Source organism: Papio anubis, chromosome 1 (assembly GCF_008728515.1).
Source record: "Papio anubis isolate 15944 chromosome 1, Panubis1.0, whole genome shotgun sequence".
Taxonomy (NCBI): Eukaryota; Metazoa; Chordata; class Mammalia; order Primates; family Cercopithecidae; genus Papio; species Papio anubis.
The window spans coordinates 108,741,464-108,884,817 of record NC_044976.1 but is presented as its reverse complement, the minus strand read 5'-3'; the positions used below and the strand labels follow the sequence as shown (position 1 = coordinate 108,884,817).

At 43.7% G+C, this 143,354-nt stretch overlaps 4 protein-coding genes and 2 long non-coding RNA genes across 9 annotated transcripts; 2 read left to right on the top strand and 4 right to left on the bottom strand.

Moving 5' to 3' along the window:
* Positions 1 to 13,517: 13,517 nt before the first annotated feature.
* On the bottom strand, positions 13,518 to 21,199 carry PROK1 (prokineticin 1). Its single transcript, XM_003892363.4, has 3 exons — positions 19,552 to 21,199; positions 16,782 to 16,907; positions 13,518 to 14,631 (listed from the first exon to the last, which is right to left on the bottom strand). Exons 1-3 carry the CDS (start codon positions 19,783 to 19,785, stop codon positions 14,512 to 14,514), a joined length of 480 nt encoding a protein of 159 aa, XP_003892412.2. The 5' UTR covers positions 19,786 to 21,199; the 3' UTR covers positions 13,518 to 14,511.
* Positions 21,200 to 55,814: 34,615 nt separating this feature from the next.
* Positions 55,815 to 60,040, bottom strand: LOC103887652. The gene is made up of 3 exons (XR_651845.3): positions 58,987 to 60,040; positions 57,854 to 57,916; positions 55,815 to 56,084 (listed from the first exon to the last, which is right to left on the bottom strand). It is a non-coding gene; the product is annotated as an uncharacterized LOC103887652 (long non-coding RNA).
* Positions 60,041 to 63,549: 3,509 nt separating this feature from the next.
* LAMTOR5 (late endosomal/lysosomal adaptor, MAPK and MTOR activator 5) lies at positions 63,550 to 70,929 on the top strand. The gene is made up of 4 exons (XM_031651883.1): positions 63,550 to 64,505; positions 65,745 to 65,806; positions 68,134 to 68,251; positions 70,594 to 70,929. Exons 1-4 carry the CDS (start codon positions 64,237 to 64,239, stop codon positions 70,652 to 70,654), a joined length of 510 nt encoding a protein of 169 aa, XP_031507743.1. The 5' UTR covers positions 63,550 to 64,236; the 3' UTR covers positions 70,655 to 70,929.
* A 6,118-nt stretch (positions 70,930 to 77,047) lies between these two features.
* SLC16A4 (solute carrier family 16 member 4) lies at positions 77,048 to 106,169 on the top strand. Of its 2 annotated transcripts, XM_003892359.5 has the most exons (9): positions 77,048 to 77,824; positions 79,347 to 79,465; positions 85,706 to 85,838; positions 87,178 to 87,321; positions 87,874 to 88,035; positions 89,940 to 90,440; positions 92,133 to 92,344; positions 93,761 to 93,854; positions 105,116 to 106,169. In XM_003892359.5, exons 2-9 carry the CDS (start codon positions 79,379 to 79,381, stop codon positions 105,241 to 105,243), a joined length of 1,461 nt encoding a protein of 486 aa, XP_003892408.1. In that variant the 5' UTR covers positions 77,048 to 77,824; positions 79,347 to 79,378; the 3' UTR covers positions 105,244 to 106,169. The 2 variants fall into 2 exon arrangements, with proteins under 2 accessions (XP_003892408.1, XP_003892409.1); XM_003892360.5 differs by lacking the exon at positions 85,706 to 85,838.
* LOC103887635 lies at positions 90,682 to 92,136 on the bottom strand. The gene is made up of 2 exons (XR_001892509.1): positions 91,744 to 92,136; positions 90,682 to 90,917 (listed from the first exon to the last, which is right to left on the bottom strand). It is a non-coding gene; the product is annotated as an uncharacterized LOC103887635 (long non-coding RNA).
* RBM15 (RNA binding motif protein 15) lies at positions 96,319 to 132,966 on the bottom strand. 3 transcript variants are annotated; one of them, XR_002515524.2, is made up of 3 exons: positions 122,238 to 132,966; positions 114,094 to 114,249; positions 96,319 to 97,004 (listed from the first exon to the last, which is right to left on the bottom strand). XR_002515524.2 is itself a non-coding variant. In XM_017945665.3 (2 exons), exons 1-2 carry the CDS (start codon positions 130,684 to 130,686, stop codon positions 123,770 to 123,772), a joined length of 2,910 nt encoding a protein of 969 aa, XP_017801154.1. In that variant the 5' UTR covers positions 130,687 to 130,800; the 3' UTR covers positions 123,442 to 123,769. The 3 variants fall into 3 exon arrangements, 2 of the variants coding, with proteins under 2 accessions (XP_017801154.1, XP_009213225.1); XM_017945665.3 differs by lacking the exons at positions 96,319 to 97,004; positions 114,094 to 114,249 and having other exon boundaries at positions 123,442 to 123,816; positions 127,824 to 130,800; XM_009214961.3 differs by lacking the exons at positions 96,319 to 97,004; positions 114,094 to 114,249 and having other exon boundaries at positions 124,517 to 124,587; positions 127,824 to 130,801.
* Positions 132,967 to 143,354: the final 10,388 nt, after the last annotated feature.

The following is a 143,354-nucleotide window of genomic DNA, read 5'->3' as shown; positions in this document are numbered from 1 at the left end:
AATCTAATGTTTAAGATCTTCATAATATTAGATTTGGTGAGGTCTTGATATGACACCAAAAGCACAAGAAACAAAGGGGAAAATAGATAAATTGGACTACATCAAAATTAAAAAACCTTTCTGCATGAAATGATACACATCAACAAAATGAAAAGGCTACCTGTGGAATGGGGGAAAATGTTTGCAGATCATATATCTTATAAGGGCTAATATCCAGAATATGTAAAGAACTTCTACAATTCAACAACGACAACAACAACAAAAAACAAATAACTTGATTTTTTCTTTTTTTTTTTTTTTTTTTTTTTTTTTGAGAGGGAGTCTTGCTATGTTGTCCAGGCTGGGGCACAGTGATGTCTACTTGGCTCACTGCAACCTCTGCCTCCCAGGTTCAAGTGATTCTCCTGCCTCAGCCTCCCGAGTAGCTGGGATTACAGGTGCCCACCACCACACTCGGCTAATTTTTGTATTTTTAGTAGAGACAGGGTTTCACCATCTTGGCCAGGATGGTCTTGAACTCCTGACCTCTTGATCCACCCACCTTGGCCTCCCAAAGTGCCGGGATTACAGGCATGAGCCACTGTGCCTGGCCATAACATGATTTTTAAATGGGCCAATGACTTGAATAGAAGTGATTTCTTCAAAGAAGAGATACAAATGGCCAAGAAACATGAAAATTTGCTCAACATCGCTAATTATTAGGGAAATACAAATCAAGACCACAATGAGATATCACATCACACACATTAGGATGGCAGCTATCAAAGGAAGGAAGGAGGGGAGAAAGGAAGGGAAGTGAGGGAGGGAAGGAGGGAAGGAATGAAAAGAAGGAGGGAGGGAAGGAAAAAGGGAAGAAAGGAAAGGAGAGAAAACAACAAGTGTTAGCAAATACACACAGAAACTGGAAACCTTGTATATTGCTGGTATGCACGTGACACGGTGCAGTCATTATGGAAAACGGTACAGCAATTCCTCAAAAAATTAAAAGTAGAACACTGTATGATTCAACAATCCCCCTTGTGGGATTCTTCAGTTCACTCAGATGAATTGAAAGCTGGGTCCCAAAAAGATATTTATTTGTACACCCATGTTTGTAGCAGCATTATTCACAATAGCCAAAAAGTAGGATCAAGTGTCCCTCCACAGAGGAATGGATAAACAAAATGTGGCGTGTGTGTATGTCTGTGCGTGTGTATGTGTGTATACATATATATATATATATGAATATTATTCAGTCTTAAAAAGAAAGGACATTCTCACACATGCTACAAAATTGATGAATCTTGAAGATGCTATGTTAAGTGAAATAAGCCAGTCACAGAAAGACAAATCCTGTATGATTCCGCTTGTATGACGCACACAAAGGAGTCAAATTCAGAGACAGAAAGTAGAATGTTGGCTTCCAGGAGCTGGGAGCAGGGAGAGAATGGGGATTTATTGTTTAATGGGTGCGGAGTTTCAGTCTGGGAAGATGAAAACGTTCTGGAAATGGATGGTGGTGATGTTTGCCCAAGAACATGAATTTACTCAATGCTGCTGAACTATACCCTTAAAAATGGTTAAAATGGTAACTTCTATGTCATGTATGCAACACAGTAAAAAATAGGTTTACTTGTAAATAACAACAAATACACTCTTGTGAACCAAATATCATAAACTATAATCTAATGAATGGAAGGAATATGCACCTTTTGAAAACTCAGAATACTAAGAGGGACAACTTCAGGTTTTACGTTCTCTCTTTGAACATCTGCAAAACTCGCTCCTCCCTGGCGTGGGTTCCGGGGGCCTGGTCACTGTGAAAAGGGGAGAGACAGGGTCTGAGTCATGGGGTTTTCAGGACTAGAGGTGACCTTGGCAATGTCTCTTACACAGCCCTGGGTCCCTGAGTGCCCATTGTGTGCTCAGCGCCCCTGCTCTGCCCTTGTGGCAGTCATCCCTCCCAGCCTCAGCGTCATCATCTGGAAACATCTTCTACCTTATAGGATTTTTGTGATGATCAATGAGGCCATGCAAGGTGCCTGGCAATAGCAGGCACTTGATGAATGCAAGCTCTTATTATTCTCCTCTCATCTAATCATCAACAAGAGCATGCAGGGTAGTTGCTATTATCTATATTTTGCAAATGAGAAAAATGAAGCTTAAAGAAGTTAAGATGTTACTCAGCTCCAAGATCAGAACACAGTGTTGCTAGGATTTCAATCCAGGACCCGTTCAATTCCAAAACCCATGATCCTTCTACCCCAGCCTGCTCAGACCTCATTTCACAGATGAGAAACATGAGGCTCATTGACACTGGCAAGAGTGAAAGCCCGGATGACCACAGGGGCTAGGCAGGTAATGGAGAAGGGTATGTTAGCCGATGTTAAAAAAAAAAAAAAAAAAAAAAAAAATCACCTGCCAGAGATTCTACCAAATTATATCCATTTTTACTAAACTAAGGGGTAGGCATGTAACATTATATAGGCCTACAAAATACTAGAGATTGTGCTTCAAATTTTAAATTTAGAAATAAATGTTGAAAAATAATTTTAGGAGAAACCAGATCAAAAAAGAAAAAAAAAATGCAATTCAATTCTCTTCCAAATTGTTCCATTTTACAGGTCTCCCTGTGTTGCCCAGGCTGGTCTCGAATTCCTGGCCTCAAGCAATCCTCCACCTCAGCCTCCCAAAGTGCTGGGATAATAGGCGTGAGCCATGAGGCCCAGTGTCCTTCCAATTTTTTTTTTTTTTTTTTTTTTTCCAGAGAGTCTCGCTCTCTCGCCAGGCTAGAGTGCAGTGGCGTGATCTCGGCTCACTACAACCTCTGCCTCCCAGGTTCAAGTGATTCTCCTGCCTCAGCCTCCTGAGTAGCTGGGATTACAGGCACACACCACCAGGCTCGGCTGATTTTTGTATTTTTAGTAGAGATGGGGTTTCACCATGTCGGCCAGGATGGTCTCGATCTCTTGACCTTGTGATCCGTCCACCTTGGCCTCCCAAAGTGCTGGGATTATAGGTGTGAGCCACCTTGCCTGGCCCCAATTTATTTTTTAAGCATAATGCAGGTCGACACCTGCTGACCAAATTGTCTGCAGGTCAGATGCTAACCCTAGCCACCAGATGGTCACTCTGAGGAAGGTATAGTGGAGGCCAAGATCAATAGTGGGTTCAGGAACATTTGAAAAGAGAGATAATATCACAAGTTGGTGCCACTGTGGGAACCCACGCTAGGGATGCCAGGACTTGCCATTTTCCAAGAGATATAGGAAATGTGGATGTGGGGAGAAATATACCAGCTTTGAACTAAGACCAACCATTTCTTTTTGCCCTGTGCAGACAAAATAGCAGAGGTCTGTAGGGCAAGCCTCTCCTCCCACCCAGTGACAGTCTACAGGATGAGCCACTTCACATACTGGCAAAGCCTAGACTAAAGAAAAATCTGCAGATTCCCGAGCCACGATGGAACCAACCAGCGGCTTCTCCAGCCTGGACCAGTCCAGAGTGGGAGCAGGAGGTCCCCAGGGGAAAGGATGGAAGGAGGAAGGAGACTGCAGATGACGCCCAACCCCGACAGTCCCAGCCAAAGGAGACAGGTGTACAGACACGGGGGCATCAAACTCTCACTCTGACTTCAGGGTTCAATTATTTTCTTCCATCAGATTTTTGCCCAAAGCTATATCCAGAGATTTTCAGTAATCCCACATCAATGGAAGGACTGCACAACATCTAGCCACATTAATTAAAGAGGATTTTTTTCCTTTGAGACGAATGCGTGTTAAAAATATCAAATATTAATCACCAGCAACATTAATTTATAATAACGCTTGTCTCCCTCTCAACTTCTAAGTTGACATCTGGCATGACTGCTTTGAAACTAACACCCACTCCATTGCAGGAATTATAAATAGCCTGAGTTAAAATCTTCACCTTGAACTGAACAGACTGACTCCACGGGGTGGTTTGCAGAATGAAGAGGGCTGCAGCATGCAGTAAAATCCTGGGTGGGTCTACTGGGGGTAGCAGTCAAAGCATTATTTTAAGGCAGCAATCCTGAGGCGGGGAAGGGTCAGGGAGAGGAGTGTGAGCACGGAGGGCCCTGCCCTGCTTCCTCCTCGTGGGGCAGTGTGCCCAGGTGCAGGGATGCAGGAGGCCAGCCTCACTCCCACCTGGCCAATTTCATGAGCCATCAGAGAAGGGGGTGGGCACAGGCTGTTCTATTCCACCCTGATTAAGTGCACAATCCAGTTTCTATACTTGCCTTTTGAGGACTGGTTGGTGCAGATGCTGTCTTTTATTGAGTAGAAGGCAGAGCCTACTTTATATAAAGAGAAGAAAACATTCATCTATCAGCCTACAAAGCACATTCATTCTATAAGCCTATCTAGTAGTGATATTCACAGTTACTGTGCTTCCTCTATGTGCCAGCCTGGGGCTTGCTCCTCGTATTTAGTCCTCACAACAACCTCACAAGATAAGCTCTAACAGGAACCTATTTTACCAATGAGGAAATTGAGTTAGAGGAGCAAATTTCCCCAGGTGCTGCAGCTAGGCGGTGGTGGGTGGAGCAGGATCCAAACCAAGAAGAGTGAGTGAATGGGGCCTTTTTGCTTCACCCTTTTCCAACATTTCTCAAGCTACTAAAACTCTAGCTTGCCAGACTTCCTATCCAGAAATCCAGATCCAGTGGCTCTGGGCTGGGGCACAGGATTCTGGGTACTTGACAAGCACCCCAGGTGAGTTTAACCCTAGGGGAGTTTGGGGGAGCACTGCCGAGGATGCCCTCGTGACAGCCTATGGGCAGCCAGGGGTTACTGTTCCCATTTACCAGATGTGGAAACAGACCCTGACTCAGGATGCTGAGATGAGACTTTTGGTCCCAGGACCACCAAGCAGACCTCTGACCACCAGCCTGAAGGTCAGAGAGAGGACAGAGTAGGAAGAGAGGGCGCCTTGTAGAGTGGGAAACAGTGGGGATAGAGTCTGAGAAATAGGGTGGGAGATGTTGGGGGCAGCATATGGTCCCGCTTCTGATTGTACCCAGCTCCTCAAGGGCTCAGAGGATCTCTGGGGCAACCCAGAAAAGCCGCTTGTGGCCCACATGCTTTGCAGTCAGGCCACCTCCAGGGGACACTGGGGCTCCAACTTGTCCAACCAAGACTGCAACAGGGAGTTAAGGCAAGAACCCTCTCTCTCATCTTTCCCTGGCTGGGGCCAAATTCCCCCAGGTGCTTACTTCCCCTGAGACCCCTCACAGGCTGCTTCCTCTGACCCTACCTCCCTGGGCCTGCACCAGGGCCTCTTCTCGGGCCCCTTCTTGCAGGCTAATGAGACCAGGCATGGCCAGCCTGACAGTGCAGGTTCTCAGACGTCTCACTGTCCTCCCCTCACGCTGAGAGTAAGCTGCAGGCTGCCTCTGCCCATGGGGCTGCTGCTACTAAGATACCTGGAGTGGGGCAGCTCCCAGGAGAGGGTCCTGGGCCCCACCTTCTGCTGCCCTGACTCTCTGACACCCCCTGGAGACCCTGAGCATCCCATCTGGCAGCTCACGTCCTTGTCTCATCCCTTCCCAGCTGGGCCCCCGATGGGTCCAGGGAGTGTGTATGTAGAACACATGTTGCCTCCTGGTCTGGGCCTCAGAGCAGCCAGCTCAGCCTCCTCACCTGCAAGGCTTTCCAGAGTCCAGGTGGGGGCCCAGCTGTTTGCCTTCAAGTGCGCGGAAATGACTGCCTTTCAAGGGACCTCCTCTCTCTCCTGAGCAACGACTCCTCTCTTTGTATTCTTTTTTCCCCTTTGCACTTTGATGACTCAGGTTTTCACAGGCACAATAGTTCCCCCTTTGAAACCTAATTCTGAATGGGCACAGACCCAGGTGCGCACACGCACCCTTCTTCCTCCCTCTCCCGGGCTTGCTAGTCCTTGCTTTAGCAACAAGACGACCCTCTATCTTAGCTGGAACTTCTCCTAACGGAAACTAGCCTCTCTGCCACTTGGAAAGAAAAGTCGAATTTTCATTATTTGTTTAACTGATTTCCTTCAAAGGTTGGGGCGATGGGTTAGGGCAGTGTTTCTCTGGGAGTGGGAGATACAAGGAGCACCTGCGTCAGAGTCCAAGCTGTAGAAGGGCTCATTACAGGCCCCACAGAAGCAGAGTCCTGGCAGTAACATCTTCCTTTGGTACTTGGGAACTGGTGGTCTAGGGGGTGAGCAACATTCCCCAGCACTGCCTCCTCCTAGAAGGGAGTTGCAGCAACAGTGAGGCCTGTCTCAGGGAACACACATGGTTTGGGAGGTTTGATTTGGACTCAATCTGAGAGGAGCCAGGACAGACTTCAAAGCCCACTCTCCTTATGCTTTTTCTATAAAAAATAAATAAATAAAATGAATAGCACAGTATTAAGATCATAGCCCATATTGAGCAAACATTTCATTTCACTGTGAAAGAGTGATTCATATGTTTAAGCGAGGTATTAAGAAGTGCTTAGATAAGATTTGCGTATCTATGTTCCCAAATGGAGCTGTTATTGAGCTCTGCCTACATAAACCTGTGCTTCTAAACTTCAAGATAATAACAGAACATGATCTGAACAAACTGATTTCTTCCTACCGTGTTCAGCTTCTGGGGAATCGAAGCGCATCCAAGAAAAGACTGTTCGTTCCTTCCTGGACATTTTATTAGTTTACCTCACTGAAGAGATCCCTCCAGGTAATGCTAGTTTAGTGTGCTGGTTACAACATGTAGGTGCTATTTTTATTGTTGCCTTTGTACAGATGGGGAAACTGAGGTACTGAGAGGTTTAGTAACTTTGGGTCCAAAGTCCCTAGTAAGTCCAAACTAGGGTTCAAACTCAGGCAGTCCATGCAGTGAACCCCTGTGCTAACCCCCTGTCCAGAAACATAAACAAGGTAGCTTTCCCACTAATTTGATGAGAAATGCCAATCGAGCAAAATGTAAAATAATAAGAACATGTCAAGCTGCCATTTGACATATTTGTTTACTTAATCTTTGGGGTTTAGTTTTGAGACAGAATTTCACAGGCTCCTCTATGACTCGTCTCCGTCAGAAATGTGCCCACGTCTTCTTACTCACCAGTGTTTCTCTCTGTTGAGATCCAGTTAATCCTCCTCATTAATCTTCAGCTCCCAAATAAAGGTCCCTCTGTCCTCACTAGACCCAGAATATTTTCCTGCCCTGTATCAGGCCAGCCCCCGCGGGAGCTCCGAATCCTTTTAAGAACCACACTCGTGTTTTTCTTCCAAGTTGCACAGAAACAAGTATGTCCACAACCGATGGGCAGCAGAGACTATCGAGGAGGCAAGGGGCTGAGACAGGAAAGGATCTTCTGGACAAAAGGACCGTAAATCATATCCTTCCTGTGACCTGGACTAAGTGGTCTTCCCAAGATCCAAGCACTGCTCCTCAGGTGAGCGGAGACCTGGGACAGGACAGAGCGGAGTGGCAGGGATCTAGGGTGTGGCTGCAGACCGTGGCTGTGTGCAGGCCCCGGCAGAGCCGTTTTTCATAAATATGGGATGGAAAACCTCAGCAGGGAAGCTGACTCTCGTTCACCTCAAGTTGTTCACCTCAGTGATTCTGTGGCTTTGGGCTTCTGAGTCTAGCCATGGCCCAACCAGGGTTGGAGCAAGAGATGGCATCCCATCTTTCAACCTCATTCCTTGTCAGAGTCAGCTGTCCAGGGTGTAGTTCTAAAGGGGACACAAAACATCCCTGCAGTCAACAGAAGACTCAGGGCCAGTTAAGGCCTGTGCCAGCTAACTTGGCCACTACATAGGGACCTCTCTGTTCCCACCAGGGTGGGTGGTGCCCTCCAGTGGAAAACAAAAATTCCTTACACTCATCTTAAGATGCAGTCCCAGGAAACTGAAACCCCAGACTGCACAGTGCACAGTATAGTGCGTTTGTTCTGCTCGTAGGGGGTTTCTTTAATCATCTAAATTGAAAACAGTCTAGTATGCCATTGGTGTAGAAGATGCTTGGGGTAGAAAACCACATCTAACAAATGCCTTATGTGGTACATTAGCAAAGAAATACACAGTTTGAGTCAATATCAAATCGTTCTCTTCAGCCTACAAAACAAATATTAAATGAAGGAACATCAAGTCACAGTCCAGCCCAGAACGCCCAGCCTCCTCACTGCTGATGTGCCCTGGGGCTTGAGGATCTCCTGGGTCCCTGGAAGCACCAAAACTCAGAAACTGTGAGCCCCAGCCCCTTCCTGACCTCATCTTTTCAATTCTACAAACTGAAGTTGTAGAGTTATTTTTTTTTCCTTCTTTACTTTTTGGATTTTAGTATTTTTTAACAGCTTTATGGTGATATAATTTACATACCAGACCATTCACCCATTTAAAATATACATTTCAAATAATTTTTAGGATACCCACAGAGTTGTGCAACCATGCCTACTAACTAATTTTGAACATTCTTGTGGCTCCAAAAAGAATATTAACAGTTGCCGGGCGCAGTGGCTCAAGCCTGTAATCCCAGCACTTTGGGAGGCCGAGACGGGCAGATCACGAGGTCAGGAGATTGAGACCATCCTGGCTAACACGGTGAAACCCCATCTCTACTAAAAAAAATACAAAAAAAAAAAAACTAGCCGGGCGAGGTGGTGGGCACCTGTAGTCCCAGCTACTCAGGAGGCTGAGGCAGGAGAATGGCATAAACCTGGGAGGCGGAGCTTGCAGTGAGCTGAGATCTGGCCGCTGCACTCCAGCCTGGGTGACAGAGCGAGACTCCGTCTCAAAAAAAAAAAAAAAGAATATTAACAGTCACTCCCCATTTTCCTACCTGCAGCCCACCCCCAGCCCTGGGCAACAACTAATCCACTTTCTGTCTCTACAGAGTTACCTATTCAGGACATTTCCCATACATAGAATTATACAAGATGTGGCCTTCTGTGACTGGCTTCTTTCACCCAGCATGGTGTTTTCAAGGTTCCTCCATGTTACGGTGTATATCAATACTTCATTCTTTTTCATGGCTGCATAATACTCCATTGTGTGGATATAGTGTGTTTTATTCATTCACTTGTCATTCAATGGAGAAAACCTGTTTGTTTAACAATGGCTCTTTTTGTTTTCCTTTCCAGCTCCCAATCAGAACAGGTGTCCCCGAAGATATCCAGACAGAGAATGTGCCCCCAGGCCCCCTTGTGCTTCCTTCCCCCTCTGGTAGAATCTGATGTTTTGACAACCCAGACAAATCCTCAAGGTTGACTCAGGCTGGACTCACAGGTCAAGGCCGACTAAAGGGCCAGGCACAGTGGCTCACATCTGTAATCCCAGTGCTTTGGGAGGCCAAGGCAGGAGGATTGCTTGAGCCCCGGAGTTTGAGACCAGCCTGGGCAGTATATGGATCACATTTTCAAGTAGCAATTTCTGGAACTCAATGACTGTCACTGTCAAGGGTATGAAGAGGTAAGAATGCTGCTGTGGTGTGAATGTCCCCCTGAATTTCTGTGTTGAAACGTAACTGCCCATGCAATCATATGAAGAGGTGCCTTGGGGTGATTATGTCAGACTAGGATCTGCCCTTGTGAATAGGATTAGTGGCGTTACAAAAGGGCTCCAGGGAACTAGCCAGCCCCTTTTGCCCTTCTACCTTCTGCCATATGAGGATAAAAAGAAAGCCTTGAGCAGACACTGAATCTGCTGGTGCCTTGATCTTGGACTTCTCAGCCTCCAGAATTATGAGAAATACATTTCTGTTCTTCATAAATTACTCGGTCACGGGCATTTCATTATAGCAGCAGAAACGGAGAAAGACAAATATCAAGTATTGCTCTCCATAGCTCGAGGGTCTTGACATCCCCTCAGCCCCTGCCCAAGCAGAGCCACCCTAGACAAACACACATTCTAAGTAAAATCTGGCTGTCATTCGTCCTGCAGATTCAACTCTGAAGCAGGTCCCCAACCTCAGAGCCTCTGCTGAGCTGACCTTTCCCTCTGGCTTTAGGAAGCTTCCTGCTCCTCCTTGGGTCTCACCTCTGGCCACTGCCTCCTGGGGCCTCAGAAGGGGATGACTGGACAGGAGAGGAACAGCAGTCAGCATGCACTCACCTGTGCCTGCTCAGTCATCCACCAGTTGGTATTCTACAGGCTACACTGTCCCATGTTCACTGTTAAATATTCAGGTGGAGTTGGGTTTAGCAGCAGATTTCCACTTAATCTCCTTTGAGTGTTTCAGGCCCTCAGGAGAGCTCCTGGGATAACTCTGCTCTGGCTGCTACCCTCCTCTCAGTCTGTGTCTAGCCCTACCTCGTTGGTGGGGAGGGCTCCAGGCTCTAGCCCACCCCGGCCTCCCTCTGGATACCAGGGAGAGGGTGGAAGCCTTAACCAAGGTCAATGACACAAATGCAGATTTGGGAAGGGGATCAAATGATGCAAAAGCCTCAGAGAGGCAGCTCTTGCCGTTCATGCTGTGTCCCAAGGATACACAAATGAAGGATGGGGACACTCTGTAGTGTTACTCTGACCCCTGCCTACCTCCACTTTCTCAATCCTAAAGAAGCTGTCAGAGGGCATGCCCTCAGCCTTTCCTAAAATCCCAGCAGGAAGATGACAGCAGCTCCGAAGAAAGAAGTGTCCAGGAAGGCACAGGGCCCAAGTAGCAATTAAGCATTTTTCGTGTGTCCATAGGGTGGCAGACTTCTTTCCACAAACGGAAGCGCTGTCCCTCTAAACCTGTTACTGTGTCTAACGTTTGGGGATTGCTGCAGAACGGTCCCCATCTGCTTTGAGGAGTGGCCTCTGAGTCTCCCATCTTTTCCGCTTCAGCGCCCCACGCTGTCCCTACTTTAACCACTAGATGGTAGCAGACACCACCAGTTGGCGAGGAAAGTGTTGGAGCCAATAGGAGGTAAAGGCTGCATTTGAAGGTTCCTCCCTATCTTGAAGCTATGTCAGTTTCACCTGTTTCTAATTTAATTTAATTTAATTCATTTTTCTTATACGTACATTCTTATAAGTAAATTATTTTTATATTTATGAAGAATATATTCCTGAATATAAAGAATACTCACAAATGTATTCTTCTTAACCTCCCCAGCCTCTGCTGTCTCTGCCCTTTTGTCTCCAGTAATAGGAATGGGGACCGATTCTACATTCCTCAAAGTTCAGATAATAAGAAGTGAGAATGGTCTTAGGCGTTATACTACATTTGATCAAAGAAGACGAGAACTCCCAAGCCAGTACCGAAGAATGTGAAACTAAGACACAGAAGACAAACACAATAAAAAATATATCTAAGAAATTGCAAAGGGGACAAAAACAAAAATAACAATAATTAGCATTGATGGACAGGTGTCTTGGCTCACTCCTGTAATCCCAGCACTTTGGCAGGCCAAGGCAGGCAGATCACTTGAGGCCATGAGTTCAAAACCAGCCTGGGAAAGAAAGCAAGACCCCATCTCTACAAAATAAAAATAAAAATAAAAATTAGTCAGGCTTGGCCAGGTACAGTGGCTCACACCTGTAATCCCAGCAGTTTGAGAATCCGAGGCAGGCAGATCACTTGAGGCCAGGAGTTCAAGACCAGCCTGGGCAACATGGCTAAACCGCATCTCTACTAAAAATACAAAAATTAGCTAGGCATGGTGGTGTGTGCCTGTAATCCCAGCTACTTGGGAAGCTGAGGCACAAGAATCACTGGAACTCAGGAGACAGAGGTTGCTATGAGCTGAGATCATGCCACTGCACTCCAGCATGGGCAAGAGCGAGACTCTGTCTCAAGAAAGAAAAATTAGCCAGGCTTACTGGCACAAAGCTATGGTCCTAGCCACTCCGAAGACTGAGGCCAGAGGATCACTTGAGCCCAGGACATCGAGGCTGCGGTGAGCTATAACTGTGCCACTGCACTGTAGCCTGGGTGACAGAGAAAGATCCCGTCCAAAAAAAAAAAAAAAAATGCATTGACTCTTAACCTTTCCACTTGGTATGACATACAATTCCAAACTGCACATCAGGATTTGCATAATGGGCCAGGTGCAGTGACTCACGCCTGTAATCCCCTTGGGAGGCCAAGGCAAAAGGATTGCTTGAGCCCAGGAGTTTGAAACCAGCCTGGGCAACACAGTGAGACACCATCTCTACAAAAAAAGAAAGAAAGAAAGAAAATTATCCAGTCACGGTGGCACGTGCTTGAGGTGCTAGCTACTTGGGAGGCGGAGGTGGGAGGATCATTTGAGCCCAGGAGTTTAAGGCTGCAGTGAGCTATGATCATGCTCCTGTACTCCAGCCTGAATGACAGAAAGAGACCCCCTCTCTCTCTTAAAAATAAGAAAAGAAAATATGAAAATGGGTCCAATTAGTAGGTTGGTGAAAAGTAATTGTGGTTTGCTATTACTTTTAACGTACCACCCTAATAGATTATGAGCAGCAATTGGCATGTTAGTGAGCACCACGGGGTGTCCTGGTGCCTGCAGCCGGGTGTCCTGGTGCCTGCAGCCGCCTTCACCTGCCCCCTGCTGCTCTGAGACAAGAACTTGCCTCATCCAGGATGGCTCTGCTTGCAGAGAGGGGCACAATTTAGAAAGGGTCCCACAAAAGTCCACCAGGCAGCAATCAATGGTACCTCGAGAAAAGCTATGACTATCAAAGGACAAGTCATGGTCAAAATGGAATCCTGGACATGGGAAGGAACTTTATATCCAAGGCCTGAGCCTGAAACCGAAGGAGAAAGAGATTCATGGGCTGCAAGAAGGCCCCAAGTCACCACAGCAGGTGCCAATGTCCATAAAAGGAGACAAAAACAAAAAACAAAGAAAGGACCTTGTTGGGGGGCTGGCCTGGCTTAAGTGGGTCCTGGAGTAAAGACTGCCCTGGGCATCCCCTAAGCAGGGAGGGCTGATGGATGGAGAACACACATAGAGCCAGCCCTCAGGGAGAGCAGGAGCCCTCCAGGCCTCAGAAACCATAGTCTTCCTGGAGGCTTCTGAGAAAGAGAATGGAACATGATGTGCTTTCCTATTGTATGTTACATTTTTCTGGACTAAAAATTGAGGAGCAGAGGAGACAGCGAGACCAGGAAGCTACATTTAGAGGAAGCTACCAGTCTCTGGGTTACAATGGAGGCTCACATCCTTGCCAGCTCCATTAGTAGTGTGAATTTCTTCACTCCAGGCACACAGTGGCCTGGTGGGGTCAAATATTTGACCTAAAACAAATGGGACCAAATTTTAAAAATGAAAGTTGCAGCTGGTCCCTGCTAAGCAATCTCAGCAATGGAGTCTTTCCAGCTCATGCCAGCTCACAGCCCCTTCCTGCCCCCAACCCTTCCAAGCAGGGCACCCCCTGCCCAGAGCCCATGAGGCTGCCTCTTATCCTTTCTTCAAAAAGACCCTGAAATCCACTCCCTTCAAAAAATAGACCCTGGCAGGGTGGGGGAGGGGAGGAATACCAGTCACATCCCTCCCCAACCTGGACACAACCTGGTCCTTGCCTTCCTCCCCAGGTTGCCACAGAGGCATAGGCCCTGGCTGAAACCGACAGCGGGAACACCACGCCACACATCTCAGTTCAGTTTGTGCTTTTATTCTGAAGCCAGCAGGTTGGTGCGTAGTTGCCTTCCTGGTCTGAAATCAGTGCCCCTTTCAGTCCCTGCCCTGCTCCCCGTCCCTTGCTCCCACCCCAATCTGGACAGAGGACTGCCCTCCTCAAAGTCACCAACCTGCTCTCGCGGCTGATGCTTGGAAAGGAGCTGTTTAAGGAAACGCCCTAATTGCCTTCTAATATGTCAATATCAGATTAGATTGAACCACCACCATTTGCATTTTAATGGAAAAGCCGTGGGAATTGGGGGCTTCAGTGGTTAACTGGTAAAGTGTGGTAAGAGGGGGCCTCAGAGGCATGACAATTCTCGCAGAAGGTCACAGGCCACAGGCCACAGGCTGGCTGGGACCAGAGTCTTCAGGGGGCTGATTGACGTCCCTGGGGTCCCTACACCTGCCTTCGGGTGACTGTCCGCTGCCCTCTGGGAAGGGCCAGTCTTGAGTCTGTGGTCTAAAACTAAGGAGTTAACCAATCAAGGGAAGATGAACGACCCACAGATTGGTCCTCACAGATCACGTAAAGGACCTGAGGGTCAGGCCAGGACCTGGGACTCAGCAATGCACCCAAGAGCCTGTGCCCAGGAATGTCCAATTCAGACCGAGGGGTACATGTGGGGAGAGGGGCAGGGCCCAGGAAGGAGAGCAGGCCCAGGAAGGGAGGGGAGGGGGAATGTCCTCTCTGCCATTTACCACCTCTCTGGCAGCCTAAGCAGGGAAGGGAACCAGGCTGGCCATCTCTCACACCACAGCTTCAAGCTGGGACATCGTCAGGCCAGCCTGGGGACCACGTCATGATGGGAGGTATGTCTCCCTGTGTGCATATGTGTGTACTAGGCAAGAGAGATCAAAGTAGTCAGCGTAGGGACTGGAAGAGTCACAGGAGCTGGGTTGCATGGCAGAAATAAAAATCCAGGCAGTGCTCGGGAAAAGGATGGTGGGTATCCTGAGACCCGGCAAGCGCCTAAAAATTGATGTTCTTCAAGTCCATGGAGCAGCGGTACCTGCCGTCTGGGAACCTGGAGCACAGCAGGTTGGTTGAGCAAGGACAGGTATGGTGCTTGCGTTTCCTAAAGAAGGGGACCTAAGGAGAGAAGAAAGCAACACCTTCACCAAAAAGACGTTGGTGGGCCTCCTGGCAGCAGTCTCTGCTTAGTCCAGCGCTGGCAAATGTCTCCCCCCACACCCTAGCCCACTTCTCCATTGCACCTAGCACAACAAGAATAGCAATTAGAGATGAGGAAACTGAGGTACAGTGTGGCTAAGCAATACGCCAAGATCACACAGCTAATTTGTGGAGGAGCTAGGATTCGCACCCAGGCGACCTGGCTCTGGAGACTCAGCACACATGTGCCTGCACACACACACACACACACACACACACATGCACACACACGTCCATTGATTGAATGTTTGTTGCTCATCCATTATGGGCTCAACACCGTGGTGGGTGCTGCAAGTGCAGCAGCGAATAGGACAGCCGCCATCTCTGCCCTGACTCACACGCCAGAGGAGTGCTAAACCACTGGGGTATCCTCAGGGAGGAGTTAGGAGCATGGGCCCATTGTCAGACTGCCTGGGTTCAAATCCCAGGTCTACCACTTCCCAGCTGTGTGACAATCAGCAAATCATTTGACCTCTCTGTGCCTCAGCTTTATCATTTGTAAAATGGGTTAATAACAGCACCTACCACATATGGTTATAAAGAGGTTAAAATGACAAAAAGCACCCAGTGTGAAGGGTGGCATGCAGGAAGCATTCGGCATTAGTTTTTATTACCACTGTTGTCTTTATTGGGAATATGGATCTGGAGCTGAACCCCCTCACATTCCCCAAGGTTACAAGGACTGCCACATTGTCCGGCCTCATTCACCACTCTCTAGCGCCTCTTCATCCTGGGACAGGAGGTTGGGCGGGGGCTGTGATTGGGAGAGAGACTGCTGGAGGATGCTCTGTACCCAGATGAGCACCGAGCCGGGGTGCAGGTAAGTCCCCAAAGAGCAGGAAACATGCCTGAGTCCAGGTGTAAGACAGCTGGTAAGCCTGAGAGCCTGTGCTCAGGAATGTCTAATTCAGACAGAGGGGTACATGTGGAGAGAGGGGCAAGGCCCAGGGAGGAATGCAAGTCACCTGAGAGCCTGTGGAAACGCCCTAATTGCCTTCTAATGGTCAATGTCAGACTAGATTGAACCACCACTATTCGCATTTTAATGAAAAAGCTGTGGGAATTGGGAGCTTCACTGGTTAACTGGTAAAGTGTGGTAAAGTGGCTCCAGAGAGGGAGTGCAACGGGGAGGCTGTGGCTCCAGAGGACTCTGGACTGGGAGCTGGCAGTCAAGGAGTGCGAGCAGGGCAGGAACTACGTACTCAGGGCACAAGAGTGAGTGACTCCTTGAAGTGGGCACCTCACTTGCCTCACTGTAGACCTTACCAGGTGTGGAAGGTGATTTTGTGGGTCTGCTTTTATGTTCCTGAAGGGAGTTTCCTTCAGAGCAAAGGGCATGTGAGATCCTTCCCAAATCTGAATTCATCAGATCCATAAGGGGCATTAGAGGCAGTGAGTCTGCTCCACTCATTGTATATGTGTGGCCCAAGAGCAGGTGAACTAATTTGCCCAAGTCCACACAGCAAATTAAGGGCTGGAACGCCCAGCCTGTCTACCAGCCTATGAGATCAGTGCACCCTTCCACCTGAGGCTGCCCCTTCAAAAACAAGGCGGCAGCGCCCAACATCAGTGAGGTATAACTAGAGCTGGCATTGGAAAACTGCAGCTCCAGTCCCAGCTCTGTCTCATTGGCTGTGTGCCTTGAGCCAGTCACGTGACTTTGCTTGTCCGTCAGTTTCTTCAGCATTGCCCAGGGTTGCTGTCAGGATCAAATTAAGATCAGTGATTCTCCAACCTGTGCTAGAAGTTTGTAGGTGGATCATGTCAGGCCTTGTACAAATAAATGTACAAATGTGTTATCTGCAGGGCACTAAGGTGGGTGCCTGTTGGTGGTGGGGACACAGCAACCCCATAGCCTTCGGCTTCCCCTTGGACATTCAGGGGCTGGATCAGGGCTGGATCAGCTGTCAGAGGAAGGTGAAGTCCTCTGGAGCCACAGCCTCCCTAGACTCCCTCTCTGGAGCCAGCCTCTCTAGCCTTCCCAGCTAGAGCAAGGCCCCAGGACGTCACCCTCTGCTCCTCGCATGGCCCACCCACATATGTGCACCCATGCAGTGTCTGCACAGTACCTTGTGGCTGCCAGGATGGCACTCCTCGCCTTCCCGCCCCAGCGGGGTACACATCCGCAGCCCTCGAAGCCACAGGCTGATGGCACAGCAGGTGCCTGCCCCACACTGGACATCCCGCTCACAGGCCTGCAGGTGGGAGAGAGAAGGGAGCAGCCCGTTAGTGCACCCAAGAGAAAGCAGAAGGGAAGGGTAGATTCAAAAAGCCCTTATCAGGATGGAACGGGAAGAGGCTGAGAGTGTCACCCCTGGCCTTAGCCTAACAGAACGCCCTGGACCACGCTTTATTGCCCTGCTCCCCTCATGGGGAGGCTCAGGGCTCAGGAGGGCATTGGATCTGGATCTGAGGAAATTTCCAAGCTCCTTGAGGCCGCTCAGAAGGAAGACAGTCCTCTTTTTCCGACAAGGCTGGGGGTTAGAAAGCATAGCTTTTCTAGGGCTAGTAGACGCTCAATGGATGCTGGTGGAACTGAATTAATTAGAATTCTCAGAGGTGGCAGGGACCCTGATGGCCCAAATTCCTGGGTGGTCAGTGCTGAGCTGCCTTGGACCAGTAGTCTCCAGCCCTGACCGCGCTGTGTTCAGTGCCTCCCCTCTGCATGGAGGCACCCCCACCCTGGCCTTCAGAGGCCCAGCCTCAGCCGAGGGGCCAGCACCCCAGTGAACAGGTGCCTCTCCCAGGGTTTCTCTGCTGACTTCCCTGATCCCCAAAGAGGATCGCAGAACAGGGGCTGAGCGGCCCTGCCTGGTTTGGGAAAGGTGCCATTTGTAAAGAAGGCCACCTAAGCTCACGTTAAATAAAAGCCAGGGCTGGGGAAGACAGAACTCTTAACTGCTCCAGACTGAGGTGGGGACCCGCTGAAGAAGCATCCACACTTTCCATTCTCAGAGATGCTATGTGGCTTTTCTGAGCTAAAATGCAAAGCTGGGTTTTGGATCACTCTTTTCCAATAAAAGCCTATGGGCACCTTCAGGCTGCTGTGTGGGACGTGGCAGGACCTGGAAGCCCCTACTTGCTCAGACCCAAGAGGGAAAGAGTGGATGTCAGCTCCACTGATCATGCAGAGGAGTTACGGGTGGCAGGCACCCAGCTGTGCCTGTCTCCAGCCCAGCAAGGGCACATCTCACACCCAGCCAGGCCCCAAAAGCTCGGGGTTGGGGTAAAGGAAACCCCAGTTGATTCTTCTTCTCCCATAGAGGTGCGGCATTGCTGTCCCACTCTCGGAAGAAGAGTCATAAAGCCTTGGATGTGGGGACAGTTACAGTCCAGGGAGCAGGGGAGTGTAGAGGTGGTGGAGCCTGGGCTCCTGCTGAGAGTCAGAAGTGGGACACCAGCAGGACATGGAGGATGTGGGGAGCCTGGGGGTTCCTGACTTCCCCTTACTGCCCTGTTCTAACCACTCATCTGTCTTTCCTGGGTAAGCCTAGGGAAATGCACTCTCTATTGTGCTTTTCACTGTGAAAATGTTTGCCCGCCGCTCTCAGATCTGCCTGCCCTGCTGCCACTCTGGGCCAGTGCTGGAGCTGGCACGGGTGGTGAGGCAAGCCCAGCATCCAGGCCAACCACGCTGCTCCTGCCCTCACTGCACAGCAGCCGGGGCTTCTCTCCATTGTTCTTGCCCTCTCAGAATTTCAAGCTACCCCAAAGAAGGGCAGCCCACAGTGTAAACACTTCATTAGGTATAATTCTGCCTTCACGAATATTTTTATTTTTGCTTTGGATCTCAAAAGCATTTGACTTGCCTTTAATATTTGTTCTTTTGAACTCAGTCTTTTTCCTTTAAAAGAGAAAAGAAAGAATTTGTCCTTTCGGTGAATAGTAAAATTAACCCAATTCCAGGAATTGTTTGGCATTTCTCTACATTTCCCTTATCCATGTAAAAAGCTGGTGGAGGCTGAACTAAAAGTTAGTTTCCCTGCTCCCCCCGACCTTTTTTTCCCAGTGGCTTTTATATGGAAAGCTCTCAGGTAAAGCATTGCTTTCTGCTTCAATAAGAATGGTCCTGCTACCATAACACATCATGCGCCCCTATTTGAAGGTGGTTCGAGGTAAAGGCAAACTTCTGAGAGAAAACTGTGATCTGAATATTTTGAACCAATTGGACAGTGCCCACATGCTGAACCTCTGCTTTGAGACTGGATTTCTACTTGTTATCTGAACGCTTGCTTTGGGGTACACTCAGAATGTTAGTGTCACCCATATTCCTCTCAGAACTAACTGGGCAGGCACACAGTGAAAGAGTTTCAAAGATATCCTTTCTAAGCGGAGGTTAAATTTATACAATAGAAGTTTATAAGCTTACCACGTTTAATTAAGCTTACTGCCTTTAATTAAGTCAACATGCTATGTAAATTAATATTAATATTAATATGTGAACCAGACCATAAATAAAAATTAAAATTCACACAAAAGATAAATTAAGGTTTGCCAATCCACTTTATAAAGGAATTCCTTATTACATAATAGGAATCTTCATTTTACCAAAGGACTGAACTTCAAAATGTTCAATGCTCTACTAATGCATTTAAAACAGGATTTGATTCATACACAGCTTCTCAAAAGCAGATCCCATTTAGTAGAGTGAGGTCTAACTAGTCTGAAAATCGCATGCAATCCCTCTCTAAAGTGCTGTCTAATGCATAACTCCCCATTCCCTTTGGTTCACAGTGTGTGGAGCCAACAGAGCCTCTTGCATGGTTCCTGGGCTCACAACCCATGCAGACCCTGACATCTTCCCAAAACCCAGGGCACAGAGAATGTTAGGCGACTTACCCCTGTGATCACAGCACAGTCAGACACAGTTACTAGGAGGAACATGATTGAGACTTGCATGGCACCTCTCATGGTCACTTGGGGTGAAGATAAAACACTGCCTGCTTGGATGCCTCTCGCTTCCTCCCGCTCAGCCTTGTGCCCGGCAAACTGGGAAGGCCAGGCTCTCCTGCATCCCCCGCCTCCTCCCAGATGTTTATACTCAGGATCCAGGGCTGCCTGTGGATGCCTCATCTCTGCTTTTCCCTTCTCCAACACCGATGTTACTCAGATGATCTCAGAAGCGAAGATGAGACCTGAATCTCTAACAACATCAAATCAATATCAAAACCAATAAAAATGGATACTTCGGGGGCTCTGACGGTTGCTCTAACTCTCCCAAGAACGCAGTGATTCAGACAGTTATGTACATTTCACTCAATGTTCTTTTCTGCCTCTGGGTATCCTTCTATCCTACTTGGGGCAGAGGAAAGGCTCCGGTAATGAATTAAGGGATTTGCAGCATAACCATTTATCCTTCCCTGCACCAAACTATGCAACATACAGGATTATTGGTTCCCTCACACTCACACCAAGAATTATCTAGGCATTTACCATGGGCTCAGCACAGAGGTAGCTGAGAAGACAGAAGAGGGTGAGGTGGTATCCTTATTTCTCTAAAAGGTTAAAATTACAGTGAGGAGACATAAGACAGTGAGGAAAAAAAGACCAGGGTTGTGAGGCTGATACTCCTAAGTGATACACACATAAGGATTTGCTCTCTCACGGGCTCAGGATGAACACCAGCACATGTCCCTTGGTACAATGACCTAAGGGCAGAAAGCCAGCAAACACACAGGCACACACTCTCCCAGTACCCTGCAGAGCCGAGTTGGTGTGGGCTGTGGCTGAAAGGTACTAGAGCCACACCACTGGCCTTCCAGGTTTAGGGGTGAGCATGAGAGGGGCCTTATCTGTGAGTATACAAACACAGTGGGCTCAGATGTCAGTCTGGTGGGAAGTTGACTTTGGGGAGGGCCCCTCCTCCTGCGAGGAAAGCCCCTGACCCCAGCCCTCTCTCTGTCTCAGAGGACCCAGAGAGAACTCCCAGTCCTTTGTCAGATGATCTGCCTTCTCTCCACAATAATAAAAACCAATATTTCCCAAGGTATGTGTTGCAATATGTTAATACACAAATAAATAAAAGACCACTACAGTCAAAAATTTGGGAAACACAAACCAGCTTGGTTTTTGCAGAACTTTTCAGGGCCTTTCATAAGCTAACAAGTGTTTGAAACACCAAGTGGGAAACGCAGTTTGTAGTATTTCACAAACAGATTCATCCGCAAAACTTTTCTCGTCAAGTGTCACATGGGTGTAGGGTTTCCACATAGAAATGTTGACAGGCATTTATGAGTGCAGAGAGGAAGACTAACTAGCACGGGGGCCGGGAGCTAAGCCCCCAGAGGCAGCTACTTTGACTTCAGATCGATGGCTTCATGACCTTGAAAATATTGCTAATCTCTCCAAGCCTCAGTTTTCCTACCTATAACATGGCGGTAAGAATAGCATTTACATCATAAGATATTGTGAGTATTCATCTATTTATTTACTCGTTGACTATATTTATTGAGAGCCTACTGTATTAAAGGCACTGTTCTTAGCACTGGGAATACAGCGGTGAGCAAAACAAAACCCTGTCCTCATGTAGTTTCGACTCTAGTCAAGGAGACGGGTGATAGACAAACAGATTTGTAATGAAACAGCCAGTTTTGCTAAGCACTGTTATAAAGGAAGGCAGGGGGCCAGGCGCAGTGGCTCAAGCTTGTAATCCCAGCACTTTGGGTTAGAAGATAGAGGCAGGTGACTCACTTGAGGTCAGGAGTTCAAGACCAGCCTGGTCAACATGGTGAAACCCCGTCTCTAGGAAAAATACAAAAATTAGCCCACTGTGGTGGCTCACGCCTGTAATCCCAGCTACTCAGGAGGCTGAGGCAAGAGAATCACTTGAACCTGGGAGGCAGAGGTTGCAGTAAGCCGAGATCATGCCATTGTACTCCAGCCTGGGCAACAAAACAAGACTCCATCTCAAAAAAAAAAAAAAAGGCAGGGAAGGCGACAGACTTTGACAAGGGGTGTTATTTTAGATGTGATAAGGGTCTCTCTGAGAAGGCACTTGTGCAGATTACTGATAAAGTGAAGGAGTGAGCTGGACAGAGCTGGAGAAAAAGTCAGTGCAAAGGCCCTGTGGCAAGGCTTCTTGGCCAGTTGCAGGAGAAGCAAAGAGCAAGGTGAGCCAGGGGACAGGATGGGAGGGGATGCAGTTGGAGCAGGAGCCAAAGGCCAAATCCAGCCTGCCTGGTGGGACATGGCAGGAACCTAACTCCAAGTGTGATGGAATGCTTGGAGAGTTTGGAACAGGGGAGAGGCAGGATCTGATATACACTTAGATTTTTTTTTTAGAGACAAGGTCTTGCTCTGTTACCCAGGTTGGAGTGCAATTGTGGCTCGCTGCAGCCTGGAACTCCTGGACTCAAGCGATCCTCCTGCCTCAGCCTCCTGAATAGCTAGGACTGTAGACACACATCGCAGCACCTGGCCTGATTCACACCTTGAAAGGATCCCTCTGACTGCAAGTGGAGAGTTAAGTGAGATGATGCATGTAAAGTGCTTACCACAATATCCAGCACACAGCAGCATTTGCAACCAACTGACAATTTTTACTATAAACATATGAACTTGTATGCTTTAATATAAAATTCTCCTGGGAGGTGAGAATCAAAATAATGAGTCTGTAAGGCCCACCTGTACACTGTGACACTGGGCTGGGCTGGTGACAGAAGAACCAAGAGACCACCCCAGCCTTGGAGGACCTTCCACTCTGGGAGAAAAGCTACCTAGGAAGGAGGCAGCGCTTTGCTGGGGGCTTGGAACACCTTACAGAAGTGGTCCTGTGGGCTCTGCTTGCCCTGCACACACTACCCCACATCACAAGCTCGCCTTCCAAGAGACAATGTTAGATCATGTGATTCTCAGGCTAACACCCGTCCCATTCACTCCCCATTCTCACTCCCTCCCTCACTCCCCGCTGCCCCAAACACACAAAACTCATCATCTCACAACTGCAGTGAAGAATGGTAGCCAGAAATGTTGTTGCAAAACAAAACCAAGAACATTGATTAAAAACATTTTATTTCTCTTGAATGCTAGTGCTTGAGGAAAAGCCAGTTTAATTAGAGGAGGGCAAGGGATAGACGGCAACTTGGTGGAAATCCCAGAAGAGACTCTGGGGAGCTCCAGGGATAAGCAGTACTGGTTCTTTATTCAATAACTTAATTACACATTCATTCAGTTCCTTCCATGTGTCAGGACCAGGAACTCGTGCTTCTAGGGTCTAATTTCCCTCTAGACCTTAGAGCTCTCCTGTTCCCACGTCTAGGCGGATTTCAACAGTACTTGACTCTTTTTAGCCACAGTTAGGACTACTTTTTGGCTGACAGATGTGGTGTGGAAAAGGAGAGTGGACAGAAGAGGAAAATCCTGAACTAAGCAAACAGAAACTGGAGGAAACAAAGGAGGGAAGTGGAGGGGAAGTGAATCAAGAAGCGAGTGGTAAAACATGGAAGGTAAACGGTGAAAGTGCTCAAAATGGACTTGGCTCCCCTGAGGGAGGGGAGAGCTAGTGGAGATGTGCCAGGCAAGCCTTTCCCAGACTCCTACACACCTTCGGAGAGAAAGAGGGCAGGTGGGCAGCATGCCATTGAGTGTCTGTGTAAGAGGGCTACGTGCAGGTCACATCTCATAACTTAAGCCTGGCCCTTATTTCTCTGTTTTAGCTGATGTCAGTGTCACCATGGACCATTTATACAGACGTGTGTGTGCACGCATGTAGCAACAGCCAATCTCAAGGCCTACCCTGAGGGGCCCTTCAAGATGTAGGGTGACTTCTCATGGAGTGAGACTATGAAGTAGAATATTCCCTGACCTGGCATAGTCCCCTGAGACTGTTTACCTTCAGGCATAGAATAAGTCTCACCCAAGCATGGGGGAGAGGTTGAAAGGCCTCTTTCAACTCTGCCTTAAGATCATGGTTATTGTTCTGCAAGCTAGAAAGGGCGCCCATATCCAGGGGCCTCCTTGCTCCTGACTGAATGGGCGGATCTTGTGTTAATGTTTGAGTACCTGTGTTAAAATATGCTCCCTTTGGCTGGGTGCAGTGGCTCATGCCTGTAATCTCAGCACTTTGGGAAGCCGAGGCAAGTGGATCACCTGAGGTCAGGAGTTCGAGACCAGCCTGGCCAACATGGTGAAACCCCATCTGTACTAAAAATACAAAAATTAGCCGGGCATGGTGACATGTGCCTGTAATCCCAGCTACTCGGGAGGCTGAGGCAGAAGAATTCCTTGAACCTGGGAGGCGGAGGTTGCAGTGAGCCGAGATTGCGCCTCTGCCTGGGTGACAGAGTGAGACTGTCTCAAAGAAAAAAAAAATGCTCCCTTTATTACTGGTTTGTTGCTAATAATTAAACAAGAATTAACTCTGATCCATTTCAAAAAGAGATGAAGAAAGGAATCATAGAATAAAGGAAACCCAAGCATACAGGCTGGGGGTTGTTAACTTGGAGTCACAGCCCCCGAGGAGTTCATGAGCAGAATTCAGAGAATCCATAAACTTGGTAGACAGAAAAATTGCATCTTAATGTTCACTAACTTCTAACTGAATTTTTAACATTTTCTTTGGACCGTAGGCCACAAACTATAAAAGTTTTAACAGTACTGTGATTTTGTTGCCAGGAGAAATTACAGATGTTTTTATGTCGTATTACTATTGCTGCAAATAGCTCCAAATATCATTCCTGCTCATCACTACCTTGAAATCACTATAGTTATTAGGCCCCTTGCTAGATTGTTACTTGATCCATCAATAAAGAAGTGCATGTATTACCATGTCACTAATTTGTTTTTAATAAATATCTTAACTTTATTTTAATAAACTTGATATTCTTTATAATCTTACATATTGTATTTTATACATTTGAAGACTCTATTCTGAGCCATAGGCTAAAAGGGGCTACAGCACAATAGCCAAGAACTCCGGGGGCTAAACTCTGGAGACTCGGAGCAAAGGAAAGACGCGGCTTAGTACAGTGCAGGATCATAATTTCAAGCCAGCTGAAAGCCTGACTTTAAACTGGACAAATCTGAGAAGAATCAGAAGAGGAGGAGGCGGAGGAGGAGAAAAAAAGAAGAAGAAAACAAAATAGAAAGAGTACAGTCTCGGGGTCCAGAGAATAACAGGGACCTGGGGAGTGTCTTAGGCTGCTTGTGCTGTTATAACAAAATACCCTAGACTGGGTAATTTATAAACAGCAGAAATGTGCTTCTCTGGAGGCTGGGGAGTCTGAGATCAAGGTGCTGGCAGATTCCGTGTGTGGTGAGGGCTCATTCTCTGCTTCCCAGAGGACAGGATGGAAGGGGCAAATAAGCTCCCTCCAGCTTCTTTTATAAGGAAACTAATCCCATTTCTGAGGGCTCCCCATCATGACTTAATCACCTCCCCAAACACCCTACCTCTTAATACTATCTCGTGGGAGATGAGGTTGCAGCATATGAATTCTGGGGGCACACCAACATTCAGACATGGCAGAGGCTATATCTGCGTGGAGGGATCACAGGACACATTGGCCCCTCGTCTGCATCCAGGTAGACCCCTCCCAGGTCTCTGAGTTTCCCTAACCCATAGATAACCTGCGCCCCATACGCTCTCATCTTCAGAACTCTGGATTTAAAAAATCAAGGCCTAGGTGCTCAGTAGTCCTTAAAACTGGTATCCTTGGCTGGGTGCAGTGGCTGACACCTGTTATCCCAGCACTTTGAGAAGCCAAAGCAGGAGGATCGCTTGAGCCCAGCAAGACCATCCTGGGCAACAGAACAAGACCCTATCTCCTTTTTTCTTAATTAAAAATAATAATTTCATTAAATGGCATCCTCACTCAAGTGATCCCTTTAACTGGATTTCAAATGATTGCAGGACTTTTTATCCCACAACTAGGTGTAATTCAAGAAAAGATATCATCACGACAGTGTCAGAGACTATCTAGTACCTAAGGATAAACAAGCTGTTGACCCTGGCGTCTCCCCTAGTCATCCCCACACAGATCACACTGCTACCTCTTGGCCACAGTGGCTCCTGGCTCAGCCCGCGAGCGCAGCACCCGCCTCTCCTTTCACTCCTGCCTGCACCTCCTCTTCCCGACACAGTAAGTTGTAGGAGAGCTCTGCATTTCCTCTTCTCCCACACCCTCCTCAGCCCACTCCAGTCTCGCTCCTGCTCCCATCATGCCAGCGGAACTGCTTTCTCCAAGTCACATTTTTCCTTCTCATTTTTTTTTTTTTTGAGACAAGGTCTTGCCTTGTTGCCCAGGCTGGGGTGCAGTGGTGTGACACGGTTCACTCCAGCTTCTATGTCCAAGGCTTAAGGAATCCTTAAGGATTACAGGTGCGCACCACCATGCCTGTTGTATTTTTCATAGAGATGGTGCTTCACCATGTTGCCCAGGCTGAACTTGAACTCCTAGGCTCAAGCATTCTTCCCGCCTCAGCCTCCCAAAATACTGAGGCTACAGGCGTGAACCACCTTGCCTGGCCTATCCGTAGCCTTTTAAATGTCAAACACAAGGCATCGTTTTTTTGACTCCTCGTCTCTCTTGCCCTTTTGTGCCTTTTTGGCCCAAGCGCTACTCTTTCTTTGAATTCCTCTCTTACTTTTCATGACACCATTGTGTCTAAGTCCTCCCCTCTCAGTCTCCTTCTAAGTCTCCCCCTGCTTCTTGCCATCTCTTAAATGAAGCTGTTCACTGAGGTTCCACACTCGGTGGTCTCCTGTCCCTGCACACCCGTCCTGAATAGGGCTCACAGCCACCTACACATTCACGATCTCACTCCTGTGTTCCCAGCACAGGCCACCCCACACTCCTGGCCCGTAGAGCCAATAGCCCCTTGGACATCACCACATCGATACCCCACTTGCACTTCACATTCAACATGCCCCTGTCCTTTCACCTCCTTTTCACCCTAGCTGCCAAACCCACTTATATTGTTTAGGGTTCTTAGTTGTAAATAACAGAGCCTAATCTGGCTGGCTTCAGCAGAAACGGAATTTAATGAAGACTGTTAAGTAGCTCGTTGAGTTGTTAGGTGTCTTGAGAAACAGGATGCAGCTGAGTGTCCAAGAACAGTGTGTCCAGAACCAACCATAGAATTGCCTAACAAGGAAGGTGTCTCCCAAAGGCAGCTCCTCTGTTGATGAGACCTGACCCAGCTCTACGTTTAGCTTCCTTTGCCATCATCTGCTGATGTCCAGGCCTCTGCAGAGCCCCTTTCTACGAGTTGCTTCATTCCTGTGAAAGGCTCACGTGGGCTGTCCGACTGCACAGCCCAGTGCTCACACCTGCACCTCTGCAAGCACACTGGGAGATAACTGACTCAGACCTGAATACAGGGAAAGTGTCCAAGGATCTTGGGCAGCTACAAACCATGGTTGCCCACTGCCACATTCTTCCAGCGTTGTGAGAGGCACCACAATACACTCAGGAGTTGAACCTGGGAATTTCCTAGATTCCTAAATTTATCTGAATTAATTGGTCATTTAATCCTGTCACTTGGACCTACCCTTAACTTCAGATTCTTCCTTCCCTTTCCATCTGCACTGGTGCTGTTCTTCCCATCCTCCTGACAGGCCCTTCCCTCCAGGTTTACTCCTCTGCAATCCATCTTCCATGCAACCCAGAAGTCTGCTCTTCACCTCTGAGAGCTCCAAAGTCTCCAGGGATCCTCTGTATCCCCAGGTCAAGCCCAAACTCCTTAGCCTGGGTCTAAGGTCTTGAAAGACCTGCCCTGCTCTCCTTCAGCCTCCTCTCCCATCATTCCCACCCTCACACACTCACCACTGCAGCAGGATGAAGCTGCTCACAGCTCCTCCATGGGCCGAGCTTGCATTCCTCCATGCCTTTCCACAGGCTGGCCCCTGCCCTCTTGTCTGGGTGGTGAAGCCCTCAGTTTCCGTCCTAGTCCAGCCACTCATTGATGATATGAACTGGTACAAGTTATCTCACCTCTCTGAGCCTCAGTTTTATCTTCTGAAACATAGGAATAATACCCTCCTCTCAGGTGTATTATGAGAAGTACATGACAGAACTCTCAGGGTGCTTAGACACTCTAGTGGGTTGAAAAAAGATATGTCCAAAAAGATATGTCTCTGTCGCACTGCAACCTGTGAATATGACCATATTTGGGAAAAAGCTCCTGGCAGATGTAATTAGTTTAAGGATCTTGACATGAGATCATCCAGTATTACAGAAGCAAGTCCTAAGTCCAAAGGCAAATGTTCCTATAAGAGAGAGAAGAAGAGAAGGCCATGGGGAGCAGAAGCAACGATGGGAATTGTGCTGCTGCATGCCAAGGAACACCAGCCACCACCAGGAACTCAAATAGGCAAGGAAAGATTCTCCCCTAGAGATTTCAGAGGGAATGTGACCCTACTAATGCCTTCATTTCAGACTTCTGGCCCTTCGACCTGTGAAAAAATAAACGTCTGTTGTTTAAAGTCACTAAGTTTGTGGTAACTTGTTACAGCAGCTGTGGGAACCAGCACTGGCACTCATAGCATATCTGCCTCTCCTCCCACATTATCCTTCTATCAGGTATGATGTGGACCTGGGACCAAGAAAACCAGACCTTGGCCAGGCAGCACCACAATAAAACCCTCTTTCCTTAAGTAATCACTGCAGAGAAGGCCTCCCTGAAGAGCAAAATCTGAATGATACACTGTCCCTCCCTCACGCCAGCTGTTTAGAGGGACTAGACCCAGGGGACTACAAGCAAGGAGCCACTCCCTTCAGGTCTCCCAGTGGCACTGCTTAAAGCCAGAGCCACTTTTTTTTTTTTTTTTTTTTTGAGTTTTTAGAGGTTTTCTATTTTATTTTATTTTTCCTTTTTTTAATTATACTTTAAGTTCCAGGGTACATGTGCACAACGTGCAGGTTTGTTACATAAATATACATGTGCCATGTTGGTGTGCTGCACCCATTAACTCATCATTTACATTAGGTATATCTCCTAATGTTATCCCTCCCCTGACCCCCTCCCCACAATAGGCCCTGGTGTGTGATGCTCCCCTTCCTGTGTCCAAGTAATCTCATTGTTCAATTCCCACCTATGAGTGAGAACATGCGGTATTTGGTTTTCTGTTCTTGCAACAGTTTGCTGAGAATGATGGTTTCCAGCTGCACCCATGTCCCTACAAAGGACACAAACTCATCCTTTTTTATGGCTGCATAGTATTCCATGGTGTGTATGTGCCACATTTTCTTAATCCAGTCTGTCACTGATGGACATTTGGATTGATTCCAAGTCTTTGCTCTTGTGAATAGTGCCGCAATAAACATACGTGTGCATGTGTCTTTATAGCAGCATGACTTATAATCCTTTGGGTATATCCCCAGTAATGGGATGGCTGGGTCAAATGGTATTTCTAGTTCTAGATCCTTGAGGAATCGCCACACTGTTTTCCACAATGGTCGAACTAGTTTACAGTCCCACTAACAGTGTAAAAATGTTCCTATTTCTCCACATCCTTTCCAGCACCTGTTGTTTCCTGATTTTTTAATGATTGCCATTCTAACTGGTGTGAGATGGTATCTCATTGTGGTTTTGATTTGCATTTCTCTGATGGCAAATGATGATGAGCATTTTTTCATGTGTCTGTTGACTGTATGAATGTCTTCTTTTGGGAAGTGTCTTTTCTTATTATTTGCCCACTTTTTGATGGGGTTGTTTTTTTCTTGTAAATTTGATTGAGTTCTTTATAGGTTCTGGATATTAGCCCTTTGTCAGATGAGTAGATTGCAAAAATTTTCTCCCATTCTGTAGGTTGCCTGTTCACTCTGATGGTAGTTTCTTTTGCTGTGCAGAAGCTCTTTAGTTTAATTAGATCCCATTTGTCAATTTTGGCTTTTGTTGCTGTTGCTTTTGGTGTTTTAGACATGAAGTCCTTGCCCATGCCTATGTCCTGAATGGTATTGCCTGGGTTTTCTTCTAGGGTTTTTATGATTTTAGGTCTAACATTTAAGTATCTAATCCATCTTGAATTAATTTTCGTATAAGGAGTAAGGAAAGGATCCAGTTTCAGCTTTCTACTTATGGCTAGCCAATTTTCCCAGCACCATTTATTAAACAGGGAATCCTTTCCCCATTTCTTGTTTTTATCAGGTTTGTCAAAGATCAGATAAGCCAGAGCCACTTTATTCTGGCTTCCTTTAAAGACACACCCAGAATTTACAGCTTGTGTGTGTTTGTTTGTTAACATGTCCTAAGAAATGCTAGAACACTTTTTCCTTTGGGGCCCTGTGGCATTTGGTTATTTTTGACTAAGCTCCCCGGTCACAATGCCTAAGGAGTCTACAAAGAAACTGAGAGTCACAGGCAGGGTAAAAACTGCTTTACTGCCCCAGGGGCAGATGGCCCCAGGCTGACCTAGGAGGCCAGGGAGAAGCCAGCCACAGAGGGGAAAGGGATTTCTCTCCACAGCTTTCTCTCCTGCCTGCTGCTAGGGCAGGACTTGGTATTTTCACCCTCAAAGTTTCATCCCAAGGCAGTCTGGTCTGTTTCTACCCCCTCACCACACAGAGAAGGAACCTGAACCCATAAGTTCCTGAACCCAGAAGGAATCTGAACCCAGAAGTTATGGAAGTGCCTAAGTCACATAGCTAGACAATGGCAGAACCCAAACTCCACCCAGCTATGGCCCAGGAGGAGGAGGCCTGGAATAAAGAAGCTTGGGTTTGAGTCCCAGTTCTGCCACTGAGATCAGCCAGATTCCCTCACTCCTTCCAGTCTTCAGGACCTGCCTCACCTCCCAGAATTTTAAGGGAACCGAAGGAGAGAGGGTGGGCTAACACGCCTGTGGACTGGGATATCTTTCATGATGGCACATCGCTCTTCAGCCCCACTGGAGCCCTCATCATTTAGCTGGAAAGGTGAAAAGGAGAGTTGTTCTAACAGAGCCATCTTCTCAGGCCACAGGGCTGGGACTATTGTTTAAGAACATTCCATGATAACTTGGCAGAGCCTAGGAAAGGAGGCGCAGCAGCAGGATCTCAGGGTAAGCAGTGTTTGCACCTCCTCATGCCTGATCAGCCTTAGGCACAGGATGGGGGCTTACTTAGGAGCTGCCAAGTTGGCTGATCAGCCAAGAAGGACTGGAAAAAAAGGCACAAGAGGACTTTTTCTTTTTTAGACAGAGTCTTGCTCTATCACCAAGGCTGGAATGCAGTGATGCAATCTGGGCTCACTGCAACCTCCACCTCCCAGGTTCAAGTGATTCTCATGTCTAAGCCTCCCAAGTAGCTGGGATTACAGGAGTGTGCCACCACACCTGGCTAAATTTTTGTATTTTGGGTAGAGGATGGGGTTTCACCATGTTGGCCAGGCTGGTCCTGAACTCCTGGCCTCAAGAGATCCACCCACCTCAGCCTCCCAAAGTGCTGGAATTGCAGGTGTGAGCCACTGCCCCCGGCCACAAGAGACATAAATAAGCTCCACCGTCTCCTCCCACTATCCTGCCATGATGCCCATCCCATCCCACCTTCTCCTCCCACTCTGGGGCTTCTCCCACCTGCCCCCACACCAGATTTGTTCATGCTCTCCAGACTCAGCCCCACCCTCTGCCCTTGGGATGGGGTCTCCCTGAAGGTTCATATTTGGGGGAATCTGGGGCACAGGAGGGAAAGGCAGCATGGGGGCCCTGAGCCCAGAGGCAGCCTTAACAGTCTGGACCTGCTGGAGGTTTTCGCAAAAGGCCCCACCCAGAAGAAAGCTCGGGGCCCTTCTCTCTTAGCCTGTGTTCCCAAACTTGGAGCCCAAGGCTGAGTTTGGGGGTTAGGTTGGAAGCTTAACAGGACAATGTCCTATCCCACCTGCCTTACCAGCCTCAGGTCCCCCCACCCACCCACCAGAAAGTCCAGCCTGCTAATCTCCTGATCATCTTCTTCCCCAGCAGCCCTCGATTTTCCCCTCCCTGTCACCTGTCAGCTTCCAAACACTCTAACCCTATGTATTAGTCCATTCTCTCATTACTATAAGGAAATACCCAAGAATAGGTAATTTATAAAGAAAAGAGGTTTAATTGACTCACAGTTCTGCATGACTGGGGAAGTCTCAGGAAACTTACAATCATGGCAGAAATCACTTCTTCACAGGGTGGCAGGAGAGAGAATGAGTGCCAGCAGGGGAAATACCACATGCTTATAAAACCATCAGATCTCATGAGAACTCACTCACTATCACAAGAGCAGCATGGGGGAAGCCAGCCCCATGATTCAATCACCTCCCACTGGGTCCCGCACTTGACACGTGGGAATTATTACAATTCAAGATGAGATTTGGGTAGGGACACAGAGCCAAACCATACATCACTCTATAAGGCAGAGTCCCAGGACTGCACTCTCTCTCTGGCCCACTGCAGGCTGAGTTCCAGAGCCAGAAAGTGGGTGTGCCGTTTTAGGGTAGGTCTTGAAATGGCAACCAAGCTTATGAGGAAGAAGAAGTGAAGGAATTGCAGATGCCTAGCCTGAAAAAGCAGCCATGACGGCAACCTTCCACTGCAGTGATCCATTACTGGGCAGTCTACGTGCGTTATCTGATGTCCTGAGTAGACAGCATTACCCCTACCCCATCACTACTCCAGCTGAGGAAACAGAGGCTCCATGATGGCCCAAAGTCACACAGACAGTAAGTTACAGGGCTAAAACCTGACCCCAAATCTAACTCTAGATGCCCACTTCTTTTTTTTTTTTTTTTTTTTTTTGAGACAGTCTTGCTCTGTTGCCCAGGCTGGAGTGCAGTGGCATGATCTTTGCTCACTACAAGCTCCGTCTCCCTGGTTCAAGTCATTCTCCTGCCTCAGCCTCCCAAGTAGCTTGGACTACAGGCACGCCACTACGCCCAGCTAATTTTTTGTATTTTTAGTAGAGACGGGGTTTCACCATGTTAGCCAGGAAGGTCTCAATCTCCTGACCTCATGATCCACCCTCCTCAGCCTCCCAAAGTGCTGAGATTACAGGCAGGAGCCACCGCGCCCGGCGCTGCCCACCTCTGACTGCTGTACTGCACTGCCTGTCACATATGACAGAGTTGTGTTGCCCCAAAAGGCAAAAGTAGGATCAAAGTGTGGACGGTACAGGGAAGAGGATTTTAGCCCAGTATAAGGGAGAATATCCCAGCAGACAAGGGAATTGGCCGCTATGGAGGTAGTGAGCCTCTCATTGCTAAATATGTTCAGAAAGAGGCCTTACGGCTGACCCTCTGTCAGGGAGGCTATGGAGGGGATTTTTGTCCTTAGTGCCCTTTAAGATCTTAAGAGACTGAATATACAAATGGACAACAGCCAGACCATATCTAAAACCGGGGACTGCACCTACAATCTGCAGCAACAAGCCCAGGAAACCAACCTCTTATCTACCATAAACAGTCCAGGAAGCCCAGCTACCACAAGTCAGACTTGCAGCAAATCATGCTGCTATCTCTCACAATAATCCAGAAAACCAAGAAATAACCCCTGTAAACAATCAGCCCCAAATGGCCAGGACTTGATTAATAACCAATAGCACCCCACCCCCCTAATATTTGTCCCCACTTCCAACTTAGGACAAACCAGAGGAAGCTAAATATGCATCCCCTACCAATCACACAGGATGCCCTGTTTCTAGTGAGCCCTCCTACAGACTCCCCAGGCCAGCAGCCCCCAATCAGGAAACACCTGAAGCCTTCCCTTTTTCCCACTATAAAGCTTTCCCAATCCTCTGCCTGCCTTTGGGTCTCTGTCAATACACAAGTGACGGTGGCTGACTCCCTTGCTATAGCAAGCTTGTGCCAAATCGCTTTTGCTTTTCTCATTTGGTCTTCCTTTATTTCCACAATCCTTCTAATGCTAAGATTCAGATGAATGAGTGTGTGTGTGTGTGTGTGTTTCTATGCCCAGGTGCGATCATGTATACCCATGTGCATAAGTATACATCTCATATGTTACTCTTGCCTGTGGATTGCTGGCATCCTAGGGCCAGCTCATGGACTTTCTGGACCTTGGGTAAGTTCCTCATAGCAGATTCCCCTGGTGCCCCACAACATCATGTCCCCTGGGCCCATCTTTGATTTCAGGAACAGCTGAGATAGAAAATTCCATGTGAGCTCAGATTCACTTTCACTCGTGTCCGTGTGAAGAGACCACCAAACAGGCTTTGTGTGAGCAACAAGACTGTTTATTTCACCTGGGTGCAGGCGGGCTGAGTTCGAAAAGAGAGTCAGGAAGGGAGATGGGGTGGGGCCGTTTTATAGGATTTGGGTGGGTAGTGGAAAATTACAGTCAAAGGGAGTTGTTCTCTGGTGGGGGGGTGGGGGGGGGGGGGGGGGGTGCGGTCACAAGGTGCTCAGTGGGGGAGCTTTTGAGCCAGGATGGACCAGAAGAAGGAATTTCACAAGGTAATGTCATCAGTTAAGGCAGGGATCGGCCATTTTCACTTCTTTTGTGGTGGAATGTCATCAGTTAAGGCAGGAACGGGCCATTTTCACTTCTTTTATGATTCTTCAGTTACTTCAGGCCATCTGGATGTATACGTGCAGGTCACAGGGGATGTGATGGCTTAGCTTGGGCTCAGAGGCCTGACATTTACCTTGCGCTAACAGGGTCAACCTGGAAAACCGTTTTTTCCCATGTGATGCCCACAGCCTCTCTGTACTGCAGGAACTCAACCCACTCATCAGCACAGCCTGCAAGTGCAGGAAGCCAATCCCTCCCCACTGGAGGAACCCTCAACCAGAGGGAGTAGGAACCAGTGAGTAAATGCTCCAACTCAGAGGGCCTTAGACCTCTTCTCTGGGGGTTATGGAAGAATCCAGCCTGCAAGCTGGAGAACACATTATTTCTCAGCATTCCTTCTTTCTCCCCACTCTTTTCTTCTATTTTCTGGAATCACCTTCAAATGAACTACTGGCACCCAAGCCTTTGCCTCTGGCTCTGTTTTGTGGGGACCCCAAGCTAAGATGTCACCTCAACATTTTAGGACTTTATTTTTCTTCTCTACAAAATAAGGGGCTTTCAGACACAGTACCTCAGGGGTTATCCTAGGAGGAAGGGTATCCTCCTGTGGCTAGAAGAGTCCCAGCAGAAAGCTGCCCACACCACTTGGACAGAGCAGCTCAATCTTCAGCAATTTCACATACTTGGGGTCCACGTGAGTTCACTTTCTGAAAGGACTTGTGCTTTGACATCTTGGAAGACCAGTGCCTGAGCTCATATTTGATTTCAGCGGTACCTGAGATAGAAAATTCCACCTGAGCTCAGATTCAGCCAGGTTTTTGGCAATTGCCCTCCTTCCCTCCAACTCTGAAGGCAGTTTCAGAAAGAAGAGCCCAGGCCCCCTCCTACTCCTGCTGAGGTGGAGCCGGTTGTCTGAAGCTGCCTTACAGGGTCTGCTCTCCAAGGACATAAGGTCGCATCAAAATGAAGCATGAGGTTAGTTAGTATGCACACTTGGCTGGATATTTCCAATAAATTTCTGGACACTTTTATGTGAAATAAATTTCTTCTTGTAAGAGGATCCCTCAGGCACTAGAAACCTCTCTGGTTTATTAGCTTGTTGACCCTCCTATAAACGTCAAAGCCATCCCCTCGATGGGAGCCCAGCAATGTCTTTGAAGTGGCAGAGGCCATAAATATTCCAGGCCTGCCTTACTAATGGCAGAGGCTCTCACAGACAATCAGGGCCCTTCAGCCTCCTTGCACACTAGGGACTCCCACACAGGCAGGAAGATGGCAGAGTTGGAGGGAAAGGAGGGCAATTGCTAAAAGCCAGAGGCCCAGAAATGTGGAAAACTAGCCGGCGGGACTCCCTTCCCTGTAGGAGTTAGAGAAGATGTCTTCCCCTTTGTGCTGGCAAGATCAGAGTTCTCAGGAGAGGAGAACCCAGGAGTCAATGCTCCCGGCTAGTCTCCATCTAGTCTAGCTTCTCTCCAGGCACAGCTGGAGCATGGGCCAAAGAAAACTCACAGTCAGGAAAGGGCAGGCAGAAAGCCACCAAAGGGCCAAAGTCACTAGTCCTGCCCCTGAGTTTTCTGTGTGTGGTCTCCTCTGGCCTTGATTTTCCACCCACGGAATGGGGTGAATGCCCCTCTGAAAATCACAGAATGTTAGAACCAACAAAGGCTTAGATCTTCCAGCACAGTCTCTTCAAGTCTGACCTCGGCTGGTCCAGTTTCCTCCTGGCCAGACTCCTAATCATCCTATAGTGTTGCTCACTCAGCACTACCAGGTCACCCCCCAAAATTGTTTCACTGCCCTTTGCTAACTCAAGGCATCTTCCCCAGCACCCGACCTTTTAGGTATAGAGATCACATCCAACCCACAGGGCAGCACTATTACAAACAGGCCTTCTTAAGAAGCTATTTCCATGGCCAAAAATGAGTGATGCTCCAGTGCAATTTTTCAAACTATTTGACTATGGCCCACCATAAGAAATAAACTAGAGCCCAGCACCCACAAGCACGAATTTATGTTTATATAAAACTAAAATAAAGGGTTTATGAAATAATACTTATCCCTATCACATGCAATGCACTCTGATATATTTTCTAATCTAGTCTAATCTGTTTCATCTTTTAGTACTGGTTGCAACCCCCTTAACCAAGGATCAGTAAATATTTTCTGTAAAAGGCCAGAGAGTAAATATTTTAGGCTTTGATGACTATATGATCTCTGTCCCAAGTAATTTACTCTGCCATTGTAGTGGGAAAGCTGCCATTGACAATAGGAAACAAGTGGGGGTGTCTGTGTTCCAATGAAACTTTATAAAGAAAGGCTGAATTTGCCCCATCAACTGTGATCTAAACTGATTTCATGACCCACTAATGGATCTCAATCCACATTTTAAAAAACATTGTTGTAGGGGACCACTCCCCACGTCTTTTCTTCTAACAGAAACCAAGTTTTGCTCAGTGTGTATCTCTTCTACATGTAATGCAATTCCCCAGGGTACTTAGAAGCTGTGCTTCAGGAGAAGCTGACCATATTCCCAGCACTAGCACTGAATCTTGAACAGTCAACCCACCACATTGTTCACCTGTAACAGCAGATGATCCAGGGGTGTACAGGTGAGCTATGTTGGTCTGATTAATCAGAAGGGAAGGCCATAAAGTCTATGCTTGGAGGAGTGGTTTCTTTCTTTCTACAGCTGGGTGAATCAAGGAATCATGGAGCCTTTCTTCTTCCACCACAGGAGGTTGGAGAGTTGGGACCATCGGGGTAACTGGTCTTAGGAAAAAAGCCAATGCTGAGGATAACAGAGCAGAAAGATTAAAGAACCTGGATCCTTGATTTGACCACATGTTAATTGACTTTAAGCCAGGCTCTCTCTCTCGTACCCAGAAGCATTATGATACAAACACAGTAATTCAAGAGGCAGGCTCCTGCCCAAAGACAGCACACTGGCTCTATCCCAAACAACTGCAAGCTTCTGGGGAAAGATCAGACAAGTCCTCATTCCAAGCAGTCAGGGAACCGAGCCCTTCACCAGCTGACTGGAGTCCCTCTCCTCAGTGGTACCAGAGGCCAGCAGCCTTTAAGGTGTTCTAAGCTCTGGGTCCAGTGCTCTCTCCCTCCTCACATAGGCTGGTAAAAGTAGGAGAAAGTGAAATCAGGACCACCTCACTCTCATTTTTTTTTTTCCTTTTTTTTTTTTTTTAGACAGAGTCTTGCTCTGTTGCCCAGGCTGGAGTGCAGTGACACAATCTCGGCTCACTGCAACCTCTGCCTCTCGGGTTCAAGTGATTCTCAAGCCTCAGCCTCCCGAATAGCTGGGATTACAGGTGTACGCCACTATACCCAGCCAATTTTTGTATTTTTAGTAGAGACGGGTTTTCACCATGTTGGCCAGGCTGATCTCAAACTCCTGACCTCGAGTGATCTTCCCTCCTTGACCTCCCGAAGTGCGGGGATTACAATCGTGGGCCACCGCACCCGGCCAACTCACTCTAATTTCTTAATTTAAAAAGCTTCCCATTAGTTTTATGCTGAAGGAAAGCAGATTCCATGGAAGTTTACATTTTTCAAATGGATAGTTGTCAGAATAGAAACTTTTCATCCAAATGGGAGATATGGGGCATCCAAGTTGACCCCCGACACCCACCATGTGGCCTGGGGGGAAAACAGACAGGACCACTGTTTTATTGTTAAGGCTGCCAGGAGCAAAAAGGAAGGAAAATACTTAATGCCACTGAATTGCACACTCAAAAATGATTAAAATATAAATTCAAAGTTATTCGCCTTTCACCACAATTTTAAAAGACTGAAAAGAAGGAAACAGAGTCACATGAGTGGCTCTGAGGGCAGCAGGGAGACCACATGTTGAAATCCTACAGAAACTCCTTGGAAAGACAGGCATGAAACACTGTCCTGAGCGTGAGACTGTATTTCCAGGAAGGCCTGGGTGCAGGTTAGCTCAGGGGTGTGAGTCTGATGGGATGGTCACAGGGGGAAAGGCCTAGGGCTGAGTCAGTGGCAGCAACAAAGCCAGAACCTCCTAGCAGGTGGCTTTCTCTCACTCCACAGCCTTTCGGCCTGCCCCTGCCCCCACTGTGGGCTGAGAGTGCAGGAGGAGCTTCTGTTGGCCAATCACTCTCAGCAGGCGCTGTGACAAGTCCCTTAAAGGGCCAGGAGGATGAAGAGAACTAAGGAAAATGACAAGTTCACCAAGGACTTGGACTAGTTGGTTCCAAGTGCACTTTGTAGGCCCCTGGCCAGTGTCAGGAGGAGACACAAGGGGACAAAGATGCCCAGGTCCCCAGCATCTGGGGCAGTGACCCGGTTTCACTCAGAGGCCAATGCTTCTGCAGATGGTAAGAAGGCAGGCAGGCAGGCATTGTCTCCGCTCCCTCCATCCAGCCCAGCCCAGCCCAGCCCAGCCTATCCTGGCAAATAGAGAGGGCAACATGCTCTCTGAGGGGCTGACTCTCCAGAGGACAGAAGCAAGGCTGAGCTCAGGAAGTAGCTTCTCTCAGGAAGCTTCTTCCTCCATTAGGGTGGAGAGGGAGGAGATGGGGTGGATAACAGTTGTCCTTTTTGTCAACTTTATCCCACTAGGCTAGGAGGAGAAGCCCTGTAATCAATCCCATGTACCCCCACGTGAGTGGATATCTGCTCCTTCCTTCTGCTTCCACAGGTTGAACTGTAGGGGATTTCCCTAGTAGTGAAATTCCACTGCCATGTAACAAAACCTTCTAGGGCAGCAGGGCCTGTGGCAAAATAGAATTTTGCCAGGTATGTGGGAAATAAATGAATGTTTTAAGTGGTCAAGATCTCTTAGTGCTAGTCAAGTAGAGTCATAGAATTAAGGTACGCAACTTAATTTTTTTTTTTTTTCCTGATCCTGGGAAGGGTCCATGTGAGATTTCCAAAGCAAGTAGAAGTTTGGAGATATGGCCTGACGAGACCTGCAGGTAGACAAGACTACTGGAGAAGCAAGATCTATCTTCCTGCACCCCATGAATAGCACGTCCTCAGCACTTGGACACAATCACACACACACACATGCACATGCACACCTGCCTATCAATAACATTTTTCTCTGCTGGTCAGGCGTGTTTGTGCACACCTGTAATCCCAGCTACTCAGGGGGAGGCTCAGGCACAAGAATTGCTTCAACCCGGGAGTCTGAGGTGGCAGTGAGCCAAGATCGCACCACTGCACTCCAGCCTTGGAGACAGAGCAAGACTCTATCCTATCCCTTCCTTTCCCTTCCCTTCCCTTCCCTTCCCTTCCCTTCCCTTCCCTTCCCTTCCCTTCCCTTCCCTTCCCTTCCCTTTCTTTCCTGACCTAACAAGCTGGGCTTCCTGACAGCTAATCCGATATTCAATCTTTGCTAATGGGATCTTCATCTCCAACTGGGAGCCTCAATGATTTGTAACCCCCAGAAATATAGTCTGGGTAGAGGAGGCAAGAGTTTCGAAGGACTCAGAGATACACAGGAAATAGATAAGGCGGGGAGCTCCCATCCTGGTCGCCCATTTCTAACAGTATTTACTGAGCACTTACTGTGTGCCAGGCACTTCCCATGCATTATTTCACATAATCCTCCCACCAACCCTAAGAAATAGGTATTCTTGTGGGGAGCAGGATACAGGGCAATGGAAAGGACATAGGCTTTGAAATCTGCTCTTAGATTGAACTCCTCCTTGCCATATATCAGTTCGGGAAATTGATGGGCAAACAGATCATTTCAGTCCAGTAAATACATGCTATCCCAGGATAGCTTTTACAGGTCCTGCAGTGATCAAAAGAAAAGGCTTTGTGGAGGAAGGACGCTTGAACTGCAGGGGGAGTGAAGTGCACTCAGCAGACACGGACAGAAGATGTTCCAGCCAGAGTAAATCATGTTTATGGCAGCAGAAACACAGAATGCAGTCCACTTAGGGAGTGGCGGAGACAGAGACTGGCCTCTGGGAGGCAAGGCTAGAGTCTTGTCTGCCGTGCCAATGAATTTAGGTTTCATCTTGCTAGTGATGAAGGACCATCTGAAGGAATCATGTGTTACATGAGGAGACCTTCAGTAAGGGAGAGATGGATGAGTGAGGCCATGCCTGGAGATGCTGGGCCGGCTAGCAGACAGTTTCAATAGGCAGAGTCAGATGAGGAGAGCCCAAAGGCAGCAGGAAGGGAGTGGGGCCAAAGGAGTGAACTTCAGAGGCATTCAGGTCCTAGAGTGGGATGAGAGAGAAAGAAGAATAGGAGATGGTTAAGGTCAGGGCCAGGAGAGCTGTACAGATATTGATGCTATTCGCCAATCCAGGACATGCAGAGGAAGCATGAATCAGTCCCAGGCCCACAGGAAAGAGGGAGCCACTCAAACTAGGATGATGCACAGTGGGTGTTTTCACAAAGGTGTGAGCGTGGTGTCGGGTATAGGCAGGGCTAATGCGGTAACCTAGAGCCAGTAGCAGCAGAGTGGAAGAGCTTCTCCCATCACCCAGCCAGAAGACCAGGAGGAGAACAGCTACCTGGACCAGAAGGAGAAGGTCTTGTAGAGAAGCTCCCTTGAGAGGATCCCCTTCTGCCAAGGAACAGCCAACCTAGGTGGCCTCACTGGAAGCATGATAGAGGAGTTAATTCCTCGGTTTCATGTTCCTCCTTTCTTCCACTTCTCTGAGAGCTACTAGCCAAATCTACCTGGAAGGCAGCCAGGACAGGAGCCCACTAAGGCATCCTTACAGATCAGCCTCCCAGGACATAGAGCAGGGGGAAGAAGGTGGAGATGGATGTGAGGAGAGCAAAAAGCAGGTTTGGAGGAGTGCAGCGTGGTCTTGGGAGAGCGCCATCCCTGCTGCCCCTAGCTGTGTGGCCTTGGCCAAGTTACCTAACTTCTGTGATCCTCAGACAGAGGTTGGGTCTGAATACTCAGGAGTCTTCAGTGGAAAGGTGGATGCCATGGGTGTGCTGCGATTTCCTGGAGAATGTGTAGCTTAGCAGGGAACTGGGGCAGGCTGAAGAGTGAGAGCCAGGGTATGAGGCTGGGGAGGAGCCACCACGCAGTCAGTAGTAGCTTCCTCCTCTGGGATCCTCTAGCATTTTCTCTTTAACTTCTCACAGAAAACTTTACAGATTTTATTGCCATTGCTTCCGTGTGCCTCCCATCAGAGTGTGAGCACCTTTGTTCCTCAGTCCCTGAAGGCTGATGCATGGTCAGCCCTTGTTAGTTGAGTGAATGAACAAACAACACTGAAGAAGCTGCCCTTGAAAAATTGGGCATCAGTTAAGGGGTTCTAGCAGAGGATAGAAGGCAGTGGAGGAGGAGGCTCAGGAGGAAGTGGGATGTCAAGCTGTGGGGCAGCTGCAAGACCTTGCGTGCATTTGGTGGACATTTCCTAGGGGCTACCAGGGAGCAGGTTGTGCTGGAGACTAGAGGCTAGAGACATGGGGAAGGTTCAGTCTCTGTGCTCAAGAGACAGCCCTCTGGACAGAGCACGGCAGCTCCTCCATGACACAGCTGTCCACAGGCTTTGGAGCACAACTCCTTGTTAGAGAGTGGTGGGGTTAGGCAGGTGGGGAGGTGGGGGAAGTTGAAAGGTATTCTGGGAATGAGCAAAGCCTGATTTGGGGGTGAGGGGGAATACGCAACAATGAACCCAGTTCAATGTTTAGGGCAAACGTTTAATGCGGGAAGCAGTGAGAGGTAAGACTGGAGCCATAAGCAGGCAGGAGGAAGAAGAAGAAGCAAGAAGACCAGAAGAAGAAGAAGAATTGAAGAAGAAGAAGAAGAAGAATGAAGAAGAACTGAAGCAGCAGCAGCAGCATAGTCAAATAGTGCATCTTGCCAGAACCTGAAAAGGAGCCACTGAGCTCCACAATCCCTTGCATAGGCTGAGTCGTGCAAACACTTGGGAAAAAAAAAATTCCAGTGCAGCTGTTGTGTTTGCAACATAGTGTTGAGGCAAGTGTTCCAGGCCACCAAGCCATGTAGCTAAGTTCCTAGCCCAGGTCCCTGGTCAGGGCATAAGTCACTCAGTGATCTCGCAATGTGAATGGAATATTACCTCCACCCTGTGTTGATTGAACAAGGCAATCAGCAGAAGCTGCTATGGGAATACTGATGGCCAAAGCTATATATTGGGTGATAAATCTGTGCTGGCTAATTTTTCACTAAAATAAGTCAGCCACATGTTCCTGGGAAGCCCCTGGGAACCTCGGCCCAGTTCAGGGACTTCATTGCTCTATTCTTCTCATTAAAGAATAGGCCAGATGCAGTGGCTCATCCCTGTAATCTCAGCACTTTGGGAGGCCAAGGTGGGTGGATCACCTGAGGTGAGGAGATTGAGACCAGCCTGGACAACATGGTGTAACTCCACCTCTACTGAAAATACAAAACTTAGCCGGGCATGGTGGCACATGCCTGTAATCCCAGCTACTTGGGAGGCTGAGGCATGAGAATTGCTTGAACTCAGCTCTGCCTCTTGCCTGCCTCAGGAAGAAGGGCAACCAGCCCCTGCTTCAAGGGACCCTGACAAGAGGTGAGAAGAGTCCCAGGGCTGGACTAGGAACAGGCAGGAAAGGAGGCTACCTGTGGCAATGTCAGGAGAAACATTTTCAGTCTTAAATAAGAAAATGGGGCCAGGTATGGTGGCTCACGCCTATAAACCCAGAATTTTGGGAGGCCGAGGTGGGTGGAACACTTGAGGCCAGGAGTTTGAAACCAGCCTGGCCAACATGGTGCAACTCTTTCTCTACTAAAAATACAACATTTAGCAGGCATGGTGGCATGCACCTATAATCCCAGCTACTCAGGAGTCTGAGGCACAAGAATCACTTGAGCCCGGGAGGCAGAGGTTGCAGTGAGCTGGGATAGTGTCACTGCACTCCAGCCTGGGTGACAGAGTGAAGAAAAAAAGAAAATGGTAGGATCAGAATAAGAATTCTTGGCTCTTTTCAACCTAACTTCCTCCGTCTGCTTCCACTTCTCCTGCCACCTCCTGCCCTCATTCTTCATTTTATTTTTTTTAATATATATTTTGCAAAGATGGGATCTTGCCATGTTGCCCAGGCTGGTCTCAAACTCCTGGTCTCAAGCAATCCTCCCACCTCAGCCTCCCAAAGTGCTGGGATTACTGGCATGAACCACCATGCCCAGCTCTGCCCTCATTCTTATGAGGAAACAGGCGAACGAACCAACCTGAGGACCTTCTAAGTATTCTATCTAATAAGAACTTGTTATACAATTCCTGCTTGTGATTATAAACTAATTCAGGAATGGCAAAGGATTTCATTCCAGGTCAGTGCTGACCGATTCATAATGGCTGCCTAGAGAAGTATGTTGAGACTGAGTTTGAAGCTGCTTCTAGGCTCTAGTGGGGAGGGTGCCAATGTTGATTGGTGATGTCTGCATGGGTGCAGGATGGGAAAATGCTGGCACACATGCCATGTATTTTCTAAATAGGGGACTCTACAATGAAATAATTCACCTGCAGTGGAAAATAACAATGAGATAACCACAGACCCAGGATAAAGGGAGTTTCAACTCCTGGTGGGAGGTCCTAGTTATGTTTTTGCCTCTGATCACATTGCACTTCGGCAATGCAATTATAAGTCTCCTGATTCAGGTCACCCTTTTGGAGTCACAGATCTTCTTTGAGAGTTATGGATTGTTGGTATTGAGAATTGAGTTATAATCCATCAATGCTTTCCCTATTTCTAGTGGCCTGTGGACTAACTTTTTTTTTTTCAACATTTTGGTAAGGAGGTCTGGGGCTGAGCCCTGAAAAGGCCTGCCTCCTGGGAAGCCAGTCCCTTCTAGGGAAGTCACCCCGTCTTGGCCATCCTGGACAGAGGCCATATGACCATGCACATGGGCTAAGATGACTCCTATAGGCTCACAGGATTTCCCCAAACAATGAAATATTCTTCATTTTTTCCTCAGTGTTTGCCCTCTCAAAGTGGCTTTTTCAGCTCTGAGCAAAATAAGACCTAGCACCTTCAGATTTCTAGGTTCCCTTCACATCCATGGAAGTTCACTTTGAAAATTGTCTCCCAGAGCCCAGTAACTGATTCCCTTCAGGAAGCAGGGACTGAGGTGGCTGCAAGGGCACAGCCATTCAAAAGGGATGTGCCTCTTCCTCCATACAGTTTCTGCTAGTTCCAGGTAACTGTGGTGGTGAAGGGCCATGCTGCCTCTGGGGCATCCTTCTACAAAGGGTACTGTAGTCACCTGTGGGTGGTCTTTCTCTCTCTCTCTCCCCGCCCACCCCCTCTCCTGCTCACTCCCCAGCCCAGGATGGGCTTCTAACAAGACAACAGATTCCCCCTGAATAGAACTGTTGGAAAGGAGACTTCAGTGTCCCCCTAAAATGCAGGCCAGAAAGGAGGCATTCGACTGGACACAGGAGAAAACAAAATTGTGCAAAACATGCCTTGGACAGAAGAGTTAAGCATGGGATTGAAGATCATTTATTGATATCAGGAAATAGTAATATTAGATTGCTAAGTAGAAAACGCTAGAAGCAATAAAGAATATACAATGTGATTCCACTTTGCCTGTGTGTGTGTGCACACAGAGAATAAAGATTGAAAAGAAAAAAAAATGTTAACGTTTTTGTCTTGGCAAGTTGGCATTGCTAATACTGGGGGTTATTTTGTTTCATCTTCATATATTTTTATATTTTCTAAGTTTTTTGTTTGAGCATGTGTTCCTTTTATAATAGAAAATTAATTAAATGTTATTTAAAAATAATTATAAAGGGGATTTTAAAAAGAGCATGAGTGATGGGGTCATTTAGAACTGAGCTCAGATCCTCATTCTGTCCCTTATTAGCTGGTACCCTTAGAAAAATTATTTAATTTCTCTGGGCCCGTTTACTCCCCCTACATCACCTGAATAGTACATGCTTAGAACAGAGAAGACAAGCCTATTGCTTTTATGGTGGTTATGTTTTCAGAGCAGGGATGCTTAGCAGTCAGCAAAAGATGGTTGCAGGGCGAGGAGGAGATTTTTGGTTCCCTCTGCTGAGACTGACGATCTAGAGAGGAAGCGAGGTAGTCCCAGGGAACCAAGGAAACGGCCCGGCTGGGAGGTACTCCAACAACCCGTATCCCCCTGCCGTCCCCCAATCCAGGCATGCAGAGTGGAAAACAAACACTAGAGACCTTTGGGACTCCAGTGGGCAGGACTCCAGTTCCATCTGTGGCCATGACTAATGTGAGCTTGAGAGTCTGGGACACAGTCTCCAAACACAGATGGCAGACATGTTCCTTCTGAAACCCTCTGTAAGTGCTTGCAAGTGGGCCAAGCTGGGCTGGGAGGCATAGATGGATGGGTTTGTCTGCAAGCTGGTGAGGCCCATGGCCAAGTGAAGTAGCTGGGCAGCGGCACAACAGACACAGGGGGATACCAGGATGGGGCTGAGCCTGGGCATGGCTCCAAAGGCCTTTGAGGACACTGCACAGCATGGGAAAACCAGGGGCGCCTCCACAGTGGCACAACAGTGCCTGCCAAAGGAGCAGCCCTGGCTCCACTCTGCCGTGTAAATCTCTCTCCAAAGCTCTCAAGTTAATTTCAGCAACAGCTCCCCAGAGCTCCAGCTGATCACCAGGACACCTCCTGTCCTAAGGAAAATAAGAAGAGGAACAGCCAGATTTGTCAAGAAATTAATTGAAAACAGCAATGAGTGGCTCATGAAGTTATAATAAGATAGTAATTTGCTCCTTTCTCAAAGGCAGGCTTGGATGCCAGCTTCTTTTCCCTCTGATGCCTGCTGATCCAGAGCCCCGGATTCTGGGAGGCGTCAGTCCTGCCACCAGTAGACAGCTGTTCCCTCTCTAGCAGAGCTACAAAATACAAGTCCTCGCCCACCTCCCAGCCCAGGAGTCAGGGCTGCAGGCTTCGAGTAGCATCCAGGATGCCTCTTCCAAAGAAAGCAAGAAAAAATAATATTTATTCATTATCCGTTTCATGTGTGTTTGCCTTGAGTAGCTTCTTTTTCATATGGATGATTAGAGCAAACCCAGGAAACCCAGAGATTAGACAGCATCGCCGGGCCCAGCACAGCACCCAGGATTTAGATGCAATCTCATCGTTGATGGATGAGAATAGCGAGGCGTGGGTAAATTACAGGATGGGTCAAGGTCACAGAAGCAATGAGCAGGCACGTCTGCTGCTCCCAACCCACTCTATCTAGTGCATGGCTCCTTCTTCAGTTCTATTCTACAAACCAGAGCATATGGAGATGGGCAAAGATGAAAAAGACACAGTCCCTACCCTCAAGAGACCAGGGCATAAAAAATTTCTGTGATGTTAAAAAATAATACTTAGAGTCTAAACCTTGGAAATAAGGCCAAGAGAGAACAGCATGTCCTTCCAACGTCATTTTGGGCATTTCTTCACAAGCCTACCCAAGGATTGCTTAATTACCTCAGGGAAAGTATCTCCCTGTGACTTGGCTATTTATTATTCATTAAGGGCTCAGACTCTGTGAAGTTACATGTTAACTGACAGATCTTATCCAGTAAATATAAATAATTTCTATCTAATAAAAAGATAACACCAAAGATTATGATGTTTAATTGCCCTGTAGGGCATTAGCCACTTTGTTTTTTAATTGGTACAAAATTTACCATCATAACCTTTTTTTTCTTTTTTTTTGAGATGGAGTCTTGCTCTGTTGCCCAGGCTAGAGTGCAGTGGTGCGATCTCAGTACACTGCCACCTCCACATCCCGGGTTCAGGCAATTCTCCTGCCTCAGCCTCCCAAGTAGCTTGAGTTACAGGTGCACGCCACCATACCCAGCTAATTTTTGTATTTTTAGTAGAGACTGGGTTTCACCATGTTGGTCAGGCTGGTCTCGAACTCCTGACCTCAAGTGATCTGCCCACCTCAGCCTCCCAAAGTGCTGGGATTACAGGCGTAAGCCACTGCACCCGGGCCATCTTAACCATGTTTCAGTGGAGTTAAGAACAGTTCAGCGGTATTAAGCACATTCATATTGTCATACAGCCACCACCACCATCCGTCTCCAGGACACTTTTCATGTTGCAAAACTGAAACTCCTCACCTATTAAAAAATAACTCCCTATTTTGTCTTCCCTCAACCCCTGGCAACCATCATTATACCTTCTGTCTTGATGATTTTGTCTATCATAAGTACCTCATATAAGTGGAATCATACAGTATTTGTCTTTTTGTGACTGCCTTATTTCATCTTGCATAACGTCCTCAAGTTTCATTCATGATGTAGCAAGTGAGATGGAGCAGGGACTTGTAACAGAACCAAACTGTGGTCTGCTCACCCAACACAGTAAAACCGGACACCCACACCCAGGATTTTGTGGTGATAGAAAGGAAGGTGTTTATTGCAGAGCACTAAGGAAGGAAGACCAGACAGCTAAGTGCTTAAAACCTAGCTTCCCCAGTGGCTTGCAGGCAAGGAGTTTTAGAGGCAGGCATAAATTTCAGAACAGCAGAAGCCACAGGCAAAATCATAAATTGCAAAATTGATTGCCAGGAGGTTACACATTGGCTTAAGTTTAAAAGGGTGAGGTGTCTTGAATAGGGGCCTTGCAGGCTATAGATGGATTCAAAGATCTTCTGATTTGCAATTGATTATGAAAGAGAAGCTTTGTTTAAAAATTTGGGGATCAGGGCTGGGCACAGTGGTTCATACCTGTAATCCCAACACTTTGGGAGGCTGAGGCAGGTGGATCGCTTGAGCTCAGGAGTTCAAGACCAGCCTGGGCAACATAGAGAAACTCTGTACAAAAATACAAAAATTAGCTGTGCGTGGTGGTGCATGCCTGTAGTCCCAGCTACTTAGGGGCTGAAGTAGGGGGATTGCTTGAGCCTGAAAGGTGGAGGTTGCAGTGAGTTGAGATTGCACCACTGCACTGAACTCCAGCCGGGGTGACAGAGTGAAACCTTATCTCAAAAAAAAAAAAAAAAGTCATTGTCAAATATAATGCCATAGACCTTTTTCCCTATGTTTTCTTCTAAGCATTTTATAATTTTAGCTCTTACGTTTAAGTCTTTGATCCATTTTGAGTTAATTTTTGTATATGGTGGAAGGTAAGGTAAAGGTTCATTCTTTTGAACATGGATGTCTAGTTTTCCCAACACAATTTGTTGAAATGACTGTCTTTTCCCCATGGAATGGTCTTGGAACCCTCGTCAAAAATCATTTGACCATATATGCGATGGCGAGTTTTATTTTTAACCTAGAAATTTTATTTTAACATTTCCTTTTAAATGACCGTAAGTATTCACTTCCTCAAAATGCTCTTTGAATTAGCTTAACTACATTATCGGTTCCCTCCTTCATGAGTTGCTAAGTCTTCAGCACGTGTCCATTTTATATTTGAAGGAGGTATATTTTAAATATTTGAACATTATGCTTTTACAGTAATGTACAAAGTGTTATTGGAGTCAGGGTGAAGATCGTTTCTAATTGGGAATTCAAAAAACTTTTCACGTCCGGGCACGGTGGCTCAAGCCTGTAATCTCAGCACTTTGGGAGGCAGAGGCGGGCAGATCACTTGAGGTCAGGAGTTTGAGACCAGCCTGGCCAATACGATGAAACCCTGTCTCTACTATAAATATAAAAATTAGCCGGGCATGGTGGCACATGCCTGTGTAGCCCCAGCTACTCAGGAGGCTGAGGCAAGAGAATCGCTTGAACCCAAAAGGCAGAGGTTGCAGTGAGCCAAGATTGTGCCACTGCACTCCAGCCTAGGTGACAGAGTGAGACTCCTCAAAAAAAAAAAAAAAAAAAAATCACTTTTGAGATCAACCTTATGATTAATGCATGAACTTTTGGTAGATAGAAATAGAAGTTTGAGGCAGACATTTCAAACTCTGGAGACAGCAGGAAGAATGTTTTTCTTCTTATTTACTTTCAATATTGTGTGTCTTACTCAATCAAGTCTAATAACTGTAGGGTCAAAGAAGGAAAACTTCCCCTTTGCCCATTGAAGGTCCTCTGAAAATACCCTAACAAAAGGCAGATTGATAAAAGAAAAAGGCATACAAAATTCATTCAACATGTGGGGTAGGGATCATAGAAGCACAATCACACAGTCGTCTAATGAGATCCAGACAGAAACTTATATACCCTTCCTCATAGGGGAATGGGAGATGGAGAATGTTGGTAATTCTTTTGAGGAGTAGTAAATGATCGTTAGGGAGAATGAATGGGTGTAGAAGACACAAATTAACCTGTAAATGACTCTTTAGAATTTGAATGAGTTGGAGAGACAGATATTGTTTTGTGAAAATACTGTGTATTACATTCTGTGTTCTATGTTTTGTGTAAATACTGTGGAGACCATGACAGTACTGTGTAATACTGTGTATGACATTCCCCAGTCTTCTTTTCTGCTATAGATATTGAGATTTCAGGAAGGGAACAGAAGGCAAGGGAATGGAAGGCAATTGTGTTCTCTTTGGCAGATCCAGTCTTGTGGTAGATAAGGAGGTATCAGAGTAAAGCTTCTTCCAACATCAAAGGCCTCTAACTTAAAATAACCAACACACCAAAATGCCATATTGTAGTCACCCAGTGGGTCCTTCTTGTCCCCTGCACAGATAGAGCTGATTCACTGAAAGCAGTGCTGCCCTAAGAAAGAGTTTAATTAACATAAGGCTAGCCACACAGAAGACAGGAGTTTATTACTCCAATCAGTTTCTCTGAGAAGGAGGTTAGGGTTTTTAAGGATATCAGTTTGGTGGGCAGGGGGCTAGGGAATGGGTGGTGCTGATTGGTTGGGGATGAAATCATAGATAGGAGTGGGGAAAGTGGTCCTCTGGTGCTGAGTCAGACTCTGGGTAACAGCCACAGGACCAGCTGGGTCATGAGTCATGGGGTCTGGGTGGAGTCAGTCACCAGAATACAAAAGTCTGAAAAACATCTCAAAAGACCAATCTGAGGTTCTACCATAGTGATATTATCTATGGGACCAATTGGGGAATCTACAAATCTTGCGAGTGCTGTGCAATAAACGATGACAGAAAGGCAAGCTATGCCTACATCTTATCAAAATTCAGGCCCCTTCCATAATCCTAATTTTGTGGCCTTTCATTAGTCTTACAAAGGCAGCTTCAGTACCAGAACAAAAAAGGGGTCAGTTTTAGGGAGGGACTATTATGATCCTGGTTTCAAAGTTAAACCATAAATCCCCTCCCAAGATTAACTTGGCCTATGCCCAGGAATGAGCAAGAACAGCCAGCCTGTGAGGCTAGAAGCAAGATAAGGTCAGCCATGCCAGGCTTCTCTCACTGTCATAATCTTTGCAAAGGTGGTTTCAACATTTTGGGGTGAAATTCCCTGGACTCCTTCATGGCCTACACAGATGGGATCATTCTACACGAGGAAACCCAGAGAAAAGCTTCTTGCCTCTCTCACATACTGTTTCTCTTCACAGCCCTTCATGGGAGATCCTTGTTACAGTTCCAGGTCAGCCCAGCCCCTCCCAAGCCCCCACCTCACCCGCTTCCCCTACCCTGCCAGAGGCTGGAAAGGGCCTGGGCCTTTCTATCAGCGCTTTGGGTCATCTCCGATTCTGCCTGAGCTAAGGAATTGCATTTGCTGACTGTATCATCCCCCCACGTAAGACATTCATGAATTATCACCCTGACAGACTCTTAATGTTATCAGCATCAATCACAGGCATCAACAGCAAACATGCCTGAGACAGAGCAGCCATCTCTTCTGATCCAGAGTATTATTAATTTGGAAGCTTGTTTCTGGCCACAGAGGCTGAAATCTGCAGCCCTGGAGTGACCTTTGCTTTGGCCGCATGTGCCCCTGGCTGAGGCTGGCGCAAAGCCCTCTCTTGTGGTTCTTTACTGTAGAGGGTGCTTCTGTCCCTGGCTGAAGCAAAGAGTCAGAACTGAACACTGACACATGCATTCTGAGCATCTCAAGTGTGCACATTCCTTCTTGGGTTTTTGAAGTCACATTTTTGTGGTCCCCAGGCCTTCCTAACCCATGACCGCGGCATTTTCTGAGACTCTCAGCAGCCAGGGCAGGCTGCACTGTGGCTGGACACGCTGGATGTCCCGTTTTCTGACGGCCCAGAGCCCATCACTGTCCTCCACGGAAATTCACACACAGAAGTAACTGAGAGGCACCTCAGCTCACTGAGCCCCGCTTGCTGGCAAGACTCATGGCCTTCAACTTCAGCCCCACCTCCACCCATCCTTGAGCCTCAGATCTCCAGACACCCTGTCTGAGGCCCCCAGGCATTCCAGCCCCTCAGCTGTGGCTCAGCCTCTACAACCTGTAAAAGGCACATCCTCTGGGGATCAGCAGGGCTCCCTAAGGTGGTGACCAAGGATGGAGTGAGTGAAGAGAGGCTCAGTGGTCTCTAAGCAGGGCTGTCTAGGCGGCTTCCCAGGCTGGTTGATCTGCATGTACTGCGTGTGACTGACAGCAGGCCCAGGGTTGGCCGGACTGCATCTGATTTCATCCTTCACTAGCTGGTTAACCTCGGGCAAGTCAACCTCTATACACCTCAGTTTCCACATCTGTACAAAGGTTCTAATAATAACACTTACCTCGTTTAACACTTAAGGCTTCTGGATAGAAAATATAAAACATGGAGTACAAAGCCTGGCAATAATTAATCCTCAACAAATGTTAACTATTTCTTGAGGGGCAGGAGGTGGATTCTGTCCTGTTTGTGTGGGTGTGTATATATCTATAACATAAAGTCTCGGGGAAAGGAAAAGTGGAAAAAGGGCCAGAGAACTTGCTGTTTGTTTCCCCAGATATTGTCTTTGCTGATCAATGTTTTACTAACTTATAAAGGAGGTTAGTCCTCATTTCATATCCCTTGTCCAGAGAGTGATAAACTATCATCTCCTTAAAGTAAGTAATCTATGCTGCTTTCAAATTAGCCCTTCTCCACCTTGACAGATGGGATTAGATTCATCTCACTTCCCCTTTGGCAACTGAAAATATCGATGAGATATTAGTGTGTTTGCCTCTGACTTTCTCCTGGGGGAAAATACTGATGGTCCAGAATTAATGTGGCAGTTGATTTACTGTGTGGTGTCTGAAGACACACGGACAAGTCCTCCTGTTGCTGAGGGGAAATGGGCAGAAGGGAACGCCTAGTCACTTTATGGGACTGACTCCAGGCCTGTGCTGTTCAAACTAGTCAAGGAGACACAGTTGCAGAGGAGCCAACTCACCTGGGCCGACTCACTCAACATTGCCTGGGAGAATGGTCAGCCCCAGTATTAGAGACCCAAGACAGTGAACATTTTCAAGTTCTATGACCTTGACCAGTTAGTTGACCTCTCCAGACCTCGGTTACTTCATTCACAAAATGGGGCTAGAGTCATGGAATGACTGTGAGATTAAATAAGACAATGTGTATGAATGTGTGAAAGTTGTCAGAATCAAAATGGAATCACTAACAAGAAACCCCTGATAAACAGAGCCAGGGAAGGCCCTGAAGAGAGCATTCTCATGCTTGTATGCCTGGTAACAAAAGCTATCACAAAAGATCGCGAAAGCCACAACCTCCTACAAAGGCCATTACAAACTTACTCAAAAAAGACTTCTGCAAAGTCATCTGCCCAGCAACTGCCTGTCCAACCTTGGACTGGCATCACCCTTGTTATTGATCTTTATAGCCAAGGATAACTATTTCAAAACAATTATGTAATCCTCTTCATTTTTTCCGTTAAAAACCCTAGCCTTCCTCTACCTCCCTGAATACATGCATTACTAAGGCAGGCATATTCCTATGCAATGCTCTATTCCCAGATAAACATTTTTTTCTTTTATAGAGACTCTCTTTGTTTGTTATTTAGGTTGACAATGGATCTGCTTTGTAAATGTTGATTTTTCATCTTTAAGTACCAGAGTAAATGCAATGTTCTTGAACGACGTGCTGACCAAACTTACAGACATTAAACTGAGGCGTGGAGAGAGGCGGCATCCACAGCAGTCAGGTAAATCAGAAAGTGCTGCCTTTGCTGCTGTTGACCGTTGTGATTACACCAGTTTCTGCTGCCTCCTTGGGAGCTGGAATAATGCGCAGGTGAAGGGTTGGAGAGGGTCAGTTTCCTATGAGATTTCCAAAGGGAATTCCTTCACTAACGAAACAATCATTCACTGAACACCTTCTATGAGGCAGATGCTTTTCTAGGCACCATGAAGGGTAAAGACAAGACACTGAAGTTTTAAAAAGGCCTTGATTCTGGCCAGGCGTGGTGGCTCACGCCTGCAATCCCAGCACTTTGGGAGGCCGAGGCAGGCAGATCACCTGAGGTTGGGAGTTCGATACCAGCCTGACCAACATGGAGAAACCCCATCTCTACTAAAAATGCAAAAAAGTTAGCAGGGTGCGGTGGCGCATGCCTGTAATCCCAGCTATACGAGAGGCTGAGGCAGGAGAATCCCTTGAACCTGGGAGGCGGAGGTTGCAGTGAGCCGAGATTGTGCCACCGCACTCCCGCCTGGGCAACAAGAGTGAAACTCCGTCTCAAAAAAAAAAAAAAAAAAAGAGGCCGGGCGCGGTGGCTCATGCCTGTAATCCCAGCACTTTGGGAGGCCGAGGTGGGCGGATCATGAGGTTAGGAGTTCAAGACCAGCCTGACCAAGATGGTGAAACCCCGTCTCTATTTTAAAAAATACAAAAATTAGCCAGGCATGGTGACACACGCCTGTAATCCCAGCTACTTGGGAGGCTGAGGCAGGAGAATCGCTTGAACCCGGGAGGCCGAGGTTGTGGTGAGCTGAGATTGTGCCATTGCACTCCAGCCTGGGTGACAAGAGCAAAACTCCACCTAAAAAAAGAAAAGAAAAGAAAGAAAGAAAAAAGAAAAAGGCCTTGATTCTGAGGTTTGGTGCTTCACTATTCATCCTCCTTCCTCTCCCTCTCTCTTTATCCCGCCCAGGAGAGCTCTGTCCCTGAAAGGAATGGGGAAAGACAGATGCCTACCCTATTCAAGTCCTCTCCTGGAATTTGGTACCCATCAGCCAGCCTTGGTGCCTCATATCTGTAATCCCAGACGTTTGGGAGGCTGAAGCAGGAGAACTGCTTGAAGCCAGGAGTTTGAGACCAGCCTGGGCAAGAGACTGAGACCCCATCTCTCCAAAAAAAAAATTTTTTAAAAGAACGTGTTTCGGCCGGGTATGGTGGCTCACGCCTGTAATCCCAGCACTTTGGGAGGCCGAGGCGGGCGGATTACAAGGTCAGGAGATCGAGACCACAGTGAAACCCCGTCTCTACTAAAAATACAAAAAATTAGCCGGGCGCAGTGGCGGGCGCCTGTAGTCCCAGTTACTCAGGAGGCTGAGGCAGGAGACTGGCGGGAACTCGGGAGGCGGAGCTTGCAGTGAGCCGAGATTGCGTCACTGCACTCCAGCCTGGGCGACAGAGCGAGACTCCGCCTCAAAAAACAAACAAACAAACAAACAAACAAAAGAACATGTTTCCTGGAAACAGCAGTGCAGGCCCCAAGCTCCGGCCAGGGTCATGCATGGAAGCTGTTATTGGTAATGATCATTGGTCTGAAAAGTTTCTCTTACCCAAAATTCAAGTTGGGCTTTTTCCATTATCTCTAGCTTATTAACTATATAGAGCACAAACTCCTTGAGTGAGGAAGCCCTGTCTGAATTATTATTGCTATCAACATAGAATTTGGCAAAGTAGGGGTAAGGGATCCATAAAGAAATGGAACTGTGGATCTACAGTGAGGCCACAACATGAAGCTGGCACACGTGCAGACTCCGAGATCCTTTATGATGACCCTGATCTCTAGGAGCACAAAGTACAATGATCAACACTCCCAAATTCCATATTAGACTAGGCTCGTGCAGGAGAGAGGTAGAATCCATCTCTCCCCTTTGCCAAGGAGTGGAATGCTGCCCAATAAAGTTGCTCGGAGACATGGAAGAGGCTGTGGTGTCAATCCCTCCACAGGGATTCTTGCTTTGCATGAGAGAGAACTCAGGTAGGACATTCACACTCAGAGGTGTCCTACTCTAAGTCTAAACTTCTAGAGACAAAGCTTCAAATCACACATGAGGAAAATGCCCCTGCGGGTCTCAGACTCTGGGAGCAAGAGTTCTCCCTCATGCAAAGCAAGAATCCCTCTGGATGCTTTCATGCTGTCACCCGCTTTTGAATAGCTTTGCTATGTGCGAGCTACTTTCAAGACCATTACAGAGAGCAGAGCATTTTCTCTCCAGCCTCCTTTATAACTAAGGCCAGATACGTGATCCAGGCTCCATTACTGCTGGGAAGGGCAGCAGCAGAGGTATCTGACTTCAGGGGAAGCAGTGATTGCAGGGTTACGTTCCTCCTGCAGAGGGGCCTTGGTACTGCTGGCAATTATGTGTGTGCAGTCACACCAGGAACAGGAGCAGCAGGGGCATTTTCCTCATGTATGATTTGAAGCTTTGTCACTAGAAACTTAGACTGAGCTCTACAGTCCTCCGAATTCCACAAGCTACCCAATGTCTTTTAATTAACTTCCTTTCCTATTCTTTAAACCGGAGTCAGCTTCTGTTGCTTGCAGCTGAGAATGCTGAATGCATTCTAATCCAAATTTGCCTCAGCTGTCATTTCTTGAGATCCTAATTACAACAGCTTTCATTTGTTCAGTGCTTACAATGGTGCCGGGAACTGTGCTAGGAGCTTTATATTGCATTGTCTCACGAAATTCTCATAATGACACTGCAAGGTAAGTACAGTTTATGGTGAATTTATCTTCCCATTTATAGTGGGGAGAAACTGAGGTATCAAGGCATCAGAGGATTTGTCCAGGGGCTTACAAGAGGGTACTAAAGTGTTGGGACGGTAGACAAGTTCTTGGATTGCAAGGGAGATTGTGGGAGTCCAGAAGAAATCTTTGTGCTCTGCTCTCCATGCTGGGGTGGGGCGTAGAACTCTAAGCAGGTCATTTTGTCTCCATGACATTCTCTTCTCTGAGGTAAGAATCAGTAACACCCTTCTAATCTGGAGATGGTGAAGTAAAGACAAAAATATTTTACTGTCCAAGAAGGATTTTTCCAGGACAACAGCAGAGATAGCTGACAATGGTACATATTGTTACCCCACAAAGAGGGTCTCTGAAACCTACTGGGGAACACAGGGTAGAAATGGATGCAGAGCAAAAGAAGCTGCAAGCCTGAGTTTGACTAAAAGCCTCAGTGCACAGTCCTGCATCACAAATACGTTTTAATACAGGTAATTTCTTTTCCATTCATTTGTAAGCACTTATTTCATTTACTCAATTCCAAGGCCAATAAATCTTGGCATTAAGGCTAATTTGATGTATATGCTGACAGTCTAATTAAGGATAGGGTATTTTATCAGCTCCTCTAAATTTTCATTTCTCTGGTCTATGATTTTTTATATTGGGTTGATCTTTTTTTTATTCATAAGGGCTTCATTCCCATTTGTCATGGCTGCATTAACTGGGCATCTAATGAAGACTTGGATATGAAAGTCTGCATCTCATTTATCTTCTGTAGCAAAATTAATAAAGCAGCAGGAAAATAGTTTCCTGTACTGGAACTTCTTTAGCCCATCCTGAGTCATCTAAAATGTATTTTGCTTGTGTTTTCCAGAATTCGAGCTCAACTCTAAACTTTAAGAGACAGTGTCCAACTTCAACTTCTATCCACTGACAGGCCTTACGTACCCTGCTTCCTGCCCCACCTATTGCTCCGACATCGAGTAATCAAGTGAAAATGAGGTTGTTAGGGTGGGCCTCTTCTGCTTGGAAAGGCTTGAACTGGAATGGCTGGGAGCTGATTTTCCCACTCATCCCCTCTACCCACATTTATTGAGCTTCTTCTGTAGGTCAAGCTCAGAGATATAAAACAGACTCAAGAAGGTCACGGTCAAATATGTCATGACACCACTGTTGGTCAATGTCCAGTGAAAGAAATATATCTTGGCCAAAGTTCAAGGTTGGGAGTAAGCTGGAAAGATCATTTGCTCTATCCTTTTGCCTTGGGGAGAGTGACCCTCCCAACCAGTGCTTCTATTATTGAAGGGCTGCCAAAAGTCTGTGATACTTTTGACTTTTAGACTTTATGGGTATATGAGCACATACATCCACAAAGGTTTCCTAGGGCTGCCATAACAAACTGGGTGTCCTAGCCAACAAGAATTTATTGTCTCACAGTGCTGGAGGGTAGCAGTCCAAAATCAAGGTGTTAGCGAGGTTGCTTCCTTCTGAGGGCTGTTAGGGAAGGATCTGTTCCAGGCCTTGGCTATAGATGACTATTTGTTCTTTATGTCTCCTCACACCGTCTTCCCTCTATGTACGTCTGTGTCCACATTTCCCCTTTTCATGAGGACACCAGCCATACTGGACTAAGGCCCACCCTAACGACCTCATTTTCACCTGATTACCTCTGCAAAGGTCCTATCTGGTCACATTCGGAGGTACTGGGGCTTAGAACTTTGACATATGAATTTTGGGGAGACATAATTCAAGCCATAAAAATGAGTCTCTCTGAAGCTGGTTTAAAGCTCTAAGACAGCCTCTTGTAGTACAGTATAGCTGGAACACCAGAAAGAAATTTAAGAATCAGAAGTTAAAGGTCCAAATTAGCCCCTTCCCCTCTCTGAGCCTCAGATTTCTTCTCTGTAGAATACGAGATCTGGACTGGGCCTGCTAAATCCCCTCACAGTTCTCGGGTTGTGTGGTTGATGAAGTGATAGAAATTGAAGCACTGTCGTGGGGAGGTTAATGGTCAGGCTTCACCACTTACAAGCACGGTGATCTTCAGCAAATATTTATCTTCTGAGCCTCAGGGTTTTGTTTCGTTTTTTAACTGTAAAAGGGGGATAGTGATGTTAGCTACTTCAAAAATGATGTGAGGACGAAGAGGCCCTCTGAATTGCCTGGCATGCCATTGTCACCCCATGTACATGAACTGCTGATGATATTACTACCAATCACGACTAGGAGTTAGGCTTTGAATCTACACCTCAGCTCTCAGATGGTGTCCACTATAAGAAGGCAGGGCTGTGTCCCCAACCTGTTCTGCATCGGGGTCCTGTGCTGCAGCATGAATGCAGTAAGATGCTTTTGCCAGCAAGACTCTCATGATCCTTGTGACGGGCCTGTCCTCATTTCCACCTTATGCAAATTCTACCTTATTCCATTCTAGCCCAGCTCCTTCACATTCATATTAGGGTTAGGATTAGAATTTCAGGTGACTTTTTTTCTTGCTGTATTTTATCATTTTTATGCTATAGAAAAATCTAATAAAAAGAACAAAATATACTGATCTAATTTAACATAGCTTTATAAAGCAGGTCTGTAAATCTAGCCCTGCAATTGCAGCTGGATAATTTAGGAATCGGAGAGACTGAGGGGTTGAGGAGGATATATATTATTTATTATTTAGGCGCACCGAGCCAGTCAGATTAACATCCAATGGACTGAGCCCCGAACAAAGAGTCAGGTTACCTTTTAAGCATGTCATGGGGCAGGGGGAGATCTGTGCAGGGGAAAGCATATTACAGAAGCAAGAAACAGTTATTCATTTGAGACATGCATTACATTATTTCTTACTTTTCAAGGACAAACATGTTTTATGATTTGAGTTTATCTGTCTAGTGACCTTGCAGCTGCACAGCTAGGGAAACAGGGTCTTCACAATGCCTGGGAAAGGGAGAGATAAGGCTCACTAGCCACAGACAGAAAAACAGGCAGTTAATTTTTCAAGGATTCCACCTCTTTCTCTTTCTCAGGGGGATTTTTTTGTTTGTTTGTTTTTTACATGCAACTGAGTTTTTGCTTACACATTTTTAAATTTCTTTTAATTCCTGTTTCACAATCCCCCTCTCCTATAAATGCTAGACCACTTGAGGTCTGTACCAATCATTTGGCTCTTACCTTCACTGAACTATTAGTTATTCTCTCAGATGTGTCGTCACCTAGATCATAAGCAACTTGAGGAAACAAACAGGTCTTCTTACTCAGATTTAACAAAACTTATTTATTGACTTCCACAATGCACCAGCCCCTCTTACATAAAGTATCTCATATAATCCTCCCCGCAACCTGATGAGGCAGATAATGGTACCCCTACATCACAAATGAGCCCTGTGAGGCTCAAAGTTCCCACGGATAGTCAGGGGCCAAGCCAGGATCCCAATTTACATCTGACTTCAAGGCCACCAACCTAGCGTAATGCTATCCTTAACCATGTTCTGCCAGCTCCACAGACCCGTGGATTCCTTTCCCTCACCCCAGAACCTTCCGAGTAGGGTTTTCTGTGGCCTTGGTGCCCCCTGGTGGCACAAGAGGACTCATTCCACTGAAAGCCCGTGACCCTGAGCATTATGAGAGTGATTCACAGCCCAGTGTGGACAGCCCTGGGGTAGCAGAGCCCTCTGTACCCAGAGGAAAGCTAGCCTTTCTACCAGAGCTGTGCTTCTTAAACAGACCCTCAGGAGGATTCTGCTTCTGATGGGTCAAGAAGAAGCGTTAGGGTCCCCTGGGCCAGCAGCAGTGGGATGGCAGGCAGGGTCTGTGTTTCCCTCTCTACTTATCCCCCACTTCCCATCAGGACATGTGGGCTTGGATATTCTCTGCTGGACCCTCCTGGCATTTTAATTTTCCAAGAGCTCACTTATGAAAGAGGGGAGAAAGAACAGGAGAAGGTGGTTAAAGTTCAGGACTAAATTTCTTTACCTTAGAGTAAAGGTAACCATAGAGCTCCTTTCCCAAAATACATCAAGACTCTTCGATAAATCTTTATTGAATTTTTATCATGCTCTATTGCACTAGGGATGCAGAGACGAAGACACTCTTCCTGTCTATGAAAAGTAAACATAAGGGCTGGGTGCTGTAGCTCATGTCTGTAATCCCAGCATTTTGTGAGGCCGAGGACAGCAGATTGCTTGAGCCCAGGAGTTCGAGACCAGCCTGGCAACATGGCAAAACCCCATCTCTACAAAAAATACAAAAAAAAAAAAAAAATAGCCAAGCATAGTGGTGTACACCTGTAGTCCCAGCTACTTGGGAGGCTGAATCATGAGCTCAGGAGGCAGAGGTTGCAGTGAGCCAAGATCGTACCACTGCACTCCAGCCTGGGTGATAGAGTAAGACCCTGCCTCAAAAAGAAAAAAAAAAAAAAGAATTAAAAAGAAAAGAACGAACTTTTTCAAAAGTAAACATAAAAGAGTTACAATACAATGAAACAAATGCTCTAATATGAATGTCATGGAACTTTTTCTGTCACCCCAGAAATGGTTGCTGGCACTCAAAACTAAGAACAAAGAATTGTTAAATACCCCACGAGCTAAAAAAAAAAAGCAGAAAACAATTAAGGGTCAGATACTTTCTCCAACCATCACTCCAGCCCCTAGCACTTGCCCAATTTATATATGCTATTCCTCTCCAACTGCCTCCCCGCACAGGGGCAAGAAAGCAGCAGGGCAGAGAAAGAGGGGGTGGTAAGGAGTAGCCTGCTCTCTCACCTCCCATGTGGCAAGGACATGTGAGCCAGCTATCATCCTCTTCCTACTTGATTTCCCTTAAAAGGCCTCCCTTATACCTTAAAAAGTAATCACCAGCCTTTCTGAGAATCCTTCTTTTTTTTTTTTTTTTTTTTTTGAGACAGGGTCTCATTCTGTCACCCAGGCTGGAGTATAGTTGTGCAATCTCAGCTCACTGCAGCCTCGACCTACCGGGCTCAAGTGATCATCCCACCTCACACAAAGTACTTGAGACCACAGGTGCTCATCACCCTGCCCAGCTAATTTTTGTGTTTTTGTAGAGACAGGGTCTCCCCACATTGGCTAGGCTGGTCTCAAACTCCTGGGCTCAAGCCATCCGCCCACCTAGGCCTCCCAAAGTGCTGGGATTACAGGCGTAAACCACCATACCTGGCCTGAAAACCACCATACCTGGCCCAGAGAATCCTTTAATCACTAGTCTAGCTTTGAGATAATTTGAGATACCCTGGGGCTACACTGGCCAATACTGTGGCCACTAGCCATGGGTGGCTACTGAGCACTTGAAATATGGCTGGTCTGAATTGAAATGTGCTGCTAACTGAAAAATATACCCTGGATTTTGAAGACAGTACAGGAGAAAAAATGTAAAATATCTCATTAGTATTTTATCAATCACAAGTTGAAATAATAACATTTTGAACATACTATTGGAATAAATAAAATGTTATTAAAATTAATTTCATCTGTTTTACTTTGTTTTGAGACAGAGTCTCATACTGTTGCACAGCCTGGAGTGCTGTGGCTCAATTTTGACTCACTGCAACCTCCATCTCCTGGGTTCAAGCAATCCTCCTGCCTCAGCCTCCTGAGTAGCTGGGACTACAGGTACGCACCACCACGCCCAGCTAATTTTTGTATTTTTAGTAGAGATGGGGTTTCGACATGTTGGCCAGGCTGGTCTCAAACTCCTGACCTCAAGTGATCCACCCACTTCAGCCTCCTAAAGTGCTAGAATTACAGGCGTGAGCCACTGTGCCCTGCCCTGTTTTACTTTTTTTTAATGTGGCTACCAGACTATATTGCCCAGGCTGGACTTGAACTCCTGGGCTCAAGGGATCCTCCTGCCTCAGCCTCCTGAGTAGCTGGGATTACAGGCATGTGCCACTGTACCAGGCAGTACTTATATTTTCTAATGCTAAGTTTTAAAGTGCTTTTTCTAAAACTAATATGGCCTATACTGTGTTACCCCTAACTTAACATGAATAATTTCTCTACAGCAGGAGTCCAAGACCCCTGAATTATAACATTCAAACTGGAATTTTGGCTGGGTGCAATGGCTCATGCCTATAATCCCAGCATTTTGGGAGGCCGAAGTGGGCGGATCACTTGAGGTCAGGAGTTTGAGACCAGCCTGGCCAACATGGTGAAACCCCATCTCTACTAAAAGTACAAAAATTAGCCACGTGTGGTGGTACATGCCTGTAATCCCAGCTACTTGGGAGGCTGAGGCAGAAGAATCGCTTGAACCAGGAGGCAGAGGTTGCAGTGAGCTGAGATGGTGCCACTGCACTCCAGCCTGGGTGACAGAGCAAGACTCCGTCTCAAAAAAATAAAGAAATAAACAGACTGGAATTTTAAGGAAGCTGCAAGTTTCACTATGACAGCTGAGGAATAAAAAGGGACTCTGAATGCCAGTGCCGGGTATTGGACTCTGGTTCAATACCAGAGTCTGGTATCTTCCGATCTGGGAGCTGGGAACCAGACTGGAAGGTAGGCTGTGAGTAAAAAGCTGGAGGTGAGAGAGTCGGAAGAAACTTAGCACAAGGAATGATCCATGGAGGGGGCGAAGATTACCAATTTGAATGTAAATTAGCACCACTTTTTCGGGAGGCAATTTGTAAGTATGTATCAAAAGTCTTAAAAAAATGACCATGTCCTTTAACCCAGTCATTCCATTTCTAGCAACTTATAAGGAAATTTTAAAACTGCACAAATATTTAGCTATGAGGATATTCAACCAGCACTGTAATAGCTAAAACAAAAAACAAACAAAAGCAAAAAAAAAAAAAAAGTGTTAGTATAGAGGCTCACCTGCAATCTCAGCACTTTGGGAGGCCAAGGAGGGAGGGTCACTTGAGACTGGGCTACACACTGAGACCCCACATCTACAAATTGTTTTTTTTTTTTTTTTTTTTTTTTTTTGAGGCAGGTCTCCCTCTGTGCCACCCTGGCTGGAGTGCAGTGGCGGATCTCAGCTCTGCAAGCTCCATGCCTCCCGGGTTCAGCCATTCTCCGGCCTCAGCCTCCCGAGTAGCTGGGACTGCAAGCCGCCACCTGCTTGGCTAGTTTTGTATTTCTTAATAGAGGCGGGACACGTGTTAGCCAGGATGGTCTCGATCTCCTGACCTCGTGATCCCACCGTCTCGGCCTCAGAAAGTGCTGGGATTACAGGCTTGAGCCACAGCGCCCGGCCACAAATTGTTTTAATTAGCTGGAGTGTAGTGGGAGTCCCTGTAGTCACTAGCTTGGGAGGCTGAGGTGGGAGAATCACTTGAGACCTCTGAGGCTGAGAGGCTGGACTAAGAGGCGCCACTGCACTCCAACCTTAATCCACAATTAAGATACAGCTATAAAATGGAATATTTTGCAACAATTACAAAGGATGTAAGTGAAAACTTGACATGGAAAGACATTTATTCTAAACTCTGTAAAGAAGGCCAGCTACAGAATTGTACCTCCAGTATGTATGTCAATTTTGCTTACAAAAGAAAAAAAAAAAACATGCTGGGTGTGGTGACTCAGCCTGCAATCACATTTTGGGAGGCTAGAGTGTGAGGACTATTGAGGCAAAGAGTTTAAGACCAGCCCGGACAACACAGCGAGACCCCCATCTCTACAAAAAAATGTAAAAATTAGCCAGGCATGATGACTCGAGGCTGTGGTCCTAGCCAGTTGAGAGGCTGAGAGGGGAGGATAGCTTGAACCCAGGACGTCGAGGTTGTAATGAGCTATAACTGTTCTACTGCACTACAGCCTGGGTGACAGCACAAGACCCTGTGCCCCCCCAAAAAATTTTTTTAAAGGCAAACGAAAAAACATTAAAAGTACACATTTGCAAAGACAACTATCTGAAAGGATATTCTCCAAGGGGTTAAAAGTCATCTGTGGACAGTGGGGCCATAGGTGTTTTCCTTTATTTTCACCAGCTTTATAATTAATTTTTTAAAGTTATTTTTAAATAGTCCTACCCAGTCTTCCTTACAAGTTAGGACCCAAATGCCACTCTCTTCCCCTAAACTGTCCGGAGTCCCCTCACCATAATAAGCACCAATGTCTTCGTTAAAATCCCGACACTTTGCCAACACTCAGCTGGGGAGTTGAACCTTGCTCCATCTGGTCCTTTAGTCCCTGTGTGCGTCTTTCCCCCTACGAGCCTACTAAGCCCCTCCCAGAGGTCCCGTGTCTTCCCCGTACTTGCCCCACAGGCTAGATCAGACCCTGTCTGACCCCTGGGTTATTGTAAAACTTTAAGATCTGTCCCCTAGGTCTCGGACTAGGTTGAAGTAGGGTCCAAAGGTTAAAAAACACTGACACAAAATGCCAGGCCACGAACTGAGATACTGAGGCCCGGCTGCAGACCTCTCTCCCTAGAGGGGAATAATCCCTGCGGGACGGTTCCGCCATGGAGCCAGGAGCGGGTCACCGCGCCGGCAGCCCAAGCCTTCGCCGGACTCTGTGCGGCGGAAGCGCAGTGATGTTTTCCAGTAAAGAACGCGGACGTTGCACCGTGATCAATTTTGTCCCTTTGGAGGCGCCGTTACGGCCCACGCCCCGCTCGCGTCAAGTGACTGAGGACTGTGGTGGAGAAGGACGTGCTGTGCCGCTGGGTTCTGGGTCAGGGTGGTCGGTGGGTGGGATGGAGGCGACCTTGGAGCAGCACTTGGAAGACACGTGAGTAGTGCGCGCTTCTTCGTCCTGTTCTGAGGTCGCGGCGGAGGAACTTGAGCGGGACGAAAGGCGCGACCTGCGAGTGCCGGCCAGGGCGTCTCCGGGACGTGTCGCGACCCCTGGGACACGGGATGAGGGGACTAAGCCCTACCCAAGGGCCGCAGGGCGGGGCAGGTGACCCGGAATTAAAATCCTGCCGGGCAGCGCACATTCCCTCTTGAACGAGTCTCCTGGGCCCAGGCCACGGGCCAAAACTGCCTATCTCATTGTTGAAATCGTCTTTAGGGTCAGGGTTGTTCCGCACGAGTTTTAGGAAATGGGTTGACTTTTGGGAAGATTGTGCCGGTTGTGCAGAGTCGAGCCCTGCAGTGTATCTCCTTGTGTGTAACCTATCAGTTACTTGGTGCTTCAGTAGATAACAATCATCCTTCAAATTTTTCGAACGAGCAGTATCTATGTAAAATTCAAAACTGGAAAAGTATAAAGGGTACAGAGAGACACCTGCCTACCACCGATGTCCCTCAGCTTCCACTTACCCTCCAGGAGGTAACTTAAGAGTTTTTCAACGGCTGTTTTAAATGAGTTAGTACTAAAACATGCATTTTTTAACAAGAGTGAAAACATCCTAGATGTTTTTCACGCAGTGTTTGTGGCCCTGCAGAACTCAGCAGTACACATTTTTTTCTCTCATCAGAGAGAAACTGGTTTATTTAAATTAATTAATTAGAACTCTTTTGTTTTCTTCTTTTCTTTTCTTTTCTTTTTTTTTCTTTCTTTTTTTTTTTTTTTTTTTTTTGAGACGGAGTTTCGCTCTTGTTTCTCAGGCTGGAGCGCAATGGCGTGATCTCGGCTCTTCGCAACCTCCGCCTCCGGGGGTTCAAGCGATTATCCTGCCTCAGCCTCCCGAGTAGCTGAGATTACGGTCATGCGCCACCACGCCCGGCTAATTTTGTATTTTTAGTAGAGACGGGGGTTTCTCCATGTTGGTCAGGCTAGTCTTGAACTCCGACCTCAGGTGATCCATCCACCTCACACGGCCTCCCAAAGTGCTGGGATTACAGGCGTGAGCCACCGCGCCCGGCCCTAGAACTTAATTTTTTTCTTAGGGTGTGACAATGAAAAAAGATTGAGAAATATTGATTTAAAGCACTTAAAGAATGCCTGGTACATAGAACACCTGTGTGTTTATATTTATTTAAATCTTTTTTCTTCCATTATGTACTTCTGTGTTCCTGGAATTAGAATGAAGAATCCCTCCATTGTTGGAGTCCTGTGCACAGATTCACAAGGACTTAATCTGGGTTGTAAGTATCTCTCATACCAACCATTTGGTGAATTGCACAGCATCTGATGTTGACTTGGAGCCTAGCGTGCTATTATTTTCTAGCTTTTATTTCCTGTTACCTTGCCAGTTCTTTCTGCATTTGAGAGTAGAGATTATCTCCAAATAACAGTATCAGAAAATTGAAACTTTTCAGTTGGTATTTATGAAGGAAGATGTTCCTTTCAGTCCTATAGCAATAAATAGTTGTCTCTACTAAAAATAATATTTGAATCATTTTAAATTGAGTCTAGAAAGGACTTCAGATAACGGCTGTCAACCATTTATTGAGTGTATTCCATATGCTGAGACTGCTAGGTTTTAAATACATTATCTTTACTTTTCACAACAACCCTGCAAGGTGGGTGGTGTACTATTTTTAAGCTCAACTACACTAAACAAGAAGTGAATAGGCAGTAAAATGGGGTTTCATTGTTGGACATACCTGGTCTCAACCCCTTGCTCTTTCATTTGCTAGTAGTGTGAACATGGACCAAAAAACTACCATTTAGGGCTTCATTTTCTTCACTGAGTTGTTATTTAATAATGGTAATAATCATAGAATTATATTTATTGAGCTCTTATGTGCCAAGCACCATTGTAAGTGCTTTACATATACTCTTTTATTCCTCATAACAACCCAGTGGGGTAGAAAAAGAAATTGAGGGGCCAGGTGCAGTGGCTTACGCTTGTAATCCCAGCACTTTGGGAGGCCAAGGCAGATGGATAACTTGAGCCCAGGAGTTCAAGACCAGCCTGTGCAACACAGTGAGACCCCCATCTCTATTTTTAAAATAAATAAATAAATATATATATATATATATATATATATATATATATATGTTTTTAAAATTTAAAAAAAGAGGCCGGGTGCGGTGGCTCACACCTATAATCCCAGCACTTTGGGAGGCAGAGGTGGGTGGATCACCTGAGGTCAGGAGTTCGAGACTAGCCTGGCTAACGTGGTGAAACCACATCTGTACTAAAAATGCAAAAAAAATTAGCCAGGCATGGTAGCAGGTGCCAGTAATACCAGCTACTCTGGAGGCTGAGGCAGAGAATCACTTGAACGTGGGAGGTAGAGGTTGCAGTGAGCCAAGATTGTACCATTGCACTCTAGCCTGGATGACAAGAGCAAGACTCCGTCTCAAAAAATAAAAATAAAAAAAAAAGAAACTGAGACACAGAGGTTAAATAATTTGCCTGAGGTCATACAGCTGGTAAGTAGTTAAGCTAGGATTTTTGTCTGGCCCTGAGGCCTCTTAATCACAATTTTTTTTTTTTTTTTTTTTTTTTTTTTGAGACAAAGTCTTGCTCTGTTGCCCAGGCTAGAGTGTGGTGGCACAATCTTGGCCCACTGCAACCTCTACTTCCCAGGTTCAAGCAATTCTCCTGCCTCAGCCTCCTGAGTAGCTGGGATTACAGGCATCTACCACCACGCCCAGCTAATTTTTGTATTTTTAGTAGAGACAGGGTTTCACCATGTTGGCCAGGTTGGTCTCGAACTCTTTATCTCAGGTGATCCACCCACCTCAGCCTCCCAGAGTGCTGGGATTACAAGAATGAGCCACCATACCCGGCCTAATCACAATATTTTAAGGTTATATAATATGTATAAAATGCTTACATAGAACTGAGACATAATACTTAATAAATGGTAGCAATTACAGATGAGGAAATAAGTTTGGAAAGGTAAATAACTAAAGCAGTTAATTAGTGACAGAACTAGTAAACCCAAGACTTGTTGCTCCTAAGTCAGGAATGTTTAAAGCTCTGAATTTTTGCTGGAAGGGTAACTGAAAGAGGTAATCTGTGTAACTCAGTTATGTTTAACACGCACATCAGTCATTTGGGAGAAAAAGGGTAAATTTTTGGAAGCATTTGCCAGGCTCACTAATGGAAAGACTGAAATTCAGGTATGGAAATCTAAAACTAAATGAGTTCCTTCAAGAAACCTTCAAGGCCCAAACGTCGGCATCAGATCTGGTCAAAATGTTTTGTATAGTAATGGTACATCCATATGCTCTGCCATAGTGGCATGTCTGTTACCTGATTTGGTTTCAGGTACAGTTAAGTTTGTGTTGCCTTTGTATACAGAATTATATTGTGAAGTATACTTAGTAATTAATTTTCATACCTAGAATTTATAGGTACTTTTGTACCCAAGATTTAGTTACTATAATATATACAGATTAATACAAACATTAATAAAAAGACAATTCTGTTGACATTTTAAAACAACCAGCTAGCTTATTCTAGCAGAAATACTCTGTGAGCAATCAGGTGACATATATCATCTCTGTTTTCCAGGCCGTGGGACCCTGTCAGATGAGCATGCTGGAGTGATATCTGTTCTAGCCCAGCAAGCAGCTAAGCTAACATCTGACCCCACTGATATTCCTGTGGTGTGTCTAGAATCAGATAATGGGTGAGTAGATTTCAACAGATCCTTTCCTTTTTGTTCAGAAAAATTCCTGGTAAAATTGGCGGGGGCCGGCCCTGTGTTCATCAGTGATTCCTTATTCAAACTACTTTGGGAAAAGTTCTTAATCTTTTGGATCACAGGAACAGACAAGTTGATCCCTAAAGCTAATGTGCTCTCAAGACACAATGCTATTTAAATGAAGAATAAGAATTGGCACAAACTATCAGTTTATCAACAAAAAGAAAGTAGTAAATAGCACAAAGGAAAACTAATCCGAGAATAAAACTAATTTTTTTTTTTTTTTTTGAGGCAGGGTGTTGCCCTGGCACCAGGCTGGAGTACAGTGGTGTGCTCATGGGTCACTGTGACCTCAACCCTTCTCAATCGCTCAAGCGATTCACCCAACTCAGCTTCCCAAGTTATAGCTGACACTACAGGTGTGCACTACCACACCCAGCTAATTTTTGTATTTTTTTGTAGAGAGGAGGTTTCACCATGTTTCCCAGGCTGGTCTCAAACTCCTAGGCTCCAGTGATTTGCCCACCTTAGCCTCCCAAAGTGCTGGGATTACAGGAATGAGTCACTGCACCCAGCCAAAAATTACTTCTAAAGTAATAAAATCACTAAAGATATTCCAAGTGATAGTCCTCAGAATAATATGTGAAAAAACATATACAACTGCTACTATCACAGCTTTGTAAAAAGAAGAAACATACAGTCATGCATTGCTTAACAATGGGGATACGTTCTGAGAAATGTGTCAGGCAGTTTTGTTGTATGAACATCATAGAGTGTACTTAAACAAACCTAGGTGGTATACCCTATTACACATCTAGGCTGTATTGCTCTTAGACTGCAAAGATTTGTACCTAAATAATGTAGGCAGTTATAACAGTGGTATTTGTGTATCTAAACATAGAGAAGATACAGTAAAAATACGATATAGAAAAATTTTTTAAAAAGTTTTCCTGAATAGGGCACTTAACCACGAAGGGAGCTTACAAGACTGGAAGTTGCTCTGAGTGAGCCAATAAAACTTTTTGACCTTTATAATAACACTTAAAACAATTGTACAGCTGCACAAAAATTCTTTTTTAATTTTTTTTGTTTTCCACTTTTTAGACTTTTGTTAAAAACAAAGAAGAAACACACATTAGCCTAGGCCTGCACAGGGTCAGGATCATCAATATCACTGTCTTCTACCTCTACGTCTTCTCCCACTGGAAGGTCATCCAGGGCAGTAACATGCATGGAGTTGTCATCTCCTGTCTCCTGTAATGATGATACCTTCTGGAATACCTCCTAAAGGACCTGTCTGAGGCTGTTTTATAGTTAACCTTTTCTTAATAAGTAGGAGTAGTATACTCTAAAATAATTATAAAAAGTATGCCGGCCACAGTGGCTCACACCTATAATCCCAGCACTTTGGGAGGCCAAGGCAGGCAGATCACTTGAGGTCAGGAGTTCGAGACCAGCCTAACCAACATGGTGAAACCCTGTCTCTACTAAGAATACGAAAGTTAGCCAGGCATGGTGGCAGGCACCTGTAATCCTAGCTACTCGGGAGGCTGAGGCAGGAGAATTGCTTGAACTCGGGAAGCAGAGATCACGCCAGTGCACTCCAGCACACTCCAGCCTGGGCAACAGAGCAAGACTCCATCTCAAAAAAAAAAAAAAAGTGTAGTAAATACATAAACCATAGCATAGTCATTTATTATCAAGTGTTATGTACTGTACATAATTGTATGTGCTATACTTTTTATGACTGGCAGCACAATTTGTTTACACCAGCATTACCACAAACATGTGAGTAGTGTGTTGTGCTGTGTGACGTTGGGACAGTTAAAAGGTCACTAGGCAATAGGAATTTTTCAGTTCCATTATAATCTTATGGGACTACCATCATATGTAGGGTACACTGTTGACTGACGCATTGTTATGCAGCACATGACTGTATCATATACATGCAAAGAAAACAAGGACCAGGAAAGCCTTTTTTTTGTAGTTCCAGCTACTGAGGTGGCTGAAGCAGGAGGATTGCTTAGTCCAGGAGTTTGAGGCCAGTCTGGGCAACATAGCAAGAGAGTGCCTAAAAAAACCAAAACAAAGAACCAGGGAAATATTAACAGTGGTTGTCTGTGTGTAGTAGGATTAAGGATTCATTTCGTGTTTATATGCTATATGTTTATGTATTTCCCAAATGTTTTGTTATGTTTATTGGTTTTATACATAGAGAACAATTGCATTATTTTATACATTGTGTCCTAAACCAAACAACATCTTTAATCTTACAGTGAAGTACCACTGATAATGTCTTACTGAATATTTTCTTCCTTGCATTTCAGGAACATTATGATCCAGAAACATGATGGCATCACAGTGGCAGTGCACAAAATGGCCTCTTGACACCTCATATCTGTTCTTCAGCAGCCTGTCGCAGGAACTCAATCCTACCTATGTTAATTACCTTATAGAACTACTAAAGTTCCAGTAGTTAGGCCATTCATTTAATGTACATTGGGCACTTTTCTATTTATTTAAGAGTCAATTGCTTTCTAATGCTCTATGGACCGACTATCAAGATATTAGTAAGAAAGGATCATGTTTTGAAGCAGCAGGTCCAGGTCACTTTGTATATAGAATTTTGCTATATTCAATAAATCTGTTTGGAGGAAAATGGATCTTTTCTAGATTCTTTAAACTTAACCAAATGTTCTTTTTGTTCAGTTATCAAATTGTAATTGTTTTAAAAGGTCTTTGTTCTAAATTACTTGCTTTTGTTTAAGAAGCTTCCTGAAATACCTACATTCTCACCAGGTACATCCATGGATCCCACCCCTGTGCAGTCAGAGATCTAAATATAACTTTTAACCCCTCAATAGCCTACTGACTTAAACATTAACACTAGTTTTCTATGTTTCATGTCTTTTTGGTTTGTTTTTTTTTTTTTTTTTTTTTTTTTTTTGGTAGACAGAGTCCTGCTCTGCTGCCAGGCTGGAGTGCAGTGGTGCGATCTCGGCTCATTGCAACCTCCGCCTCCCGGGTTCAAGCGATTCTTCTGCCTCAGCCTCCCGAGTAGTTGGGATTACAGGCATGTGACACCACACCTGGCTAATTTTTGTATTTTTAGTAGAGACGGGGTTTCATCATGTTGGCCAGGATCGTCTCGATCTCTTGACCTCGATCCACCTGCCTCAGCCTCCCAAAGTGCTGGGATTACAGGCAATGAGCCACCGTGCCCAGCTGTTTTATGTATTATATACTATATTCTTACAGTAAAGCTAGAGAAAAGAATGTTATTAAAACTGTAAGGAAGATAATATATATTTAATATTCATTAAGTAGAAGTGGATCGTTATAAAGGTCTTTGTATATGTCATCTTCACAATGAGTAGTATGAAAAGGAGGGTTTGTCTCACTGTCTCAGGGTGGCAGAGGTGAAAGAAAATTCATGTGTAAGTGGATCCGTGTTGTTCAAGGATCAGCTATACTATATGGCAGGAACTCATTTAATTTTCCTTAACAACCCTATACAGTAGGTACTCTTATTTACCCTATCTTAGGTTTGTGTAACTAAGGCTATGAAATTACCAGAGTCATCATTTGGACTCAGGACTCCAACTCAGAGTCTGTACTCTTTTTTTTGTTGTTGAGATGGAGTCTAGCTCTGTCGCCCAGGCTGGAGTGCACTGGCATGATCTCGGCTTACTGCAAGCTCTGCCTCCCGGGTTCATGCCATTCTCCTGCCTCAGCCTCCCCAGTAGCTGGGACTACAGGCACCCACCACCACACCTGGCTCATTTTTTGTATTTTTAGTAGAGACGGGGTTTCACTGTGTTAGCCAGGATGGTCTCAATCTCCTGACCTCATGATCTGCCTGCCTCAGCCTCCCAAAGTGCTAGGATTACAGGCATGAGCCACCGCGCCCAGCTGAGTCTGTACTCTTTAACACCCAGACCACCAAATAGGACATGTTGGCTAGAAAATAAATTTTTACATTTGAAAAGTATAGGTCTAGCTGAGTACAGTGACTCATACCTGTAATTCCAGCACTTTGAGAGGTCAAGGCAGGAGATGGCTTAAGCCAAGACCAGCCTGGGCAACATACTGTGACCCCATCTCTACAAAAAAAGCTCTTTTTAATTAACCAGGCATGGTGGCATGGGCCTGTAGTCCAAGCTACTCGGGAGGCTGAGGCAGGAGGGTCACTTGAGCCTAGAAGGTTGATGTTGATGATGTGCCACTGCACCCTAGCCTGGGTAACAGAGCAAGCCACTATCTCAAAAAAAAAAAAAAAAAGTTCGTTTCAACCTTTATAGTTTTCAACAACGGAATTGTGCACAAGCAGGCACAAAAGACGGATCGTTGAACTTGAATGTAGTTCTGTTGATCTAGCAATTTAACATTTGACAGTGTAAAAACCTCCAGAATATTATTTATCCAAAAATATTAAGCATCTACAAATACAAGGTGCTATGTGAGAACAGCAAACATTTTAGTAAGACATAGCTCCAGTCTTTGAGCTTGTACTTTAATAGATGGGACATATATGTGTGGTCTTCACCATACTTATTAATAACTGACATACATGTTGTTTTATGTCTGACTTCCGCACTAGTATACACACTTTGAGGGCACAAGCTTTGTCTTTTTTTTTTTTCTTTTCTTTTTTTTTTTTTTTGAGACAGTCTCGCTCTGTCACCCAGGCTGGAGTGCAGTGGCACAATCTCAGTTCACTGCAACCTCTGCCTCCCGGGTTCAAGTGATTCTTGTGCCTCAGTCTCCCGAGTAGCTGGGATTACAGGCATGCACCACAACACCTGGCTAATTTTTGCATAGAGACAGGGTTTCGCCATGCTCCCCAGGTTGGTTTCAAACTCCTGGCCTCAACTAATTCACCCACTTTGGCCTCTCAAAGTGCCGGGATTATAGGTGTGAGCCACTATGAACAGCCTTCCATTGCATTTAGAATTAAAAAGTTATGGCTGGGCACAGTGGTTCATGCCTGTAATCTTAGCACTCTGGAAAGCCGAGATGGGCAGATAACTTGAGGTCAGGAGTTCGAAACCAACCTGGCCAACATGGTGAAACCCCATCTCTACCAAAAATCCAAAAAAAAATTAGCCGGGTGTGGTGGTGCACATAATCCCAGCTACTCAGGAGGATGAGGCACAAGAATCACTTGAATCCAGGAGGCAGAGGCTGCAGTGAGATGAGATTGTGCCATTGCACTCCAGCCTGGGCTGTGACTGAGCGAGACCCTGTCTCAAAAAAAAAAAAAAATTAATTAAAAAAATTTTAACCGTGACCTCCCAACCCCTGCATGATTTAGCCCCTGCTAACCCCTTGGGCCACATCTCATGCCAGCCTGTGTGCACTATATAGCCCCCTCTGTCTGGCACAACATCTGGCACATAGAAAGCAACTGTTTTTATTGAATGAAATAAATGAACATACATTCTCATTTATTCTTCACAGCACCCTTTGAGGTAGGATATAATGTATCCAATTTATCAATGAAACATAAGACACGCTGGAAAGAGCTTGAGGCTGGAGAAGGCTTATTTTCTAGTCTGTACAGAGCCAAAACTGAAGTATGCTTGTATGAGGGAGTCCCAGGACACTTCTATAACAGTTAATTTTATGTGTCAGCTTGGCTGGGCTATGGGATGCTCAGGTATTTGGCTAAATATTATTTTGGGGTGCAACTGTGAAGGTGTTTCTGGATGAGATCAGCATTTGAATCAGTAGACTGAAGAAGACTGCCCTCCCCAATGTGGGCGGAACTCATGCAATCCATTAAAGGCCTGACTAGAATAAAAGGCTAACAAAGAATTTCTCATTGCCTGACTGTCCTGGAGTCGGGACATCGGTCTTCTCCTGACTTTGGACTCAGACTCAGAATGGAACTTACACAAATGGCTCTCCTGGTTCTCAGGCCCTCTCAGATTAAAGCTTACACCATCAGCACTTCTGGTTTTCAGGCTTCTGGACTCAGACTGGAACTACACCATCAACTCTCTTGATTGTCCCGCTTGCTGACCAGAGTGCAGGCTTTTCAGTCTCCATAATCATGTGAGTCAATTCTTATAGTAAATCAACCTCAATATCTCCTCCCCCATCACTGGTTCTTGCTCTGGAGAATATTCTATTCTTTCTCAATAACCCAGACTCATTCAACCACTCAGGTTTGATAATTCACTAGGATGACTCACAGGACCGAGCACGTAGTTGTTGTACTTACATGGTTTATTAAAGTGAAAGGATACAAAGCTGACTCAACAAAGGCAAAAGGAGGATGGGGCAAAGTCCAGAAGAAACCAGGCAGAAGCTTGCAAGAATTCTTCTGTCAGTGAAGATACACAGGATGCAGTTAATTCCTCCAGCAATGAGTTGTAACATGTGTGAAATGTTGCAAATCCAGAAAGCTTAGTAGAGACTCAGTGCCCAAGGGGGCTGGTCAGGTAAGAACCCTCTGCCTAGCACATATCAAAATTCCAGGCTCCCAAAAAGAAAGCAAACGTTCAGCATAAAAATTGTATTGTTTACATACTTTAGGCACAATGATTCACTATTATCATTTAAGGAATGGTAGGAACCCCCCTGAAATCTAAGTTCCCAGTTGCCAGCCAGAGGCCAACCATGTAAACAGGCCTTTCAAAGAATAGGAATCTCAGGCCAGTGATGTTTCAAAGAATAGGAATCTCTTGCCAGTAACTCTTTTCTGCACAAGAATTGAATGAGGGCAAGGAGAGAGTCAACTGAAAATAAAATATCTTAATTCTAGTTGGTAATGCTTATTAAAGTCTAAATCCAAAAGTGTTAAAGATTATTCCTGGGCTGGCTATATTTGACAGTGGGATGAGAGTAATCATGATGATTACCTTGGGTGATGATTGCAAAATCATGCTGCATTCTTGCTGAATAGCTTTAGGGCCAAGAGTTAAAAGGTTAGAAGTTAAGGGAATTGTTTATGTTTCCTTAAAGACCCTATAAGCTTTATTAAGTCAATCAGGTACAGCTGCCAAAATGTTAACTAATATCCCAAAGGTGGCTTAAGAATTCTTTGTTCTTGCTATTAGGCCTCATTTGACTAACGAAAATTATTTTTCATGAACCAAGTACCAATAGTAGGTCCAATGTGTAGTCATCTTACATGATATATTGTTAATCCTCACAACAACCTTGCAAAATATTAGATACACTTTAGAGTTTTAGAAACAGACTCAAAGAGTCTACGGGCTTAAAAAAATGACAAAATTGAGATTATCACCAAGCCTGCAGATTTCTGTTAATGTGCCTTCATGAAACATATGTTTGAAGGAGTTATTCTCTGATTTGAAGGAGTTACTCTCTGATTACTTTGCTGCCCTCTTGGCCTCTATGAATGACTTCCTGTTCTGCTGCATTTCAAATCTGACCCCAGGCATTAGCATCAGAGTTCTCTATCAATATAAAGCCTGTTATAAGATAAAGATGAATAGGAATATATATGTGTGTGTGTGTGTATGGAATATATGTGTGTGTGTGTTTTTACACACACACATATATATTCCTAATCATCTATATGTGTATATATTCTTGTATGTGTACATATTCCTATATGTATATATGTATGTGTATATATATTCCTCTGTGTGTGTGAGAAAAATATATATAAAGTCTTGCCTCATTTCATCCTGTGATTAGAATTATAGGTAGCTGGCCCATTATGGTGGCTAAACCTGTAATCCCAATACTTTGGGAGGTCAAGATGGGAGGATCGCTTGAGCCCAGGAGATCGCAAACAGCCTGGGTAAAAGGATGAAACCCCCATCTCTACAACAACAACAAAAAAATTTAATTAGCTGAGCATGGTGGCGCATGCCTGTAGTCCCAGCTACTCAGGAGGCTGAGGTGGGAGGATTGCTTGAACTGGGGAGGTCAAGGCTGCAGTAAGCCATGATTATGCCACTGCACTCCAGCCTGGGCAATAGAGCAGACCCTGTCTCAATAAAAAAAGAAATCATAGATAGCCCTGCTTTAAAAGAGCAACAAGCGGGCCACCAAATAAATAAATAAATAAATCAGTCTTGTTTACTAAAAAATGTTTTCAGGCCAGCCACAGTGGCTTATGTCTGTAATCCTAGCACTTTGGGAGGCTAAGGCAGGCAGATTGCCTGAGCTCAGGAGTTCAAGACCAGCCTGGGCAACACGGTGAAACCCCATCTCTACTAAAATACAAAAAATTAGCCGGGCGTGGTGGTGTGCACCTGTAGTCCCAGCTACTTGGGAGACTGAGGCAGGAGAATCGCTTGAACACGGGAGGCAGAGGTTGCAGTGAGCCGAAATTGCGCCACTGCACTCCAGCCTGGGCAACAGAGTGAGACTCTGTCTCAAAAAAAAAAAAAAAAATATATATATATATATATAGAGAGAGAGAGAGAGAGAGAGTCTGGAGTGTATTCATAATTACAAACAGCTCTCTGGAAAGCATTTGCCTTCTCTCTTCTGGTTTTCTCCTTCTGCTGAATGTTTATCTGATCCCTGCCACCAGCATCATGTAACCGCATAATCCTTCCATGGTTACACTTATAGGACACCCTCCCAAACAACTAAGCTGTCCTTCTGCAAGCACTTTAATCAAAAAGTGTTATAGGGTTTGATTTTAAGAACCTGAGAAGCCTCTTGCTTTTTAAAAAGGAGCATGCATAAATATGTGCAGATTTTCCAGATAAAACTAAAAACACATCCTTTCATCTAAAATATACTCTGGTTTAAAATCTGGAATATTGGTGTGGGAGACGAAAGACAATTTCCCATTTGACTTGTTTGTTTTGTTTCGTTTTATGTGGAGGGTAGAGTAGAGGGAGGAAATGGGAAGAGAAAGTTGAATTATCCCAGTAATTTTCTAGGAGTCTCAGCCCTAACCATTTCCAAAATAAAAAACCATCTCGTTAAAGTTACTACGAGCATACATCTTTTGCAGGAGGTGGTTGAGGTAATCAGGTCTCAAAAATGCAATTAAAATGGGGTCTGAAACCCCAAATTAGTAAGCAGAATCTTTAGTCAATATACAAAAGGCCACACGAATGGGTTGAGCTTACTGAAGATTACTGTTTGTGGCCCAGGAAATGCCTCTCTCGCCACTCATCCAGTTTTATATTCTCCTGTAAAATAAGCATGTCATGAGAAGTTCCCTGAGGAACTTTGAAGACAAGTGTATGAGAGCTCTGGAGCCCCATCCCCCTGCCCTGAGCATAGTCGCCAAAAGGACTTTCCACTTAGTTTACTCTATGCTTGCTTTTGAGCCTGCGGCAAAAAATTCTACCTTCTGAGCGACTGTGGGTGGAGGGAGGGCCTGAGATGACATCAAATCACAGTTCTTCCTCCTCCCCTCAGGAAGTAAAGTCCACTAGCAGGAGGGCCTAAATCGTCTGAGCCCTCCTTGGCTCTTACAATGCTCACTTGTTTTCACAGTGCAGTAAAATGAAATGCCTTAGAAAAAGAGTAACATTCCAGAAAATGGTGTAATTTATTTTTCTTCCTTAATTGCCCGATCTGTGGAGGATTTCTTTGCTGAACACCACATCAAAGGTAAGATGGGAATGGGACTGTGTGCTGGGTTGGTTTTCTACGACGTCTTCGATGACTGGCATCTCTCCCCACCCAGCCTGCTCACCAGATGGCCATTCTGCACACCCTGCCAGCTGACTTTCCTTTTCAGTTAGAAACAGTCAGCCTTCAACCCACCAGGGAAAATAATGAGTACTGTTCCCCCTTCCTCAGAACATTTACATTTTCTTTTTGCTATCATTCTTTATATATACTTGTTTGTTTTACAGAACCGATTGTGAGAAGGTAGCACAGTGTCATGTTACTCCTGAATACTTTAGCATGTATCTCCTAAGAATATTCTCTTGTGGAACCACAAGATCACCATCATATCCAAGAGGTTAACCTTGGTATTCTGTATTATACAGTCCATATTCAAGTTTCCCCAATTGTCCCCACAAACTGTCTTTTACAACTTTTTTTCTGATCTAGGATATATTCAATGAGCGGGTATCGCATTTCGTTGTCACGTCTGTTTAGCTCCAAAAATATTTACATTTAGCAAGTGTTTTCTAAGGAGAATTCCTAAACTCAAGGCTTCCCTTCCCTTTCTATCTCTTAAGTCGAGAGTTCACCCAGAGGACCAGCAGGGTGATGTACAGCTTCCCCAAGAAACTGGCTTGCAGACCTGGGGCGAGGGACACTGAGTACAGTTTTCAGATTGGCCACCCCACAGTCACTGAGGTCAGGCTTTCCAGGTAACTAAGTCCTTAGTTGCATCAGGCAGACTTCATCTGTAACTGAGGGGCTTCAGAAAAATTACAAGTGGTTTTATATCAGAGGAAAAAAGGTTTTTTTGCTGTTTTGTTTTAAATTCCAACTTTTATTTTAGATTCAGGGGGTACATGTGTAGGTTTGCTACAGAGGTATATTGTGTGATGCTGAGATTTGGAGTATAATTGAACCCGTCACCCAGGTAGTGAGCATAGCACCCAATAGGGAGTTTTTCAACCCTCCTCCCTCCCTATCTTGTAGTCCCCAGTGACTGTGGTTCCCATCTTTACATCCATATGTACCCAATGTTTAGCTCCCACTTATAAGTGAGAACATGCAGTATTTGGTTGTTTCTGCATCAGTTTGCTCAAGATAATGGTTTCCAGCTGCATCCATATTGCTGTAAAGGATATGATTTTGTTCTTTTTTATGGCTGTGTAGTATTCCATGGTGTCTATGTGTCACATTTTCTGTATCCAACCCACTCTTGATGAGCACATAGGTTGATTCCATGTCTTTGTTACTGTGAATAATGCTGCAGTGAACATAAAAGTGCATGTGGCTTTTTGGTAGAACAATTTATCTTCTTTTGGGTATATACCCAGGAATGGGATTACTGGGTCAAATGGTAGTTCAATTTTTAGTTCTTTCAGAAATCTCCAAACTGCTTTGCACAGTGGCTGAACTAATTTGCATTCCCACCAACAATGTATGAACATTCCCTTTCAGATAAAAAGTTTAAAAGTTTAGTTTCTGGTCCACTGAATCAACTGTCTTGGATTTATCACAGGGATCTTCTGCATTTAAAATAGAAGAGGCATCATGCTGAAGAGGGAGGGGAAGGCCCGACCTTACACTGAAACCCCGGATGGAGGATGGGGATGGATGATTGTGGTTCATTTTTTCCTGGTAAGATTTCGCTTTTTTCCCCCTTTCCTATTGCCTGAAAGCAGGCTTTCTGGAGAAAGGCTCAGGGCTGCCTACAAATAAGATCACTTAGGAAATCTTTGGCACCTGACTGGAGGGGTGGGCAGGAACAAGGCCAGGAGCTGCCAAAAACTGCTAAAGTCAGAGGCCCATGCCCAACCTAGGAGAAAGCTGAAAATACCCCTGGAGCGAAAGCAGAAATGTTCCTGGGCTGGGTGTGGGGGTTCACGCCTATAATTCTAGCACTTTGGGAGGCCTAGGTGGGCGGATCACTTGAAGTCAGGAGTTCGAGACCAGCCTGGCTAGCATGGTGAAATCCCATCTCTACAAAAATTAGCTGAGTGCAGTGGCGTGCGCCTGCAGTCCCAGCTACTTGGGAGGCTGAGGCAGGAGAATTGCTTAAACTCAGGAGGCGGAGACTGAAGTGAGCCAAGATCCTGCCACTGCATTGTAGCCTAGGCAACCATGAGAGACTCTCTCAAAACAAACAAACAGAAACGTTCCTGAATCCAGTCCTCTAATCTTCCTGTCTACCACCTCTTAAACCTGAGAATGTTCGGTCACAATCAGCAGTTCTGTACTGGCTGCATGGCAGTTAGGGTTTGGGGACAATCATACTTTTAACCATCCCAAAAGTAGCACTGAGAGGTGCTAAAAAGTGCTCTGGGGGTGGTCTCCCCAGTTCAGCCCAGCATAGATAGAGCACTGCTGGCACAGCCCCCTCCACTGATAAGGGGTGGGGACGTTTCCTCTGGCCTGCTGTCTACTTCCCAATCCATCCCCACTAACTATAGTTTATGCTATCTATATTTCCAATGTGTTTGGAAAGGGAGGACACGGATTTTGAAGGGGGAGCCTGATTTTTCTCCCTCACCCATAAGCAACTAGACTAGGCATTCCATTTTTTAAATTAACTTCTTTCCCTCACCCTCCCAGGGGTTGAGGTGTGACAGTGGTGATCTGCATCATCAGCATGCCCATTCCAGAATGTCGGTGAATCCCAGCTATGCCCTACACAGCTCTCCAGAGAGCAGCACCAGCGGCACATGCACTCAAAAAAATACCCTTCTTGCCGACACTTCTCCCCTACTCAGCCCTACAGTAAGCAGTTCACAGGGAAGGGTAGCACAAGTCCTGGTGCCTTCTAATAATCCTATAGTTCACATGCAGATAACTAAGAACTCTACAAATAGGATGGTGGGAAAACATCAGGCCTCCTCCCTAGTGCTACAGAAGTTAGGGGCAGAGGTCCCCAGCCAGGATTTATGTAATACAAAACTCCTAACACATAATGGTAGTACTTGCTAAACATTAGCTTCAGTACTGAAGAATGTGGAATCTCATTTTCCTCCCAGAAATGTTACTAATAGAGAAACTAAAGGATGCCCTAAGTCTGAGAGCCCTTCCTGTGGCTGGGCCACCTCCCTAAATCATAGGTTTTGCAGAATGGGCACTGTTGGTGAGGATCTCTAATTCTCCTGCCTTTCTCCCCAGTAACCACCCTGACTTTTTCTACATTATCCTCTGAGGATAGAATGGTTTTTGACCAATTCAGTTGCTCGTAAGAAAAACCATCTAATAACCAGATTAATAAACACTGTACCACTTTTAGGGTGTGATACTGCTTACTAAGCACAAAAAATGCACTGGATCCTCAAAATGTTAACAATAAATTCAGAGGCTAATCCCCCACAGTTGTAATGTGCACACTTGAATGACTGTGCTTTTGTTTCTGTATGACTTACAAGTGTTCTTTTCTGTAACAGAGGAGCTCCTGGTAAGTGAAAAATAACAATGTTCTTTGGGAGCTTCCTACTTAAAAAAAAAAGAGAGAGAGATTCATTCTAACCAACTTGCCACACTTTATATATTTGTATGACTGTTTTCTGTATTCAGTCTGTCTTACTAGACTGAATGTTCTGTGGGGGCAGGGCCTTCGTCTGCATTGCTCATGAGTATACGCTCATTACTGTAAGCCCAGTGCCAGTATACAGCCTGGAACGTAGTAGGCACTCAGTAAATACTGTTGGTGGATGGATAGATGGGTGAATTGATAGCTGCACACATTTATGAATAAACAAATAAGGATGAAGGGGATAGTTGATGAAATTGAAGAGATGAGAATGGCTCTTGAGGCTATGAGAAGCTAATGAGAAAAATTAAGCAGGGATGTCATAGATTTGCATTTCAGAGAAATGTGATACGCAGATGCTACTGAGAGGTCAAATAGGAGAGAAATAACAAGAGTCTATTGGTTTAGCAACAAAAAAGTCCCATAACCTTGATAAGAGCTAGTACAGTGGAGCAGTGGGGGCCAAAGGTAGTGAACTTTAGTTTTCAGTGGAGTAGCGGAATGACAGAAAGCTGAGATACCTAATAGAGTATTTTTTACAGAAACTTGCCTGTGAAGGTCAGGAGGAGCTAGGGTGATACTAGAAAGGGATGCAGGATAAGAAGTTGTTATTAGATAAAACTAACTCTGACAAAGCCTGGTCCCTGTATTGAAAATAAGTCACTGAGGCTGATCCAACTCCTTTCCCAAGACAATAATTAAAATGATCTAGTGAGGAAACTCTTACTGGAGGTGGGGTGTGGGGAAGGCCTGCTTAAGGTGTTCCTGCCAGATTCAACCCAATTAACTGCTCTTAAAGACAAAAAGAAAATGAGGGGACTGGAGAAGTTCTAGGGTTTTTGCTTTATTTTGGAGTGAGTCATTTACCATGTATGATGTGGACTCTGGTAACAGAACTGAAACCTACCAAGCTTGGTCTAAGACATGGGATTATGTAGAATAATGCAGATTTATGTCGTCTGCTAAATTAACTAAGAAAAAACCTACACCTTGGGAGAGAGTTTTAATATCGTTGAGTCAAAACTCAAACAAAGTTGGAAGACTTCAAGTTAAGGGACAGTAAGCATGGTAGGTGCAAAGGCTCTGCCCTTGGTCTTCTTGATACACAGTGGACACGGACCCAGTTATTAGAGACAAGTCCTAACCATTCACTGCTGCTACACCCAGACATCAAGGACAAATCAGAGACAGAAAGCTCTGAACTGGGGGACCAGGAGCTAGCTAAATTTAGGTAGCTAAGAATATAGAGGTCAACATCCTCTAGATACCAGCACAGAACAAAAGGAAGTTTATTTTACAGAATGATGCGTTTTAGTACTCCTTGCTCATGAACGGACACAATCACCACATTATTATGAACTGACAGAAGAAAGTCCAAGTCATTTGAGATCTGTGTATATTTTCTAGCCTAATTTCTAGCCTGACAGAAGTGCCTTAGAGGAAAATTATGGTTATAAATTGCCTAAATGGAGGCCTGATAAAATGTCTTTTTAACTTTTGAATATATAGTCCTGGCGTTTATAGCACTGTTCATTCTAAATAAGTTTGTTCCTTTTATCAAATCAGAAAGGGGAAAAGTATATTAAGAGACTTCTTCCTCACCACTACCACTGTTGCAATTTCTGAGCATCGCCAATAGTGATGGGGTGAAAAGAAGGGGGCAGGTCTTGATTATTTAAAAGCAGGGGCTGAGGGAGGGAGGTATCTAAGAGAAAGCATATCTCTCATTCAAATGAATGAGTGAATGGTACCAATAGAAAAAACTGAAAAGAGTAGGCATAGGATAAGGGAAATGTGAGTTTATGTTTGGACAAGTTGACTAGAAGTTATAAAGATATGGTAGACAATTAGAGGAATTTAAAGCTCTCGGGAAAGCAGAATGGAAACCACAGTTAATTGTTTCGAGTGTTAAGTGCCAAATATTAAGTACTGTATCAGAATTTTCTCAATTACTCTTCACAGTCTTATGAGCTAGGTAACATTTTCATCCCCCACCGCCGCCCCTCCATCATAAAAGAGGAAGCTTAACCCCTGTGATGTGCGAAGTAGTTTGCCCAAGGTCACGCCCCAGTAGGAAGCACAGCCTGGATGCAAGTTAAGGCAGACTGATTGCAGAACCCTATTCAGCTACACCACCATAAGTATGCAGGTGGTAATTAAAACCTTGAGAGTGAATGATTGTCCAGGGAACAGGTATTAAGCGAGATGAGTACAGAACTGTAACAGATGGGCTGAGAAAGTGGCATTAATGAAAGGGAACCTAAGGCTTTGTGGTTCTTTTATTATTATTAATTTTGAGACAAGGTTTCACTGTCACCCAGGCTGGAGTGCAGATAGTGTGATCACAGCTCACTGTACCCTTGACCTCCCAGGTTCAGGTGATCCTCCTACCTCACCCTCCCAGGTAGCTGGGACTACAGGTGTTATACCACTACGCCCAGCTAATTTTTTGTACTTTTTGTAGAGACAGGGTTTTGCCATGTTGCCCAGGCTGGTCTTGAACTGCTGGGCTCAAGCGATCCACCCACCTTGGCCCCCCAAAGTACTAGGATTATAGGCAGGAGCCTCCATGCCCAGCTGGTTTTATGGTTCATAAGCAATGCACGGCCAGGTTGAAAGCAGAGGTGGCCTTGAAAAGCCAGTGCTACTGAAACAAGGAAAGGAAAAGGGGAAGCCAGGAAGCCCCTGGAGATAGAGAGTACACATGGCTCCTGGGCTTTAAGACTGAATGCAAACTCTGGCTAGGTTTCCCCTCTAGACCCCTGTGGGATCAAGTATGACTGTTACTCAAAAAGGGAAAGAAAGAATAGCACTTAACAGCCCCCCGGCTAACTAGAATTCTGAGAAATAAAAGTTAATACTCCACAGAAAGAAAACCTCATCTCCAAAGCAGCAATTCTAGTGGAGTGCAGGTAAGGAAGATTAGGTGGGGCAGAAAGAAAAGGATGCGGCACCTGGCCCAACCTTAAGGTGACCATACATCCCAGTTAATCCAAAATTAAGCACCCCTTTTCACTCTTGAGTGTCTCAATTTGGATGATACATTATATGGTCAACCTATTTATATATCAAGTGAAGGAAGGTACTCAGCTCAGCAGCAGAGTTAAATCAAAACTAATCTAAGAACTGACAGGAATAATTATTCCTCTTATGGACAAACACTTTTCTCCCACAAAGGTAACTGAAATTAGCTGTCTTTAACAGATGCTACTGAGGGCAGTAGAGGAGTACCGGATCTAGAGTCAGTCTAATCTGGGTTCAAATCTCAGTTCCAGTACCCCTATTTTAAGCAACTTTTTACCTCTCTAAACTTCAATTTCCTGATCTTGGAACTGCTGTCGCAAAATTATAACTGAGAAAATTATTACGGAGACAGAGATCTGACCTAACCAACTCCATCTTGCTTCTAACTTCCAAGCTGTCCTTGTTCATTCCCATGTGTAGGCTGAACTAATTTTGGGGGAAACTTAGTTAATAGCTTAATTTTGAAAGAGAAACTAACAGCCCTTTCCAAAAAAAACCCAAAAAAAACCCCAAAACAAAACAAACAAAAAAAACCACCTCCTTTCTGCCTGGGGACTAGATTGTCTTTGTAGGATTAAAAATTAGCCATAAGATTAGAAATTATGGTTTAGGAATCATACAGCTGGAGGCTACAAGACAGACCCTCCCCAAATTGCTCAAGGGATAACATCACTATTATGAAACCTAAGATCAGTGCTTGAGATAATTTGCAGACCCTGCACTTGATGGATCAGCTGGCACCACCCAGATTAATAAACTGGTTTATCTGGTCATGGGTCCCCCCGCCCCTGCCCCTGCCCCTGCCCTTCCATCCAGAAGTGACTAGGCACAAAAGGGCAGCTTTGTTTCATCTCTGACCCAACCAATCAGCACTCCCAACTCACTGGCATCCCACCCACCAAATTATCCTTAAAAACTCTGATCCCCAAAACCTCAGGGAAACTGACTGGCATAATGAACTCCAGTCTCCTGCACAATGGGCGCTGTGGGAATAACTCTTTCTCTACTGCCAATTCCCGTCTTGATATATCAGCTGTATCTAGGCAGCAGGCAAGGTGAACCCATTGGATGGTTTATTTGGTATAAATTATTTGGTATACAACACTGGCATGCCTATTCCAAAGCCATGAAATGAGGATTAAATGAGATGTTTCCATTTAAAATGCTTAGCTACTTTAAAAGTAATGACTTCCCCCATAAAATATAAGATGTATAATGAGGCTCAACCAATAAGGCAAACTGGTAAATAGTTGTAGGTTAAGGGAATCATAACTTCTAGTAGCCGTAATTGCCTCTGTAATGGCTGACTTACCACCTGAGTTGGACTCTGGTCTGCTTTGATTTAGGTGAATGTGTTTGTGATGGGGATGACCAAGACTTTTGCAATTTTCTTTGTGGTCTTTCAAGAAGAGTTTGAAGGCACCTCAGAGCAAATTGGTTGGATTGGATCCATCATGTCATCTCTTCGTTTTTGTGCAGGTATAAGGCTGGCAATAAGCTTGCTGTCCAAAGAGAAAAACCACAAAGGGCAATTCCAAGATTCCTATTCCAGACTGAAGCATTGCTAAAATTCAGGTTCATTATGTAACACTAAGAAAGTAAGGAATTGCAATATTTAGCTTCCACTTGACTTAGTAACAAAGTTGGGAGAATCAGCATTCAAAGAAAGAAAGATGAAGAATTATTAAATGCCATGATTCAGTATTTCATGCATTGCCTTTCCAGTCTGTTAATGCCTTAATATGGGTTCAGTGAGTAAGGCCCTCAACCTGGAAGTTAGGCCATGAAGTTCTAGTTATCTAAGTATACTCAGAACAATTTTATTTATTTATTTATTTATTTTTTTGAGACAGACTCTCACTCTGTTGCCCAGGCTGGAGTGCAGTGGTGTAATCTTGGCTCACTGCAACCTCCATCTCCCAGGTTCAAGCGATTCTCCTGCCTCAGCCTCCCACGTAGCTGGGATTACAGGCGCCCGCCACCATGCCTGGCTAATTTTTGTATTTTTAGTAGAGATGGGGTTTCACCATGTTGGCCAGGCTGGTCTCAAACTCCAGACCTCAGGTGATCTGCCCACCTTGGCCTCCCAAAGTATGAGATTAAAGAGCCATGGCGTCCAGCCTCAAAACAAATTATAGAACCAATTTCTCCTCTTTTATTTGGAGCTGTAACAGGATGGAAGAGCAGATAAGTGATTCAACCTTATTCTAGTCATTGACCACTATATGCAATCTTTTCGTGGAGGTTCTATAATGAATTTCAAAACACCTCCCCTCCAAACCATATTTGCAATAAACATTTTCTTTTAAACTCCCCTTCCAAAAACTAAAATAGTGTGAGACTAGTGATATTAAAAAACCCGATATGAAAATATTTTTTTAAGAATACATAATACTTCAGCCGGGCGCGGTGGCTCAAGCCTGTAATCCCAGCACTTTGGGAGGCTGAGACGGGCGGATCACAAGGTCAGGAGATCGAGACCATCCTGGCTAACACGGTGAAACCCCGTCTCTACTAAAAAAAATACAAAAACAGTCATGAGGTATGCATGCCTGTGGTCCCAGCCATCCGGAGGCTGAGGCAGGAGACACCATGTGAACTCCGGGAGGCGGAGCTTGCAGTGAGCTGAGATCCCGCCACTGCACTCCAGCCTGGGCCAGAGCCAGACCTAGCCCCAAAAAAAAAAAAAAAAAAAATACATAATACTTCAAAGTAAACAGTCCTCTTGCTTTCCTTGTCATTCATTTAAATCGCCATCAGAGGATAAGAGATGCCAGACCATATTTACCTAAGAATTGCCTTTCTTTCTTCTTTTAAGGTCCCCTGGTTGCTATTATTTGTGACATACTTGGAGAGAAAACTACCTCCATTCTTGGGGCTTTCCTTGTTACTGGTGGATATCTGATCAGCAGCTGGGCCACAAGTATTCCTTTTCTTTGTGTGACTATGGGACTTCTACCTGGTGAGTTCCTTGTAATTATGTGACCATAGAAGGATGGGAGTGGTGGCTCACACTTGTAATCCTAGCACTTTGGGAGGCCAAAGCAGGTGGATCACTTGAGTCCAGAAGTTCCAGACCAGCCTGGGCAACATGGTGAAACCCTGTCTCTACTAAAAATACAAAAATTAGCCAGGCCAGTGGTGGCACATGTCTGTAGTCCCAGCTATTTGGGAGGCTGAGGCAGGAGGATTGCTTGAGCCCAGGAAGTTGAGACTGTAGTGAGCCGAGCCTGCGCCACTGCACTTCAGTCTGGGTGACAAAGTGAGACCCTGTCTCAAAATATGTATCTGTGTATGTATGTGTGTGTGTGTATATATATGTATATATGTGTGTGTGTGTCTGTGTGTGTATATATATATATATGCATCTATCCATAGAAGATGGAACAGGACCCTTCCCTTCTACTGTTCCTGGGTCCAAAAGGCCTATTATCTTGGATCCAGGAAATTATCTTTTCTGGTACCAAGCCACTTAATGTGAGAGTGATTCTAAACTATTATGTTTTTCTTTTAGGTTTGGGTTCTGCTTTCTTATACCAAGTAGCTGCTGTGGTAACTACTAAATACTTCAAAAAACGATTGGCTCTTTCTACAGCTATTGCCCGTTCTGGGATGGGACTGACTTTTCTGTTGGCACCCTTTACAAAATTCCTTATAGATCTGTATGACTGGACAGGTAAGTCATTCTAAGTTTCTTTACTATCAACTGTGCAAGATTTAGCATTCAGCTTTCTCCCTTTGAGAACTGGAAGTTAAGACTTTTAGAGCAATCGATTTCACAAGGTATTGCAACAGAGGAAATGAGCATAATTTCTAAAGTAAATATGCTTCTCTTCCCTGGAGAATACATATGCAGAGGAGATCTTGAAATACTTGCAGGCTTTGCCAGCTCATACTCAATTCAGAATTTACCATAGGGCTCAACGTCTGAGGAGATGGAGGGCATTCCGTGCAGCTGGAAACAGCTTGCAGTAAAAGCGATACTCCTGGGGAAACAAGGCGTCCCCCTTCCTCCCTCAAAACACTCACTTTTCCCATTTTCCCTTTAAGACAAAAATATGCATTTTAAAAATGCCTCCTCCATCAGACTCACTAAAATAGATGAAAATGAAAAATACTTTCGTAAAAAGAGTATGTTCCTTAATAGTTTATATAATGTCAACTACAAATTTTCACAAATGAATAAAAAATGATTCATCTCACAATTTTCTTTGTAACTAAGACATTTGGATTAAAATAATCTTAAACTACTGGAAAAAATATATGTATATGTATATATTCATGCCTATTGCTATCTACATGGCAGTTTTGTTGAATCTTTCCTAACTATTCAGTAGTCTCATGGTGAATGGGACCAGCTGACAAATCCATGATAGGATAGCAGAACCTATAGCCTATTCTATCTTTAGAAGCACCATACAAGCCATAGCTTTGATCAGGACATGCTGAATGCAAGCAACTATTCAGCTTCAAAGGCAAGATTAGCATCTGTCATCTTTTAAGGAAGATCTAAAAAATGTCATGGGATGAAAGGCTATCCATGCCTTCCTCCCCCTGCCTTTTTTTTTTTTTCTTTTTGAGATAGGCTCTCTTTGTCACTCAGGCTGGAGTGCTGTGGCGTAACATCGGCTCACTGCAACCTCCACCTCCTAGGCTAAGCGATCCTCCCACCTTAGCCTCCCAAGTAACTGGGACTGCAGGTGAATATCACCACATCAGGCTAATTTTTTTTGTATTTTTTGTAGAGACAGGTTTTCACCATGTTGCCCAGGCTGGTCCTGAACTCCTGGGCTCAAGTGATCTGCCTGCCTCAGCCTCCCAAAATGCTAGGACTATAGGCATGAGCCATAGCACCTGGCCAGGTGTCCCCTCTTCTAAGGTTGTTTCCAAATGATTTATTTCATCTTATTCTATTTTTTCTGTACCTAAATCTGTACTCTCACTTCAGGATATTTAAATTTTCTTTCTTTTTTTTTGAGACGGAGTCTCGCTCTGTTGCCCAGGCTGGAGTGCAGTAGCGCAATCTCCACTCACTGCAAGCTCCGCCTCCCAGGTTCACGCCATTCTCCTGCCTCAGCCTCCCATGTAGCTGGGACTGCAGGCGCCCGCCACTGCGCCTGGCTAATTTTTGTATTTTTAGTAGAGACGGGGTTTCACCATGTCAGCCAGGATGGTCTCGATCTCCTGACCTCGTGACCCACCTGTCTCGGCCTCTCAAAGTGCTGGGATTACAGGCGTGAGTCACTGCCCGGCCTAAATTTTCTATTTAATATTTTAGCATTTAAAATACCCTCCTCTCCCTCCAAAAACTTGCCCCCCCCCAATGCTTAACACAAATAACCACCACCTCTCCTTTTATCCCATCTATTGGTGCAGCTTTCTGGTTCTCTATCTCCAAAGCACTACATTAGTACATGGATACTGCAGTGTATATGACTAATAAGTCAAATCAGAGACAAAGTAATGTTTTCAAGAATTAATGGCCTATGCCAGTGGGGCCTCTTCTGAGCCTACGAACACAAAGCAATATTGTGAACTGAAAGGCTATTTTTAATTGCTCAATCTCTCCCTCCTATTTAGGTGCCCTTATATTATTTGGAGCTATTGCACTGAATTTGGTGCCTTCTAGTATGCTCTTAAGACCCATCCATATCAAAACTGAGAATTCTGGTATTAAAGATAAAGGCAGCAGTTTGTCTGCACGTGGTCCAGAGGCATGTGCAACAGAAACACACTGTGATGAGACAGAAGAGTCTACCATCAAGGACAGTACTACGCAGAAGGCTGGACTACCTAGCAAAAATTTAATAGTCTCACAAAATCAAAGTGAAGAGTTCTACAATGGGCCTAACAGGAACAGACTGTTATTAAAAAGTAATGAAGAAAGTGATAAGGTTATCTCGTGGAGCTGCAAACAACTCTTTGATATTTCTCTCTTTAGAAATCCTTTCTTCTACATATTTACTTGGTCTTTTCTCCTCAGTCAGTTAGCATACTTCATCCCTACCTTTCACCTGGTAGCCAGAGCCAAAACACTGGGGATTGACATCATGGATGCCTCTTACCTCGTTTCCGTAGCAGGTAAGAAAGCCTACGTCAGCCTTCTACCCAAAAGGAAAGATCAACTTAATTTTACAAGTTTTTTACATTTTAACAAAAAGCTAAAGAAAAACAAAAGAGGAATTGTAGAAGGGCCAGAGAAAGTAAAATGTTTGAGGCTAAATGGAGCACCTGGGCATTTCCCCGGAAGAGATCTCTGTCACTGCACACAGGCTCCCCTACTAGATAGTGGACACTAAAACAAGTCTTACTCATCTTCATATAACAGTGTTTGACACAGTAGACATTATTTATTAGATAAATGTGGAAATTTCAAAAAGCTGATGCTCAGTGGTAATAGCCATTGTAAGGAACAGAAAACCCCAGGTAGACAGCACAGTGCAGTGGCTCAAAGGATTGGTTCTGGAGCAAGACTTCCCTGGCTCAACCTCCTGCTCTGTATTTCTTAACTGTGGGAACTTCAGCAAGTTACTTTGCTTCATGGTGCCTTCATTTCATCTGTAATACAGGGATAATAGTATCTACCCTCATAAGATTGTCAGGATCAAAAAAGCAATGCATGTAGAGTTTAGAATAGTGCCTGGCCTGTAGCAAGCATTCAGTAATGTTTTATTATTTGTAGCTAAGGATTTTTTCCCTTGAACTCATAGTAAAACAGATAAATACAACTTTTAAGGCTAGTCACTTATGGATTGTCTGATATTTAAAATAAGTTAAAATGTAAATTAAAAATAAAAACAACTGGCCGGGCATAGTGGCTCACGCCTGTAATCCCAGCATTTTGGGAGGCTGAGGTGGGCGAATCACAAGGCCAGGAGATTGAGACCATCCTGGCTAACATGGTGAAACCCCATCTCTACTAAAAATACAAAAAATTAGCTGGGCATGGTAGCGGGCACCTGTAGTAGCAACTACTCGGGAGGCTGAGGCAGGAGAATGGCACGAACCCGGGAGGCAGAACTTGCAGTGAGGCGAGATTGTGCCACCGCACTCCACCCTGGGTGACAGAGCAAGACTGTTTCAAAAATAATAATAATAAAAAAATGAAAATAAATAAATAAAAGCAACTACTTTAGTTGACTACTCATAAAACTGTTTAAAGACAGAATGCTTGATCTAGAAGATAGGGATTTGGTCAGGTGCAGTGGTCCAAAATACGATCTCCCATTTCCAAACTTACTACATATTTTCAAATTAAGCATAAACTTTGGAGGACTTAATTCCTAAAACTTCATATGCAATTATGAGTCCCAACATCTCTTTTTTAACAGAAGACTTATTTATACTCCAATCTTCTACAATACAATTTCCCCAAGACACTGACCTGAAGGTCTATTTGTCTTTTAGAAACTTCATTTTCTCACTTGCAGGACCTCTTAGACGAAGGGACTGCATGGCCTTCTGCGCCCAGGGTCCTCTGTAACCAAAGATTCCCACTATAGTGATGATGTAAGCTTTCCAAACACAATCAGAAAAAAACCCTAACTACGGGGGTCTTCTACACAACTCTAGCGGAGACTTTTTTGCTATTTTATTAAATGTATTTGGAATAGGTAAGTAAATAATAGAGCTTCATGGTACACAAATGAAATCATTTTTTTCCTCACATATCCTGGCCTCGGGATGAGGTCATATTACTTGGGAAATGATGCCGTATGCATTCACATTTTTCAAAGGGGCTAGGAAAATAAAAAGATTTCAATATTGTTCCAGGTATCCTCGAGACGGTCAGTCAGATTATTTCTGGATGGGTTGCTGATCAAAACTGGATTAAGAAGTATCATTACCACAAGTCTTACCTCATCCTCTGCGGCATCACTAACCTGCTTGCTCCTTTAGCCACCACATTTCCACTACTTATGACCTACACCATCTGCTTTGCCATCTTTGCTGGTGGTTACCTGGCATTGATACTGCCTGTACTGGTGAGTAGACACACTCATTAACATTGTTAAACCATTCAGTAAAAGCAAATATCAGTAACAATCTCCCCAAAATATGTATTTTGTATTAATTTTATAACCTAAAAAAATCATTTCAAACATCTTAGAAACTCTGCAGCTATATCCTGTCCAGTTACTCATCTTGTGTGTGACGGGGGAGGGATGGTGAGAGGACTATCCACATGGGACAGCAATAAAATTAAAGCAAAAAAGGGATCAGCAGGATTCCTTTTTACTTATCAGTCTCCTAGATTAGGCTTGTGTTCACTTCTCTCCTTCAGTTCCAGAAACTTGTTTGGCTCCTTTTAAGACATAATCTTAAAGAAGAGATCCCTGGGAACACAGAGAAAAACGGATTTCCTTACCAGTGTGGTTTCTCTCTTGAAGTTATTGCTTTGGTCCTGTGTACTTTCACAGGGCCATTGTTTTATACTTCCTCTCCACTTTTACCCTAAACTGACTCAAAGTCCTTGACCCAGATGCAACCAAAGTACTTCTACAAATACTTCTGTGTTCTGGGAACCCCTGGGAATTTCATGGGTTCTCCTTAGAACCAGGTGCTAAACATGCCGGAACAGATTTCCTAGAAAACTTCTGTTCTATCAATATTAGCATAAGTGCTACAGGATATTATACGAAGCTCAGGCAAAAATCAAGCTTCCTAAAGCTGAAATTAACTCCTTGTGTTATCTGATTACTTACAAACCAATGGCTGATACCTAGCCTTAGGGGATTCAAGAATATCACCATCTGGCCGGGTGTGGTGGCTCACACCTGTGTCAGCACTTTGGCAGGCAGAGGCGGGTGGATCGCTGGAGCTCAGGAGTTGGAGACCAGCCTGGGCAACATGGTGAAACCCCGCCTCTACGAAAAATAAAAAAATTAGCCAGGTGTGGTGGCACGCACCTGTGGTCCCAGCTACTTGGAAGTAGCTCCCTTGAGGTGGGAGGATCGCTTGAACCTGGGAAGTGAAGGTTGCAGTGAGCCAAGATCATACAACTGTACTCCACTCTGGGTGACAGAGTGAGACCCTGTCTCAAAAAAAAAAAAAAAAAAGAATAACACTATCAATTCATATTGTAAATATCATTTCCTAATAGGGAAAAGCAGCAAGGTTTGGGGAAGAAAAAGTACCCATGAACCACCTAAAAAATTAAAATGAAAATAAAAACTTGTATTCTTACTAATAAACTGAAAACACTGCCTGCCTAGCAGTTACTGTTCGCTATTAGTCCTCAGCTCTTTCACAATACTGGGGGCAAAAAGCCAACCAACTCACCCCAGAAGTCACACTGTTCATAGCTTGAGATTATATAAATAGTATTTGTCCCTTTTAGGCAGAAGTCTCTATAGAATTTCACCCTTAATGTGGCTAACACTGAATTCTAATTCCTACAGGTTGATCTGTGTAGGAATTCTACAGTAAACAGGTTTTTGGGACTTGCCAGCTTCTTTGCTGGGATGGCTGTCCTTTCTGGACCACCTATAGCAGGTAACACCTTTCACCACATTCTGAACAAATTTCAATAGCAATAAAAGGAAACACTGATCCAGGATTAATGGTAACATGTAATGACAGTATCAGGTTAAAAGAAACAGATTATTTCTGCTTTTCCTATATCTACTCACTCCATCACCAATGCAGAAAAATCTGAAGGCTCAGATTCTTGTATTCTCTTAAGATGTGCCTTAAGCAGATTCTTATATTCTTGGGAGTTGTAGGGCAGACCCTGGATCTATGTCTACTTGTCTGGGGGAGACAATCCAGAGTTTTTTCAGAGCCTCAAAGACCCATGATGCTTAAAAAAAAAAAGAAAAGAAAAAGAAAAAGAATAAAAAAGGCTGGGAGCAATTGCTGATGTCTGTAATTCTAGTACTCTGGGAGGCCAAGGCGGGGGTTATCACTTGAGCTGAGGGGTTCAAGACCAGCCTGGGCAACAGAGAGGCCTTGTCTCTATAAAAGAAAAAACGAAACAAACAAAAATCAATGTATGACTAGCATCCTGTATCTAAACATGAGTCACTTTTATAGAGCTTGAAAGGTATAGGCCTGACACTTTTATTCTTCTGATGTGCCATATCGATGTCCAGGATTGCCTGTTATCTGTTCTTTAAGTCTCTCTCTTTGAAAAGAGGCCCTTCAAATTGTGGGTACCAAGGATGGGAGGATACTTGCCCTAAAGGCCAGATCTCTATGGAGAGGCTATTGGGGGCCATTGAAAATTATTATATACAAGTACAGTAAACATTTGGGGAGTTCTCATATGTAAGTTAACTTTAAGATTCAAATTGTAGTTTTACATTCACCTTTTACCTAACTGGACATTTTATGCTTGCTGAACATTTAATCTAATACTATTATAAACTTAAATACTCACACAGAAATATTTCTAGGGAACAGACCTAAACTTCAGTTTCTCACACACCACAGGTTCTCAATGTATTTCAATGTACAAATTACTATGACATTTCTAATCATCCACAAAAAGGAACTTAGCCTAAAACTTACTTTTGCTTCTTTTAGTCCTGAAGTAAGACAGAAGGGAGTTGATCTTCTCTCACTATCATTATTTAAAAATTAAGTTTCATAATGATGTTAAATTTATACCTCTTAAGACTCAGAAAGGGGCCAGGCACAGTGGCTCACGCCTGTAATCCCAGCACTTTGGGAGGTCGAAGTGGGTGGATCACCTGAGGTCAGGAGTTCGAGACCAGCCTGGCCATCATGGACAAACCCCATCTCTACTAAAAATACAAAAATTACCCAAATGTAGTGGCAGGCACCTATAATCCCAGCTAACTCTGGAGGCTGAGGCAGGAGAATTGCTTGAACCTGGGGGATGGGGTTGCCATGAGCCGACTTCATTTTGCACTACTTCAGTCCAGCCTGGGCAACAGAGCGAGATTTCATCTCAAAAAAAAAAAAGATTCAGAAAAAGTAAATATTAAAAGAAGGAGTATAAACTAAGGATAACAAGAATTGTTACTGAGAGGGCCTGGCATAGTGGCTCACGCCTATAATTTCAGCACTTAGGGAGGCCAAGGTGGGAGGATTGTGTGAGTCCAAGAGTTCCAGACCAGCCTGGACAAGATAGTGAGGCACCATCTCTACAAAAAAATTTTTAAAAATCAGCCAGATGTGGTGGTGCATACCTGTAGTCCCAGCTACACAGGAGGCTGAGGTAGGAGGATTGCTTAAGCCCAGGAATGAGGGCAGTGAGCCTTGATCATGCCACTGCACTCCAGCCTGGGTGACAGAGTGAGACCCTGTCCAAAAAAAAAAAAAAAATTAGTACCGGGAACAAAAAACTATGCCACTATCTGAGGTTCAATTAAGGTATACTTATTCTAAAGAAAAAATTTATATAAATATGCAACCAACTCTCTTATTTGCATTTATGAACACACCCCTTCCCATGCTATCTAACACTTAGCCTACGTTTCACACCTGGAAAGCAGGCTAGAATTATAAAGTAAAGCCCAGAATTGTTATATAGGGACTAGTAAAAGGAGGCCAAATACCAGAAGTACCTTGCACAACTACTCTATGGCTAGTACCCAGGACAGTGAGATACAGAAAACAGAGCTCAAACACAGTTTGCTGATGCATTTTTTCAATCTTGATCCTTCTTCACTGGCTGTCCCAGTAGTACCTTGGAACTTTTCAAGCCTATTGGGCCAAAAGTACAAGGAAGTAACAAATACAAGGGCATAGAATATCTTACTCAAATGAAAAAGACAAGCGACAAAACTATAACACGTTTAATGTCCTATATGTCTTTGTATACTTCTTAAAATAAAATGCTTAAATAGTTCAATACTCGAGAAGACAAGGCAAGTGTTCTGAAGACCATTACCTGAAAAGAAAAAGCTATAGGTATATATGTGAGTTCTGAAGTAAATTTGTTGGGTAATGATCTCATTGTTTTTATGAAAACAGACTACCACAGAGCAGATTAAAAAACAGAATATATCACTTTATTTTCAAACTTTTATTTCATACACACACACACCTATGTAATGTAAAATATGAGATATAAAATACTTCTGTCAATAAGACAAAAAAAAGTTAACAAGCTTTTGTTAGCCCAAATCCAGTATATCCTAGCACCATACGTAAGGATAAAAAACTCATAATATATTTTTTTACCCATTAATTCAGAGTATTACTTAGGCAGCCATACATTCTGTAAGCTCTACAAAAAAGTCAAAGCAAGTTATAAGGTTATTGCTAAAGCTTACGTAGAAATTTTTAGTCCAGGACGTGCTCCTAGTGTCTTAAACAAGATTCTAACTGCAATGCTGTGCCCTTAACCATCTGTTGAAGAAATAAATTACAGGAAAGCTTTGTTCCTCTAAGTCATTCCTTGGTGAAATGGCAGAGGACGTTACAAAGGCCATTAGATTTGTTCCTAACTTCTGACTCCAGCAGCAACTACCAAAGAAACATTAGAAATGTTGATGTACAGATCAACTCAGTTCTTGCAGATGCAGGCAGAACTGAGTCTTTAACTGAATCAAAAGGTTTACTGGTGATGAAACATTAAATTCTCAACCAAACTTAGAATCTTCAGAACTGTATAAGATTCTCATTTTTTACTTACCTAAATCTGTTATTACCAAATCGCAAAAGTTGAAACTCCTATAAAAGAGTATAGGCATTTTAAATTAGGAATCTAACAAAAGTAAAACTTCTCATAATAATCTTCAGTCAAAACACTACTTAAAAATGGTAACATTTCAGCCATGCTCTTGTAGATCACACAGACAAAAAAGGTAACACATTACATGAACAATATTTCTGTCCTTCCTGTATGAAAATAAAAAAGAAAACAATATTAGTTCTATGCAACATATTTTAATAATTCAAGGAAAGCAAAATAGCACAAGAAATTCATAGACCCATATATACTATTCTTGTATTTTTTAAAATATAGAAAATATGGGCAAGAAAATTATACACCTCGATTTCTTACCTTTCTTTCATGATTTTAAGAAATAACGGTAGCAACAAAATTCTTTACTGAAACTGAGAGATTGAAAGGATGAAAGTTAAAACTTACCAGTCCCCACACCTCCTTTGTAAGACAACGCCCTGCCCACCCACTCTACCCCAAAGTCCCTTCTTATTCCTTTGCAATACTCAGTAACAATTTCAATTTTAATTAAAAAATATGGCCTGCATTGGAGTAGGTGAGTTTTAGGATTGTTCTAGGTTCCCTGACCCAGGGTGGTTAGTAGACCTAAGTGTAGACCAAATGTCACACAGCTCATCCAAACCCAACTGCTGCTTTTGGGGTTACATGGCACCCAGAACTACACACTAGCACAAAGATGGAAGCCTTGGCAGGCTGTGGAAAAATGAGAAGTATTGATATTTTAAGCCTTATTTCTCACAGACTCCTGTTAACAAAAGTAAACCTGCAAAAAAGCAATATAAATACAAAAATAGTGCCTTGGGCAGAAAAGCAAGTATATCTAATCACATTCTCCAACATACAGGGCAGATGTAAGCTACTTACATGAAATTCCTACTGTTCCATTCAAGGCATTTGACATGAAAGCTCAAAATGCTCAAGGCTCAGTTTCATTTTAAAATAAAACCAAGGGACTATATTAGCTGCCTATAAAATAAAACTGAATGCAGTTCCCCACTTCTCCATATTCCCCCCTTTCCCAACTGACAAATGCATACACTATGCTAACATACATATATGATCATTTATTTAAATTAATCACAAATATCTTCTGAAAACCCCCTAAAACACTATAAGTAATTACTTGATTACCTGATAATCAAGTAACTATCAAATAAATACTTGAAACTTAGCATTCATTCAATAACTGTCAACCAAATCACTAGCAGAGTACTCTGTTAAATGCTATGTGGGACACACAGAAGATAAAAGTTACTCACAGTCCTCACATGACTCACCAGGTCGTGACACAGTATTCACTCTGCCACATACACTGCCGGGACTTCATACTAAGAACAGCCTAGAACCTCTACAACTGTGAATTATTAGAATCTGCATTCTTCTACTTCATTAACTGAACACCTGATTAAGTCACTGTAGCCCATCACCTTATTTTCTTACCTTTAATTGAAGACATTCTGAGCTGTGGGATAATAAAATGACTTTAAAATATGTTGAAGTTTAAGTCAAGCAGGTATTTCACGCTTGTTTTTCCCCCCACCAAGCCCTAGAAAAATCATTTCTAACGCCAAATAGTTGTAAGTCAATTGTACTCCAGCATACGTTAAAGTCAACTAGCTCCTAAAGAAGTTTATGTCTCTATTATTTACCGATCTCATCAGAAACACCATGGAGTGAGACTGGTAATTTTGCACTAAGTCTATTTGTGTTTTACGGAAAAAGTTAAGTGCTAAAATATATATTCATCCATCTAAGCTTATATCTGTCCCCCTATCACAGAAAAGTCATCTCCTCATGAAATGATAGGTCATTTCCTATCTATCCCATCCTCAATTTCAGATATAGTATTAAACAAAAATTCCATCTGTTCCTCGCTCCACTATTACCAATCCTGACCTCTAGAGTTTTATCAGTCACCTTAGCCTATCAATTGAGAATTTCTCTATGGCCTAAAATTTTCCTTGGAAAATACACTCTGGAGGTTGCGGGTGAGTGGGCAGAAAGTGAGAAGGCAGAGCAAAGCCCCATCCTCTATACATTCTGTGGGGGAAAAAAAGGCTTAAAAAAGTAAATATTTTATGTATCTAGTGATTATTTTCCCCATAAACTACAAAGCCTTACAGATTTTTACTTTGATTCAGTTTTCCTAAGATTGATGAATACCTACAAAGCATCAAAAATAAATTCCAAATAGCTCTCTATTGTGGTTTAATAAGAGGAGGAGGAGTCCTTCCCTTATGTAATACACTTTGCAAGGCCAAAGAATCCAGCTTCCAAATCCTAATAGACACCACGATCCTTTTAATAAAACTTACAGCACACAGCCAATACTTGAAGCATTCCTAGTAAATCTTATTGCAAATTTCTACCAAGGAAACTTTACTGAGTTCCCATCTTAAAAGGCCCTGAAATTTAAATTTGCTAAGCCAAGTTTCCCAAGATTTTTCAGATCATGGCACATATAGAAAGTATTTGCGCAATACACCCAAAGTAAAAGAACAAGATTGCCAATAGCCAGCTGGTGGCTCCAGTGGACCCAGGGATGAGAGAAAAATTGTCTCTGCACACCTTGGAAATTTGCCACTATGCTACAACCCAACCACAGGAGTTCTGATTCAACTCTGACCAGTCACCTGCAGAATTTTCAACCACTTATTAGAACTAGCACCAAGAAACTTTGGAATTAAGGACCTTAAATTTTTTGTTTGTTTTTTGTTTTGAGATGGAGTCTCCCTCTGTCACCCAGGCTGGAGTGCAGTGGCACGATCTTGGCTCACTGCAACCTCCAGGTTCAAGTGATTCTCCAACCTCAGTCTCCCGAGTAGCTGGGACTACAGGTGTATCCTACCATGCTCAGCTAATTGTTTCTATTTTTAGTAGAGATGAGATTTTACCATGTTGCCCAGGCTGGTCTCGAACTACTGAGCTCAAGCAATCTGCCCACCTCGGCCTCCCAAAGTGCTGGGATTACAGGTGTGAGCCACTGCACCTAGCCATGTTAAGTTTTAATAAGATGACCAATAGTAAACTTACACAGTAATCCTAATAAAAATGATTCATAACTTGGCTTAACAATCAAGTTCTGAGATGTCTGAAGGCATGAATACTTTTTAGACAGGATGCTAAATTCCTTTTGAAGCATGTATGACCTAACACATAAAAAATGATGTGGAATAGTTTTAAAGTATTAACACTTAAAAAATGAATTCAGAATCCTATATTAAATATCTAACTTCAATGATTATTCTTATTCCTTTTTTACTGACTGTAAAAAAAGCTGGTTTGCACCAGTGTTTAAGGAAGCTCAGCCCAATCTTCCTATTTGTTTTAAATTATCACAGGAAACATTATTAGACATTTCTGCCTAAAACAAGTCCTATAGCCATAGATATAAGAAAAGAGTCTGGATTAATAACTTCAAATACAATAATTATTATTGTTAAATAATAATTTTACTGTGCATAAGAATCAACTGAGTGCCACCCAGGATGAAGTTCTGCTTGACAGAATCCAATGAATCTACATTATTAACATGCATCTCAGGTAAATCTGATGCAGGTAGCCTGTAGACACTGAGGAAATGCTTACAGAGGTCTTCAGCTTAATAATTCTGCATCAGCTGCCAGTTTATTCCTCAGAGTGCTGGCTACAAACAGTAATACCAGGCATAGAGTAAACATTCAGATACATGCACATTATCCTAGATTACCACTGGTATGTAATCTTGTCTTTTTCTGACATTCACAATGCTTATACTATGACCACAAAGGAATCTAGTCTTTTCAATGTCAACTTATGTGTGTGCTTCCATTTAAAATGGTGAGAATACGGTGGCTTCTGAACTATCAACAATAATTTCCTTGTGAGCGGATCACGAGGTCAGGAGATCGAGACCATCCTGGCTAACATGGTGAAACCCCCCATCTCTACTAAAAATACAAAAAATTAGCCAGGCGTGGCGGCAGATGCCTGTGGTCCCAGCTACTCAGGAGGCTGAGGCAGGAGAATGGTTTGAATCCAGGAGGCGGAGCTGGGAGTGAGTAGAGATCGCGCCACTGCACTCCAGCCTGGGCGACAGAGCGAGACTCCTCTCAAAAAAAAAAAAAAAATTTTTACTTAGAAGCATTAAACTGTTTAGGGTCAGAAGTGCATCTGAACAGATTTTTCGTACTGTTAAAAAAAAAAAAAAAAAAAAGAAAAATAATAAAATCAGACACTCATTCTCTATCTATCTATCTATCTATCTATCTGTTTTAAATTTTTGAGACAGGCTCTCCCTTTGTTGCCCAGGCTGGAGGGCAGTGGCACAATCACAGCTCACTGCAGCCTTAACCTCCTGGGCTCAAGTGATCCTCCCAACTCAGCCTCCTGAGTAGCTGGGACTACAGACATGTGCCATGACACCTGACTTTTTTTTTCTTTAACTTTTTCTTTATTCTTTTCCAATACTTTTCTAAATTTAATTTTACTTTTTGATAGAATAGGGTCAAGGTCTGACTATGTTGCCCTGGCTGGTCTTGAACTCCTAAGCTCAAGTGATCCTTCTACCTAGGCCTCCCAAAGTGCTAAGATTATAGGCATGAGCCATCACGCCTAGCCAACACCCAGCTACTTTATTACTTCTTTTTTGTAGAGATAGGGTCTCACCACATTGCCCAGTCTGGCCATGAACTCTTGGGCTCAAGCGATCTGCCTGCCTTGGCTTTCCAAAGTGCTGGGATTACAGGCATAAGTCACTGTGCCTGGCCAATCCTTTTACTTTCAGCAGTAGAGAAAGGCTAGTTATTCCAACCAAATAAAGTAAATGTTCCAATACCAATGAAGCTCAAAATTTAACTTACCTAGTAGCCACTTAAATATAAGCTTGATTATAACAACTATACTTTCATAAAATAATCAGTCATATGTGTATTTCTGCATCCTACATTTTACCTCCTATTTGCTAGTATAAATACCATCCTAAAACTAAATACTCGACTGTATACTATTATCCTATTGAATGGCAATTGGATCTTAATTTAGAATTTAAAAAATACAAATATCTCAATGATCAAATATGACTGAGAAACAGATTTACAACAATTATTTCATCTAGGTTTTATTTCACGTAATTTTGCAAGGAAATACATAGAAATAATTCTAAAACATGCTAAACAATTCCCTGCCCTGGTAAGAAAACATATTAAATATAGTCATGAGTTACTTAACAGGGATACATTCTGAGAAATGTGTTGTTAGATATTTTGTTGTCAGATGAACAGTATCCCTACCTACACACACCTAGGCTATATGGTAGAGCCTATTGCTCGTAGGCCACAAATCTATACAGCATGTTACCGTGCTGAGTACTGTAGGCAACTGTATCTAAACATTGAAAGATACTTGTATATCTAAACAAAGTACTCATGTATCTAAACATAGAAGGATACAGTAAAAATGCGTATCATAACCTCATGAGGTTTGTCCTGTTATGTGCCATATGACTATATTTTAATACTTAATGTTTCAGAAACAGCATTCTAAGAGTGAGTGAAATCCCAGCACTTTAGAAGGCTGAGGCAGGCAGATCACCTGAGATCAGGAGTTTGAGACCAACCTGGCCAGCATGGCAAAACCCCATCTCTACTAAAAATACAAACAAATTAGCCAGGTGTGGTGGTGGGCACCTATAATCCCAGCAACTCAGGAGGCTGAGGCAAGATAATCACTTGTACCTAGGAGTCGGAGGTTGTAGTGAACCGAGATTGCACAACCGCACTCCAGACTGGGTGACAGAGCAAGGCTCCATCTCAAAAAACAAAAAAAAGTGAGTGTGCGTGTGAGAGAGAGAAAGAGTGTGTGTGTGTGTGTGTGTACGCGCAGGCGCGCATATGTGTTTGTGTATAAAATGAAAGGCTTGGTCGGCAAGATGGCTCACACCTGTAATCCCAGCACTTTGGGAGGCCAAGGCACGAGGATGACTTGAGGCCAGGAATTTGAGACTAGCGTGGGTAACTTAAACCCAGTCTCTGTAAGAAATTTAAAAAAAAAAAAAAAGAAAAAGAAAAGAAATAAAGAAAAGGCTTATAAACAGTTTTCCTCTTCAATCCATTTTTACTATTTTTAGCTGTGCCTACCTGACATGTTAGTAGCACTGTTGGCCTTTTCATCCAAGAATTCCTAGTCTTTCCCCAGGGTGTTACTTCTGAGACCACTATTTTATAATCCACAGGTTTTATATATACACATATACATACACAGACACATACACTTTAATATATTTGCTGTGTTGGCAGGACTAAGGCAAGAATGACAAGGGACTGGGAGGGTAAGGACTGCTACCTTCCATACTCCCTCCTTTCTAGAAATGTCTACAAGAGTTCAGAGACTAGTCACCTATTTCTTAGAGATCTATTGGTCAATAACAATCAACATAACACAAAGACTTGTCCTAGTTGTTTTCACTCTAGTAACTCCAAGAAACACTTAATAGAGGTCACTAATCAAACAGGAGTCAGTAAGTAAAAAGCAACTCAAAGTTAGTTGAACTTAAAGAGGCTATAAAACATTCTATTCACTTACTGTTTACGTTAATAACAGGAAACACAGAGCTATAAAACAAAAATAAATTAAGTCAATTTTTTCTGGTCTGCTTGTCTCATCTCCTTTGTCCGTAAGAGAATAAAGAGGAGATGAGACAAGCAGACCAGAAGAAAAAGGTGGGGGAGGGTATACTCTATATATCCAGTGAGGCATCATGATCTAAGACAGAAGGGAAAAATCAAAGACACAATGTAAGCTCCATGAGGGCAGATATTTTCATCTATTTTGTTCAGTGATATATCCCTGGAACCCAGACCTGTGCTGCCATACAGCACTGAAATTTCTTGAATAAGTGATCAGATTTAATATACATAATACACTTTAGAAAAGAACTTCTCAAAGTGAGGTCAACAGATCCCTAGAGATCCCTGACACCCTTTAGGAAGTCCAGGAGGTCAAAATTATTGTCATGGTAATACTAAGGACATTATTTGCCTTTTTCAGTGTTGACTTTTGCAATGATGTGCCTTAGCATAAATATTCTTTGCTATCACCTACTCAGTTAAAAAAAAAAAAAAAAAAGGGGGTTTTGCTTAGGTTTTGGTATGTGCTATTAGCCAAAAGACTTTGAGGACCCCTCCAACTTATGCTTTTAAAAAGCATTTAGGACCAGGCGCAGTGGCTCATGCTTATAGTCCCAGCAGTTTGGGAGGCCAAGATGGGCAGATCACTGGAGGTCAGGAGTTCGAGACCACCCTGGCCAACATCGCGAAACTCCGTTTCTACTAAAAACACAAAAATTAGCCGGGCATGGTGGCAGGCGCCTGTAATCCCAGCTACTTGGGAGGCTGAGGCAGGGGAATCTCTTGAACCCAGGAGGTGGAGGTTGCAGTAAGCAGAGATCGTGCCAATACACCACTCCAACCTGGGTGACAAAGCTAGGCTCTGTCTCAAAAAAAAAAAAAAAAAAGCATTTAGATTTCAGGGTGGAACTAGTCATTGTTTAACCCACATGATCAAGCAGTCAGTTTCTTCTCATATATTCTCATAGCCCCCTGCACCTTCCCTTCATAGCACTTATCACATATTATTTATGTGGCTGGTACCTATCTCCCCGCTGAAGTTCTGTGAGGGCAGGGACCGTATCTGTTTTGGCTCACTACTATGTCCTCAACACCTAGCAATATTAACAGGAATATAGTAAGTATTCAAGTGTTTGTTTAGTAAAGGAAAAAAGAAAACTGATATTATCACTTCTTTTTTTCTTTGGAAAATAGTAATTTATGATTATTTTCTTCATAATAGTGGTCTTCTAATAAAATTCATGGTAAAATAAAATGGTATGTGTCCCTAATTTTCTCCAACTTCCACTGTAAGATTGGAGATGGGGTAAGTCCCTAAGTCAGGTGGAGCTCATTCAGCTTCATCAGTGAAAAATAGGACAGCTAAGAAGCTTCACTAAGTTAGAATGGGTCACAATACAGGAGGCTCCTTGCTTTGAGGAGCTATTCATGGCTGAGAACTACTAATGGCAAAATTTCCTTCCCTAACAGAAATCATTCCTTCCTTCCAGGCTGGTTATATGATTATACCCAGACATACAATGGCTCTTTCTACTTCTCTGGCATATGCTATCTCCTCTCTTCAGTTTCCTTTTTTTTTGTACCATTGGCCGAAAGACGGAAAAACAGTCTGACCTGAAAGAAAGAAGACTGCAATCAAGTGAGAGCTTAAGGAAAGAAAACCTAAACTAGTGTGTCACTGGAAACAAAAGCTTGAAAGAAACGCATCTACATTTGTAACATGAGAAGGTAAACAAGAATTTTTTTTTTTTTTTTTTGAGACGGCGTCTCACTCTGTCACCCAAGCTGGAGTGCAGTGGCGGAATCTCGGCTCACTGCAACCTCCCCCTCGCAGATTCAAGCGATTCTGCCTCAGCCTCCCAAGTAGCTGGGACTACAGGCACATGCCATCACACCCAGCTAATTTTTTGTATTTTTAGTAGAGACAGGGTTTCACCATGTTAGCCAGGATGGTCTCCATCTCCTGACCTCCTGATCCGCCCGCCTTGACCTCCGAAGTGCTGGGATTACAGGCATGAGTCACGGGGCGCTGCCAACCAGATAAGTTTTTAAGGTTCGTTCTTGCTTTAGCATTCTGAGAAATGTCTAATTGGTAGCAAGACAAGAGTAATAGCAGCCTGTATTGTTAGTATTTAATCAAATAGTCTGAAATTTTAATCAGGTATCTTATATATTAAATAGAAATCGGAATGTACCATAATAAATCCAAACTCTCAATTACGCCATGGTAATTCAGTCACTAAAATATGTAAAGATAGAACATTTTTTCTTAATTTACAGAAGTGCGAAAAATAACCTTTGATTGATCAGAACCCTAGAATCTGAATATTAAAACCTTACTTAGTGACTGGAATGGTATATACTCCCTCCAAAAGTTTATCTTTGTTTATTGATTAAAGGTAATCCTTACTTTCTTTGTATTACTTAGGTTCTTAATTAAAGGTAATCCTTACTTTCTTTGTATTACTTAGGTTCTTAAATTTCTATGATAAGTATGTATTGCTAAATAATAAACAGTATATAAAAATTGCTTTAAAAACTTCATTTCAAGATCATTTGAACAGCAATTTTGCCCATCAAAGCGTCATTTTCCACTACATCTAATTAACAAAATATTCACACTGAATATTGAAACATCTCTTTACAAGATTTACATGAAAGCTGAATAGGTGGTTTTAATGGGAAATATGTTTAAATTAAAAGATGTTTCTTGGCCGGGCGTGGTGGCTCAAGCCTGTAATCCCAGCACTTTGGGAGGCCGAGGCGGGCGGATCACGAGGTCAGGAGATCGAGACCATCCTGGCGAACACGGTGAAACCCCGTCTCTACTAAAAAAAATACAAAAAACTAGCCGGGCGAGGTGGCGGACGCCTGTAGTCCCAGCTACTCCTGAGGCTGAGGCAGGAGAATGGCGTGAACCCGGGAGGCGGAGCTTGCAGTGAGCCAAGATCCTGCCACAGCACTCCAGCCCGGGCGGCAGAGCGAGACTCCGTCTCAAAAAAAAGAAAAAAAAAAAAAAAAAAAAAAAAAAAGATGTTTCTTGTATATGGAATAATTATGTTAATAATGTCACTTAGACTAAGCGATTGCATGTGAATAGAGAGCCTTCATTATTTGAGTAAGCTTTTTTTTTCCCTCCTCTTCCTCCTCCTGAGTGATCTTTAAGAGGAAAAAAACAGCTAGAGTTCCCTGCATCTGCAACACCAACCACCCTTAGCATCTCCTTCAGAATGCTTTTTTTTTTTTTTGAGACAGGGTCTCACTCTGTCGCCCAGGCTGGAGTGCAGTGGTGTGATCTCGGCTCACTGCAAACTCCACCTCCAGGGTTCAAGCTATTGTCCTGCCTCAGCCTCCCAAGTAGCTGGGATCACAGGCATTGGCCACCATGCTCGGCTAATTTTTGTTATTTTTAATAGAGACAGGGTTTCACCATCTTGGCCATACTGGTCTCAAACTCCTAACCTCAAGTGATCCACGCGTCTCGGCCTCCCGAAGTGGTAGGGTTACAGGCGTGAGCTACCACACCTGGCCCAGAATGCTTCTTAAACTATTACCATTATCGTTATTCTATTCTTTCATTCCTCTCTGCTTTAAAATGTCTATTGATTCCTTACAGAGAAAAACTCTAGAAGACTGGTTTTAGCTCCATACCCTGTCACTGCCTATGTATGCCTTCTCTACTAGGCACCATTTCACTTTTCACTATCTGACTCACTCAAAGGCTACCTCCTTTGGAAAAATCTTCCCCAGCAGTCATTCTCATCTGGAATCCTATCTAACTTTTAACAGATTACTACATGAACTCACATGTCAATCCTTTTCATTAGTCTGCAAGATCAACAAGATGAATGAGGTTTCATTCATCTTTGTACTCTCCAAGGCCTAGCATAAGCTTTGGGACCAAATTAATCTGGGTTCAAATCTCAGTTATGTTAAAAAAAAAAAAACAGTAGTTGATCCTATTTAAATATGGTTTTTATGGCTTTCTAAAGCAAAAGAAAAAAGAAAACTGGTTTTCTGACTTAAAAAAAATGTCATTTTTACATTTAGATATGGATGTCTAATACTTTTACATTTTACATGTAAGAAAATATGAAAAAAATACTACCCCCTTACACATACAAACAGCAAAAATAGTTAACTAATAATAAATATCAGCTCTGCCACTTGTTACCATATGCCCTCATGAAAGTTACTTTTAAAATTAACTTCTCTGAGACCCAATTTCCTCCTCTGTAAAATGAAAATACCACCAACCTACCTCACAGACGTACTGTGAGGACTAAACCCATGAAAATATACTTGTGCCGGGCATGGCTGATCACACCTTTAATCCTAGCACTTTAAGAGCCAAGGCAGGTGGATCACTTGAGGTCAGGAGTTCAAGACCAGCCTAACCAACATGGTGAAATTCTGTCTCTACTAAAAATACAAAAATTAGCTGGGTGCAGTGGCGCACACCTATAGTCCCAGCTACTTAGGAGGCTGAGGCAGGGGAATTGCTTGAACCCGGGAGGCAGAGGTGGCAGTGAGATCATGCCATTGCACTCCAGCCTGGGCAACAGAGTGAGACTCTGTCTCAAAAAAAAAAAAAAAAAAGAAAATATAGTTGTATCAGGCAAAATGCCCTTCATATATAGTAACTGCTAATGTCCATTCTGCTTTCATGTCAAAACAAAAGATAAAAGAAATCAATGATTTTATGAACCACTTTCAATAATTCCTCCTTCTCTTTAGAGTAGCAATTATTTTTAAAAGGGACTTCAACTACCTAGAGCAACCTGATCCTTCCTCCCATCTAACCAAGCTGTACATTTTAAGTAGGACCAACTAAAGAACTCCAAATTGAATTCTTAGGTTTTATGAATCTCATGCAACAGAGAAGTTCTTTATCCTACTCAACGGTAATAGGCCCTCTAAACCTGGGTGGTGTGAATTAAGAAAGCCTGAATCCCAAGACTACAGAAAGCTAACGACTTCTGTAACTAATGCGTTCATCATATTAGCAATTAACTTATGATGTTCCTGTTCATTTATTGCAATGTTGTCATTTTTGTGGACAATATTTTAAGATGCCATATAAAACACTTCTAGGAATCCATAATGCAGGAATATCATCCCAGCTATATACAGAGTTTCAAGAAAAGCATAATAGTCGCTGATTTTTTCTTCCCCCTGAAGAGATTCCATAAGACAAAGAGGAAACAAATATTACACAACTTATATATGAATAAGTGCGCCTGGGGTGGTAGAGTGGTGAATAACTTTACTTCAACATCTAATAACATACCAGTCACTGAGGTAGACACGTATCTTTTTTTAAAAAAAATTTTCTTTCAAAAAATTTTTATTTGAGACCAGGTCTTGCTCTGTTACCCAGGTTGGCGTGCAGTGGTACAATCACAGCTCACTGCAGCCTCTACTTCCTGGGCTCCAGTGATCTTCCCAACTCAGCCTCCCAAGTAGCTGGGACCTCAGGTGTGCACCATACCTGGCAAAGTTTTGTTATTTTTGGTAGAGATGGGGTTTTGCTATGTTGCCCAGGCTGGTCTAGAACTCCTAGACTCAAGTGAATCTCCCGCCTCAGCCTCCCAAAGTGCAGGGATTACAGGTGTGAGCCACTGCACCCAGCCGACAAATACCCTATTTAGTCTTCATGATAACCTTCAGAATCCGATAGAGATATTATACTATGATGCCTATTCTACAAATGAAGAAACTGAAGGTCAAATAAATTATTATTTTTTAAAATAATTCAGTTTTATTTATTTTGAGATGGAATTTCACTCTTGTCACCCAGGCTAGAGTGCAATGACATGATCTGTGCTCACTGCAACTTCCACCTCCCGGGTTCAAGCAATTTTCATGCCTCAGCCTCCCCAGTAGCTGGGATTACAGACGCCCACTACCAGGCCCAGCTAATTTTTGTACTTTTAGTAGAGATGTGGTTTCGCCATGTTGGCCAGGCTGGTCTTGAACTCCTGACCTCAGGCTGATTTGCCCACCTGGGCCTCTCCAAATGCTGGGATTACAGGCATGAGCCACTGTGCCCAGCCTGAAGGTCAAAGAAATTAAATACCCAGTAAGTAGTGGAGTAATAATCCAAACACAATCTAACACAAAACCCTACTCTTTCCCCTTTACATTACTCTGGCTTCTTGGCAGTATCAACAGATTATGAAGCTAATTCAATTGAAAGCAGTTATAACAAAAATCTAACTCAAATTGGCCTAAAATTTTAATGTCTGTATTGAAACAAAAAGGAGAATGCAGGCCAGGTGGCTCACATCTGTAATCCTGGCACTTTGGGAGGCTGAGGTGGGAGGATCACTTGAGTGATCAGGAGTTTAAGACCAGCTTGGGCAACACAGTGAGTCCCATCTCTACAAAAAAAATTGTTAAAAATTAGCTGGACATGGTGGCACATGCCTGTAGTCCAGGCTACTCAGGTGGCTGAGGCAGGAGGATCACTCGAGCCCAGGTGGTGGAAGCTGCAGTGAGCTATGATCACGCCACTAAACTCCAGCCTGGGCAACAGAGCGAGACCTTGTCTTAAAAAAAAATAGAGAATGCAAAGATGCAAAGTACCTAAGAACCACCCCCCATCCTCCACCTCCGTCAAAATTAAAACCACAAAATACATCTGCTACAATGCAATAATAATGTAGTTGTTAAGATAATTAACTTTCTTAGGTCTCCCAATACTCAGTAAACCTGATTAAAGAGAAAATAATGCCTACGTACAGGGCCACTTGTAATTCCTTAATATGTGATTATTAATAGTTGGAGTGTTTACAAATTGTAAGCCTTAAAATACACATACATATCTAGTAGAGCTATGGTAATCTGAACATAAAAGATCAGTATACTTCAGTATACTTTCTTCTCTGCTACTTCTTGGGTTATGTTTAAAACTGTTAGGATATTTCCATCATTATAAAAGAAGGAGTTTTCCATACATGTCATTGTAAAATACTATTTCTGACACTAAAACTCTACCTTATGGTACTGTTAACCATTTGGAGTTCTTTCCCATCTATTACCTCATTATCATCACGTTAATTCTGTAACATAGTATGGATAATAATAATTATTATTATTTCTATTTTATATATAAGGAACAAAAGCAATTAAGAACAAGTTATTTGCCTAAAGCTAGCCCTCAACAAAGCCAATTTTGAAACCTAATTACTGGTGCTGATTAATTAGCTCATGGCCCCTGGCTTTTCTTCTTTAATGATTCTCTAGGAGTTTAACTTTATTAAAAGCAATAATTATACTTAAATGTACTGAAATGATACTTTTGTGATTTTTTCAAATAATTAAGGTATATGTGTGATGTCCTATTTGCAAAATATGTTTATTTAGTAAATACATTTGTCTAACTGTAAAATCAGCTTTTTCCATGTAAGGAAAAAAATCATACACTATTATTTTAATTGTTTTTAAGAGAGACATAGTGTAAAACTTGGACGGTGGTTTCTCTGAAGACCTCACATAAAACCAAAGCCCAATACTTTTTATTGAGACAGGGTTTCACTCATGTTGCCTGGGCTCTGGTGCAGTGGTGCAATATCGGCTCAGTGTAAACCTCTGTCTCCTAGGCTCAAGCAACTCTCCTGCCCCAGCCTCCCTCAGCCTCCGGAGTAGCTGGGACTACAGGTGCACACCACAACACCCAGCTAATTTTTATATTTTTATTAGAGATGGAGTTTTGCCACATTGCCCAGGTTGGTCTTAAACTCCTGAGTTCAAGTGATCCCCGATTCAGGTTCCCAAAGTGCTGGGCTTACAGGCATGAGCCATCACACCCGGCCCAAAGCCCAATATTTTTTAAAAGCCTTGAGTGTTTCTCTTAAGCCAGAACCACCTTGTATGAGGCTTTATATCTACATATTTGCCTCATGTGGCTACTCATTTGTCACAACTATCTACTCAATTGTCTCACATTTGTCATCTATGGTCTCAACATATACACAAACAAAAAATAACTAAAGTGCTTGAAAGCAACTTATAAAATCCATTTAGAATTCTCCATGTTTTATTTCTGTGAGAATTAAATTGGCATGACTTAGGATCACTGAGACAAATAAGTCATTTCATGAAAAAAGTACCTGGGGCAGGGCATGGTGGCTCACGCCTGAAATCCAGGCACTTTGGGAGGCCGAGGCGGGTGGATCACTTGAGGTCAGGAGTTTGAAACCAGCCTGGCCAACATGATGAAGCCCTGTCTCTACTAAAAATACAAAAATTAGCCAGGCATGGTGGTGGGCACCCATAATCCCACCTACTCAGGAGGCTGAGACAGGAGAATCGCTTGAACCTGGGAGGTGGAGGTTGCAGTGAGCCAAGATGGCACCACTGCACTCCAGCCTGGGAGACAGAGCGAGACTCCAACCCCCCAAAAATAAACAAATAAAAATAAAAATAAAGAACCTAATCCCTAATACATTCCGCCAGAAGCTAGTATACTGTGAAATCTCCTTCCATTCAAAATGATACTCAATAACAACTTAGTGAGGCCTTTTTAGGGATACAGAGAATGAACTAGGATTAGGGTGACTGTCGGGGTCTAGACAGAAACAAAGGAGTTCTTGAGACATAGGACTTTCAGTTTTAAAGCCAGGATGAGTTGGCTACTCCTTATTAAGTAGTGGGGACTACGTCTGGATACTTGATAGCACACAACAAAAGACTAAAGTATTTTCTTTTTTTTTTGAGACGGAGTCTCGCTCTGTCGCCCAGGCTGGAGTGCAGTGGCCGGATCTCAGCTTACTGCAAGCTCCGTCTCCTGGGTTCACGCCATTCTCCGGCCTCAGCCTCCCGAGTAGCTGGGACTACAGGCGCCCGCCACCTCGCCCGGCTAGTTTTTTGTATTTTTTAGTAGAGACGGAGTTTCACCGGGTTAGCCAGGATGGTCTCGATCTCCTGACCTCATGATCCCCCCGTCTCGGCCTCCCAAAGTGCTGGGATTACAGGCTTGAGCCACCGTGCCCGGCCAAGACTAAAGTATTTTCTAGCCACCTTCCAAACAAAAAAAAAAATCCACAAATTCATTTCTATTTTTACCTCGTGCAAGCACTAATGAGCAAAACAGAAATCAACAAAGGAGGCATACACCACTTTTAATGAGAATTCATCAGAGTAGAATTAATTAAATTAAAATTTAAAAAAGAGAATTCACTTTAAGGCATTATTTGCCTTGTGAAAGAAATTTTTAAAAATGAGTTTACTTTTCCTATTGACAAGCTTCCAGGTTGTACTTTCTAAACTATTTTTAAAGTGACAAATTGAGCAGAAGTAATGGCAAGGTGTTCCACCGTTTGACTTGTGTCAACCAATCTTACGTCTTTTATCAGGAAAAAAAGAAGTCCATCCCTTAAAGGCAGTATGCCAGGACCAAGGAAGTAAGTGAGACAACTTTTTTTTTTTTTTTTTGAGACGGAGTCTCGCTCTGTCGCCCAGGCTGGAGTGCAGTGGCTGGATCTCAGCTCACTGCAAGCTCCGTCTCCTGGGTTTACGCCATTCTCCTGCCTCAGCCTCCTGAGTAGCCAGGACTACAGGTGCCCGCCACCTCGCCCGGCTAGTTTTTTTTGTATTTTTTAGTAGAGACGAGGTTTCACGATGTTAGCCAGGATGGTCTTGATCTCCTGACCTCGTGATCCGCCCGTCTTGGCCTCCCAAAGTGCTGGGATTAAGGCTTGAGCCACCGCGCCCGGCCAAGTGAGACAACTTTTAAAGAGCAACAGCAAATACTGCCTTCCTTCCACTATCTCAAAACTAGTCACGGTTCAATATAAGTTATTTATATATGGCAACCTGTAAATCAAAGGAATGTGCTTATCATACCTAATTCAACAATTTGAAGCCTAAATACTCCAGCTATACAGCAGTCCTCTGAAGCCATAGCAATAAGATGACTCACCAACTGGCAGGTGTCTTAGGTTCTACAAATAATGGGTGTCTGCCTGGATGAAAACAAATGTATGTGCACCAACAGACGAACTCATCCTGCTTGGCTAAGAGAGTAGAGAGACTAAAAAAACTGATCAGTAGTATAGTACTTTATAATGGAAAGAAGAATGAGACTTCGCTACAACAAAATTTATAATTCATGCAGACTTTCAAAATGTCCTTCCAATTTTCATTTACCAGAAAAGTACAACAGAATAAGATCTAAGATAATAAAAACCAATTTTATGACCCCCAAATTAAAAATAGCTGAAAGTGAGAATTATGACATTGAGTTCACTGCTTCAAGAAATGTGAAGTCAGTCACAAGAAAAATAAATCCATATTTAAACCCTCCTATTACATTTAGTGACTTGATGTCAGTTGCCACTCAAGTGAAAATCAGTAGTACATATTTGAGTTCTAGTTCGAGGATGTGTACTCTTATGTGAAAACTGACACCATGTCACAGTTAATAAGATACGGGTTTATAAATATGGAATTAAAAGAAACTTACCCTTTCCCTTTGTGCAGCTCTGACTTCCAACCCAGTTTCTATAGAAACAGGAGGACAAGTGCCAGTGCCAGAAGTCTGCCAATTAGAACTCATCTTTGAGTTGCTGAATAATAAAGTCAGATCCCAAAGTCGACTATAGGTTTTTGTCAGTAGTTCCTAAAAAGAAACCCAGGAGGAAAAAAGATGTTTAACCAATTACTGTACTTAGAAATGCTGCCTTTAAAATTGGCTTTAAAAAAAAATTGAGGAGGGAGATCCAATACCCCATGTTAAAAAAAATTTTTATTAGGGCTTCAGACTTTACTAAAATTAAGGAGCAGTAAACAGAAGAGAGGGTGTCTCTGAAGGTCCAAAACACTTTTAAACCACTACATTAAACGAAAAAAGCACTCATACATTATAAATATAAAGTAGTTTCAATCACTAAACCTTAAAGTGCAGATGAATCCATTCCTTTTGTGGAATGAACTTTCAGTAAGGTTACAGCACTGCAAAGAGTAAACTTCACAAATGCAATTTGTCAGGAGAAATGATGACATAGGTTAAGTCTCCACTAAAAACCTCTCATTTCTAGGATAAATCTATAAATTACAAATGAATCTTTGAAAAGTTTTCTAGAGACGTTGGCGTTGTTGTGCTTGATGAAAAAAAATCCCTCTAAGTCACATACACCAATTTAGAAATTTTACAATTGTGGGATTTAAGAAATAATCTGACTGCAATTTTTCAATTGATATCCACATGGTTGCTTGGTGAATGTATTTGAGATTCTTTTATCATAAAAATTTAAACATTATTTTTATCTCTTCATGTGCCTCTAGGTATGAAAAACTTACACATTAAAAGTATCAGGCCAGGTGCAGTGGCTCATGCTTGTAATCCTAGCACTTTGGGAGGCCGAGGCAGGAGGTCAGGAGTTCAAGACCAGCCTGGCCAACACGGCGAAACCCCATCTCTACTAAAAATACAAAAATTATCCAGGCGTGGTGGCTCGCGCCTGTAGTCCCAGCTACTTGGGAGGCTGAGGCAGGATAATCACCTGAACCTGGGAGGCGAAGGTTGCAGTGAGCCCAGTGAGCCAAGATTGTGCCACTGCACTCCAGCCTGAACGACAGTGCAAGACTGTGTCTCAAAAATAAAAAAAAAAAGTCATTCCTGGCCGTGCGCGGTGACTCATGCTTGTATTTCTAGCACTTTGGGAGGCTGAGGCAGGTGGACTGCTTGAGTCCAGGAGTTCAAGACCAGCCTGGGTGACATAGTGAAACTCTGTCTCTGATAAAAATACAAAAATTACCCAGTGTGGCACACGCCTATAGTCGTGCTTCCCAGATACTTGGGAAGTTGAGACAGGAGGATCACTGAAGCCCTGAAGGTGGAGGTGCAGTGAGCTGAGATTGTACCACTGCATTCCAGTCTGGGTGACAAGAGTGAGACACTGTCTCAAAAAAAAAGTAAAAATATCATTCCTGAACCTAATTTGATACACTGCAATTTAGAGTACTATCTCAACACTCATACTGAACCATTCCTTTTAATACATATGAATCTTAATACATTATTTGTCTCTGAGCATTCATACTGAACCATTCCTTTTAATACATATGAATCTTAATACTACATTATTTGTCACTGTGTACTTTAATAGGTATTTGATTCTTGTGATGTAAGGAAAATTGATTTATGAAGTTAGTATATTACACTTAAGAAACAAAAGCAATTGGGAACCATTCCTCAATTCTGCCCATTTCTATCCCCTCACAGAAAGCTCTAAACCTACCACTACCAAATTTCCTAAATCCTGGGGCACCTATTAGCAGAGTGTCTCCAATATTCACACCTGTACTTGTAAAAAAGTAACATTTTCTATCTCATAATGAAGAGAGGTGACAAGGATAGAACTGGAAGGCAAGAAAAGAGAAAAGCATCACAAAGTAATCAAGAACCAACCAACTAGGATAGGCAAAATAGTAACCCTTTTCCCTGTCTTAGTGACAGAGACCTCTGGTAATTTTCTGGTCACCTGAGGCTCACTACATAAGAACTCTTTTGTTCTACTTTTCTTGTTGAAAGTATTTTTTAAAATGCTTTACAGTAAATGACATTGACTAATGCACAAATCTGAGAATCCTATGCACATGGAAGAAGATTCTAATTATCAATTTTTATCACACAGAACATTTATATCTACATCTAAAGTACTGCTTCTCAAACTTTAATATATGTACAAATCACCTGGGGATCTTGTTCCATTCAGTGGGTTTGGGGTAAGGCCCTGCAATTCTGCATTTCTAATAAGCTTCCAGCTGAGACTAATGCTGTTGGTCTGAGCACCATACTTTCAATAACAGATTCTAGAAGACTGGGCAATATACATACTGTACTGAACCCAAATTACATTCTCAAAGTTTTGTGTTTTGATTTTCAAACAATCCTTAAAAGGCTGATTGTGTGCGTTTGTAGGTATAAAATTGGTCTCTAGAGCAGTGGTTCTCAGCCCTGACTGCACATTACAATCACCTGGGAGCACTTAAAACAAAATGAAAACAAACCTGGGCCTTTGCAGAAACCCACTCAATCTAGATCGATTTATATGAATCCCTGAGAGTGGGCCCCAGTCATCGGTATTAAAGTTCCTCAGCTGATTCCATTGTACAGCCAGAGTTGAACCTCTGCCATAGAATGCAGAAAAATTCCAATTAAGGGGTCTAGTTTACTGAAGTGTTTCTGTACATAAAGAATATACACAAATGGCATATATATTAAGATACTTATCATAGGCTGGGCGCGGTGGCTCATGCCTGTAATCCCAGCACTTTGGGAGGCCAAGGCGGGCAGATCACGAGGTCAGGAGTTCAAGATTAGCCTGGTGAACATCGTGAAACCCCGTCACTACTAAAAATACAAAAAAGTAGCCGGTCATGGTGGCAGACACCTGTAATCGCAGCTACTCCGGAGGCTGAGGCAGAATTGCCTGAACCCAGGAGGCAGAGGTTATAGTGAGCCAAGATCACGCCATTGCACTCCAGCCGGGGCAACAGGCGAGAATCCATCCCCCCCAAAAAAAGAAGAAAGATACTTATCTTGGGAGCTACATAAATCTTGTGATACTCAATTTTTTTTTTTTTTTTTTTAAGATATACGATCTTGCACTACTGGACTCAAGCAATCCTCCCGCCTCAGCCTCCCAAAGTGCTGGAATTACAGGTGCAAGACTCAGCACCCAGCCTGATAGGCAATTTTTTTTTTTTTTTTTTTTTTGAGACAGAGTATCACACTGTCACCCAGGCTGGAGAGCAATGGCGTGATCTCAGCTCACTGCAACCTCCACCTCCCGGGTTCAAGCAATTCTCCTGCTTCAGCCTCCTGAGTAGCTGGGATTACAGGCATGTGCCACCATGCCCGGCTAATTTTTTGTATTTTTAGTAGTGACACGTTTTACTACATTGGCCAAGCTGGTCTCAAACTCCTGACATCATGATCCAACCACCTTGGCCTCCCACAGTGCTGGGATTACAGGTGTGAGCCACCGCACCTGGCCTGATAGTCAATTTCTATATGCTAAAATGCAAATCAATTTTATGAAACATTAATATTCCCAATAGGTCTTAAACTGTGTAATCAAAAATATACACGTATACAGCATCCCAAAGTGTTAATTTTGCCTGTAATAATAATTATATTGCAGACACTGGTATAATAACTTATGCTTACGCATAAAAATTTTTCATTAAGTCCTTTTCCTAGATAAAAAGGAATCTGCTGGTTACCTGAGAAAGGTCAGATAAATTCAGCACTTAAAAACTATATACACACATGTATCTTATTTGCATAGGATAACAGCCATTTCACAAAAAGACCCTCTAATTTATTTTTTAGCAAGGGTGTTTGGTTAAATATCACTAGAAAAACTGCAAGTTATGAAATATAGAAAGCATGGTCAGTGTGTTATATCAGTCTATATATGACTACAGTGGAAACTGTTACGACAGTTTATTGAAAGCAGAAAATACAAAGCGGCATGTTCAGAAAATGAGGCATCTTCAGAAGGAAGACTGCTTTGAAAGTTCAGGATGGTCAACAATTATGAGCCCTAAAAAGAAATAAAACCTTTATTACTGTATTTAAATAAAAGAACAGTACTGATCTCTGAACAGGAACATATTTACAGTCTGACAGAGAATCTGTGAAATGTTAATAACTTATTTTCTTTGGCATTTGAAGGAAATTTATTATTTTCCTCAGACAGGTAGTCAAATCTTGATCAAATCCTATCACTCTCTGCTTAAAACCTACAACGGCTTCCCATAGCAATCAGCATTTAGAATACAATCCAAACCTTTATCTGGAGCCTAAAGGCCCTAATTTATAGCTTATCATCTCCTTTCTTCCACCAGACTGTAAGCTCCATGAGAAAAGAGAAACACGTCTCTTTTTTCTTCACAAATTTACTCCCAAGATCTAGAATAATGTCCAATACATAATATGTACTCAAATATTTGAATAGTTCATTGGCTATACTTATCAAACACAAATGCAGTATAGATATAAATAATCATTTACAGGACAAAGATACACTAAACTTTACCTATAATGCCTTTGTCTCAATCCTATTGGTAACTTAGGAGTAGTAGATATAGGTGATGGTCCATTAATGGAAATAAGTTTCATGTGTACACACTCAATGCCAGCATCACTTCCAATTTTAAGACTATAGTCACAGTATTTTTAGATTGCCATCTGAAAACTCAAAGATACCTCAATCAGTCCCTGGCTGTGTATCCCTCAGTTAGTCACAAAACTTTTCTGGTGTCCCTTTAGCATTTCATAAACAAAACAGGGGCCCATCTTCAGGACTGTTATGAGGCAAAATTAAATAGTAATCTAGATTGAGTTTCTTGGAGAAATAATTACATGACTAGAAAACTGTTATGTTACTTAAGTGGCAATTTTAAGTAATAAATTCCATGGCAATTGCAGTTTTGTTCTCCTTGTCTGCTGCAACGGTTGTAAAGTTATCTTCTAGAAGCCCCTCTCAGGTTCTGAGACAACACAATTCTTATTTTCCTATCTAGGCTTTTTTCCAGCACCATCTTCTCTTCCCATGCCTCAAATATGACATTATCCTAAGTTTACCTTAGTACTCTACTCTCTATGGGCCAGTGTTGCTCAACACATGGCCCACTGACCACAGAATATATCAGAATTACCTGGGGGGGTTGTAAAAGAACAAAGACTCCTAGGTCATGCTGGTCCTAACACATTCCAGAATGTCTAGGCGAGGTACCAAGGGCCTGCACGCTTCCCAAGTACTGCCAATGTTGATAAACTATAGTTTGAAATCCATTGCCCATTTTTTCAGGTTTGCAGCCTTAATCTCATTCCTACAAGTAGGTAACCAAGAGAGCCTTAGCTGGGACAAAGGCCTGGTTAGAACTGTGGCTCTATCACTAAACTGTAAAATTATGGTCTGTGGTGAGACTTAAATGAGACAATGTGTGTACAGTACTTGGCAGAATCCTTAGCTTGAAGTAGACAGTCAATAAATGACTGCTATCAATGTGCCCCAAATGATCTGTTTCCACTCTCCACCCCTCAAACGGGCCTACCCTTCAGGATTCCCTATTTTTGTTGACCCAACCATTTTACTAGTATTCCAGGCTTCAGTTTGCATCTTATCTTTTCCATCAATCCACAAGCTGCTATATTCTTACTCATGCTTGTCTGCCTGACACGTCCATCCCAACCTCTCTCCACCATTCCATGTCCTACTCTAACAAATTCTTTTGTAAAGCCTTTCTTGACCATCCCTGTTTTAAGTAACCTGTTCATATGCTCATTCATACACCTATATCACCTATAAAAATTCATTAGAGGCAGGGCGCAGTGGCTCATACCTGTAATCCTAACACTTTGGGAGGCTGAGGCGGGAGGATTGTTTCAGGCCAGGAGTTCGAGACCAGCCTAGCCAACATTGTGAAACCCTGTCTCTATTAAATTACAAAAAATCAGCCAGGCGTGACAGCACACGCCTATAATCCCAGCTACTCAGGAGGCTGAGGCAGGAGAATCGCTTGAACCCAGGAGGCAGAGGTTGCAGTGAGCTGAGATCATGCCACTGCACTCCAGCCTGGGCAACGGGAAAAAAAAATTCATTAGAAATTAACTATTCACCTGTTTAATAGTTTCTCCAGTTAAGAGTACAAGTTGCTGAAGAGAACAGATGAAAAAAACTTATTGGTTGCTAAGACCAAACTTGTCTGAGGTTTGAAGAAATTTTGCTATTCAATAAATTCCTCTGCCAAGATTTTAAAACTAGATTATAATTCAAGTTATTAAGTTAAAGGATCTTTAAACAGGGAAGCTCAAAAAGACTAAACTGAAATGGGAGATAGAGGTGATGGTCAGAAGCCATAATCAGATATACCATTGTCAAAAGAAAAATAGATGTTCTATAAGCTGTATTACTAAATATATTGCCTCAGATAAACAGCTTACAAACAATTATACAACTTAAGCTATGGAAGTGACAATTTATAAAATTTAGGTTGTTTTACTGAAATCAGGGTAATCCTCATTTTCAATTTTAGTACTAACAACAAAGCTTTTCAAGTTGAGCCCAAGTCAATTTGGAGGTGTTCCTGGAAGCAGTTCCTTTACAGAACCCTAAATTTGGATCATATGAAGGACACTGGGAAACCACACAAATACTTCAAAAGGGAAGTTTCCAATTTATAAAACCAGAACACTGAATCTAACACTCAATCCAGTTAACTTTTTCCACAGTGCAGCTGGGAATAAATAAAATTTCATGAGTAATTTCAAAAAATTGTCATGCTGTGTACCTTCCCATTATTTATGACATGGCTTTATATACAAATAAACAAATGCCCTGTCTGCAACTTTTTTTCTTGTTCTTACTAGAGAGATGAAGCTTGAAACTTTAAAAAGATACCAGACATATAGAAATATGTAGAAAGTGTAACATAATCTTTCTAAATCTCCATAGTGATTTAAAATATTTGCTTACTAACTGGAAAAAACCACTCAGCGGCCTCATGGTGTGAATTAGCAAGAAAAAGAAAACACACTGAAAACTGACATTTCCAACAAGTATAAAATGTTTAAAGAAATGCAGGGGAGAGACCATTTAGAAAAGCCTCAGATGGCAGCCATCATCTCATAACCAGCTGTTTTAAAAATTCTTATGACACACTGAGAACCTGAAAAATTCCACTGTATTTCATTTTTTCCCTTTTACTCTATCAAAGTATGGGTACATAAGCTGCCTAGCAAAACAATCCAAGGAGCTCAATCTTGTGGAAAAACTAACTAGTATAGATCAGCTATTGTAGTTACTAGATATTGGATGTCTTCCAGAAGAGATGAAAAAATAACAATTCTATTCAAAAATTTTGATCTCATTTGAAATAAAGCAAGGAAACCTAAGTTGTATTACATACTAACAAAGCTGTGCTTGTGATAAGTGCCAAAGCTTCAAACTTGATTAATGTAGGGGAGAAGGGCTCAGAAGGCTGGTAAAACTAAATAGATACTGAAAATGTTAAGGGCAGACAAAAGTCAGACTTCTCAACACTGCTTGTTAATTTCCCTAAAGTTAAGGTTGCCTAATTTTATAATCTCTCTGTGGGACAAAAAAAAGAAAGAAAAAAAAATCCTGGTTAAAATATGTATCATTCACAATCTGATGGCATACTTTCTTTTGTTGCTGTTACACACTGTAATGTCTTAACTCTGAAGTTTAGAAATCAGTATTTGTAAATAAGCAACGTTTTTACAGCAGTAAGTCCTCCTGCATCATTAAATCATGACTAAGGGTAAAGGCCAAGGTTAACAGCAAATGTCAAATTTTAAAGGACATCAAGACTATAGGTTCCAAATCCATAACCAAGATTTTAAAACTTTGGCTGCCACATTAAAAGTATTTTTTAATGTTAAAAATAAACTTAAAAAGAAAAATATCAAGTAAAACAGAAGTTCTGACCTGAAATATGACACTTCGGTGAAGGAAGTTAGTAATGGCAGCAGAGTGCCTTAAGGCTTCCATCTAGAGAAACAGACCCAAAACATTAAAAGCCCTCACCCTATTAATTATAATGCATTTTGACCTCTAAAAACCCTCTTACCTGTTTACAAGAGTTTATACAGCTGTTTGCCACTGGAACACCACCTTGCAGAGTATAACCGTGGCATCCTTTGTTGATAATCACCTGTTGCCTAGCAATCATCATCCCGCATGGAGACAGACAGCACTAGGGCTCTTCCATCCGAGGTTAAAATTCAAAACAAGCCCAACAAGCCTGCATTTCAAGGTGGTCTTCGTCTGCAACTAGTTAAGTTTAAAACTGGCAAACAACAACAATGGTGTCTGAAGCCAATGGTGCAGCATTGCTGGCTTCCTCTTGAACTCCAGCGTTGTCACTGTGCACCGAAGTCTGCTGCTGCAAACAGGGGAGTTGTTCTCCTGTACTGGGAACAGGCTTCCAAAACTCAGGAGCCCCTGTACAGGATAATGCAGGAACTAAAGGCAAACATTTTTCCTCCTTAAGGATGCCTCCATCTTTTTCCTCACAATCTGTACTACCAACCGAAGTGACTGGGCCTGAGTGTGCGTTCGTACCTATGAAACCGTCACGGTGCATGCACATCCAAGGCATGTGGAACCAAAGGTCAAATAAGGCACAGATACCAAGTAACGGTTCTAATTACAAACGCTAGCTCTCAGGAACTCTTCATCCATTCAGAACTAAACCCATCACTGCATAACTCTGGTAAGAAGCCCCTGGAGACGGAGGAGCTCCTCAAATGTGTCAGGAAAGGCTTTATTAACATCATCATTAACATTTAAAAAGCAAACGGAGCATTTCTCCTTCTTTTGGCAATTTGGTGCAAATGTTAAGTGCAAGATAAAGCAATTTCAAACTTTTCTTCAAATTAAAAATGAAACTAAGGCCAAACGTGATGGGTGAACAAAATAAATCAAAACTTAAATTTCAGCAACTCCAGCTCTTCAAACCAGCAAAAGCCCCCGACTCAGGCACTGTGGTGAGGCTTAGGGTGCCTGCCCCGGCTTCTTGCGTGCCAGCAAACAGCACCATTTCCTCATCACGTTGAGAACCGAGAAGCAAATGATCCCCTTCACTGCAAACAAAGGGGGTCAACAGTAACACTAGTGATCCTTCAGAATTGACACACCGTGATAGTCAAAATGAAATTGATGGTCTCCCTGCTTCTTGCTCAAGACATACAAGATCTGAGCAGCAGCAAGTACCCCCTCGGCTGCAAACAAAGGGGTCAAAGGTTTGCCGTCAATTCACTTCCAGGCAGAAAAACATTTTCCTCAAAAGAAACAATTTATTTAGAATAAAACAAAAGCAGCTCAACTGTGAGCGCACGTTTGAGAGACAGCTACTCTTAAGCTGTGTGAGCCATAAAAAGGGTTTTTCTTTACTTTTCCAGAAATCTTGTGTACACAGCACAAAGCAAAGAGGTCATTTTTTTTTCCACTTAAAACACCGGCATTGGCATCACAATAGCAGATACACAACTTTAAGCTGCCATTTTAGTAAAATGCACAAATACTAAACAGATTAGCTTTCTTCCATCAGAGGCCCATGTAAACTCCACATAAGCCACAACTTCTCTTCAAAAAGGTCCATTAGAGCTTTGAATTCCATATCTTCATCCGCTGTTCAACCAGTTTTGCTTGCGGAGGGGGGGAAAAAAAGGTTATTCAGTACAAATGTTTACAATATTAAAAATATATATATTTCCCCTATGCCATTATAGATGAACATAACATTAACAAGACCTTCCTGGATGGTTCACCTCAACTTCAAAAAGCACCAATAATACCCACTGGCATAAACCTTGAAATGAATTTACTGTATGAATAGACATATAACAAGTAGAACAATAGGGTGGGTTTTTTTAAAGACTGCAATTGAAGATAACAGGACTGAAAATACCCTTTATACTCATGTAACTGAGTAAAACATGTCGAAAAAATTCAGAAAAAAGTTTCACAATCAATTTATAATCTATCAATATATTCTAAATATAACTTAAAAAGTGAAACTATAAAAAGGTGAAGTTTAGTCAAACTTTTGCCCCATCTATTTTCGTTCTGTAATTTATATGGAGCAACACAGACTACTCCATTATTGTAGAAAGGGGTCGATACAAAGCCATTTAAAAATCCACCCTCATCTATGTTACCAAAGACAACAGCCATTATTTTAAGAAAACACTCATACAAATAATTGTTAAACAGCCAAAGAACACTTCAGGACTCTCACTTTTCAACTCTGTTTTAAACCATACATATAAAACTCTTCATTAAGCTTAACATTTCACTGTGGTTACCTGAAATCATTTTCTCCCTTTAGGGACACCACTATAACCACTATAACAAGGTCAGCGCCATGTTTTCTCTCTTCTTGTTCTCATACCTAACTCCTATCTCAAAACCAAACACTGTGGCAGAGACAGAAAAAAATGTCCAGAAATTCTCTCCAAAATTTTTTTCACATAAAAGGTCATTAAGGCCCTCTTCTCAAGAGGATTTCCTAATTCTGTTACCAGAGTTTTTGGTGAATGGTTCCTATATGGACCCAAACTATAGTTCAAGCTGTATATGCATAATGAAAAATCTGTCTTTAAAAACTGGATTTACATTTTTTATTTTTAAAAAAGCATTGTCAGTGAAAACCTGCTAATAGTTTTTAAATAAACCTAAACAATATTTGACTCTGAAAGCAATAACCAAACACCTGACTCTTACTACTGGACCTAAAATGACCTGTAAGTGAGTCAAGAAGGGCCAGAGTATATTTTACCTTCAAAAGGTGACAAATGCTTATAACCAGTCAGGGGATGGACATTTTAAGATGTAATCCTCAAAAGAAAAACTCTATCCACTCTCAGTTGAGAGTCAAAGTACACCAGGAATTTAAAACTTTGTGTGAAAAATTATTTACAGGAATCCCAACAAAATACTTAACCAGTAAGTTAAGCAGAACTATTGGCTAGGTATTGATTGCTTAATTTCCCATAAAATTGGAAGCTGTGATCTAAAAGTCTTATCTTCACATTTTTACCAATAATACTTAATAGTCATTAAATGATATCCTGAAGTTTTCTTTCCATTCATTTTAACTGAGTTTCAGAAAAATCAACTACATTAAAATAATTAAAGAAAAAAGAAAAAAATTGGTTGTTACAAAGAACATCCAACGTTGGGATTATTAAATCCTGGCTAATGAGAAGTAGAACCAGTTGTAGACTTTTGTTTTCATTCGAATTCTTAAGGTTTAACTAGATACTTTATGGATATTATGAACCCGCACAAAAGAATAGGCAGTACAAATAAGCGGTTCATGTGGACTATGGCACTCGTAGGTAATGACCAACTAAACATAATTAGTTTTTTATAATACATACATTTAGAAATGGTATCAAGCCATTGTTTCAAAAACACTGAAGCACAAATTGCCCAGACCTAACAAAAGTAGCAATGTCAGGTAAAGATTCAAACAAACATGGAGCAAAACCATAGTACTCTTCTGTAAGCTGTCACACTAACAAAAAAAAAAAAGAAAGAAAGAAAAAGAAAAGAAATAAAACACACATTTTGGATGATAGTAAAATTAGATGTCATGGACTTCACTCTCCAAAAGAGCAAAATCATTTGTCCAACTATCTCAACAAAAGATACTCAAAAGTTAATGGTTAGTGAGATTATTTAAACTGGAAAAATGTAGCTGGCCACAAATTATACTATGAGCCCATGTATGCACAGACTTCACACTTGCATTAGTTTCTGAACAGGTGTCTACTCCAAACCAAGCACTGCTTTTTGAAAGCAAGAAGCATAGTATTTTCCTAAGAGGTACAAGGACCTTCATGCTCATAGCCTAGAACCCTCCTTCTAACAAAATGGCTAGTTTTTCCAGTTTAAAAAGAAACAAACAAAAAAAACCCCCACAAAACCTGCAAACTTAGAAAAATTATAAATGCATAGTGAAAACCAAGAGGGATGACACAGCAGTGATGACACTTTCGTGCTGACATGCATTAGACACCTGTCATAATGGAAAATAAAAATTACATGACATTTCCCTGGGTTATTATTGGTGCTATTTCAAAACTTCCAGCTTTGATAACAGAAAGAAAACAGTTGGGTTCTGCCAGGCTTCAAGTTAAGTCACTTTCACAGAACAGAAACATGACCATGATCCAGAAGGTCCAAAAGTCTCTAATCATAATTAAATATCAAGGGCCTTAGCTGAAGTCTTCAGCATTTAAATCAAGGGAGAAAAATATACTTACTAATGACCTGACAAATTAGGGGTGGGACAGAGGGGATAGATTTAAAAAAAAAAAAAAAATCCATTACTGTTAAGCAGCAAAAGTCCTTGTTGAGAACCAGAGGTTGACGTCATTATCACCTTTGAAAAAAAAAAACTGTGAGGGTAAGTTAAATGATCCTGTATTAATTCCAGGTGTCTAGGAAAATAAAACAATAAAAAAAGATTTTCCTACACTGACATTTCAATTCCGTAGCTGGACAGCAGTGAGAATACTAAACATAAAATTTCCAAGATGTTCAAAACATTTCCAATAATGTAATGTCACTACTGTTTAAATATGAAAATAAAAAGACAAGCAAAATTTTAAGAGAGCATGTCAAAGGCATTTTATGATGACTTTTTAAGAAAGTCTGCAATCCAAATATGGCTGCTTTAAATGCCCACTGAAATAAAAGATGACTACGAGCCTGCAGACAACTCTTCTTTCTATTATTGAAACCAGAAATTTGAATGGATACAAAATCAAAAACTCATCTTTGATGAAGAACAGTTTTGAAATATGCACAATTAGAACTGTACCTGCTACACCTCTCTGAAAAAGTCAGTAAAAACATTACCACACACCAATAACTGACCAAAGAATTCTGATTTTAAAAGCACCTACTCACTTCTTGCATACTAGTGTAAGCATAAGACATATATGGTTTGTAACATAGTCCTTAATTTTTACTGAACAGTTACTGCTACAAACCAAAAGTGCATACACGGGATACAGAACTCTAGAACAAATGATTTTAAAAATGCATGTTAAAGCAAACTCTCTGGGAATAAACTGTATCTTAAGAAATATTCAAATACCTGATTAAAATAATTACATTGCTAAACAATTTACCAGCATACCTTTGAGATCCCTGATCAAATTTCAGTCACACACATTTCTGGTAAAAGAATTATCTACCTACACACCAATCAAGTCATTTTTAGGTGGCTATTACTCTCTTTGTATGGTCAGTGGACTCCTTTCTCCAAATTCTGACTTTTCAAAGTTTTGGTTTTGTAACTCAGAGGATTTTTTAGGCTCAAGATTTAAAAAAGAAAAAAAAAAACTGAATAGAGGAAAAAAATTACTCATAAGGGTGGGAACTCCTAATTAAAGCAAATCTGTCTGCCTGCTACCTTTAGGGCATCCCTTTCACTTAAAATAATAGCTAAACAAACAAAAAAATAGCTAAACTGTCCTGATTTCTATTTTAAAGACGTTTATAAAAATATAAAAAAGAAAATGCTACAACTAACAACTAAAAAGAAAATTGCATCTGATGCTGTATCCCATTACACATCACAAAACAGGAACCATGTCAAAGTAGTAAATACAAGTTACACATGGACTTTAGGACGCACCACGGACAATGATCATGACCAGGTAATCTTCTTCAGATTTGGCCAGTGCCTTGGCAGGGGAATCCAGGAACTGCTGGGAGAACTCACAAGGTGGGAAGGCATGAAGGACCCCGGTGTTTTCCTTGTCTTTGTTGCCCCCCACAGGGAGGCTGATCACCCCGGCTGCCTGCTTTTGCTTTAAATAGGACACAAGGTTCCTAAGTGGCCTCTGAGTAGAAGTGGCAGTGTCTGATGCAGCTGAGGAAGAGGAGGACCGGCTGTCAGAACTTCCAGGCACAGCCAGAAGAATGGCATAACCATTGGGCCCTGCTACTTTGATGCGTCGAGTTACTTCATCCAACTTGGGCTGATCCAAACGGAGACGCTGAGTGATCTTGAGCTGGGCCACTTTGCCTCCAGTTGAACCCTCCACAAGAAGACTACTAGCCACTTGGAGGTCACCCTGCAACAGATGCATGTTGGAAGGAAAGTTGCTGTTCTTCAGTAGAAGCATGCCCTGCCAGGCCAAACAGAGTTTGGGAGAGGCTGCTGCCGCAGGGGCTGTCCCCCCATCCTGTTTCTGGGACGGGGACTTCAGCTTGCAGGAAGCAGTGCTGGTGCTAGGTGCACTCCCATCAGAGCGGTCTTCTTTTTTCAGAGGGCTTTTTCCCTCAGTGGGAGCAGTTGTTCGGTGCTTCCTATCTCGTTCAGCTGATGCAGAGTTTTTACGGTCTCGCTTGTCACCCTGGCTCTTCTCCAAACTACCTCGTCTGTCTCTGATTGGAGAGGGCCTTTCCAAGAGAAGACGGGAAGATCGATCATTGTCGCTGTTGTAACGATCCCGGCTACTGCTCAATTCTGGACTGCGGTCAGGAGAAGGAGCGCAGTGACGTTTTCGTGGGCGGTCACTCTCAGGAGACCTATCCAGATGACGTCCTCCACTCTCCTCAGGCAGCCTTCGCTTCCTAGGCTGGTCTCTGCTGCTGGGCAGATCTCGATCACCTCTGTCCCGGTCCAAGGACCAACCATCCCGCCTGCGATCAAGGCTATCCAGTGGCTCGTAAGCAGGCACAGAAGTAGCTGCAGTCCGAGTGCTGCGTTCTCGGACTGGGGGTGGGGGTGGCACCCAATCAGAGTCAGGATAAAGGTCCCTATCACGATCTCTGTATAGTAAGGGTGGTGTCCTATCCCGAGCACCCCTCAAAGGGTCAGGTGCCCGATGTCCAAAAGCATCTGTCACCAGCTCATAATGAGTCAAGGGCAGAGGCTGCAGATACTGCTGCTGGTAACGATGTTCGGTGTCGGCAAAGTCTACTCTAAGGCGTCGATCTGGGCCACCAAGTGGGAAGCCCCGCATATGGGTCCAGGCAGCATGCGCTGCATCCAGGCTTTCATACTGGATATATGCCCAACTATCACCTTTTCGGTAGTCTATGGTGCGTATGGTGCCAAATCGATCAAATTCTCGTGCCAGGGCAGCAAGAGGAACCCAAGGTCCCAGGCCTCCCACCCAGAGGCGGGTGGTGGGTGTAGCTTTACCATAACCAATTTTGATAGGATTCCGAATTATAATTTTGCCGGACATTGCTAATTTGGCCCGGTGAGACATATCTAAGTTCTCAAATTTGAGAAAGCCGTAAGTACTAGTCTGGCCGCGAGAAGGCCTCTTGATATCTACTTCTGTGATGACTCCAAAGCGATCAAACGCCCTTCTTAGATCACTCTCCGTTACAGTGATGTCTAGGTTGCCCAAGAAAAGCGTCCGGTTAGCTCGCTGATCATCCTCGGGTGAAATCTCATCCACTTCTCTGAAAGGAGCAGCACCTGCTCCAGCTCCCACCCTTGGCTCAAGACTGTATGCAGGGCGCACTCTCTCATAGAACGGGTAGTCTCTTTCTCTCTCCAGCTCTCGAGGCAATGGTGGCGGAGGTGGAGGGGGCAGGCGGCCAAGAGCCAACTGCTGCAGCCGGTAGTCTCTGTATCCCAAAGCAGCGCCACCAGGGGAAAGTGATCTCTGGCCTCCACCACCTCCAGGGGGGTGCCGGTGACCACCTACAGAGGCCCCGACCACGCTGGCTGAAGGAGGATAAGTATCTTTGTCTAAAGGGGAGCGGCTGCGGCGCCGGCTCACATACACAGCTTCTATCTTCAGAGGCCGGTCATAGAGCACCAGGCGGCCTCTGGCATGCTTGGCCGCCCGCGCGTCCTCTGGCCGCCGGAAGTTCACAAAGGCTACCCGCTCATCCCCGCTGCCAGAACCCGACAGATGACTGATTTTGACACTTACATCACCGAAACGTTTGAACTCATGAAACAAGCCGTCCTCCACCGCTTCGTCACTAAGCTGGGACCCCAACTCGCTTATCTTCAGAGTCTTGTATTCCGCGCCGTCCCCGCCGCCGGGAGCTGAGGAGGCGGCCCCAGAGGAACGTGACTCCCCGCCTCCACCCCGGGAGCTGCTGCGCGACTCGCCCCCGCCCGAAGAATTTTTGGTGCTCGGGGAGCTATAACTATGCAAGCGGCTACTGGAGCTGCCCCCACCGGTGTCATACTCGCGGCTGCCACCTCGACTGCTGGACTTGTCCAGGTGGAGACTCCGCCGCGACCCGCCGCCGCTATCGGTCTTTCCGCTGCTGCTCCCATTGCTGCCACCAGAGCCCCCTAACTTCTTGCTCCGCTCTCCGCGGGAAGTCGAGTCCTCACCACCACGGGAGCGTTTGGCCTTGACTGGCGAGCGCTCTTTTCCCTTCATTGTTGCGGGTCCTCGGAGGTCGTCTCCGCGGAGCTGATCAACCCGCCGCCCCGCGCTCGTTTCACACAGCGGAACCGCACGCCGCCATCTTGGACTCCGCCGCGGCACAGGGTCCCGCCCCGCAGTCCTCATTGGCCAATTAGCTCTCTCTTCTACAGTCTCATTGGGAAAATTATTTGTCTATCTTTATATCTCCCCGCGCTCCAGGAAGGCGCCCGCCCAACCACTGTTATTGGGTTCCCAACCCCCTAGTCAGAGTACCTCATTGGTTACATTTGTTGTCTATCTTAACGGTTCCTCGCGCCAGGCTGTAGCTCCGCCCCTCGCACTCTGCGGTCACGTGACCCAAAGTGTAGCTGTGTTGATTGGACAAAAAGTCTGCCCTGTAACGGTACTTCTTGCTCAGAGAAAGCAGCAACCCCGCCTCCTCATCCCTTTCATTGGCTTATAAACCCGTCCTTTAAACCACTATTTGGGAGGTGGGGCCAAGTTTCGGCGTTTTTTCGAGAGGCAGGCTCACAGCGATATCGCGAGAGACGGTGAGCTCCCTCTTTCGACCCCCTTTTTCCAACTCCTCCGGCGGCTAAAAGAAGTTTAAATCTGATTGGATGTCTGCAAGGAAGTTGATAGGCTGAAATAACTGTCCATCACTCGCTTAAAGGGGTAGGACCATATAACGGAGGAGGCTGACTGAAGGTGAAAGACTAGAACACGTGCTTGCTATGCGACGTCACTTAGATGTCGCGAGAGGGTGACTGTGCGCCAGCCCCGCCTCCCCGCGTTTTTGGCGTTCTCCCCACAAACATTTGTTAAGTTCCGTGGGGTATTTGGCTGTGCTTCGGCCCTTGGAGTTCGAAACTTCTGAGCTCCCCGCCGTCCTACCTGTGCCGGCCAAGGGGCGGGGCAGACTCTCCGGCTGTCGGGGCCCTCCAGTCCCTTAGGAAGCCGTCCTGGGACGCCTAGCGGACACCATCTTATGTCGCTGTGGTAGCTGAGTGCACTGCCGGGGGAAGCCCCGCCCCCCGCGCGCGGGAGAGCGATGCCCGCGGTCACCTGGGCCCGCGGGGCAGGGAGTTCACGGTTCCTGCAGCTCCGGGTCACGCTGACGCCCCGGGGCGGTGCTAACACGTAACACGCGGGACCTCGAGAGCTAAGCAAAGTGGCTAAGACGCAGCCCTAGCCCAGGAGCTTGCCTCCCCCGGGCGCTCCCCGTTGCCGCCCAAGTACTCTGGGCAACCGAGGGGAGTGACCGTCGATCCCCGCCTCGTGGCCCGCGGGCGGAGCCGGAACTGTCAGGACACCGCGGACGTGTCTTTGGGCTGCCTGTTTTATGTTGCGAATCTGTGTGGATTTTTAAATGCGGTATTCCCGTAAAATAGCAATGTTTGTTTTTAATATGTAATGCTTCTTCCCTGAAAATCATCGAGCGAAATTTAGGCTCCATGCAGATATGTCGCTTTTTATTCGCCCTGTGGCTTCTTGTATTCCTTGGCACTCCTCTTTTTGTGTGTTAAAAGCCAGCAGCACAGGCACCTTGTGGCCGCTCCGGATCCACCTCGTTTGGCTCCTTCTGTTGTTCGCCTTACAACTTTAATTTCCATAGAGCGTTACTGTGGCGGACAGAGCACCTGTGAGAGGTGCAGGCGATGCCGAGCTTAGGGGGATATGGCCTGTGCCCCAGCACTCGCCGGTTGCTGCAGGGACGCAGCGCTGAGGTCACCACATCCTTTAGACCGTCTGCAGCTCTCCCGGGTATGCGCCGGGGCGGAGGTTATATTGATCCCGTCCTCAACCCTATTTCCTAAGATCCAATCTATAGTAGAGGTGTGAGGTGTTTTTAAACATGACATTTTTCAGGGTAACAATAATGTCCCAAAAGCTGAAACCTAAACTTGAAAACTGTTAATATTAGGAACTGTAACCTAAATTTAGCCTTGGCTGCGCCGTCCTTCTTTTTGTAAATAATCCTGAGGAATATGAAGCTGTAGGCCTTTTATCTCTTGAATAAATCAAAGAAACTTGAAGGAAGAAGCTCAACTGTAAAGCATAAAAATCCATAATATTGTAATATGTAGACATATTCATTGTATTAAAATAGGAAATAAAACTTCAGAAGGCATAAAATAACGTGTATAATACGCTACCATTTGTGGTTTTAAAAATATTTGTATTTTATGAGTATGTACATTTAAAAATATTTTCGTGGAAACTTTCTTGACAACTACGTGGGAAATTGTTCCTAGGACTGCCCTGAGGAGGGGTGTAAGGGTCTGGAGTCGGAGGGAGACTTCACTTTTCTTTGTAGAAATCTTTTGTTTCTAAAAAGGGCGCGCTATTACTCCTTCAGCTTAGAAAATAACATTTTTAACTTTCCTTAAACTATTTTTATGGAAAAAGTTTAAAATACATAAAAGAATAAAGAACTCCCACGTGTACCCAACACCCTACTTCAACAATTATCAAATCATGTCAATCTTGCTTCATCTGCATCACTCTTCCCACTCTTCCTTTCTCCATTGTTTTCTTCCAGACTTACCTGATATACATTTCCTGCCCCAGTTGTGGAGTCAGCCATTTCTCTAGAGAGCTCTGGTTCCTTTTAGTGGGAAATGGTATTTAAAGATAAAAATCTGGATGCTGGAGGATAAAAAAAACATGAACATATTATTTGTAAAAGCATGAAATAAAAGAAAAAGTTTTACCTGGGTTTAAATGTTTCAAGGTTATATTAATAGACCACAAATGGAAATTGAAGTTAAGCCATTATCTAATTACTCAATATAACAGCCAATCGAGATAATAAACCAGGCACTAGAGTGACTTTTTAACCTAAATTGACCTGCTAAGGTGACTCACTGATCAAAGAAAAAGATAATGACCAAATCAGTAGTTTTCCAGACCTCATGATAGGGGTTGAGGGAGCACAAGATTTGAGAGAAATAATTCAGGGAGACAAGCAGACACCCAGTCTGTGTGAACATGCACCAGAGGCATGCCAAGCTTAGTGGCTTGCCACTTCAAATACCAGAGAGCTTGATGGAAGCTACTGCCCGCGGCTGGCCATAGTACAAAGGCTTGCCGAGGGGGACTGAAAATCTGCCTGGAGCCAAGAGGACTAGTAAGTTTTATGCTTAGATGGAAAAGGCCTAGATTCTATTACAGTAACAGTCAAAATATTGTCTGTGATGTGTATGTGTGTACATGTGTGTGTGTTTCCACAACAACTGAATAATGACATAAGTTGGATCCATGCTGTAGTTAAATGATTTGTTTTCATTTCCTTTGTATTCTTGCCCCCAAAATTACCCCCTTCCCTGGCTCCCAGCAGATACTACCTGAAAATCCTTTGTGTTCTTTAAAGCAGTGGTCCCCAATCTTTTTGGCACCAGGGACCAGTTTCATGGAACTCTGCCACCTCAGATCATCAGGCATTAGATTCTCATAAGGAACACACAACCGACATCCCTCACATACTCCGTTCACAATAGGGTTAGCCCTCCTCTGAGAATCTAGTGCCTCTGCTGATCTGTCAGGAGGTGGAGCTCAGGCAGTAATGCTCTCTCCCCTGCCCCTCACCTGCTGTGCAGCCATGTCCTAACAGGCAACTGACCATTACTGGTCCACAGCCTGGGGGCTGGGATCTCCTGCTTTAAAGCATAAAGCTGCTTAGTGAGTTTTTTCTTTTCTTTTTTTCTTTTTTGTTGTTTTGTTTTGTTTTAGTTTTAGTTTTAGAGACAGGGACTTGCTCTGTCACCCAGGCTGGAGTATAATGGTGCAATCATAACTCACTGCAACCTCAAATTCCTGGGCTCAAGCAATCTTCCCGATTCAGCCTCCAACGTAGGTAGGACCGCAGGCACACACCACCACACTCAGCTAATTTTTAAATTTTTTGTAGCAATGGGGTCTAGCCATGTTGCCCAGGCGTATCTCAAACTCCTGGCCTCAAGTGATCCTCCTATCTCAGCCTCCCCAAAGCACTGGGATTACAGATGTGAGCCACAGTACCCGACCAAGTTACGTTTTATCCTCTGTTTACATATGTGCTTTAGAGAGGGCACATGTGTAAAAGTGGATAAAAGTGACCCATGGTTTAGTTGGCCAGGACTTTGAACCCTTCTTTTGCTGTTGATGATGGAATTGTTAAGGTGCAACCCGAGCTTTCATTTGATCTCTTTGTGATCAATGGCCAGATTTGTGAGGAGAGCTGACCTAGGTGAGGAGGATCTTCGGTGGTCATGAAAACGGGGCTGGACAAAGTGGCTTACGCCTGTAATCCCAGCACTTTGGGAGACCAAGACAGGTGTATCACTTGAGGTCAGGAGTTGGAGATCAGCATGGCCAATATGGTGAAACCCCACCCCGTGTCTCTACTAAAAGTACAAAAATTAGCCAGGCGTGGTAGTAGACGCCTGTGATCCCAGCTACTCAGGAGGCTAAGGCAGGAAAATCGCTTGAACCCAGGAAACAGAGGTTGCAGTGAGCTGAAATGGCACCATATCACTCCAGCCTGGACGACAGATCAAGACTCCATCTCAGAAAAAAAAAAAAGAGAAAACAGAGTTAAGTTACCAGCAGATTCCCTGAGCATCAGAGCAGCTCTGTAAGGATACTAAAAAACCACTGAATTGTACACTTTATTTTATTTATTTATTTATTTATTTATTTGACGGAGTGTTGCTCAGTTGCCTAGGCTGGAGTGCAGTGGTGCAATCTCGGCTAACTGAAGCCTCCACCTCCCGGGCTTGAGGGGATTCTCCTGCCTCACCCTCTGAAGTAGCTGGGATACAGTTATGCACAACCACACCCAGCTAATTTTAGAATTGTATACTTTAAATGCATAAACTTTATGGTATATAAATTAAGCTTAATAAAGATTGAAAACATACTGGCATCTTAAACTTATGTGTATGTTTTCAGTCAAATGTCTTCTTTCCACCCTTATCTTTCCTAGGTTTTATTGTTTGTGTATCCTCAATATACACACGATTACAACTGCAATATGGAATTTATCTTGGGAGTTGAGAGCCATCCAATTTCCTGGCAGATGCAAAAAAGAGGCTAAAGCTGGGAATTGAAAATTTTTTCCCACCGATAATAGCAGATTAAAATTTTCTATTTCATCTTCCTCCATAAAGTGAGTAGTGTCTTGACAGTGAAGTTTATTTTGTTTGGTCTGCAGAAAAAGTGTATCTTTTTACCCTTAGGCAAATATTAAATCCCAAAAGTAGCAAACAATCATTCAGGACCAGTTTGTGTTACAAAATCACTATTTGTGGTCTGTAAAGTTTTTTTTTAACAGCTTTATTAAGATATAATTTATATACCATAAAGTTTACCCATCCAAAGTAATACAATTCAGGGGGTTTTAGCATCCTTACAGAGCTGTCCATGTGGTTTCCCCCTTCATATTTTTATAGAAAGCACTCTGCTGTAACTTATTCATGACTAAGTCCTAATATAATTATCTCTTTTATTTATTTAGACACCTTATAGGGTAATGATTAAGAGTACAGACTCTGGAGCCTGCCAGCCTGGGTTAAATCCCAGCTCTGCTATGGGCCTCAGACGAGTTACTGGTAGCCTCTCTGGGCCTTGGTTTTCTCCTCACTGGGAAGATTAAATGGGTTAAACCATATAAAGAGCTTAGAACAGTGCCTGGCACATGGTAAGCACTATATAAATGATCACTATTATTAATATATTTTCTCTTTGAACTTGGGTACATAGAATTGGATTAATAGTAATCCTTAATTCATGGTATACAATCATCAATGGTCCATATATGGGCCCTTCAACATTTATTATTTATTAATGAATATCCATGAACCCAGCACTCAATCCAGCACTCAAACAAATAGAAAATTACCAGTAATTTACATCTACCTAAATGCTGCTCCTCTATCCTGTCTACTGCCCACCTTCATAGATATCCTGAATCTAGCATTTAACAATCCTTGCCTTGTAAAAGAATTTTTAAAAGAATTTTAAAGAATTCATATGTGTGTGTGCTTGCACATGTGTGCACACACATACTTTAAAAGTATATTATTTTCATTTTGGTTGTTTTTGAACTTTATACAAACTTGTATTCGAACAACATACTATACATAATTTTCTGAGATTTCCATTTTTCATTTATTGTGTTACTATGATTCTTCCATGTTATCATACATAGTAGCTATAGTTATTTCCATTGTTGTAAAATATTCCATTATAATGAATATACTACTACGTATATATCCATTCTTCTTTTGATTTGGGCTATGAATATTTTCTACTTTTTGTGCTATTTTGAAGAGTGCTTGATATAGTTTGAATGTTGTCCCCTCTAATCTCATGCTGAAATGTTATCTTCAGTGTTGGTGGTGGGGCCTGGCAAGAGGCATTTGGATCATGGGGGAGGATCCTTCATGGCTTGGTGCTGTCCTTGTGATAGTGAGTGAGTTCTCCAGAGTTCTGGTTGTTTAAAAGTAAATGTCACTCCACTCTCTCTCACTCCCACTCTCACTATGTGATATGCTGGCTCCCTCTTTGCCTTCTGCCATGATTGTAAGCAGCCCAAGGCCTTACCAGAAGCTGAGCAGATGTCAGCACCATGCTTCCTGTACAGCCTGCAGAACTGTGAGCCAGTTAAAACCTCTTTTCTTTATAAATTACCCCAGTCTTGTGTATTCCTTTATAGCAACGCAGAATGGCCTAACACAGTGCTATGATGAAGATTCTTATTCATATGTCCTGAGGCACACATGCAAGAATTCCCCTGGGATAGGATGGAGAGGTGGGAGGTGAAGGATACCTAGGAGTGGAATTACTGGATTAAAAAGTTATATTGAAGCTGGCCTGTAATCCCAGCTACTCAGGAGGCTAAGGTGGACAGATCACTTGAGCCCAGGAGGTCAGCCTGGGTAATATAGTGAAACCCTCCCTGTCTCTTAGGAAAAAAAAAAAAAGGTTATATTGAATGTCCAGTTTCACAGGATAATGTCAAATTGTTTTCTAAAGTGGTGTTAGCAATTTACAATCTCATCAGTAGTGTATAAGAGATCTTATTGATCCATGTCACTAACATTTTATAACTTTTTTTAATCAAATGGACATAAAATAGCATGTCTCTGTGGTTTTGATATTTTATTTCCTTGGTTACTAGTGAGGTTGCATATCTCTTTATAAATTTACTGGCCATATATATTTCTTCATCTATGAAATATCTATTCATGTATTTTGCTCCTCTATTGAATTGTATGTTTCTTATAGGTATATGAGTTTTTCACATGTTCTTGATCCTAATCCTTCATAGAGTGTATGTATGGCAAATATCTTTTTCTAGTTGTAGCTTATCTTTTCACACAATTTAAGCTGATTTTTAAGAAACAAATTCTTAATTTAAATTAGATTGAATTTATCAACCTTTTATAGTTAGCACTTTCTGTATCTTGTCTAAGACATCCTCATCACTTTCCCCAACCCTGACAGTATTTGACTATATGAAATTTTTGTTCTTTCTTATAAATTATAAGTCAGAGTGGCTCACACCTGTAATCCCAGCACTTAGGGAGGCAGAGGTGGGAGGATAGCTTGAGCCCAGGAGTTTGAGACCTGCCTGGGCAACATAGCGAGACCCCATTCTCCACAAAAAGGAAAGAAAAAGGCAAAAAAAGTCTCCCTGTAAAAAAAATTATTGGCCGGGCGCGGTGGCTCAAGCCTGTAATCCCAGCACTTTGGGAGGCCGAGACGGGCGGATCACAAGGTAAGGAGATCGAGACCATCCTGGCTAACACAGTGAAACCCCGTCTCTACTAAAAAATACAAAAGACTAGCCGGGCGAGGTGGCGGGCGCCTGTAGTCCCAGCTACTCGGGAGGCTGAGGCAGGAGAATGGCCTGAACCCAGGAGGCGGCGCTTGCAGTGAGCTGAGATCCGGCCACTGCACTCCAGCCTGGGCAAGAGAGCCAGACTCCGCCTCAAAAAAAAAAATTATTTTTCCTTATTAAAAAAGTATTTTAGTGAATATGGATATTTTTTCATTTAATTAGGTCTTATCTCGTTTCCTTCAGCAAAATTTGTACACTTGATGAGTACTCCTGCATCTCTTTTAGTATGGTTTGTTACTATTGGTAATGGTGTCTTTTTAAATTAAATTATGCTTTTTATTTGTCTGTTGTCAGGATTCGAAATACAGCCCCTTGCTAAATTTCCTTTTTTTTTTTTTTTTTTTTTTTTGAGACAGGGTCTCACTCTGTTGCCCAGGCTGGAGTGCAATGGTGTGATCCCAGCTGACTGCAGCCTCGACCTCCCTGGGCTCAGGTGATCCTCTCACCTCAGTTTTTATACTTTTAGTAGAGATGAGGTTTCACCGTATTGCCCAGGCTGATCTTGAACTCCTGGGCTCAAGCGATCTCCCCACCTTGGCTTCCCAAAGTGCTGGGATTACAAGCATGAGCCATTGTGCCTGACCCTCTTTTAGTTTTTTGTGTAGGCAGTCATATCATCTACAAATAGTAAGAGTATTTCTTCCTTTCTAATCCTTATGATTTTGCTTTTCTGGTGTTACTGTGCTGACTTTGATTGATAGAATCTTTGATATAATGTTACATAGAAAGAATGATGGTAAGCATTATTATTCCTTATTTTATTTTTACTTTTTGTTTATTTATTTATTTTTTGAGACAGAGTTTCACTCTTGTTGCCCAGGCTGGAGTGCAATGGCACGATCTTGGCTCACTGCAACCTCTGCCTCCTTGGTTCTGATGATTCCCCTGCCTCAGCCTCCTGAGTAACTGGGATTATAGGCATGTGCCACCCGCCTGGCTAATTTTTTGTATTTTTAGTGAGGAGGGAGGCCATTTCTCCTACTGTCCCCTGCCACCAAAGAAAAGGAGGAAGTAAAAATTGAAAAATAACAGACTGAGCAGTGCCATTGGCCAGGCCTGTAGGTTAAAGATTAACCCTCACCCTGGCCGGGCATGGTGGCTTACGCCTGTAATCACAGCACTTTCGAAGGCCAAGGTGGGCGGATCAAGAGGTCAGGAGATTAAAACCATCCTGGCTAACATGGTGAAACCCTGTCTCTACTAAAAATACAAAAAAATTAGCTGGGTGTGGTGGCAGGCACCTGTAGTCCCAGCTACTCGGGAGGCTGAGGCAGGAGAATGGCATGAACCCGGGAGGCAGAGCTTGCAGTGAGCCAAGATTGCGCCACTGCACTCCAGCCTGGGTGACACAGCGACACTCCATCTTAAAAAAAAAAAGATTACCCCCCCACCCTAACCGCTTGTGCTATCTATAGATCACAGACAACGGTATGGAGAAATACTTGCCTTGCTTACTCCCCCCGCTACTGTATGTGGACATAGTCACATACCCCATGCTTGCTCAATCTATCGCGACCTTTTCATATGGACCCCTTAGAGTTGTAAGCCCTTAAAATGGCCAGGAAATCTTTCTTTGGGGAGCTCGGTTCTTGAGACGAAATTCTACCTACGCTCCCAGCCGAATAAAGCCTCTTCCTTCTTTAACCCAGTGTCTGAGGGGTTTTGTCTGCGGCTCGTCCTGCTACATTAATAGAGATGGGGTTTCACCACTTTGGTCAGGCTGGTCTCAAACTCCTGAACTCAGGTGATCCATCCGCCTCGGCCTCCCAAAGTGCTGGGATTACAGGTGTGAGCCACTATGCCCGGCCTATTATTCCTGATTTTAAAAGGAGTACTTCTAATGTTTCTCCATTTAAGATGATGTTCATTACACATTTTGTTTGTTTTCTTATTATCCTTACCTTAAGAAAATTCACTTTATTCCAGTTAGCTATCAAGTTTTTAATTATATAAGTTGAATTTCTTCCAGAGTAAAAGAGAGACATGTCAATAAAATCAATGCCTAATGCTACCTTATATCCTAGATGGGAAAAGAAGCTATAAAGCACAAAACAGATGGAGTATCTCTTATCCAAAATGCTTGGGTCCAGAAGTATTTCAGATTTTTTTTTCTGGATTTTGAAATATTTGCATATACATAATGAGATATCTTGGGGATGGGACCCAAGTCTAAACATGAAATTCATTTATGTTTCATATATACCTTATTGCTTGAAGATAATTTTATACAGTATTTTAAATACTTTTGTCTGGGCATGGTGGCTCACAGCTGTAATCCCAGCACTTTGGGAGGCCAAGGCGGGCAGATCACCTGAGGTCAGGAGTTCAAGACTAGCCTGGCCAACATGGTGAAACCCCATCTCTACTAAAAATACAAAAATTAACCAGGCATGGTGGTGTGTGCCTGTAATCCCAGCTGCTTAGGGGGCTGAGACAGGAGAGTCACTTGAACCTGGGAGGTGGAGGTTGCAGTGAGCCAAGATGGTGCCACTGCGCTCCAGGCTGGGCAATACAGTAAGACTTCATCTCAAAAAAAAATAATAAAATAATAGTAATTTTGTGCATGAAACCAAGTTTGTGTTAATGTTTATTTGCGGAAATTTCCACTTGCAGCTTCATGTCGGTACTCAAAAAGTTTTGGGTTTGGGAGCATTTGAAATTTCATGTTAAGGATGCTCAACCCATACTGGGACAATCAATACAATTTGAATATGTATTATGAATTAGTTAATAGTAATGTACCAATGTTATAGTTCCTGATTTTGATCAGTGTTCTGGGGTTATTAAGATAATGCCTTTAAGGTCAGAAATACATGCTGAAATACTTAAGATATGAAAGGAAAATAAATCATGGGATCCCCAAATCACTAAGCCAAAGGGAAAAATCAAGCTTGGAACTGCTTAGGGCAAACCTGCCTCCCATTCTAGTCCTAAAAAAAGGTAGCTACTAAGATAAAAAAGCTACATGCCTCACTCACAATTTGTCCACAGGGAAATTCCTTGCGGACAAAGAACTCAAAGTCATCCTTCTGCTCACTAAGATAAATGCGTATCTGATTGCTTTCTTTCAGAAGGTTAATCAGAAACTCAGAAGAATGCATCCATCTGTCTCTTATCTACCTATGACCTGGAAGCTGCATCTCCACTTTAAGCTGTCTCACTTTTCCCAACCAAACCAATGTACATCTTGCATGTATTGATTGATGTCTCATGTTGCCCTAAAATGTATAAAACCAAGCTGTGCCCTGACCACCTTGGGGACATGTTGTTAGGACCTCCTGAGGCTGTGTCATGGGCATGCATCCTTAACCTTGGCAAAATAAACTTTCTAATTGACTGAGACCTATCTCAGATACTTCCGGTTCACAAAGGGTAAAGGAATATCTCCAGCTTCCTCTAAATGACTCAGAAAACTTTCAAGGAACAGATTATTTCCTTCTGTTTTCTTGCTCTGCACTTCTACTGCATTATGATCTGATATGGCTTCTCAAGTTCCAGCCACGATAAGCATTCCAGTCAGCCAACAGGGAAGAGGGGAGGAACAGCAGCATGCTGGCTTCCTTTTACAACACTACCTGGAAGTGACACACTAAAATTCCACCTATATCTCATTAGCCAAAACATAGACATCCAGCTACATTTAGCTGCAAGGGAGGCTGGGAAGTGTATTTGTAAATTTATTTTAGCCCAGCTGAAAAACAGAGGTTTTATATCTAAGGAAAAGGAGAAGAGCAGACACTGGGGCCAAGCAGCAGTTTTTTCCACAACTCTGCCCTGGGTGAATTACATGACACAATGCATGTAAAGTCCATGGTACTTAGTAGGATTCAGTTATAGCATGTCATTTCATGATTTGATTTACATTATCTAATTCTATTCTCACAGTAATGATATGAGTAAAGACAAATATGAATATCTTAATTGCAGATTAGAAAACTAAAATTCAGGTAATTATGGTTGGTGGTGGTGGTATTTGTTTTTTGTTTTTGTTTTTGTTTTTTTGAGACAGAGTCTTGCTCTGTCATCCAGGCAGGAGTGCAGTGGCACGATCTCGGCTCACTGCAAGCTCTGCCTCCCGGGTTCACGCCATTCTCCTGCCTCAGCCTCCCGAGTAGCTGAGACTACCTGGGACTACAGGCGCCCACCACCACGCCCAGCTAATTTTTTGTATTTTTAGTAGAGACGGGGTTTCACCATGTTAGCCAGGATGGTCTCGATCTCCTGACCTCGTGATCCGCCCGCCTCAGCCTCCCAAAGTGCTGGGATTACAGGCATGAGCCACCATGCCCAGCCGGGTGGTGGTATTTGGTTGTTGTTGTTGTTGTTTTGTTTTGTTTTGTTTTTTGAGATGGAGTTTCGTTCTTGTTGCCCAGGCTGGAGTGCAATGGCGCGACCTCTGCTCACTGCAACATCCACCCCTTGGGTTCAAGGGATTCTCCTGCCTCAGCCTCCTGAGTAGCTGGGATTACAGGCACCTGCCACCATGCTTGGCTAATTTTTTGTATTTTTAGTAGAGACGGGGTTTCAGCATTTTGGTCAGGCTGGTCTCAAACTCCTGACCTCAGGTGATCCACCCACCTTGGCCTACCAAAGTGTTGAGATTACAGGCGTGAGCCACTGCACCTGGCCTTGTTTTGTTTTTAAAGAGGGAGACAGTAGAGTTGAAGGGAAAGGAGCAGTAGTACCATTCAGGAGCCTCAGATTCTCTCGACAGAATCTCTCCCCGTCAAGCCCTGTAATTCTATGTTTTGTGACTTTCCCAATTTGGCTCGTAAGTCTGCAAGGGACAGAAGTCAAATCCACTGACTACCACCACTGGACACTTTCCACTGTATCCCATGTGAAACAGGTTGTTGGAAATGACATGGGTCTTGAGCAGCTGCCTCTCCTTCCCACAAGTAGAAATTTGAACAAATAAATCATCACA

Excerpts from the sequence above, each read along its gene's own strand:
- PROK1 (XM_003892363.4), bottom strand. The coding sequence starts at position 19,785 with ATGAGGCATCCACAGGCAGCCCTGGATCCTGAGTATAAACATCTGGGA. Across the intron at positions 16,908-19,551 it reads ACTGTGCTGTGATCACAGGG|GCCTGTGAGCGGGATGTCCA; the intron begins GTAAGTCGCCTA and ends TCCCACCTGCAG. Across the intron at positions 14,632-16,781 it reads GCCATCCTGGCAGCCACAAG|GTCCCCTTCTTTAGGAAACG; the intron begins GTACTGTGCAGA and ends TTCTCTCCTTAG.
- LAMTOR5 (XM_031651883.1), top strand. The coding sequence starts at position 64,237 with ATGGAGCCAGGAGCGGGTCACCGCGCCGGCAGCCCAAGCCTTCGCCGG. Across the intron at positions 64,506-65,744 it reads GAGCAGCACTTGGAAGACAC|AATGAAGAATCCCTCCATTG; the intron begins GTGAGTAGTGCG and ends TCCTGGAATTAG. Across the intron at positions 68,252-70,593 it reads TGTCTAGAATCAGATAATGG|GAACATTATGATCCAGAAAC; the intron begins GTGAGTAGATTT and ends CTTGCATTTCAG.
- SLC16A4 (XM_003892359.5), top strand. The coding sequence starts at position 79,379 with ATGCTGAAGAGGGAGGGGAAGGCCCGACCTTACACTGAAACCCCGGAT. Across the intron at positions 92,345-93,760 it reads CATTGATACTGCCTGTACTG|GTTGATCTGTGTAGGAATTC; the intron begins GTGAGTAGACAC and ends TAATTCCTACAG. Across the intron at positions 93,855-105,115 it reads TTCTGGACCACCTATAGCAG|GCTGGTTATATGATTATACC; the intron begins GTAACACCTTTC and ends CCTTCCTTCCAG.
- RBM15 (XM_009214961.3), bottom strand. The coding sequence starts at position 130,686 with ATGAGGACTGCGGGGCGGGACCCTGTGCCGCGGCGGAGTCCAAGATGG. Across the intron at positions 124,588-127,823 it reads GGTCATGATCATTGTCCGTG|TGTTTGGTTTTGAGATAGGA; the intron begins GTGCGTCCTAAA and ends TCTCTGCCACAG.